This window comes from Pongo abelii, chromosome 19 (assembly GCF_028885655.2).
Source record: "Pongo abelii isolate AG06213 chromosome 19, NHGRI_mPonAbe1-v2.0_pri, whole genome shotgun sequence".
Lineage (NCBI taxonomy): Eukaryota > Metazoa > Chordata > Mammalia > Primates > Hominidae > Pongo > Pongo abelii.
The window spans coordinates 72,067,544-72,189,439 of NC_072004.2; the positions used below are offsets into that span (position 1 = coordinate 72,067,544).

General features: G+C 50.3%; 6 protein-coding genes across 18 annotated transcripts; 2 read left to right on the plus strand and 4 right to left on the minus strand.

Annotated features, from left to right (window-relative positions):
• Positions 1-3,503: 3,503 nt before the first annotated feature.
• P3H4 (prolyl 3-hydroxylase family member 4 (inactive)) lies at positions 3,504-13,531 on the minus strand. Its single transcript, XM_024234673.3, has 8 exons — positions 12,340-13,531; positions 12,018-12,170; positions 11,749-11,920; positions 10,597-10,725; positions 8,747-8,892; positions 7,683-7,766; positions 4,839-4,983; positions 3,504-4,531 (listed from the first exon to the last, which is right to left on the minus strand). The coding sequence occupies exons 1-8, from the start codon at positions 12,799-12,801 to the stop codon at positions 4,509-4,511; spliced, it is 1,314 nt and encodes a 437-aa protein (XP_024090441.2). The 5' UTR covers positions 12,802-13,531; the 3' UTR covers positions 3,504-4,508.
• On the plus strand, positions 13,158-23,805 carry FKBP10 (FKBP prolyl isomerase 10). 2 transcript variants are annotated; one of them, XM_002827536.5, is made up of 10 exons: positions 13,158-14,165; positions 17,963-18,108; positions 18,982-19,171; positions 19,275-19,420; positions 19,808-19,997; positions 20,128-20,273; positions 20,874-21,066; positions 21,561-21,703; positions 22,256-22,419; positions 22,819-23,805. In XM_002827536.5, exons 1-10 carry the CDS (start codon positions 13,921-13,923, stop codon positions 23,002-23,004), a joined length of 1,749 nt encoding a protein of 582 aa, XP_002827582.4. In that variant the 5' UTR covers positions 13,158-13,920; the 3' UTR covers positions 23,005-23,805. The 2 variants fall into 2 exon arrangements, with proteins under 2 accessions (XP_002827582.4, XP_063574896.1); XM_063718826.1 differs by having other exon boundaries at positions 13,812-14,165; positions 22,256-23,805.
• A 2,005-nt stretch (positions 23,806-25,810) lies between these two features.
• Positions 25,811-38,199, minus strand: NT5C3B (5'-nucleotidase, cytosolic IIIB). Of its 3 annotated transcripts, XM_054546417.2 has the most exons (10): positions 37,786-38,133; positions 37,464-37,562; positions 36,808-36,877; positions 36,675-36,721; positions 34,635-34,709; positions 34,011-34,096; positions 32,409-32,498; positions 30,074-30,236; positions 28,709-28,909; positions 25,811-26,254 (listed from the first exon to the last, which is right to left on the minus strand). In XM_054546417.2, the coding sequence occupies exons 1-10, from the start codon at positions 37,795-37,797 to the stop codon at positions 26,120-26,122; spliced, it is 978 nt and encodes a 325-aa protein (XP_054402392.2). In that variant the 5' UTR covers positions 37,798-38,133; the 3' UTR covers positions 25,811-26,119. The 3 variants fall into 3 exon arrangements, with proteins under 3 accessions (XP_054402392.2, XP_002827581.3, XP_054402393.2); XM_002827535.6 differs by lacking the exon at positions 34,635-34,709 and having other exon boundaries at positions 37,786-38,199; XM_054546418.2 differs by lacking the exon at positions 28,709-28,909 and having other exon boundaries at positions 37,786-37,931.
• Positions 37,415-50,926, plus strand: KLHL10 (kelch like family member 10). Of its 5 annotated transcripts, none has more exons than XM_063718825.1 (7): positions 37,415-37,459; positions 39,120-39,218; positions 39,557-39,756; positions 44,381-44,870; positions 47,697-48,314; positions 49,835-49,984; positions 50,512-50,926. In XM_063718825.1, the coding sequence occupies exons 3-7, from the start codon at positions 39,563-39,565 to the stop codon at positions 50,884-50,886; spliced, it is 1,827 nt and encodes a 608-aa protein (XP_063574895.1). In that variant the 5' UTR covers positions 37,415-37,459; positions 39,120-39,218; positions 39,557-39,562; the 3' UTR covers positions 50,887-50,926. The 5 variants fall into 5 exon arrangements, with proteins under 5 accessions (XP_063574895.1, XP_054402385.1, XP_054402386.1 ...); XM_054546410.2 differs by lacking the exon at positions 37,415-37,459 and adding an exon at positions 37,902-37,997; XM_054546409.2 differs by lacking the exon at positions 37,415-37,459 and adding an exon at positions 37,909-37,984.
• A 169-nt stretch (positions 50,927-51,095) lies between these two features.
• KLHL11 (kelch like family member 11) lies at positions 51,096-67,971 on the minus strand. Its single transcript, XM_002827533.6, has 2 exons — positions 67,392-67,971; positions 51,096-57,927 (listed from the first exon to the last, which is right to left on the minus strand). The coding sequence occupies exons 1-2, from the start codon at positions 67,934-67,936 to the stop codon at positions 56,346-56,348; spliced, it is 2,127 nt and encodes a 708-aa protein (XP_002827579.1). The 5' UTR covers positions 67,937-67,971; the 3' UTR covers positions 51,096-56,345.
• Positions 67,972-69,016: 1,045 nt separating this feature from the next.
• Positions 69,017-121,609, minus strand: ACLY (ATP citrate lyase). 6 transcript variants are annotated; one of them, XM_024234488.3, is made up of 29 exons: positions 121,402-121,601; positions 116,198-116,383; positions 114,904-115,026; positions 111,740-111,802; positions 111,023-111,213; positions 110,505-110,584; positions 108,959-109,089; positions 108,037-108,155; positions 107,024-107,160; positions 106,234-106,295; positions 103,263-103,380; positions 100,222-100,376; positions 99,345-99,435; positions 98,220-98,249; positions 94,648-94,789; positions 93,898-94,066; positions 89,417-89,521; positions 87,341-87,537; positions 85,433-85,514; positions 84,367-84,477; positions 79,340-79,467; positions 78,649-78,742; positions 75,916-76,070; positions 74,116-74,266; positions 73,773-73,916; positions 71,567-71,680; positions 71,132-71,214; positions 70,797-70,873; positions 69,017-69,998 (listed from the first exon to the last, which is right to left on the minus strand). In XM_024234488.3, exons 1-29 carry the CDS (start codon positions 121,534-121,536, stop codon positions 69,904-69,906), a joined length of 3,468 nt encoding a protein of 1,155 aa, XP_024090256.1. In that variant the 5' UTR covers positions 121,537-121,601; the 3' UTR covers positions 69,017-69,903. The 6 variants fall into 6 exon arrangements, with proteins under 6 accessions (XP_024090256.1, XP_024090258.1, XP_024090259.1 ...); XM_024234490.3 differs by having other exon boundaries at positions 116,198-116,379; positions 121,402-121,556; XM_024234491.3 differs by having other exon boundaries at positions 116,198-116,379; positions 121,246-121,556.
• Between the last annotated feature and the right edge of the window lie 287 nt (positions 121,610-121,896).

Sequence of the window (121,896 nt, forward strand, 5' to 3'; positions counted from 1 at the left end):
GATCATGAGGTCAGGAGATCAAGACCATCCTGGTCAACACGGTGTGTCTCTACCAAAAATAAATTAGCCAGGCGTAGTGGCATGTGCCTGTAATCCTAGCTACTTGGGAGGCTGAGGCAGGAGAATCACTTGAACCAGGGAGTTGGAGGCTGCAGTGAGCCGAGATCACGCCACTGCACTTCAGCCTGGGCTGGAGTGAGACTACGTCTCAAAAACGAACAAACACACACCAGGCCAGCCCCTGCAACCAGGGCATTCTCTCTCTTCCCTGAGCAGCACCGATTTAGTTAGAAAAGATCCAAACCCAGCTCAGTCACCAACCACCTCAAGGAACCCTGGACAAATTGCTTCTCACTCCTCAGCCCCACCTGGAGCAGAGGGGAACTGACATGTACATCTCAGGACTGTTTTTAGGGTTATCAATAATTTGTCAAGAGGCCTGGTGGTGGCTCATGCCTATAATCCCAGCACTTTGGGAGGCCAAGGCAGGAGGATCACTTGAGCCCAGGAGTTTGAGACCAGCCTAGGCAACAGAGCAAGACCCTGTCTCTACCAAAAATCAAAAAAATTAGCTGGGTGTGCTGGCACGTGCCTGTGGTCACCGCTACTCGGGAGGCTGAGGTGGGAATATGGCTTGAGCCTGGAAGGTGGAGGCTGCAGTGAGCCGTGATTATCACTGCACTCCAGCCTGGGTGACAGAGCAAGATCCTGTCTCAAAAAATAAGCTCCCAAGTGCCTGGCACACAGTAGGCACTTAGTACATCATAGTAGCTCTGATTTCCTTAGGATGGGGTCTTCCTGCGGCATCCGAGTCTGGTCCTGCTGCATGAGGCCAGCCTCCCCAGAGCCCTTTCGGTCATCCCTAACCTCCTACCCATTATTCCAAGATTCTAGGACTGGTGAGGCGCTGGGTGGGGTGTGGGGGCGGGTGGGGAGGTGGCTACCTGAGACAGAGGTGTGGAGGAGGTGAAGCTGTCTGGATGGGTGGAGTCAGGAGAATGAGCTGGAGGGCCCCAGAGGGCCCACACTGGGACTGGCTGGGAGTAGGTTTCACTGGTTTGCAGAACTGGCTGGGCTATGGGGAGATGCTGGCATCAGGGGAGGCGGGAGGGGCTGGCGGCTCCCTGGGAAAGGAGAGCTGAGTAAGTCAAGGCTGAGCCAGTGGGCTGGGCTAAAGGGCTGCACAAGAGTGGTGCCTAGAGAGGGCAGGCCTGCTCCCTAATACATACACTGCTTCACCACACACTCAGAGACGCCACGCTCAGATGCGCACTTGCACAGCTACCAACACACCTCAACTGCAACCCCTCAGCTCTCAGATCCTTTTCCCATCCCCGTATATGCCATACCTATCTAATTCATACATTCTGACATTTATTGTTTTCTGCCTGCCTCCCTGCTGGAATGTAAGCCCATGTGGGCCCGGCGTTTGGCCTGATCTGTTCATTTTTCTATGACCAGCGCCTCAGCGTGCCTGGCATATAGTAGGTGCTCAATAAATATATGCTGATTGAGTGAATGAATCCCTCTAAAAACACATTTATTCCCAGTACTTTGGGAGGCCGAGGTGGGTGGATCACCTGAGGTCAGGGGTTTGAGACCAGCCTGGCCAACATAGTGAAACCCTGTCTCTACTAAAAATACAAAAACTAGCCGGGCGGGGTGGCTCACGCCTGTAATCTCAGTACTTTGGGAGGCCGAGGCAGGTGGATTGCCTGAGATCAGGAGTTCAAGACCAGCCTGGCCAACATAGCGAAATCCCGTCTCTACTAAAAATACAAAAATTAGCTGGGCACAGTGGCATGCGCCTGTAATCCCAGCTATTCGGGAGGCTGAGGCAGGAGAATTACTTGAATCTGGGAGGCAGAGGTTGCAGTGAGCCAAGATATGACACTGCACTCCAGCCTGGGCAACAGAGTGAGACACTGTCTCAAAACAAAAACAAAACAAAACAGAACAAAAAAACCCCCACAAAAATTAGCCAGGTGTGGTGGCAGGTGCCTGTAATCCCAGCTACTTGGGAGGCTGAGGCAGAAAACAGCTTGAACCCGGGAGACAGAGGTAGTAGTGAGCTGAGATCACGCTACTGCACTCCAGCCTGGGCGACAGAGCAAGACTCTGTCTCAAAAAAAAAAAAGAAAAAAAAAAACCACATTCATGCATGCACGCAGGCAGGCACACATTCACACCCAGACCCGCACATTCACGCAACACACAAGCACACAGGCACTTTCAGACCCACACCCAGCCGTCCAGATTCCAAAGCTTGTGCTCATGGCAGGTTCACGTCTGCGCAGACACGCCGCAGCACATCCCGCTCCCCACCCTCTGAAGGGTCAGCCCCTCCCAGAAACAGGGGCTGGGCCTTGGTGGACCTGACAACACTGCAGCTTGAAAGAGGTGGGGTGGGGCGGGGCCACCCTGCACCTGGAGGCAGTCAGGAAACGCTACCACTGCAGATGTGTTTCCCTGGAAGACCCACCTATGGGAGGAAGGAGTGAGGTCACTGAGCCCCCAGCCTTGACTCAGCCCTTTTTCGAGACTCAGACTCTGCCCTTTCAGCTCTCATCCCTATCAAAGGCCTAGGGGAGGGGCTTGGGGTGGGACAGGGAGTCCTCCTGGGAACAGAGGTGGACAGGGCCCAGGCCAGATCACCTGGCACATCTGGAGAGAAGGTAGGGGTGGGGCAGTGAGAACTTGGCTTCCAGCCTTGACTCCACCTTCAAGTGGGAAGACAACTCTGCCACCCTGCCCCCGGGAGGTTGGAAATATGGGGCAGAACTGTCACCCGGCTGGCCTTGGCCCTGGGTTCCTCCCAGAGAGACCCCCTTTGCCCCCACCTCCCTGCCGTGGAATAGGGGTGGGGGTTTGGCGGTGAGTCCCAGGCTAGGAGGTAGCCACCAGGCACCATCGTTGCCTGCACACCCTGCACACCGGGACCCACTGCCCCTGGGAGACTACGTAAAATCGGTCAAGAGGGATCTGGCTGTCCCACTGCACCCCAAGAAGCCCAAGGTAATCAAACCACATCCCTGGGGCTCCTCTGGCTGCTAAATTGGGGCCCCAACTCCCCTCTGGAATGCGGGAATAGAAGGCAGCAGCAGGGCCAGCTACCTGTGACTCTAAGGAAACTGGGTCAGTAAATGTCCACAAAGTAAACACTAGGAGCAAATGTCCTTGGCCCCCTCCCACACTTGCCACATTCCCCGAGGGAAGTGATCCTGAAATAGGAAAATACGGGACTTCCCATCTTAGAAATCTGAAACCATCGTCTTCCCAAGCCTGGGGAGGACTGTGTTCTCCCGCCCCCTGGTGGCAGGTCTGCACACTGCGTCCTCTCTCACACAACCTTCAGCCCCAGGTGCAAGAGGACCAGCCAGGGCCCAGACGGTGACCCTCCGCGCCACATTTTACAGATGAGGGGACGCAGGTGCGGAGAGAGGGAGGGAAGGACCTGTACCTTTACAACTGAACTCCGGGGAGATGACCACAGATACTATGACTCATTCAACAACAAACATTTATTGAGCACCTACTGGTCAGGGCCCTGGAACCACTAGACTCTTAGTCCAATGCTTTTCAGGACCCTGGAGGACCCTCTGCAATTTGGCCTGAGACTCCAGCCAGTAGCTGGAAACTCCTCGTCCAGGAGACTGTCCAGGTGAGGAGCTCAGCAGTGAGGAGGGCGGACCGCATCAGCCCACTTGCCGACCTGCAATGCCACCACCATCCTGTGGTCCAGAGACATAGAAGTGGCAGGATGGGTCTGGGGTGCAGCACTCACGGGTGGGGCAGGATGGGAGCCCAGTCAGCTGTGTCCATCTTAAGTTTTTGTTTTGTTTTGAGATGGAGTCTCACTCTGTCACCCAGGCTGGAGTGCAATGGCACGATCTCGGCTCACTGCAAGCTCCGCCTCCTGGGTTCAGGCGATTCTCCTGCCTCAGCTACGATTACAGGTGTGCGCCACCATGCCCGGCTAATTTTTTTATTTTTTAGTAGAGATGGGGTTTCACCATGTTGGCCAGGCTGGTCTTGAACTCCTGACCTCAAGTGATTGGCCTCCCAAAGTGCTGGGATTACAGGCGTGAGCCACTGTGCCCGGCCCGTCTTGTTTTTTTTTAAAGATGGAGTCTCGCTCTGTCACCCAGGCTGGAGTGCGGTGGTGCAATCTCAGTTCACTGCAAACTTTGCCTCCCAGGTTCAAGCGATTCTCCTGCCTCAGCCTCCTGAGTAGCTGGGATTACAGGCGCCTGCCACCACACCCGGCTAATTTATGTATTTTAGTAGAGATGGGGGTCTCATCATGTTGGCCAGGCTGGTCTTGAACTCCTGGCCTGAAGTGATCCACCCACCTTGGCCTCCCAAAATGCTGGGATTACAGGTGTGAGCCACCGCACCTGGCCCATCTTAAGTTTTTAATAAATAGTTCTTGCTGCTGCCCAGGCTGGTGAGGGTGGGGCCGTCGGGACCAGGCTTCCCAAGCTTGAGGGGTGTGGGGTGTCCCCTTCTCATGCCAGTTCAGGCTCTGGCTCTGAAAAGGAAAGGAGAAAGCACTGGGGTTGGTCCCCCACCCACTCCCAGTGGATGTCCAGGTGCTGTCCTGATGGGAGGTGGGGTGAGGCTCCCCAGGACAGGTCTCAGCTGGTCACAGCTCCAGGGGAGATGCTGCACCGCCACCCCCAAGCGGGACAGGGGTTGCCAACAGGCTGGAGGCCCCTGGAGGATGGGCCCCAGCACCCACACACACCCTGGGCTCTGGAGCCCAGCGGGTGAATCCATCTGTCCCCAACCTCCATCCCAGGCTGCATCCCCACCCCCCAAGGACTTGTGTCACTGACCAGCCTCGGCCTCGTCACCCTTGGCATCCGGCTCCTGCCACCAGTCAGCATACATGCCCTCCTCGTAGTCACCCTCCCCCTCAAACTCGGCATCAGATAGGGCATCCTCAGGCTCCAGGGGCGGTTCTGTCTCCTCCAGCTCCATCTAGAGTAGCGCCACGGTTGTGGGAGAAACCGGGTCACAGTAGGCCCAAACCCATATGGGCTCCCTTCCTGGCCAATGGGACTTCCCATCCCATCTCTCGGTCCCCAAAGCCCCTCCCCTTCCCCAGTCTCAAGATCTAATGAGACAGTCCTGAGGATTTTTCCCAAACTGCCCCTCCCTGAGTGGCTGCATAGGGCACCACCAGTAGAATTTGGTGTCAGCATAAACATTGCCCCTGCACAGCCCCACCTTTTCAGCATAAAGACCCTGGCAAGAATATTGCTAGTCCATGCATAATGTTTGCTCATACTGCTTCCCCGCCAGGAACTACTGCTGTCCCCCTGTGCCTGCGTAGCCCGCACTAATCCCTCCAAAGCCAGGCATCAGTTCCAGGCTGAGCCCTTGCTGGTTACTCTGGCTGGGCTGGAGACCTCCCCTGGTGCCGTGTGCTGCCCTCTCCAGCAGCAGTTTGTTCTTCCCCCACTAGACTGTGAGCTGCACGTGAAAGGGACCATGACTTCCTTTTTTTTTTTGAGACAGAGTCTGCTCTGTTGCCCAGGCTGGAGTGCAGTGGCGTGATCTCGGCTCACTGCAAGCTCCGCCTTCCGGGTTCACGCCATTCTCCTGCCTCAGCCTCCCCAGCAGCTGGGACTACAGGCGCATGCCGCCACACCTGGCTAATTTTTTGCATTTTTAGTAGAGACGGGGTTTCACCATGTTAGCCAGGAAGGTCTGGATCTTCTGACCTCGTGATCCGCCCACCTCGGCCTCCCAAAGTGCTGGGATTACAGGCGTGAGCCACCGCGCCCTGCCGGGACCATGACTTTCACTAACTTACTCCAGCCCCTAGTCTGGTGTCTGGCAAACCACAGGAAATAAGAGACAGCCGTCAAAATGGCTGCCATAAGCCAGGCGCTGTGGCTCACACCTGTAATCCCAGTACTCTGGGAGGCCGAGGCGGGTGGATCACGAGGTCAGGAGATCGAGACCATCCTGGCTAACACAGTGAAACCCCGTCTCTACTAAACATACAAAAAAAATTAGCCGGGCGTGGCGGCAGGCGCCTGTGGTCCCAGCTACTTGGGAGGCTGAGGCAGGAGAATGGCGTGAACCCGGGAGGCGGAGCTTGCAGTGAGCCGAGATCGCGCCACTGCACTCCAGCCTGGGCGACAGAGTGAAACTCCATCTCAACAAAAAAAAACAAAAAAAAAAACAACATACTTGATCTCACTTAATTCTTTTTCTTTTTTCGAGACAGAGTCTCAATCTGTCACCCAGGCTGAAGTGCAGTGGCGCAATCTCGGCTCACTGCAACCTCTGCCTCCGGTTCAAGCGATTCTCCTGCCTCAGCCTCCCCAATAGCTGGGATTACAGGTGCCCACCACCACACCTGAGTATTTTTAGTAGAGACAGGGTTTCACTATGTTGGCCAGGCTGGTCTTGAACTCCTGATCTCAGGTGATCCCTCTGCCTCGGCTTCCCAAATTGCTGGGATTACAGGCATGAGCTAGCACCTGGCCAGATCTTGTATTATTCTCACCACAACAATGTGAGATGGGCATGATTCTCCCCATTCAATGGATGAAGAAACAGAAGCTTGAGAGGTTGCCTGACACTTGTTTGGAGGCCACCCAACTGGTAAGTAATGAAGCCAGGTCTGGCTAGTTCCTCATCCTGGGTGCTGACAGTGTAGATTCTGCCCTCCTCCCCTGGGGTTGGATGGGTGGGGGCGTGGGGGCATGAACAAAGGAGAGGATACATAAATGAGCACTGAGCAGCAACACCTCAGAGAAATTAAGGCTGTCAAACCCTCACTTAAAATTAGTGTTAATAGGGCCGGGCGCGGCTGCTCACGCCTGTAATCCCAGCACTTTGGGAGGCCGAGGCAGGCGGATCATGAGGTCACGAGTTCGAGACCAATCTGACCAACATGGTGAAACACTGTCTCTACTAAAAATACAAAAATTAGCCAGGCGTGGTGGTGCACGCCTGTAATCCCAGCTACTCAGGAGGCTGAGGCAGGAGCATCGCATGAACCCGGGAGGCAGAGGTTTCACTGAGCTGAGATGACACCACTGCACTCCAGTCTGGGCGGCAGAGTGAGACTCCATCTCAAAAATAAATAAATAAATAAAAATAAATAAAATAAAATAAATCAATGTAATACAATACGGTCCTTCTGTCCTGAGGTCCTGCATTCATTCATTCACTGGTTCATTCAAACTCAGTTTCTGAGCCCAAGCTCTGTGCAGGATATGGGAGAACAGGGAATAACGTGGCCCTGTGTCCTGCAGTGCGGTTCTCCTGGAGACTGGCTGGAGAAGGGGGCCAGGGCTGAGATGGACCAGGGCTGCAATCACCCAGGTCCAGGCCACAGGTGGCCAGGGAGGCACACAGGTCAGAGTGGGCACTGCTAGCCCAGAACAAAGAGCCAGGACATGCAGCAAGGGCTTCCTGGAGGAGGCACCATGTGAGCTGGGCCTGGGAGGAACAGGATTGAGACATGGACAGAAGGGGGACATGAGAATACTAAGGCTGGGGAAGGAACGGACAGTCTAGACAAGGAACAAGCAAACCTCTCTGCTTCATGACAGCTGACCACCAGGGGCTGGGGCTGAATTCTGGCACACTGGTGGCCCCAGGAAAAGGTCCAAGGTGTCCCCATCACAGCCCAATCCTGGAAAGCAGGAGGCACTCACCTCATCATCTGACTGCAGGTACATGTGGGTGAACTCCAGCAGCTCCCGCAGCTCGGCGGTCTGGTTGTGGTAGAGCATGGCCTCCTGGAAGGAGGGAAGGACGGGGTGGGGGGTGAGCCATACCCTGTTGCCAGACGGCAAGAAGCCAGGGCTCCTAGGATCTGGGCCCACTAGCCCTCTTCTAGCTCAAGGATCAGAGAATAGGTATCAGCTCACAAGCTAATCAGATCGTCGTGGCTGCTTGAAACACTGGGTTAAGGATTCTGAGGGTTTGGTGACAAAGAGTCCCTCAATTGATTAACAATGTCTGCCACTGACAAGGAAGGCAGGAGTGGCACCATGTGCCCCATATTTGCCAGCCTGGCCCTCAACTCCAACAGGTTTCCTCCGTTGGTTACCTAGGGTGTTCCTGGGGAAGAGGGACAAAGGTCAGCAGTGAGGGTAATGAAGGTAGGGAGGGGAGCAGGCAGGAGTGGATGTGTACCTTCACATCTGCCTCATCTGGACACTGCTGGTGAGGTGGCAGTACCACTGCCATTTTGTAGGTGAGGCAATAGATTAGGAAAGGGCCATGGTCTTCCCAGGACCACACAGCAGTGGGGCTGGGCTCTGAAGCCAGGACTCTAACCTCAACTCATATTCTTTCTTTCCATTTCCCATCCTGCCTTCCACGGAAGCCAGGAGTTTATTTTTTATTATTTATTTATTTATTTTTCTTTTGAGATGGAGTCTCACTCTGTCACCCAGACTGGAGTGCAGTGGTGCGATCTCCACTCACTGCAAGCTCTGCCTCCCGGGTTCACGCCATTCTCCTGCCTCAGCCTCCCGAGTAGCTGGTACTACAGGCGCCCGCCACCACGCCTGGCTAATATTTTTGTCTTTTCAGTAGAGACGGGGTTTCACCGTGTTAGCCAGGATGGTCTCGATCTCCTGACCTCGTGATCCACCTGCCTCCAGCCTCCCAAAGTGCTGGGACTACAGGCATGAGCCGCCGCGCCCGGCTGCCAGGAGTCTATTTTTTACAAAGTGCATGTCTAGCAAGTGCCCCAGAAAGTAGTGCCCACCTCCCGGGGCTGGAAGTCCTCCTCTTCCAGGCCCCAGCGAGCCCGGTGGAACCGGTAATACACCAGGTTCTGCTGCATGACGCTGTCCTTGGGGTCGAAGAGCATGTAGCTGGCGGCGCTGCGGGCAGCCTGGCGCACATCATTCACTGCAGCAGGACAGGGGTGAGGAATTGCTCTGGCACTTCCCCTTCAGAGTCAACCCCATCTCCCAGTTCAGTCCAGCACCCCTGCTACCCAGCCACCTCCCAGAATACCTAATGGGCTCCTTTCCCCACCCAAGCATAATACCAGCTAGCATGTAGTGGGCACTTACCCTATGCCAGGCCCTGACTAACTCATCTAAGCCTCACTATTATTGTCTTTTTATTGTTTTTGAAACAGGGTCTCACTCTATCACCCTGGCTAGAGTGCAGTGGTGCAATTATGGTCACCTCAAGCTTGATCTCCCAGGCTTAGGTGATCCTCTCACCTCAGCCTCCTGAGTAGCTGGGACTACAAGCAGCCACCACCACACCCATCTAATTTTTTGTACGTTTTTGTTTGTTTTGAGACAGGGTCTTGTTCTGTCACCCAGGTTGGAGTGCAGTGGTGTGATCTCGGCTCACTACAGCCTCTGCCTCCTGGGCTCAAGCAATCCTCCCACCTCAGTCTCCCCAGTAGCTGGGACTACAGGCACGCGCCACCATGCCTGGCTAACTTTTTGTATTTTTTGTAGACACGGGGTCTTGCCATGTTGCCCAGGTTGGTCTCGAACTCCTGGGCTCAAGCCATCTGCCTGGCTGGGCCTCCCAAAGTGCTGGGATTACAAGTGTGAACCACCGTGCCCGGCCATGCCTATTACTGTCATCCCCACTTTACAGTCAAGAAATCTGAGTCACAGAGAGGTTAGATAAATTGCTCAAGCTCACACAGCTGGAGAATGATGGCTCTAGGGAATTAGAGGCCCTCAGCCTCTCTGCTATCTGTACCCAGGAAGGGTCTCCTGGCCCCTGAGTTCTCAGCCCCTCTGCTCTGACTCCCGGCTCTGTCTGAATCTTGGCATCTCCAAGCTGCAGGAACACTGGAGGCTGTCCATTCCAGCCCCAGTGGATGCCAGGATCTCTCCAGTGAGGAGAGCCACAAGTCCTGGTGCCACTTTTTACTAGTCATGAGACTAACAGCCCCTTGCCCTATAAGCCTCAGTTTCCCCATCTGAAAAATCAGTCCAGTAATGCCAGCTGCATGGTGTTGGTGAAAGGACCACCACGTAAGATAAAGTGACTTATAAACTCTCAAGTGTTGGCCGGGCACGGTGGCGCACGCCTATAATCCCAGCACTTTGGGAGGCTGAGGCAGTGGATCACCTGAGGTCAGGAGTTCAAGACCAGCCTGCCCAACATGGTGAAACCCCGTCTCTACTAAAAATACAAAAATTAGTTGGGTGTGGTGGGAGGCACCTATAATCCCAGCTGCTCAGGAGGCTGAGAGAATCACTTGAACCTGGGAGGCAGAGGTTGCAGTGAGCCGAGATCGTGCCCCTGCACTCTAGCCTGGGCAACAGAGTGAAACTCCGTTTCAAAAATAAAAATAAAAATAAACTGTCAAGTGCTCTGCAGTTGTTGGTTGTCTAGTCATTTGCCCAAAGACCCTCTTCTTCTCCCTGAGGCTGCTGTCTGTTCCCACTCAGAAGCCTCTCACCTGCCCCAGACTCCCAGGGTGCCTTCCCCATATTCCCACCACCCCTAGCCTTTCCTCCTATTCACCCAGGGTCCTCAATACTGAAGGAAAGCTCCCCACAACTCTGGGAGGCTCCCATGCAGTCCTCTCCCTTATCACCTCGTCCCCTGCCCAGGCCCACCCAGGGGGCTCACACTTATAGTAGGCAAACTGCAGGTAGTGGTACATGGTGGCCACAAACTTGTCCACGAAGTAGCCGCCCACATTGGGGGTCAAATTGGCTTCACAGTCCACCTTGCACTGCAGGGACTCTGCAAAGAGATCTGAGGGTGGGAGGCAGCAGTGAGAGGCTGGCGTTGCAATGAATATCTCCGTCCCCCCAGTGGAGAAGACTCCAAATCCAAGCTCTGCCTACTAAGCCAGGCTGCTTGTCCAGAAAATGTGTTGCTGTTGCAATCACAGGAGAGAATGTGTGTAAAGTGCTTGGCATACTATATGACAAGTGATGGTGAGGAAGATGACTGTGGGCTGGGCTGACTTACCACCCCCGCCACTCAACCACCACCCCAAGCCAAAGGGAGCCAGGGCATTCTGGGAGAACAGCAGGTGAGGTCCAGAAGCGGGGCAGAAGTCCAAACAGAGAAGCTAAAGGACAGTCTTTTTTTTTTTTTTTTTTGAGACACAATATCACTCTGTCACCAGGCTGGAGTGCAGTGGCGCGATCACGGCTCATTGCAACCTCCACCTCCCAGGTTCAAGCGATTCTCCTGGCTCAGTCTCCCGAGTAGCTGGGATTACAGGTGCCCGCCACCACGACCAGCTAATTTTTGTATTTTTAGTAGAGACGGGGTTTCACCATGTTAGTCAGGCTGGTCTTGAACTCCTGACCTCGTGATCTGCCTGCCTCGGCCTCCCAAAGTGCTGAGATTACAGGTGTGAGCCACCACACCTGGCCAAGGACAGTCCTTTCTGCCCCTGCTCGAGGGACCCCAGGGTTAGAGATCCCAAGACTAGGTGTGATTTCTGGTTACCAACTGCTTTCTGCACACACTTGCTGGGCTACTTCTCAACCGCTGCACCTTTGCATCTGCACTGCCCTCTGCCTGGAAGGCCTATGAACCCAAGCTTCCCAAACCCTTTAGGGATGTCACTGCCTCTCCTCACTGATCCAGCCTCTTGGACACTCCCAGCTGGGGCCCTTGCACCCAGCGTCATTCTCAACAGACAAGGCCTTCCTCCCGGCTGGCTCCTCCACATTCGCAGTGCTCCACGTGCAGGGAGGGAACATCTGCCTTACCGGGCCTGTGGGTGAGAGGACTGCCCACCGGGGTCTGGGTGACGGATACCTGCTATGGCCGGGTAGAAGTCCTTGAAGTCCACCTGCTCATGGGCCCCTTCACAGCCGGCCAGGCACCGGGCAAAGACTGCCAGGTACTCTGCCAAGGCCCGCTCCATGTCCTCCGTGCTGCTGCGGAAATCCCCGCTGTTGTAGAGCTTCACAGCCCGGAGGAACACGGCCTGGAAGGGGCGTGGCAGGGGGAGTCAGGGCGCCCCCAACATCTCCCCTCCTCTACAAGCCCTCCTCTACAAGCCTCCTCCTGTCCCTCCACCCCACCTCGTAGGGCTGGGCCTCTAGGTCCGTGAGGGACTCGTCGGCGACGTCCAGCATCCCCCGATAGTAGTTGAGATACTTGGCGGTCAGCTCGTGCTTCGGGTTCCTCTGGAGGAAGGTGTAGGCCGCCGCCACCGCCTTCTCCAGCCGGTTAGCCTGGTCGGGGGGTAGGGGGTGGGGGAGCGGGTCAGCAAGACCGGAGCTCGCGGCCCCGAGCGCACGGCGGGCTTCGTGCCTCGGGTGAAGGCAACGCTCCTTCGACCGATCGGTGGGGAGCCACGACGCCCAGCCCGAGACGGGTCCCCGGGTTGGGGCGGGCTCCCACCTTGAACAGCGCGTAGTGCAGGTACTGGTAGGGCAGGCGGCTCTGGAAGTCACGTAGCAGCTGCCGCGGCGGGTAGGGCACCTGGAAGGCGGGCAGCGTCCGCTTGCAGCGCCGCAGGCAGGCGGCTCGCTCCAGGACGCGGCCGAAGAGCCGCAGCTCGCGGGCCCACTCGTCGGCGCGGCCGCCGTCGGGGTCAGGCTTGGGCGCCGGCGCGGGGCCGCTGCAGTTGGCGTGGCAGAAGGCCTCGCTGTCGCGCAGGAGCCGGTGCAGCCGCAGCGCCGCCTCCAGGTAGCGCGCGCTCTCGCGCCAGCTCTCTCCCTCGTATTGCTCCAGCGCGTGCCCGTAGGCCGCGGCCAGCGGCATTAGGTCCTCGGGCGGGAAGCCCCGGAAGCTGTACTTCTCGTACTGCGCCCCGGCGCTGCCCAGCAGCAACCACAGCAGCCCCCACGCCACCCAAGCCATGCCCGCCGCGCCGCCGGCTCTCCGGAGCTGAGCGTGCTGCCCCGCGGACGTAAGGGGACAGGGCCGGGCCCCGGGCGGACGGCGCGCCCGCTGGGTCTTAGCGCCGGGCACAAGGGCGGCAAGGCGGGGCGGGGCCTGGGTCACGATGTCTCCCCTCTTTTCCCGGAGGGTCCGATAGTGTCCTAAGTCCTCTCCGTCGGCCTGGGCTCCTGCCTTGGAGGTGTCCCCTAGGTAGCGAATGAGTCGGGGAGCGCTTCCCGCCAGAGATGGGAAGCCCAGGAAGCCCCTCCCCACGCAAACAGTGCCCCCGCCTGAGATCAGGACACTGAGTTAGGGCCGCCTCCTCTGCGCTGCCCATACGAGAGGGAAGCCCTGGAGCCGGGCCTTCCGTCGCGGCGCCCTCCTGCACCCTCCGAGTGTCTCCCCCGCCCACGTCGGAGGCACACACGTGCTGTCACCTGCACACCTTGCGCTGCCACCACCCCCCACTCCATCTCCGTGCCCGTCACATCCCAAGTCACAAAGTCCTTCTTGCAGTCCAGCTTTTGCGGGACCAAGCTGCTCTTCCCTGCAGATGCCTTCCCTTGGAGTACAGCTGGGGTCACGGATGAGCACGGAGATGCCTCTCACACTCCTAGGCTCCACCACCCACCTGGAGGGGACTAGAATTGGAAGTGCCCGCGAAAGAAGCAAGGTTCATCTCCGTCCGGCTTTAGGACCCGGGGGCTCCGGAAAAAGACATTGAACTTTTTTTTTTTTTTTTTCCTTTGGTGTCCACTCAGAGTTCTCATCTTTCCAGAGCCTCTCTCCCTGGCCAGGCCCCAGGTCTCGCAGCCAGGGATGGAGATGGGGGGAGGGGGAACCTGGAGTTCTTTGTAGTGCCTCCCTCCGACTCTAACACACTCAGCCTGGCACCCTCCTCCTATTGCAACCCCCTCCCCCGCTCCTCCCGGCCAGGCCAGCTCAGTCTCCCAGCCCCCATTCCACGTGGACCAGCCAGGGCGGGGGTAGGGAAAGAGGACAGGAAGGGGGGGAGCCAGTTCTGGGAGGCGGGGGAAAGGAGGTTGGCGGCGACTCCCTCGCTTGCCCTCACTGCCGGCGGTCCCAACTCCAGGCACCATGTTCACCGCGGGCCCCCCCAGCCACAGCCTCCTCCGGCTCCCCCTGCTGCAGTTGCTGCTACTGGTGGTGCAGGCCGTGGGGAGGGGGCTGGGCCGCGCCAGCCCTGCCGGGGGCCCCCTGGAAGATGTGGTCATCGAGAGGTACCACATCCCCAGGGCCTGTCCCCGGGAAGTGCAGATGGGGGATTTTGTGCGCTACCACTACAACGGCACTTTTGAAGATGGCAAGAAGTTTGATTCAAGGTAACCCAGGTTGGGCGCCCCCGGATTCACCACTCCGTCCCCTGAACCCGGGGTCTTGTTTCCTTGTTGCCTCTTTTAAGCTCTGCATCCCAATACTCTAACCCTAGACAGCACCCTTGGGGCCTCCCAGACACCCCCCTTGGGGCCTCCCAGACACCCATCTCCCCAAAGATACCCTCCTGCCCCCACTTCCAAACCCTCACTTCTCAAAGGATCCCATTTCTTTCTCACAAGCTCTCCACATCCCGGAAAGGACTCGATAATCAAGGTGAACTGCCTTGTGTAGTTACCAGGGCTGTATTTAATGACCTGATGGAGAGGGGTGTTCTGGTCTACAGCGTTCGGGGAAAGGGGGTGGTCCCTGCTGCTTAAGAACCCTGGGATGGTCTATCAGCCTGGACCCTGCACCTTTCCACCCACCCTGACTCCCCTTCTGGTTCCGCTGTTTTCAGTGCCTTTGTGGTCAGAGATGAGGGAATAGAACTTTTTTTTGGAGGGGGTGGGAGTTTTCAGCGGCCGGTGGGCAGGGAAAAAGGCTGGTGGGCATTATAAGAAGACAGCTGGCTGGACCTGGGGGTAGGGCATGGCTCCCTGAGGAGGCCCTGTCTGTCTACGTGTCACACAGTCGGACATGCCACCCTGGGCTCCTTGGAGGAATTTCATTCCTCCCTCTCTGGTTCTCCTGGAACCCTCATCTCTTTCCATTTTAGGTACACCAGGCCAGGGACGCAGGTCGCCCATTTTTGCCAGCCTTGGGGTTTTTAAGGTGGCCTCCTGGTCTGATCCAGGCCTTTGGTCTGCTCCAGCAAGTCCGCTTTTGTTAGCGGGGACAGGGCAGGGCTGTGTGCCAGCCTCAGGGGTAAACCTAGGGTCCCAGTTACACACAGACCCCACAGCACACTGAAAGAAGTCAGTGTTTCTTAGACCCTCCTCTGAAACACACAACTCAGCCCACAGGAAATTAGTGGCCATGACTTTAGAGGCAGGCAGCCTACAAACTCCAGGAGTCCCAAGACCCTGGTTCAAATCCAGGCTATGACCATGGACAGAGAATTTTGTCTCTTTAAGCATCACTTTCCTTATTTGAAAAGTGGAGACAAAAACAGGACCTACTTGCTAAGGCTGATGTTAGGACTCCAAGGACATGGATGAATGAACGTAGGCTTCTCGCAGGGCCTGGCAGTCCTCCAGCCAGTTCAGCACACATTAACATTGACCCTGAGGAAAACCATATGACCTGATGCTGTTGAACTTGTAGAAACTTCATGCAGAGCTTAAGCCTTCATAACAACACTGAGAAGCAGACAGTCCAGACTTAAAACCTGTCTGCTTGGTGGGCAAATTCAGATATAGGGTAGTAGCCAGAAGCACAGCCCTGAGCCCTTGACTGCTAGGAGTGAGGCAGGGGTTGGGATTTAGGGGTTGTCGTCCCTGATGGGGACTCTGGGAGCCCAGCTCATGAGTGTTGAGCTTGGAAAACTTTTTGTTTTTTAGTTGGAGTCTCACTCTGTCGCTCAGACTGGAGTGCAGTGGCGCGATCTCAGCTCACTGCAACCTCCACCTCCTGGGTTCAAGCAATTCTCCTGCTTCAGCCTCCCAAGTAGCTGTGATTACAGGCGCATGCCACCACGCCTGGCTAATTTTTGTTTGTTTGTTTGTTTCTGTTTTTTGAGACAGAGTCTCACACTGTTGCCTGGGCTGGAGTGCAATGGAGTAATCTCAACTCACTGCAACCTCCGCCTCTGCCTCCCAGGTTCACACGATTCTCCTGCCTCAGCCTCCCGAGTAGCTGGGATTACAGGTGCACACCACCACACCCGGCTAATTTTTTTGTATTTTTAGTAGAGAGGGGTTTCACTATGTTGGCCAGACTGGTCTCAAAAAAGGCGGGTGGGCATTATAAGAAGACAGCCAGCTGGACCTGGGGGTAGGGCATGGCTCCCTGCAGAGGCCCTGTCTGTCTACGTGTCACACAGTCGGACATGCCACCCCGGCCTCGTGATCCGCCCGCCTCGGCCTCCCAAAGTGCTGGGATTATAGGCGTAAACCACGGCGCCCAGCCTTAATTTTTTGTATTTTAGTAGAGATGGCGTTTCACCATGTTGCTCAGGCTGGTCACAAACTCCTGAGCTCAGGCAATCCACCCTCCTCAGCCTCCCAAAGTGCTAGAATTATAGGCGTGAGCCCCCGCACCCACACAACTTAGAAAACTTTTTTTTTTTTTTGAGACGGAGTCTTGCTCTGTCCCCCAGGCTGAAGTGCAGTAGCGCGATCTCTGCTCACTGCAAGCTCCACCTCCCGAGTTCACACCATTCTCCTGCCTCAGCCTCCAGATTAGCTGAGACTACAGGCGCCACCACAATTTTTTTGTATTTTTAGTAGAGACGGGGTTTCACCATGTTAGCCAGGATGGTCTCCATCTCCTGACCTCATGATCTGCTCGCCTCAGCCTCCCAAAGTGCTGGGATTACAGGCGTGAGCCACTGCGCTCGGCCAGAAAACTTTCTTAACCCATGGCCCCTTCAATTAAAAAAAAAAACTCCCATCCTCACTTTACTTCTGAAAACTTAATAAATTAAAAGTGTATATAATTGGCTGGGCGCAGTGGCTCACTCCTGTAATCCCAGCACTTTGGGAGGCCCAGGCAGGCAGATCACTTGAGGCCAAGAGTGACCAGCCTGGGCAACATGGCGAAAGCCCTCTCTACTAAAAATACAAAAATTAGCCAGATATGGTGGTGCATGCCTGTAATCCCAGCTGCTACTTGGGAGGCTGAGGCAGGAGAATCACTTAAACCCGGGAGGTGGAGGTTGCAGTGAGCCGAGATTGCACCACTGCACTCCAGCCTGGGTGACAGAGCCAAGACTCCATCTCCAAAAATACATAGGTATAAGTAAAAATAAATACATTAATTAAAAGTGTATAACTAAAAACAAACAAAAGCCATGGCACTTTTAGAATAGGCTTTTTTTTTTTTTTTTTTGAGAGGGAGTCTCACTCTGTCGCCAGGCTGGAGTCCAGTGGCGCGATTTCGGCTCACTGCAAGCTCCGCCTCCCAGGTTCACGCCATTCTCCTGCCTCAGCCTCCTGAGTAACTGGGACTACAGGCGCCCGCCACCACACCTGGCTAATGTTTTGTATTTTTAGTAGAGACGGGGTTAGCCAGGATTGTAGAATAGGCCTTTTCAAAATGTGAAACCAATTCCCACCCCACCTCTGCTCTCCCATCTTTTCCTTGGAGAGTGAATAGTATAATGGCAAATTTTAGAACTCGGCTGACTACATATTAGCTGTGTGACCTTGGGCAAGGCACTGAGTCTCTCAAGTCTCCATTGCTCTCATAAGAAAAATGAGAACAAGAATGCCCACCTCACAGGGGAGAGAAAGAAGATATGGAATGTAAAATGCCAAGCATTTAATCCCATATAGTAATGCTCCTTGGCCCCTCCATGCTGCACCGACCACTCCCCACTTGCTGTCAGCAAATAGTAGCAGCCATCAGGCCCGTGCATCCCACCCAACCCCGTCCCAGGGCAATAACCCCGTCCCAGGGCAATAGCCGCCCTTGTCCTCCCCAGGGACTTGCCTTTCACAACAGTCCATTCTCTTAAGGTGGGCGTCACGGCCGACCTAGGAGGGGGACTTGAAAAGGAGGTGAGAAGTGTGTGTGCATATCCACACCTGGGTATAGGGAGGGGGGATTGTGTGCATGTGTGCAGGCACACCTGTGCACCTATGCCACCATGGGCAGTGTGTGTGTCTGAGGTCACTGTATCCCATCTGTCCCTCCCCCCTAGCTATGATCGCAACACCTTGGTGGCCATCGTGGTGGGTGTGGGGCGCCTCATCACTGGCATGGACCGAGGCCTCATGGGCATGTGTGTCAACGAGCGGCGACGCCTCATTGTGCCTCCCCACCTGGGCTATGGGAGCATCGGCCTGGGTGAGAAGGGCTGGGGCACAGGCCGGGGGTGGAGGAGACCAGGAGGCGGAATCAGAGATCCTGGGGTGAGAAAACTGAAGTGCCGAGATGAGGAGTGACTTGCCCAATGTCACACTGTGCACGCAGTATGAAGAGTGGCCGCTCTGACTGGGGCAGTGGCTGACATATATGGCCCCAGAGTTTTGGGAGGCCGAGGTGGGAGGATTGCTTGAACCCAGGAGTTCCAGACCAGCCTAGGCAACATAGTGAGACCTCGTCTCTACAAAAAATAAAATAAATTATCCAGGTGTGGTGGTGTGTACCTGTAGTCCCAATTACTCAGAAGGCTCAGGTGGGAGGATTGCTTGACCCCGGGAGGCTGCAGTGAGCCATGATCATGCCACTGAATTCCACCCTGTGTGACAGAGCAAAACCCCATCTTTTTTTTTGAGACAGCGTCTCACTCTGTTGCACAGGCTGGAGTTTAGTGGTGCGATCTCGGCTCACTGCAACCTCAGCCTCCTGGGCTCAAGCAGTCCTCCCTCTCAGCCGCCCAAATAGCTGGGACTACAGGTGCACGCCACCACACCTGGCTAATTTTTTGTATTTTTAGTAGAGATGGGGTTTCGCCATGTTGCGCAGGCTGGTCTTGAACTCCTGGGCTCAAGCCATCCACCTGCCTTGACCTCCCACGGTGCTGGGATAACAGGCATGAGCCACTGTGCCCGGCCCCCTATCTCTTAAAAAAAAAAAAAAACAAAAATAGTGGCAGCTCTGTGCCTGGTTTGGGTCTCTTGGTGCTGGGATGAGAGGAAGGGGAATAACAGGGCCCTGGCTGGGATCGTGGTTGGCAGAGCAGAACTCTGAGACCTCCACGCTGCTGCGCCCTCACAGCGGGGCTCATTCCACCGGATGCCACCCTCTACTTCGATGTGGTTCTGCTGGATGTGTGGAACAAGGAAGACACCGTGCAGGTGAGCACATTGCTGCGCCCGCCCCACTGCCCCCGCATGGTCCAGGACGGCGACTTTGTCCGCTACCACTACAACGGCACCCTGCTGGATGGCACCTCCTTCGACACCAGGTAAGGGGCTGGAGGGGAACCCTGAGGCACTGGGGACTGTGGCATGGGGAGCGGGAGTCCAGGGCCCAGCCTGCCTCTCCCACCTCTACCTCATTTTCTGCAGCTACAGTAGGGGCGGCACTTATGACACCTACGTCGGCTCTGGTTGGCTGATCAAGGGCATGGACCAGGGGCTGCTGGGCATGTGTCCTGGAGAGAGAAGGAAGATTATCATCCCTCCATTCCTGGCCTATGGCGAGAAAGGCTATGGTGAGGGGGGCAAGGACACAAGGGGAAATTCTGCAGAAGAGGGAAAAACCAGGCCTCCATATACAGTTGCTCAGGTTGTATACTGCACGAGGGCATCCAACCAAGGACTCAAGGCGGGATGAAATCTACTCTTGGTGCTACCTCACTAAGAAGGGGTGCTTTATTCTGATTCACACGAAGGCTCAGTATGAGCCAGTGGTGGCCCTGGGGAAAACCCAGCTCAGGCCTTACTGGAGGAGCAAGAAGCAGGGCTGCTGATGGGCAGGAAAGGGCTCTGGAGAGTGGGGCTAGTGTCTTCTTGCATGGTGCCCACTGGGCCTTCCTGAGTCAAGAAGAAGCCTCGGCTTGCTCCCCAACTGTATGGTTCAAACCCTATCCCTTCCCCAGGGACAGTGATCCCCCCACAGGCCTCGCTGGTCTTTCACGTCCTCCTGATTGACGTGCACAACCCGAAGGACACTGTCCAGCTAGAGACGCTGGAGCTTCCCCCGGGCTGTGTCCGCAGAGCCGGGGCCGGGGACTTCATGCGCTACCACTACAATGGTTCCTTGATGGACGGCACCCTCTTCGATTCCAGGTCAGGAGGGGCTTGAGGTGGGAGGGTGGGGGCTGGGTGAAACGTGGACGAAGCTGGGGGTCACTCTGAGCCGCCTGGAAGGGGAGGGCCCCTTTGACTCCCTTCCTGGCTCTCCCGCCTTGTATTGCAGCTACTCCCGCAACCACACCTACAATACCTATATCGGGCAGGGTTACATCATCCCCGGGATGGACCAGGGGCTGCAGGGTGCCTGCATGGGGGAGCGCCGGAGAATTACCATCCCCCCGCACCTCGCCTACGGGGAGAATGGAACTGGTAGGGGCGTTCCCCAGCCACCACCTCAGCTCCTCCTTCGAACTGCCCACTGTGGCTAGGCCGCCCCCTCCCACAGTGGGATTCCAGCCACCGCTCGGCCCCTCTCATCACAAAAACATGCATGCAGCTTACATCTGGTCACCCCATCTGATTCCTGCCACACAGACTCCATCGGTTTCCTCCAGGGCAGCGCCCCACTTCTCCCCTTCTGCAGTGGAGAAGCGCAGCCAACTCCTGAGTTTGGGGAGGGAGGGTGGTTACGGAAAAACAGAACCAGCATATCCTCAGGACCCAGCTGTGCTGGGAGCCTCAGTGTCCTCACCTGTAAAATGGGCAAGCCATGCTGATCCGCAGGGTAAGTTACTGGGAGTTTGCAAGACGGTGAGTGGAAAAGGGCTTTCTTACTGGAAAGCCGCCTTCCCTTGCCCCCTGCCCCAATGAGAGTTTGTTAGAATTGACTCTGGACAAACATCCCGTCCCATCCTCCTTTGGATCCTCAGGGTCGGGAAGGGGTATCAGGTCTGGGGACCTCCATGGAGAGACCTCAAGGAGCCTCTCCTAGTGCTCTGAGCTGACCACACTCCCCCATTCTGGCCTCAGGAGACAAGATTCCTGGCTCTGCCGTGCTAATCTTCAACGTCCATGTCATTGACTTCCACAACCCTGCGGATGTGGTGGAAATCAGGACACTGTCCCGGCCATCTGAGACCTGCAATGAGACCACCAAGCTTGGGGACTTTGTTCGATACCATTACAACTGTTCTTTGCTGGACGGCACCCAGCTGTTCACCTCGTGGGTCCGGGGTGGGGCCGGGACTGGGCAGGTGGGTGGGCACAGGCATGGGGAGTCCTCCTCAGCGCACCCCCGATGCCTACCCCTCCCTCTTGGTCCTCGAGCACCAGGGGAGCATTCAGCCTCTTGCTGCTTCTGTAAGTCCCCATCTCAGAGCATGTCGGGGGGCCGTGAGGAGATGAAATTCTCTGCCTTGCAGGGGAAGGGAAGGTGAAGCCAACAGTTGGGGGAGAACTGCTCTTTCCATTTCACAGAGGGGAAACTGACGCAGGGAGCCATGAGCCCTTGAGGCCACACTTTAGGGGGCAAAGGCAAGATGAGAAGGGAACCCCACGTCTGCACCGCTAGGCCCCTGCACTCTGCTGCATGGCCCAAGTCACCAGTGGGAGTAACTCCGGAACTGAGGGCTTGTTCTGGGCCCACCTCAGAGAGAGTGGGGTGTGCGCCGGCAGGGGATAGGGTGGCTGCTGACCTGGGCATCTGCTCTCCCCCAGGCATGACTACGGGGCCCCCCAGGAGGCGACTCTGGGGGCCAACAAGGTGATCGAAGGCCTGGACACGGGCCTGCAGGGCATGTGTGTGGGAGAGAGGCGGCAGCTCATCGTACCCCCGCACCTGGCCCACGGGGAGAGTGGAGGTGAGGGGCTGAGACCATAATCTTTTTTTTTTTTTTTTTGAGATGGAGTCTGACTCTGTCACCCAGGCTGGAGTGCAGTGGCGTGATCTCAGCTCACTGCAACCTCCACTTCCCAGGTTCAAGCAATTCTCCTGCCTCAGCCTCCCGAGTAGCTGGGATTACAGGCGCCTGCCACCGTGCCCAGCTAATTTTTGTATTTTTAGTAGAGACAGGGTTTTGCCATGTTGGTCAGGCTGGTCTTGAACTCCTGACCTCAGGTGATCCACCCGCCTTGGCCTCCCAAAGTGCTGGGATTACAGTCGTGAGCCACTGCGCCCGGCCTGAGACCGTAATCTGACTGGCATCTGTCCCTTTTGCTCCTGCGCATTGTGGGTCTGATGGCTGGCGGGAGGAGTCAGGAATGCCTTCAGGATGGCTCCTTAAACATCCCATGCCTCACTGTCCAGCCCAGCCCCAGGAGGGGAAACTGGCCTGTGGGCTGGGAAACAGTGAAGCCAGGCCCAGACCCTGGCCTGACTAGGACCTCTCCCTTCTCTCCTACCCTCTCTCCAGCCCGGGGAGTCCCAGGCAGTGCTGTGCTGCTGTTTGAGGTGGAGCTGGTGTCCCGGGAGGATGGGCTGCCCACAGGCTACCTCTTTGTGTGGCACGAGGACCCTCCTGCCAACCTGTTTGAAGACATGGACCTCAACAAGGATGGCGAGGTCCCTCCGGAGGAGGTGGGTGAAGGTTCAGTCCTAATAGCCATGCCCACACAATCCCCGCACCCAGGAAGCATTGAGGAAGAAGACGTCCCCCGTCCGGACTGCCCACCCGCCCTGGTGCTCCTGCCTGCGCTGAGTCCCGCGCCTCAGGCTCCTCATCCCTGCTTTTTCCTGGGCACACATGCAGGCTGTTCCCTACCTGAGACCAGTCACAGACTATCCCCCATGCCACGCCTCCACCCCAGCCCCCACCAGGACCCCAGCACCAGTGCCTTTCCCAGCCCTTCCTGAGTTACAGGGTGCGGGGGAGCCTGGGAAAAAAGAAGAAAAAGAAAGCACTCACTGGCCTCCACCCGCGTCCCCTCCCAAGGCCATGACCCTCACTGCCCACTCCCCGGCTCTCCCCTCCCCCAGTTCTCCACATTCATCAAGGCTCAAGTGAGTGAGGGCAAAGGACGCCTCATGCCTGGGCAGGACCCTGAGAAAACCATAGGAGACATGTTCCAGAACCAGGACCGCAACCAGGACGGCAAGATCACAGTCGAGGAGCTCAAGCTGAAGTCAGATGAGGACGAGGAGCGGGTCCACGAGGAGCTCTGAGGGGCAGGGAGCCTGGCCAGGCCTGAGACAGAGGCCCACTGCGAGGGGGACAGTGGCGGTGGGACTGACCTGCTGACAGTCACCCTCCCTCTGCTGGGATGAGGTCCGGGAGCCAACTAAAACGATGGCAGAGGAGACATCTCTGGTGTTCCCACCACCCTAGATGAAAATCCACAGCACAGACCTCTACTGTGTTTCTCTTCCATCCCTAAACCCCTTCCTTAAAATGTTTGGATTTGCAAAGCCAATTTGGGGCCAGTGGAGCCTGGGGTTGGATAGGGCCATGACTGGTCCCCCACCATACCTCTCCTCCACATCACTGACACAGCTGAGCTTGTTATCCATCTCCCTAAACTTTCTCTTTATTTGTACTTCTTGTCATCCCCACTCCCAGCCCCTATTCCTCTATGTGACAGCTCCCCAGGACCCCTCCGCCTTCCTCCCCAATCCTGACTGGCTCCTAGGGAAGGGGACGGCTCCTGGAGGGCAGCCCTACCTCTCCCATACCCTTTGCCCTCCTCCCTCGCCTCCAGTGGAGGCTGAGCTGACCCTGGGCTGCTGGAGGCAGGACTGGGCTGTAGTTAGCTTTTCATCCCTAAAGAAGGCTCCTTTCCCTGAGGAACCATAGAAGAAGAAGAAAACAAAGGGCATGTGTGAGGGAAGCTGCTTGGGTGGGTGTTAGGGCTACGAAATCTTGGATTTGGGGCTGAGGGGTGGGAGGGAGGGCAGAGCTCTGCACACTCAAAGGCTAAACTGGTGTCAGTCCTTTTTTCCTTTGTTCCAAATAAAAGATTAAACCAATGGCCTTAGGGTGTCTTTTGGAACAGGTTGAGGGGCAGGCGGGAATGGCTAGGGGATGAAGTGGGGGTTGTGGGAGGCCTTTAGGCCCACAGATTGGGGAAAAAGTTAAACCAGGCTGTTTCCGTGGCCTCGTTAGCTCCAGGGAGTGTGTCCCCAGATCAGGGGCTCCCCATCTGGAGGTTTCCTGCCTGCCCTAGGCCTAACCTGGGGTCTTCGCTGTGGGAAGGGAACCTTGGTCTGTGGAGGGGGTGAATGTGTAAAGGGGGGACGCCTCCAGCAGGGTGTGGAGAGATGATCCTCATCCTCTAATTGTCCCCATTGAATGGGAAAGACAAGGTCCCTGACCTCAAACACAACCTACAAAGTTCAAGGATTAAATTAAACCACACAAGTCAGATTATCCTTTTCCATAGATCATTTCCAATACTACGATATTCCCATCTCTCCCTGCTCCTGGCCACCACCTGTTAGTACCTGTCCACCCTTCTCCCTCTTGCTAGTGGAAAGGTAATGGAGTTCAGATCTCCACAGTGTCTTGCAGGAGGACTTCAGCCGCCAACCAGGCCATCTGTCCTCGCTTGCCTGGTATGACTCGAGCATTCTGAGGACGGGGTGGGGACTTAGGAAAGAAAATGACAGGACTGGACTCATACAGCAAACTGCCCCCATCAGCACTTCTTGCCCAGGGTCCCCTAAAACACGTGACTGCTCCCCACGGGCAATGACCGACATTCTCTGGCCCCGAAGCATCCAGAAAGCTCCTTGATTGAAGTCTTTTTTTTTTTGAGACAGGGTCTCGCTCTGTCACCACAGCACAGTGGTATGATCTCAGCTCACTGCAACCTCCGCCTGCCAGGTTCAAGTGATTCTCCTGCTTCAGCCACCTGAGTAGCTGGGATTACAGGAACGGGCCACCAAGCCCGGCTAATTTTTGTATTTTTAGTAGGGACAGGGTCTTACCATGTTGGCCACACTAGTCTCAAACTCCTGACCTCAAGTGATCTGCCACCCTAGCCTCCCAGAGTGCTGGGATTACAGGCGTGAGCCACTGCGCCGGCCAAGAAAGCTCCTTGATTAAAGTCTGGAAGTGGTTACTAACCCAGCCTCAAATGGTGGCCACTCCCTCCTCCCAAAAACAAATGGAACAGGCCTGAAGCAGAGAAAGGCAGCAAAAGGCATGGGCTTTGGCCAGCAACATTCAAATCCTGGCTCCAGCTCCTAGCTATGGAGTTTGGGCAAGTTACCCATCCTGCCTGAGCCATCTGGAAGCAGGAGGAGCTGCACCTACTTGTGGGGTCATTGTGAGGGTCAACTGGCAGGCACCCAAGTGCCCAGAGTGGCACCTGGCACACCGCAGGCCTTCAGTAACATCTGTATTACCTCCTGCTTCACATCTGCAGAATAACAGAACTTTCCAATGGCTAGCCGAACACTGCAGGAAGGGTGCTGGTGATTTCCTCTAAGGCTAAGACAATGCTGAACTGGCTCTTCAGGGTCGGCCCAATAATGCAAGACCACAGTGCACACATCACTTGTTTTACCTTGGCACAGTCTCCCTCAGGTCCCTGCTCTAAATTCCCCTTTTCAGGTCATCCACTTTAGTGGCCCCAACCCATAAGAGGAGAGGAAAGGAGAGCCTAAGGCATAGGGGGGCAGCCACACCCAAATGCATCCCCTCAGGGATCCCTAAAGAGGGGGCTCTCAGACAGGGTTGCCTCAACCCCACCGATCCCAAATGAATTTCAACTTTGATGGCTGAATCAGAATAAAGTCAAACCACTGTAGGCTAGAACATACCCTTTCAGCCCCACGCTGAACCAGACACAATCAGGCTGTGCTCGGATGGGGTCTCAGGCCAATTTGTGGTGGTTCTCAAACTGTGTTCCTAGAAGCATCGCATGTGCCCCCAGGGCCAAGAGGTCCAGGTTCTACCCCCACCCACATCCCCCGAATCAGAACAGCTTTTTTTTCATTTTAAAAATTTTCATCTGTTTCACACATTATATTTGTTTGAAGAACAACTTCCCATGTTTAAAAATTTTGAAAAAAATCCCTGGAACAGACAATCCCTAGAGCACTGACATGCTGTGGTCCAAGGTTCACCAGGAACAGTGCTTGTGCCCTGCCACATGGCGGGGTTCCTTCAAGCCTCTGGTGATGAAGGTGCTCAGGGAAAGGAGGACGGAGAGGGAGCATGGAAGGACCCAGCCACTGCTGGCCACCCTGGCCTCTGCTCTGTGTTCACGGGGGAGCGCACTCTGGGGAGGCGCCCCCTCCTCACCACGGCCTGCAGGCCAGGGTGGAGCCTGTGCCTTCAGGGGCCTTGCATCTCCAGCTGGACCCCCTGGCACAGGATGTGCTGCAGTAGCCCGTTGACCACATCCAGAGTCTCGTCCTTCTCCAGCACGACGTCATAGGAGTCCATGTAGCGCTCCCGCCGCTCCTCCACCTGCCCGGAACGAGAGGAAGAAGCCAGAGGGTCCCCAAATGCCCTGCCCTCCGTAGCTCACTCTCAAAGCCCCCGGGGCTGGGGAGGAGAGCATTTAAGCAGCAACTCCCAGCTCCCTTTTGAGAGCCAAAGGAGTTCAAGGTTACCGGACCTATCCTTTGGAGACAGACGAGGGATGGGCATGGGCTATCACAATTAACCCTTGGGTCAATACCAAAGGACAGTAACAAGGAATAAAAACAAAAAACCAGATGTTGCCACTTTGGGAGGCTGAGGCAGAAGGATCATCTGAGCCCGAGAGTTTGAGACCAACCCAGGCAACACGGCAAAACCCCATCTCTACAAAAATTGGCCGGGCATGGGGGTGGGTGCCTGTAGTCCCAGCTACTCGGGAGGCTGAGGCAGAATGGATCACTTGAGCCCAGGAAATTAAGGCTACAGTGAGCCAAGACTGAGCCACGACACTCCAGCCTAGGTGACAGAGTGAGGCCCTGTCTCAAAAAAAAAAAAAAAAAAAAAAAACCAAAACAGATGTTGCCTCTAATCCATCTAGACTGAATTTCTTTCTTTCTTTCTTTCTTTTTTGAGATAGGATCTCACTCTGCTGCGTAGGCTGAAGTGCAGTGGCATAATCTTGGCTCACTACAGCTTCGACCTCCTGGACTCAAGTGATCTTCCTGCCTCAGCCTCCTGAGTAACTAGAACTACAGGCATGCTAACCGCACCCAGCTAATTGTTGTTGTTGTTGAGACAGGGTCTCACTATGTTGCCCAGGCTGGTCTCAAACTCCTGGCCTCAAGTGATCCCCCTGCCCTGGCCTCCCAAAGTGGGGGGGTTACAGGCATGAGCCACCGCACCTGACCACGGCCCACTTTTTTTTGAGACGGAGCCTTGCTCTGTCACCCAGACTGGAGTGCAGTGGTGCAATCTCAGCTCACTGCAACCTCTACCTCTGGGGTCAAGCGATTCTCCTGCCTCAGCCTCCCGAGTAGCTAGGACTACAGGCATGTGCCACCACACCTGGTTCATTTTGTATTTTTAGTAGAGACGGGGTTTCTCCATGTTGGTCAGGCTGGTCTCGAATTCCCGACCTCAGGTAATCCACCTGCCTCGGCTTCCCAAAGTGCTGGGATTACAGGCATGAGTCACCGCACCCAGCAGGACCCAGTTTTATATGGCTGAAGCAACCTGGTGGGCTCCAGCGCCTGCAGGCTGTGGGGAAGCACCCTGGCAGCTGCCTAGCTTCACCCCATATTTGGGCCCCTTTATGACAATGCTGCTTTCACCCCTGTCAGTCCCTGATTTCTTCTTATTTTTTTTCTCTAAATTATAAACCCATGTCCTCACTACCAACATCTCCCATCTCAATCATGCCTTCCAGTAGGATTTAGGACTGGTAATTAGCCCCACTGTTTCCTGAACTGTATCATCTTAGGCAAGTTACTTAACCACAGGCCTCAGTTTCCTTATCTGTAAAATGAGGATAACAGTCACTACCTTAAGGAGTTATCATAAAAATCAAATGAATTAATATCCATGAAATGCTGAGAAGAGTGACAGTGCAGTGCACAATCAGTAAACTGAGGCTAGGATCTCATGCCCGGCCTCATCTTCTCTCTGAATGCCTGTCAGGTCATGTGGTAAGACAAAGCTGTAATCACTGGGTTTCTGTTTCCTATGAGATTATGTGCTCCAAGAGAATACAGCTTCCTTCTGTGCCCATAATACTTTACCTAGTGTCTAGCATACAGAAGGTGTTCAAAGGTGGCTGGGCGCAGTGGCTCACGCATGTAATCCCAGCACTTTGGGAGGCGAAGGTGGGCGAATCACTTGAGGTCAGGAGTTCAAGACCAGCCTGGCCAACATGGTGAAATCCCATTTCTAGTAAAAAATACAAAAATAAGCAGGCATGGTGGCGTGCACCTATAGTCTCAGCTACTCAGGAGGCTGAGGCAGAAGAATCACTTGAACCTGGGAGGTGGAAGTTGCAGTAAGCCAAGATCGCGCCACTGCACTCTAGCCTGGGCGACAGAGTGAGACTCTATCTCAAAAAAAAAAAAAGCTGGGTGCAGTGGCTCATGCCTGTAATCCCAGCACTTTGGGAGGCCGAGGCGGGCAGATCACGAGGTCAGCAGATCGAGACCATCCTGGCTAACACGGTGAAACCCCGTCTCTACTAAAAATACAAAAAATTAGCCGGGAGTGGTGGCGGGCACCTGTAGTCCCAGCTACTTGGGAGCCTGAGGCTCCCGTGAACCCGGGAGGCGGAGCTTGCAATAAGCCGAGATCACGGCACTGCACTCCAGCCTGGGTGACAGAGCGAGACTCCGTCTCAAAAAAATAAATAAATAAAATAAAAATAAAAATAAAAAAAGAATGTGTTCAAAGGTATTTTTAATGGGCATTCAAAGAGAAAAAAGCCATGAAGAGAAGCAGCTCTGGTCCTCTACCCACCTTGTCATTCAGGAAGCCAATCTTGAGAATGTTCTGCACACCAGGAACCCCATCGGCCATGGTGAGGTCCCCGATGGAGTCTCCCAGCAAGATGACATTGGTTTTGCCCTCAAGTTGCTGGAAGTAACCAGAGTTCTCACACACAGAGCTGTTCTTGTTGTATGTGTGTATGAGCTGGCCCTTAAATCCCTGGAGAAAACCCTAAATAATGAAGACAAGAGACAGATGGAAGGGCTGCAGGGACCCATGTGGCACCAGCTCTCCACTGTCTCTGTCACAGAGAAAAGGGAATCCCAAAAGTGATAGATAATGCCAAAACTTCACTGTAGCCTAAACTAGGGCCCATGGGCCAGACTTGGCCTGCTTTTGTAAATAAAGTTGTATTGGGATACAGCCAAACTCATTTGTTTACATGATGCCTATGGCTGCTTTTTTGTGCTATAAAGGCAAATTTGGGCAGTTGCGACAGTGATGCCACAGCCCACAAAGCCTAAATATTGACGACAGGGCCTTTTACAGCATAAGTTTGTAACTCCTAGTTTAAATGAAAAGGAGCCATCCAATATTGCAGATCATCTGTTCTGGTGGATGCACGAAGCTGTGATATAAATGCCGCTCAGGTTACACGTGTGCTAATGCTCAGCTGCGGGCCACATCCTCACTGCAGGTCAACGTGATGAAAATTCCAACCATCGGTTTTATGGGGAAAAAAGTCAGAATGTGGATGAGTTGGAGCAGCCCACCTCTGGCTTGGGAAAAACAAATCAAAGCCCAAGCCCTTTAGGACCCAGAATGGCACATAATAATATGACAGTGACATGGGGCAGGGCAGGCCCATAAATTAGGTACCCCAGGGCAGAGAGTTGACTGTCAGGCAAACACCAAAGAGAGAGGATCCTTTGAAAGTTTTTTTGTTTTTGTTTTTTTCTGAAGACAGAGTCTTACTCTGTCGCCCAGGATGGAGTGCAGTGGTGTGATCTTGGCTCACTGCAACCTCTGCCTCCTGGGTTCAGGCGATTCTCCTGCCTCAGCCTCCCGAGTAGCTGGGATTACAGCCACACACCACCACGCCCGGCTTATTTCTGTATTTTTAGTAGAGATGGAGTTTCACCATGTTGGCCAGGCTGGTCTCGAACTCCTGACCTCAAGTGATCCACCCGCCTCGGCCTCCCAAAGTGCTGGGATTACAGGTCTGAGCCACCGCGCCTGGCCAAAGAGTAACCCATAAACAACTGCCTGAGGGTGAAGAAGCCAGTGTGGCTTTCCTCCCCTTCTTCCCCAGGTTAGGGTTCATGCAGAGTTAACTGCCCTGGCTGGTGGTCCCCACCCCTCGTCCTTTCCCAGCCCAAACAGGATTTGGCTCACATCTTCATTAAAATCCATGTAGTTAGACACGATGTGGATGTTGGGGTGGAACACTTTCATCTGTCTGATAATTTCTTCCAGGATATCACCAATGCCCGCAGAAAAGATGAAAAGGGGAATGTTGTTATGGTAGAGTGTGTTGAAGAAGGTCTTGTATCCCTCCCTGAAAAGAGATCGAGAAATTCTGAAATGGCACTGCCTCTACTGCTGTTCTTTGTTTCATATTTGGGTTATTTCTTTTTTGGGTTTTTTGTGAGACAGGGTCTTGCTCTGTTGCCCAGGCTGGAGTGCAGTGGCACAATCACAGTTCACTGCGACCTCAACCTCCCGGGTTCAAGTGATCCACCCACTTCAACCTCCCAAGTAGCTGAGACCACAGGTGCATGCCACCACACCTAGCTAATTTTTTTATGTTTTTTTTTTTTTTTTTTGGAGATGGAGTCTTGCTCTGTCGCCCAGGCTAGAGTGCAGTGGCATGATCTTGGCTCACTGCAAGCTCCACCTCCCAGGTTCACGCCATTCTCCTGCCTCAGCCTCCGGAGTAGCTAGGACTACAGCCGCTGCCACCGCGCCTGGCTAATTTTTTGTATTTTTAGTAGAGACAGGGTTTCACTGTGTTAGCCAGGATGGTCTCAATCTCCTGACCTTGTGATCTGCCCGCCTCGGCCTCCCAAAGTGCTGGGATTACAGGCGTGAGCCACCACGCCCGGCCTTATGTTTTGTAAAGATGGGGTTTTCATATGTTGCCCAGGCTGGTCGAACTCCTAGGCTCAAGCAACCCACCTACCCTGGCCTCCCAAAGTGCTGGGATTACAGGCATGAGGCGAGATCACGCCACTGCACTCCAGCCTGGGCAAGAGAACGAGACTCCATCTCAAAAAATAAATAAATAAAATAGAGCAGACGATATATTCAATAAACGGTTAAAGTGTGCTAATCCTAAGTGTTCAGCTCAGTTAATTTTGACATACGTATACACCCATGTAACTAACTAGCTTGAGGCTCCCTCGTGATCTCTCCCAGTCAATATCATCCCTCCCATTGATTAGCTTTGCCTGTCCATGAACTTCATATAAATAGACTCATACACAATGTACTCTTTTGTGCCTGGCTTATTTTGTTCAACATAATGCTATGTAGTTTATCTGTATTTTGCAGGTAATGAGTTTATTCTTTGTCACTGCTATGCAGCATTATTCCACCATACAAATATGCCACAGTTTATCTACCCAGCTTCTCCTTGATAGACAGCTGAGAGATTTCCAGATTTCAGCTGTTATGGATACAGCTGCCATGAATACCCTGCACATGTCTTATAGTGGCTACATGCCCTCATTCCTCTGGGGTACATACCTGGGAGAGATGCTGTTGTGGTGGAAGGTAGGCATATGTTTTCTGTTGCTGTCCATACAACCAGGAAGCTAACCTGGGCACCTTCACTAGGGTACACGCACTCCCACCCCAGCACTTACTGGGTCAGCACACGTCTCTACCGTCTTGACTTTTCAGGAGCTAGCCAATCTCCCCAATTAGGATGTACAACCCTTGAGGGCAGGCATCCATGTCACTCCTTCCTTTGTGAGGATTTCTTTCCTCCAGGAAAGAAATCTCCAGCAGAGATAGCTGTTCAGTGTAGGCCGCCAGTGATCAAGCATCCCAGCCTAGCCAACTCCCAGTCGCCATGAAGAACACCAGTCACCAGAGAGACCCCAAAAGTCTTTTATCATTGTGAAAAATGAGCTAGACTTGGCCGGGCACGGTGGCTCGCGCCTGTAATCCCAGCACTTTGGAAGGCCAAGGTGGGCGGATCACAAGGTCAAGAGATTGAGACCATCTGGCCAACATGGTGAAACACTGTCTCTACTAAAAATACAAAAATTAGCCGGGCGTGGTGGCGGGCACCTGTAATCCCAGCTACTCGGGAGGCTGAGGCAGGAGAATCGCTTGAACCCAGGAGGTGGAGGTTGCAGTGAGCCGAGATCGCGCCACTGCACTCCAGCCTGGTGACAGAGCGAGATTCCGTCTCGAGAAGAGAAAAGAAGAGAAGAGAAGAGAAGAGAAGAGAAGAGAAGGAGAGAGAAAGAAAGAAGAGCTAGACTTGGTTTGTTCTCGGAGATAGTGCCCTGGCCATTTTGTACTACATCCACTACCTGCTGAATGTTTCCTAGCAAGGGTAAGAAATGCTTTAGCTGTATCACATCAGTTGTTCATAGTGCCATGTCCCTTCCAGTCCTTTAAGCAACTAACTCCTCTCTACTCTTCCCCTGCCCCCTTTTTTTGAACAAAACAGTTCTAAATAGTCTGAGAGAAATGTTTTCCAGAGCTAGACGCTTACCTGAGCATTGCATTGGACTCTCTAACCACCTGGGCTATCTGAAACTTCTGAATCTTCTGCTGACATAGGAGATTGTGCGCTTTGGTCCACCTAGAAACAGACACCCCAGAAAAACCCAAATTCAAATCACTGAAGTAAATAACTCATCCTTTCCCTTTACAGAGCCAAGTACTCTCTGACAGCATTGCCGACAGAGGCCTCATCCTTACGTTAGCTGCCCTTAAAAGTAAGAGGGTGGCTGGGCACAGTGGTTCATGCCTATAATCCCAGCATTTTGGGAGGTCAAGGCGGGTGGATCACCTGAGATCAGGAGTTTGAGACCAGCCTGGCCAACATGGTGAAACCCCGTCTCTGCTAAAAATACAAAAATTAGCTGGGCATGGTGGTGCACGCCTGTAGTCCCAGCTACTCGGGAGGCTGAGGTTGGAGAATCACTTGAACCCAGGAGAGGGAGGTTGCAGTGAGCCAAGATCGGGCCACTGCACTCCAGCCTCGGTGACAGAGCGAGACTCCGTCTCAAAAAAAAAAAAAAAAAAAAAGGAAGAGGATGAGAAAAGCAACCCAACAGAGACAAGTGCTGGGCAAGCTGACTGCTGAAGTCGGCATTTGGCATTCTTCTGAATCCCTTCCTCCGTGACCCCTCTATCTGGAGAACTGGGGCTCTGTCCAGTGATGACGGTTGCTGTGGTTTCAATGTGTTGGAAACTTGATCCCCAATGTGGATGTGTTGAGAGATGGGGCCTAATGGGAGGTGTCATGGGGGCACCGTCCTCATGAATGGATTAATGTCATTATCACAGATTCCTTATAAAAAGAACTCCCCTCTGTCTCTTTTTCTCTCCCCCACTCTCTTTGCCCTTCCACAGTGAGATAATGCAGCAAGAAGGCCCTCACCAAATGCCAGCCAGTCCTTTGATATTGGACTTCCCTGCTTCCAGAACTGTGTGCCAGTAAATTGCTATTCATTATAAATTACCCAGTCTAGGCTAGGTGCAGTGGCTCATGCCTGTAACCCCAGGACTTTGGGAGGCCGAAGTGGGAGGATCGCTTGAGCTCAGGAGTTGAAAATAGCCTGGGTAACATGGTGAGACCCCATCTCTACAAAAAATAGAAAAAATGAGCTGGGCACAGTAGCACGTGCCTGTAGTACCAACTACTTGGGAAGCTGAGGTGGGAGAATCTCTTCAGCCCAGGCGGTCGAGGCTGCAGGGAGCCACGATCATGCCACTGGACTCCAGCCTGGGCAACAGAGCAAGACCCTGTCTCAAAAAACAGAAAAAATATGTAAATCACCTAGTCTGTTAATCTGTGACAGCAGCACAAAACAGACTAAGAGTCACTTCCGCAAAGCACTTAGACCCCGACACCAAGCGTCTTTAATTTATTCCAAGGATTATCTGAGGGTCTCCACTCCAGCAGCAGCCACAAAAAGCCCTGGGTTCATCTGAAAAGTTTGTTCCAATAGCTGGACTAATAGCATTAAATTAAGCCCTCAGTGAAGTAAGGGAGCCTGTCATCTCATCAAGGGTCTGGAAAAATATGCCCCTCCCAGCCTACTCCATCTCAAGGGCCCAGAAGCTTTTCTCCACCACCATCACTCACCATTCCACCATATGAGGTAGCTTCTCCTTGACGGTCCGGTGTGGGTCGATCTCAATTGGGTAATAGTGGTGAAGGAGTGCTGTGAGCTGGGATATCCAAATGGGGAGAAAGGCCATTAGTCTATATCAAGTTCTTCCCAGCAACATCCTACAGCTTAGTATGAGAAAAAAGTCACCTAGAAGAGGCAACTTCATGGCCAGGGGCGGTAGCTCACACCTGCAATCCCAGTGCTTTAGGAGGCTGAGGCAGGTGGATCACTTGAGGTCAGGAGTTCGAGTCCAGCCTGGCCAACATGGCGAAACCCTGTCTCTACTAAAAAATACAAAAATTAGCGGGTGTAGTGGCATGCGCCTTTAATCCCAGCTACTCAGGAGGCTGAAGAATGAGAATCGCTTGAACCCGGGAGGTGAAGGTTGCAGTGAGCCAAGACAAGATCACACCACTGCACTCCAGCCTGGGCCACAGAGTAAAACTGTGTCTCATATAAAAAGAAGACGCAACTTCATCTAAGAGAGTGTTACATGAAATTTTCTTCAAGCTTTCCTTTGGGGACATGTCATTTATAAGACCTAAGTTTCTCTTATTATCTTCCAACATAATCGCTCAATACACTCACATTTTTACCTGTTTGGTGAAGTCCAGGGAGCACCTGGATCCACACAGCTGGTCATTCCTTTGCACTGACCCTGAGAGTGAGGTCTAAAAGTCAGCAATATGAGATTACTATCAGAGAAGAAAGGTACTAAGATTTTTTTGCTGTTATTAATTAGCTCAATTGTCAGAGCTTAACCAGTAAGAACTTACTTAATGCTGTGTCTCCCAGAATGTGGTCCACTTTCTCAGGTGATAGGTAAGATAACTTTAGGGAATTCATGGAGAAGCACTTTTCAACTCAGAAGTTTTGCATTCATTTTCATATACAATTTTTTTTTTTTTTTTTGAGACGAAGTCTCACTCTGTTGCCCAGGCTGGAGTGCAGTGGTACAATCTTGGCTCACTGCAACCTCCGCCTCCCGGGTTCGAGCAATTCTTCTGCCTCAGCCTCCCGAGTAGCTGGGATTACAGGCATGTACCACTACACCCAGCTAATTTTTTGTATTTTTAGTAGAGACAGGGTTTTGCCATGTTGCCCAGGCTGGTCTCGATCTCCTGACCTCAACTGATCTGCCCGCCTCGGCCTCCCAGAAATGCTGGGATTACAGGCGTGAATCACCACACCTGGCCTGTTTCTTTATAAGTTAATTACAACTTTTAAAAGCAGGCCAATTTAGAGAAAGATTTAGTAAAGGTGATATACAGATATGGCAAAAAAAAATGAAATATAACTAGAAGACTGTACTTTGGGACACAGCATGTTGGTGGACAATTCTGTCAAAAGTGTCAATATCACGTGAATGCACAGCGTCTACGTGTGTTTCCTCTAAGGTTTCCTCCTATGTGCCAAGACTTTGACACTTTAAAGGGGCTGTTCCAGTGATCATGGGTCACACAGAGCCAGTCCGTAACAGTGCCTAGTAAAAATGAGAATTGACCAAGTAAAGAATTTTAATACATGCATGATTCTTAGGAACATTACAAGATCAAATGGAATCCCTGTCCATCTGTTCAAAAGAAGATTAAATGCAAAGATGACATAGTAACAAAGGCAGAAAACTTCTGAAATGTATTAAGATTCTCAATGTGTGTGTTTTTTTGGAGTGAGAACATTTCTCTAAAAATCAGGCCAGGCGAGATGGCTCACGCCTGTAATCCCAGCACTTTGGGAGGCCAAGGTGGGAGGATCACCTGAGGTTGGGAGTTCGAGATCAGCCTGACCAACATGGAGAAACCTCGTCTCTACTAAAAATACAAAAATTAGCCGGGCGTGGTGATGCATGCTGGTAATCCCAGCTACTCGAGAGGCTGAGGCATGAGAATTGCTTGAACCCAGGTTGCAGTGAGCTGAGATTATGCCACTCCAGCCTGGGCAATAGAGCAAGACTCTGTCTCAAAAAAAAAAAAATACACACACACACACACACACTAGAACCCAACAGAAGAATATACATTTTCTTTTAAAAAGGCCAGGTGTGGTAGCTCATGCCTATAAGCCCAGCACTTTGGGGAGGCTGAGGCAGGAGGATTGCTTGAGCTCAGGAGTTCAAGACCAACCTAGGCAACATAGTGAGACCCCATCTCTACAAAAAATTTTTTAAATTAGCTAGGTGTAATGTCACATGCCTGTCGTTCCAGCTACTCAGTAGGGCTGAGGCAGGATTGCTTGAGCCTAGGAGGTCAAGGCAGCAGTGAGCAATGATCAAGGAACTGCACTACAGCCTGGGTGATAGAGTGAGACCCTGTCTCAAAACAAACAAACAAACAAGCTCTGCCATTTGGCTGCATGACCCTGGGTAAGTTGCTGAACCTCCAGAATGTTCAAATCTCTTGTAAGCTCTATAGCCAACAGTAAGTATAATGTCCAGTTCCAACCATTAATCATCATATGTCCTGCCCAGTAAGGAAAAGCTGTCTTAATGTATTAAAACTAGACCCTCCTTAGCAAAACAACAAGTTTTTAAAAATTAATTTTCTAAGGTCTCTATACTGGAATCTTTGGTTCCAATCAGGAACCATTTGAAGTAGCAAATGACAACCATTTCTGTGCAAAGGACGGGAGCAACCCACCTCTTTCCGACACTCCTCACTGATGATCTTGCTATTATCCAGAATATCTGGAAAAAGAGAAAACTCCTTTTACTTGTCCCTTAGAACCCATCGTCTTATCAAGCTCAACAAGGGAAGCTAAAATGTGACTTACTGTAAGAAGAAGGGCATCGCTTTCCATTATATGCAAACCTGCTCAAGGTCATGTCAAAATCAGAAATCACCTATAAAGCAAAAGAGAGATGATGCCTAAATAAGCACCAGAATTCTAGTGTGGCCCTGCCTCAGCCTGGGGGATGATTATGGAAATCAATACAGCTCAGTGGCCAGGATGTAGGCAAAGCCCTAGGGGAGTTACCGAGTGACACAGAGGGATAGAGGGGAAGTGATCCTAATTAGTACCCGTTAACCCTGAGGAAAACGCAGTCTCCTAGTGTAGGGGCGAGGGCGAATACTCAGGACCTCTCCGACTCCTTCAATATCAGGTCCTTCCTAAGAGATCTCTACCATTACGGCCCATCTGGACATCTTCAACTTACTGGGGAGCCCCTGGCTTGGGGAGGATAAGGCCCTAAGTACTGGTGTGGGCGCCTTCTGTCCAATTAGGGGAAGCAGCATGACCATATTGAGCAATCTGAAATCTGGGTTTTAGGACAGGCGAACCAACCCGCTCTCCTTCAAGCTCCCGGCCATTTCTTGGGGCAGAGAGCTAGGAGGGGTCCGCGGCAGAGCAAAGCGGGAAGGCCCAATGGGCAGGAAGCCTCTCCAGCCGCCCCCAGCCCGGCCGGCCCCCGCACGCCCCAGAGGTACCTGTAACCGATCTCCGCCGCCCTTGCGGAGGGCGCCCACGATCTCCTGCACCCGCCCAGGCTGCCGCATCAGGACTGTGGCCTTCATCAGGGTGCTCACCTGTCCCGAGACCCGAGAGAACCACTGACCCCTGCGCCGCGCTGGGCCCGAGGGGAGCTCGGGGCTCGCTCGGGCGCGCGTGTGAGGCGGGGCCGGGGTGCGCGAGGGGGCGGCTACTGGCCTGGGTGGAGCGGCGGTGCCTCGGTGACCCGCTGGGGGGCTCGAAGCGCCCCGGGGGTCGGAGTCCGGGCCCGCCCCACTCCGGACGCTTCTCCCTCCTCACCTCCTCTGCCATCCCGTTCGAGGCCCGGTCGGCGGCTCGGGGGACAACGATAGCCCCCGCGACCGCACTGCGCAGGCGTCGCCTCCCGCCTAGAGCCCGGGCGGGGGTGGTGGGGCCGGAGGCGGGGCGTTGGTGGGGAAGGGGGCGGGGAGTGGGCGGGGCCGAGAATCGAGTGGTCCCGGAGATGGCCGCGATCCGGGTGGGCTTGCCGGGTGCGCTAGGCAAACTGGAGGAGGGTTCTATTTATTATGAAGAGCAGGGTGAAGGTCCCAAGGTGTTGGGGTTACGTGGGTAGGTAGGGTTCTGCCACTTTTTGTGGAGGAAAAGCCTTGCCAAGCGTGGTCATTTCCAGGCTGAAAGTTTATGTGACAAAAACATGACTGGGGCTGGGTGCGGTGGCTCATGCCTGTAATCCCAGGACTTTGGGAAGCCGAGGCAGGAGGATCGCTTGAGGCGAAGAGTTCAGCCTGGGCAACATGACGAAACCCTGTCTCTACAAAAAATACAAAAATTAGCCGGGCATGGTGACACGCACCTGTAGTCCCAGCTACTCGGGAGGCTGAGGCAGGAGGATCACTTGAGCCCGGGAGGTCCAGGCTCCAGTGGGCCGAGATCACACCACTGCACTCCAGCCTGGGTGACAGATAACACCATGTCTCAAGAAACAAAAACAGAAAAACCACACGGCTGGATGGGAGGAGAGATAAAGGAGCCATAAACTGAATTCTGTTAATCACCCAGAAGGGGCTCTGTTAACTAGGCCATTCCTTATTCCAGAAGAAACTGAGTGACTAACCTATCCAGGGGGCTGGGAGACCCGGGACAGCTTTCTGAAATGTAATCAGCGTTGGCTGGGCACAGTGCGGAGCACCTGTAATCCCAGCTATTCAGGAGGCTGAGGTGGGAGGATCACTTGAGCCCAGGAAGTCGAGGCTGTAGTGAGTTATGATCACCCCACTGCACTCCAGCCTGGGTGACAGAGCGAGACCCGTCCCTAGGAAAAGAAAGATTTTTTTTTTTTTTTTTTTGAGATGGAGTCTCACTCTGTCACCAGGCTGGAGCGCAGTGGTGCGATCTCGGCTCACTGCAACCTCCATCTCCCGGGTTCAAGCAATTCTCCTGCCTCAGCCTCCCAAGTAGCTGGGACTACAGGCATGTGCCACCATGCCCAGCTAATTTTTTTATTTTTAATAGAGACGAGGTTTCACCATGTTGGCCAGGACGGCCTTGATCTCTTGACCTCGTGATCCGCCCACCTCGTGCTGGGATTACAGGTGTGAGCCACCGGGCCCGGCCTAAGAAAGAAATTTAATCAGCTTTACTTCTCCCTTCAGCCTCAACTGACTTGGATTTCCTTGAGTTCGGTGTCTAGGGAGCCAAGTGTTGGGCTGTGGAAGGTAGATGGATGCTCCAGGGATAGAGACCTGTATCAGGTGGGTAACAGGAGCTGGAATCAATAAACACTCAGATGGTGCTAGTGGTCATGGTTCTGTTCTGGGTTTGAGGTCACAGAAGGAGGTGTGAGGTGGTTTTCAGCCTAAGTGGGGTGGTAAGGAGGGGAGAAGGAAGAGGACAAGTCCAGGAGGCAGTTCCAGAACCTGAGAGCACAATCCTGCGTGATCTCACTGCAGGGCCAGGATTCTGGAACATGGGTTGCCTGATAGACCCTATACGAAAGATGTAGTAGGGAAAAGCAGCGACAGCTGGCTAAAGGGGCCCCCCACAACCCTCCCCGACACCCTAGGAAAGCAGCCTCTCTCCGCTGTCCCAGGGTGCCATGGATATGGAGAGCGCGGCGGCCTCCACAGGTTTCCACCAGCCTCACATGGAGAGGAAGATGAGTGCGATGGCCTGTGAGATCTTCAACGAGCTTAGACTAGAGGGCAAGCTCTGCGACGTGGTCATCAAGGTCAATGGCTTTGAGTTCAGTGCCCATAAGAACATCCTCTGTAGCTGCAGTTCCTACTTTAGGTATAACAGGGTTGCCAAATTAAGCCAAAGGGGTAATTGGGCTCATTTTGAGACACTTCGATCCATTTTCTGGTTCCCACCCCACCACCTTAACTTTAGGGACACTGTCAAAGCTCTGGGCTCCTTAAAAATTAAAAAAAAAAAAAATTTAGAGATAAGCTCTCATTCTTTCACCCAGGTTGGAGTGTAGTGATGCAATCATAGCTCACTGCAGCCTTGAACTGCTGGGCTCAAACAATTCACCTACTCCAGCCTCCCAAGTAGCTAGGTCTACAGGCACATGCCGCTACGTCTGGCTACTTTTGAAATGTTCTATAGAGAGGGAGTCTGGCTATGTTGCCCAGGCTGGTCTTGAACTCCTGGCCCAAAGCGATCCTCCTGCCTCAGTCTCCCAAAGTGCTGGGATTACCACTGTGCCTGGTCAACTCTGGTCCAGGCAGGAGCTCCTGCCTGACTCCTTTGCCTTCTGAAGAGGCATGACTAGGGTCAGGGCCTTTTTTCTCTTTTCTTTGTTTGTTTTGTTTTTTTTTTTCCTTTTGCTCTTGAGAGATCTGATTTTTGTCTTTTTTTTTTTTTTTTTTTTTGAGATGAGTCTCACTCTGTTACCCAGGCTGGAGTGCAATGGTGCCATCTCGGCTCACTGCAACCTCTGCCTCCCCAGTTCAATCCATTCTCCCACCTCAGCCTCTCGAGTAGCTGGGATTACAGGCACCTGACACCAAACCCGGCTAATTTTTGTATTTTTAGTAGAGACAGGGTTTTGCCATGTCGCTCAGGCTGGTCTCAAACTCCTGACCTCAGGTGATCTGCCCGTCTTGACCTCCCAAAGTGCTAGGATTACAGGCATTAGCCGCCGCGCCTGGCAAGATATGATTTTTCTTTTTTTAAGATGGAGTCTCGCTTTGTCCCCCAGGCTGGAATGCAGTGGCGTGATCTCAGCTCACTGCAACCTCTGCCTCCCAGGCTCAAGCAATTCTTCTGCCTCAGCCTCCCGAGTAGCTGGAATTACAGGCTCCCGCCACCATGCCCAGCTAATTTTTGTATTTTTAGTAGAGACGGGGTTTCACCACGTTGGTCAGGTTTCACCACGTTGGTCAGTCTGGTCTCGAACACCTGACTTCGTGATCCACCCGCCTTGGCCTCCCAAAGTGCTGGGATTACAGGCGCAAGCCACTGCACCCAGCCTTTAAGATCTGATTTTTCAACTGGATTTCAACCAATTATTGGTGGGCCAGGTGCTTTCATCTTTGATTCTCACCCAAACCAACCTTTGGGAAGGTTGGACATCCCTACTGGATTTCAGATGACAATGCCACTTCAGGGAACCCCCTGTACCCCATCCCAATAGAGACCATTTCAAACAGGGTGAAATTAACAAGGATTAAGGGGATGGGAAGGGGGATGAGGGGGAAATACCCGGGAAATATCAGAAGAAAAAGAGAGTTTGGGCTAAAACCATTGTAACCCAGGAGGTAGAAGGGCTATTTTGTTCATGAGCTGAAAATGTTTGAGTAATCAATTCCAATGAAGATATGATCAATGTGTCCTACCTGTTGCTAAAACTTCTCATTCAGGTAGACCACAGAGCAGAGTCCACAATTTATTTTTTATTTTTATTTTTTTGAGATGGAGTCTTGCTCTGTCACCCAGGCTAGAGTGCAGTGGCACAATCTCAGCTCACTGCAACCTCCACCTCTCGGGTTCAAGCGATTCTCCTGCCTCAGCCTCCTGAATATCTGGGATTACAGCTGTGTGCCACCACGTCTGGCTAATTTTTCTTTTTTTTTTTTTTTGAGATGGAGTTTTGTTCTTGTCACCCAGGCTGGAGTACAATGGCGCGATCTCTGCTCACTGCAACCTCCGCCTCCCAAGTTCAAGCAATTCTCCTGCCTCAGCCTCCCGAGTAGCTGGGGAGGCTACTCGGGAGCAGGTGCCTGCCACCACGCCTAGCTAATTTTTTTGTATTTATAGTAGAGACGGGGTTCACCATGTTGGCCAGGCTGGTCTTGAACTCCTGACTTCAGGTGATCTGCCTGCCTCAGCCTCCCAGAGTGCTGGGATTACAGGCGTGAGCCAACGCGCTCAGCTGAGTCCAGAAATAGACCAAATAGTAATTGTTTTAGGTTTTTGCAGGCCACACAGTCTGTTGCAACTACTCAACTCTGTTTTTATACCACAAAAGCAGCCACAGACAATACTAAATGAATGGGTGTGGCTGTGTTCCAATAAGATTATTTATGGACACTGAAATTTAAATGTATTATAATTTGCAGGTGTCACAGAATATTCTTTTGATTTTTTCCCCCAACCAGCCGGGCGCAGTGGCTCATGCCTGGAATCCCAACAATTTGGGAGGCTGAGGTGGGTGGATCATGAGGTCAGGAATTCAAGACCAGCCTGGCCAAGATGGTGAAATCCCATCTCTACTAAAAATACAAAAAGCCGGGCATGGTGGTGGGCGCCTATAATCCCAGCTACTCGGGAGGCTGAGGCAGAGAATTGCTTGAACCTGGGAGGCAGAGGTTGCACTGAGCCAAGATCAAGCCACTGCACTCCAGCCTGCGTGACAGAGCGAGACTCCACCTCAAAAAAAAAAAAAAAAAAAAAGATTTTTTCCTCCAGCCATTTAAAATGTAAAAATCATTCTTAATTTGTGGGCAGCATGAAAACAAGAGGTGGGCCAAATTTGGACAGAGTCCATAGGTTTGTAGACCCCTGCTCTAGAGGAAGAATTTGATTTCTAAGACCACATTTCCTTAAACCTCTTAGAAAAAGGAAGCAAAGTCTGGGCACGGTGGCTCACCCGTGTAATCCCAGCACTTTGGGAGGCCAAGGCGGGCAGATCACCTGAGGTCAGGAGTGCGAGACAAGCCTGACCAATATGATGAAACCAGCCTGGCCAACATGGTGAAATTGTATCTCTACTAAAAAACACAAAAATCAGTTGAGCGTGGTGGCACATGCGTATAATCCCAGCTACTCAAGAGACTGAGGCAGGAAAATTGCTTGCACTCAGGAGTTGGAGGCTGCAGTGAGCCAAGATCGTGCCATTGCACTCTACCCTGGGTGACAGAGCAAGACCCTGTTTCAAAAAAAAAAAAAAAAAAAGAAAAGAAAAAAAGAAAAGAAAACAATGAATAAAAAGAGAAGCATTCCTGTTCTCATGAAGTTTACCCTCTGGATGGGGAAATAGGCATTAAATGAGTAAAATGCATATCAAATCATCGTAAATGCCTGGGAAAATAAGAAAAGGAAGATAAAAAGCAGTAAGTGGCCATTTTATTTTTATTTTATTTTTATTTTTTGAGACAGAGTCTCGCTGTGTCCCCTAGGCTGGAGTGCAGTGGTGTGATCTTGGCTCTCACTGCAACCTCCACCTCCCAGGTTCAAGTGATTCTCAGCCTCCCAAGTAGCTGGTATTACAGACATGCACCACCATGCCTGGCTAATTTTTGTATTGTTTGTAGAGATGGGGTTTTGAGATGTTGGCCAGGCTGGGCTTGAATTCCTGGCCTCATATGATCTGCCTGCCTCGGTCTTCCAAAGTGCTGGAATTACAGGTGTGAGCCAGTGCACCCTGCCCCATTGTTAGGATTGTTGGAGAAGGTCTTGCTGACACAGTAACATTTGAACAAAGACTTCAAGGGGATGAAGGAGGAAGAAATATGCGAATGTGGGGGAGCCTTCCAGGCAGAGGGCACAGCAAGTACAAAGGACCAAAGGTGGAAGCAGCTCTGGTGTGCTTAAGGAACAGCAAGGAGGCCGATAGGGCTGGACACAGAGTGAAGGGAAGGTGGGAGAAGACAGGGTAAGAGAGGTATTAGTGGTCCAGACCTCAGAGGCCTAAGCATTCCCTGGGTAAGGACTTTGTATTTTACCCTGAGCAAGAAGGGAATTCAGTGGAAGATTTCAAGTAGAAAAGAAACATAAACTCATAAGAATCACCCTGGCTGCTGGGATAAGACTACATAAACTAGGCTGGATGCAGTGGCTCACACCTGTAATCCCAGCACTTTGGGAGGCTGAGGCGGGAGCATCACTTGAGCCCAGGAGTTCGAGACCAGCCTGGGCAATATAGGGAGACCCCCCCGCCCCACCCCAATCTCATATTTTATGTGAAAAAAAAATTTTTTTTTGAGATGGAGTCTCACTCTGTCACCAGGCTGGAATGTAGTGGCGTGATCTTGGCTCACTGCAACCTCTGCCTCTAGGTTTAAGCGATTCTCCTGCCTCAGCCTCCCAAGTAGCTGGGACTACAGGCACGTGCCACCACACCCAGCTAATTTTTGTATTTTTAGTAGTGACGGGGTTTCACCACGTTGGCCAGGCTGGTCTTGAACTCCTAACCTCATGATCCACCCGCTTCGGCCTCCCAAAGTGCTGGGATTGTAGGCGTGAGCCACCATGCCTGGCCCAAGAGACCTGGGTCTTACTCTCAGTTCTAGCTCTTAATTTCTCCATCCACAAGGTAAGAGTGACCAAAGTCAGAGTTCTTGGAAAGGTGTTCTTCTTGTCCACTGTATATAGCACATGCCTGCACCCCACTTCCTCAGGCCATTTCCAATGTACTCACCTAACAGGAGAGAAATGTTTCCGTGGCTGCTAGTTTCTTTCTTTTTTCCAGAGCTTTGTTTACAAGTGGCTGGAACAACACTGAAAAGAAGGTATACAACATCCCTGGCATTTCTCCCGACATGATGAAGCTAATCATTGAGTATGCATACACCCGGACCGTGCCTATCACACCAGACAATGTGGAGAAACTGCTTGCTGCTGCAGACCAGTTTAACATCATGGGTATCGTCAGGGGTTGCTGCGAGTTCCTCAAGTCAGAGCTGTGCTTGGATAATTGTATTGGCATCTGTAAGTTCACGGACTACTACTACTGTCCTGAGCTGAGGCAGAAGGCCTACATGTTCATACTGCACAACTTCGAGGAGATGGTGAAAGTCTCGGCGGAATTTTTAGAGCTCTCGGTCACTGAACTTAAGGATGTTATCGAGAAAGATGAGCTGAATGTCAAACAGGAAGATGCTGTATTTGAGGCCATTTTAAAGTGGATTTCTCATGACCCCCAAAATAGAAAGCAGCACATTTCAATTTTGCTTCCTAAGGTCAGTGTTCACTCTTGATTCATTTATCACAGAGAGATTGTCCTAAAAGCAAAATTCAGACATATGACACATCCCAAGGCTGTATTTACATGTCCTTAGATAGAAGGCATCTACTATTCTCTGGAATTTTGCAACTGTCTTTTCCCTTGGCATTACTAGTTCTTTTTACCTAAGTTATATTCTTTGACCAAAATCCTTCCTGGTGGTGGGGGAAGAAGAGAGCCTTCAAAATAATTCTAGGTGGGGTGTGGTGGCTCACTTTGGGAGGTCGAGGTGGGAGAATCACTTGAGCCCAGAGTTTGAGGCCAGCCTGGGCAACATAGGTTATAAAATTTAAAAATTATAAAATTTGGCCAGGTGCAGTGGCTCACGCCTGTAATCCCAGCACTTTGGCCGAGGTGAGTGGATCACCTGAGGTCAGGAGTTCGAGACCAGCCTGGCCAACATGGTGAAACCCCATCTCTGCTAAAAATACAAAAATTAGCTGGGCATGGTGGTGGGTGCCTGTAATCCCAGCTACTCAAGAGGCTGAGGCAGGAGAATCGCTTGAACCTGGGAGGCGGAGGTTGCAGTGAGCTGAGATCATGCCACTGCACTCAAGCCTGGGTGACAGAACAAGACTCCATCTCAAAAAAAAAGAAAAAAAATTATAAAATTTAAAAATTCACCAGGCTTGGTGGTGCATGCCTGCAGTTCCAGCTACTGGGTGGGAGGCTGAAATGGGAGGACTGCTTGAGCCTCGGAGGTCAAGGCTGCAGTGTGCTGTGATCACCTCACTGCAATCCAGCCTGGGCAATAGAGCAAGACCCTGTCTAAAAAAAAAAAAAAAATTCTAAAGGGCTGAAATTCCTTTCAGCTTTTTTCCTTTCTATGAATTTCTCCATACCCAAGATAGAAGTTGAATTAGAAATCATGGCTGGCACAGTGGCTCATGTCTTTAATCCTAGCACTTTGGGAGGCGGAGGCGGGTGGATCACCTGAGGTCAGGAGTTCAAGACCAGCCTGGCCAACATAGCAGAACACTGTCCCTACTGAAAATACAAAAATTAGCTGGGTATGGTGGTGCATGCCTGTAATCCCAGCTACTCGGGAAGCTGAGGCAGGAGAATAACTTGAACCTGGGAGGCGGAGGCTGCAGTGAGCCGAGATCGCACCACTACACTCCAGCTGGGCGACAGAGAGAGACTTGCTCTCAAATTAACAAAAAACAAAAAAAAACATAAGTATTGCATACAATTGTTGTCAGTTGGTGCTAATAAGCATTATTTTACATATACAGACATATTCAATTACTGAACAATTACCATGGTTTCTCCTGGTCTAATGGTACTGGCCATTGGCGAAGGAATGGGATTGCTTTCTGGCCACTTGAGGTGCCTTCTATCTAGCTCATTCTCAGCTTCCAAATGTATATACCACCTCCCCATAAATAATAAATAAATAAATAAATAAATAAATTATATATATATATTTATTTATTTATTTATTTTATTTATTTTTTTGGAGAAGGAGTCTCACTGTCGCCCAGGCTGGAGTGCAGTGATGCGATCTAGGCTCACTGCAACCACTGCCTCCCAGGTTCACGCCATTCTCCTGCCTCAGCCTCCCCAGTAGCTGGGACTACAGGCATCCACCACCATGCCCGGCTAACTTTTTGTAGTTTTAGTAGAGACGGGGTTTCACCGTGTTAGCCAGGATGGTCTTGATCTCCTGACCTCGTGATCTGTCTGCCTCGGCCTCCCAAAGTGCTGGGATTACTGGCGTGAGCCACTGTGCCTGGCTGACGACTATTTATTTATTTTGAGACAAGTCTCACTCTGTCACCGAGGCTGGAGTGCTGTGGTGTGATCACAGCTCAGTGCAACCTCTGCCTCCTGGGTTCAAGCAATTCTCATGCCTTAGCCTCCAGAGTAGCTGGGACTACAGGCACGCGGCACCATGCCTGGCTAATTTTTTTTGAGATGGAGTCTAGCTCTGTTGTCCAGGCTGGAGTGTGGTAGCGTGATCTTGGCTCACTGCAACCTCCACCTCCCCAGTTCAAGCGAGTCTCCTGCCTCAGCCTCCTGAGTAGCTGGGATTATAGGCACCTGCCACCACGCCCAGCTAATTTTTGTATTTTTAGTAGAGATGGGGGTTTCACCACGTTGGCCAGGCTGGTGTCAAATGCTGACCTCAAGTGATCTGCCCACCTCGGCCTCCCAAAGTGCTGGGATTACAGGCGTGAGCCACTGCACTCAGCCTGATTTTTGTATTTTTTTTTTTTTTTTGAGACGGAGTCTTGCTCTGTGGCCCAGGCTGGAGTGCAGTAGGGCAATCTCGGCTCACTGCAACCTCTGCCTCCCTGGCTCAAGCGATTCTTTTGCCTCAGCTTCCTGAGTAGTTGGGATTACAGGTGCGTGCCACCACGCTCAGCTAATTTTTGTATTTTTAGTAGAGATGGAGTTTTGCCATGTTGGCTAGCCTGGTCTAGAACTTCTGACCTCAGGTGATCCGCCCATCTCGGCCTCCCAAAGTGCTGGGATTACAGCCATGAGCCACCTCGCCTGGCCCCGATTTTTGTATTTTTAGTAGAGACAGGGTCTTGCTATGTTGCCAGGCTGGTCTCAAACTCCTGGCCTCAAGTGATCCGCCTGCCTCGGCCTCCCAAAGTGCTGGGATTACGGTGTGAGCCTCAAAATCGACTATTTAAAGTGTGACTTATACATTTCAAAAACAAACCAAAATATTTCCAGCAATTCAAAGGCAGATTGTAAAATGGGAGTTAAGGATGTGGGATTTCCTGGCACCCTCACGTCACCTGAATGACTTTCTGCGTTTGCTTCTTAGGTTCGCCTGGCCCTAATGCATGCTGAGTACTTCATGAACAATGTTAAGATGAATGACTATGTCAAAGACAGTGAGGAATGCAAACCAGTCATCATTAATGCCCTAAAGGCCATGTATGACCTCAACATGAATGGGCCCTCTAATTCTGATTTCACCAACCCACTCACCAGACCACGCTTGCCCTATGCCATCCTCTTTGCAATTGGTGGCTGGAGTGGTGGGAGCCCCACCAATGCCATTGAGGCATATGACGCTCGGGCAGACAGATGGGTGAATGTTACTTGTGAGGAAGAGAGTCCCCGTGCCTACCATGGGGCAGCCTATTTGAAAGGCTATGTGTATATCATTGGGGGGTTTGATAGTGTAGACTATTTCAATAGTGTTAAGCGTTTTGACCCAGTCAAGAAAACTTGGCATCAAGTGGCCCCGATGCACTCCAGACGTTGCTATGTCAGTGTGACTGTCCTCAGCAATTTTATTTATGCCATGGGAGGATTTGATGGCTATGTGCGTCTAAACACTGCTGAACGTTATGAGCCAGAGACCAATCAATGGACACTCATCGCCCCCATGCACGAACAGAGGAGTGATGCAAGCGCCACGACACTCTATGGGAAGGTAAAGGACCAAGGTGGGAGGGGAAGATGTGGATGCAAAGTACAAGCCCAGAAATGATACTCCTCTTTTTTGGGGTGGATGGAAGACGCAGTGGCAGTATTCACTTTGGAGTACTCATTCTTTCTTCAATTGACAAGGTGACTAGTTGCAACTGTCTTTTATTTTGCTTATTAAAAAGTAATGCAAGGCCGGGCGCAGTGGCTCAAGCCCGTAATCCCAGCACTTTGGGAGGCCGAGGCGAGCGGATCACTAGGTCAGGAGTTCGAGACCAGCCTGGCCAACATAGTGAAACCCTGTCTCTACTAAAAATACAAAAAATTAGCCAGGCCTGGTGGCGGGCGCCTGTAATCCCACCTACTGGGGAGGCTGAGGCAGGAGAATCGCTTGAACCCCGGAGGCAGAGGATTTCAGTGAGCCAAGATGGCGCCACTGCACTCCAGCCCGGGTGACAGTGCAAGACTCCATCTCAAAAGAAAAAAGAAAAAAAAAGTAATGCAGGCTGGGCTCGGTGGCTCACGCCTGTAATCCCAGCACTTTGGCAAGCTGAGGCGGGAGGATCACGAGGTCAGGAGATCGAGACCATCCTGGCTAACATGGTGAAACCCTGTCTCTACTAAAAATACAAAAAATTAGCCAGGTGTGGTGGCGGGCGCCTGTAGTCCCAGCTACTCAGGAGGCTGAGACGGAGAATCGCTTGAACCCGGGAGGCAGAGGCTGCAGTGGGCAGAGGTTGCAGTGCTCCAAGATTGCACCACTGCACTCCAGCCTGGATGACAGAGCAAGACTCCGTCTCAAAAAAAAAAAAAAAAAAAAAAAAAAGTAATGTGGCAGGGCCCAGTGTCTTGTGTTTGTAATCTCAGCACTTTGGGAGGCCAAGGTGGGCGGATCACTTGAGATCGAGTTTGAGACCAACCTGGCCAACATGGTGAAACCCGGTCTCTACTAAAAATACAAAAATTAGCCAGGCACAGTGGCGCACACCTGTAATTCCAGCTACTCAGGAGGTGGAGGTTGTAGTGAGCCGGGATAGCTCCACTGCACTCCAGCCCAGGCAACAGAGTGAGACTCCATCTCAAAAAATAAAAATAAATAGGCTGGGCACAGTGTATCATGCCTGTAATCCTAGCACTTTGGGAGGCTGAGTGGGGTGGATTGCCTTAACTCAGGAGTTCGAGACCAGCCTGGACAACATGGTGAAACCTCATCTCTACTAAAATACAAAAAATTAGCGGGGCGTGGCAGTGTGCACCTGTAGTCCCAGCTACTCCGGATGCTGAGGCAAGAGAATTGTTAGAACCTGGGAGGCGGAGTGAGCAGAGATGGCGCAACTGGACTCCAGCCTGGGTGACAGAGCAAGACTCTGTCTCTAAAAAATAAATAAAAAGCAATGCATGCACATATGAAAAAAAGAAATTCAGACTGTACAGACTGGAATTAAGTGCCCACTACCACCACACACATATCCTTTCTTTCTACTCCCTAGAGTGGGAATTTTAATAATCTTGGAACTCTTCACACAGGTCTACATATGTGGTGGGTTTAATGGAAACGAGTGCCTGTTTACAGCAGAAGTGTACAACACTGAAAGTAATCAGTGGACAGTCATAGCACCCATGAGAAGCAGGAGGAGTGGAATAGGCGTGATTGCTTATGGAGAACATGTATATGCAGTAAGTTTATCTAGTACTACAAAAAAAAAAAAAAAACACATTACCCCTAGATTTTGTATTAGTAAATGGGTTTATGCTACTACTGGTAAGTATTTGAAAAGCTTCTTTTTTTTTTTTTGAGATGGAGTCTCGCTTTGTTGCCCAGGTTGTACTGCAGTGGCAGGATCTCAGCTCACTGCAAGCTCTGCTTCCCGGGTTCATGCCATTCTCCTGCCTCAGCCTCCCGAGTAGCTGGGACTACAGGCACCCGCCACCATGCCCTGCTAATTTTTTGTATTTTTAGTAGAGACGGGGTTTCACTGTGTTAGCCCGGATAGTCTCGATCTCCCGACCTTGTGATCCACCTGCCTCGGACTCCCAGAGTGCTGGGATTACAGGCGTGAGCCACTGCACCCGGCTGAAAAGCTTTTTTTCATGGAAGATAATGGAAGAGGGAGTTATGAAATCACTGGTACCCCCAACAAGGGCTTCCTCAGTGAACAGAATCAATGGTTAGCAGTCAACTGTGTTTCTTTTGCTATCCACAGGTAGGTGGCTTTGATGGAGCTAATCGACTTAGGAGTGCCGAAGCCTACAGCCCTGTGGCTAACACTTGGCGCACAATCCCCACTATGTTTAATCCTCGTAGCAATTTTGGCATCGAGGTGGTGGACGACCTCTTGTTTGTGGTGGGTGGCTTTAATGGTTTTACCACCACCTTTAATGTTGAGTGCTATGATGAAAAGACCGATGAGTGGTATGATGCTCATGACATGAGTATATACCGCAGTGCTCTGAGCTGCTGTGTAGTACCAGGGCTGGCCAATGTTGAGGAATATGCAGCTAGACGGGACAACTTCCCAGGATTAGCACTGCGAGATGAAGTAAAATATTCTGCTTCGACAAGTACCCTACCTGTATAAGCCTCTTCATTTAGCTAATAAAAAGTCTAAGCAATAAGAATTAATTCTTTTTTTAAAAAATGCAGTGTTTAAACTTTGAAGAGTACTGGATAATGTTCAACTTAAGAGAGCCAATGGCTGGATGAATGAGGGAGTAGGAGGGATGGAAGAAGGCAATTATATCCGACAGTGCATAAAGAAGAAAAAAAAGTCACACAGTACAAACCAGCTTTAAAGAAATATGTTTATTTAAAACTTACACTGAGACAATTAGTAGCTTTAACAGAGAACAAGATAGCTTCAGGAACATAAAACAAGCTATTTTACAATGTCATGTCTCAAGGTGTTCTAAATACTACATCTCTTCTGACTTAAGGGGAGATAGTGAAGATTATATTTTCAGTAGAGTAGGGACCTGGAAACTACTAGCCCAAAAAACTTACTGCATCAACTCAAACTAAATGTTTATTTTACAAATAACTCAACAAGCCCAAGCACACGGATCATAAAATCTTCAAACACCTAGCAAGCACTACTTTTCACAAGTGCATTATGCAGGAGGACTAAGTTAACAAGTGCTCTGCAGTCTGTGCTTCAATGTAAGACATTCGTAGTGATGGTCACTGAGTAAGACAAAAAGCCCTACAAATGTAATAAACAAACAGCAGTGATTTTGCTATCTAATTAAATTACTTGAAGCAAAATGACCACTAGGTTATATTACTGTTATTATATTACATCACTCAACTATGAGCTGTTCTGTTTCCAATGACCAGAACACACGGTATAATAACAAAAACAAAAAAATGGACTATTCTCAAGAAAGTAACAAACTGGAGCGATGAACTGTGCCAAAATGTTTGAGAGACTGAATTGTTTCTCAAATATTTTACAGTTAAAGCACCCTCTGGTGTAGAGAGAGTACTTGGTTTACAGTAATGTACAACACTTTCAAAGACATGAAATGTGGCCAGTATGCTATATTTAAACTTAACTTGAGAAAAGTATCAAAAAAGAAGTCCCTTTAGTTATGCTTGATTAGACCAAATAACTAAAATATACAAATCAGCTCTCCTGTCTACATACAGTATAGTGTTGACGTTAGAATTACAAAGCAGAAAATGAAATATTTTAAACATACCACATGCTACACTAGTCAAGAGGTAAGGAGGAAAAGTGAGCCCTAGAAACTGCCTTACCAGCAGCCTGACGGGTTTAAAAAACACAAAAGCACACAAATCTTCCATAAACACTATCTTTCCAGCTTCAAACTTCTGTTTTATATTAAAAAGGTATATTTAAATTTTTTGGTCCCAGAAATACTATAGAAAACCAGGTGATCAAAACAAAACTCATATCATGAATTTTAAGAGTTTTTAGCAAAAAGTTATTTTTGAACTGGCACAGCAAAAGCAAAGTTGAACATCATGATACACAAGACTAATCATGCAAACAACTGTAAGTGGGATGTGTTACTTAAACACTAAGCTCATGACTGACATTCTCAATATATACCACTGATTTTTTAAGCCATGGTGGGGTAGATATAGTTCAAGGATACCCATTCTAAGATATAAGTAGCCTCACTCAAAATTACATATACTATTACTTTTTGGTATAATGACTTCCTCTGTCTTCTACAAACAAAAGCAAAAGCAACAAAACAAAGGTTTGCTTTAATACACATTAAGCTGTCTTTCTAAAGTCATGTTTTTAACTGCTTACATTACCAAAAACAATATTTTAAGTTTTCTCATCAAAAAGGAAATTTCTTTCCCAAGGAGCTATTTTAGGCCTGATCCTCGTAATTAGAACCTTTCCAAATACTCTGGGAAGTTATTTCCAGTTTAGAATTTCAGAATGTCAGCCTTGAACAGATTTAAGCAAATCTGGTTTCTTTCCTTATTAACAAGTTAGTTAGGATATTTCAGAAACACAAGTTATTGATGTGAAATTACACATGTGAATTCAAATATAAAAATTAGAAAATCAGGAAAACCTGCACACATCATCATGCAATGAAGGACTTACCCCTTCTTTTCAGCCATGGCCTAGGCTGCCTGCTAAGTTAAAAAACAACAGTTTCAATCAAGGTTTTAAAACCAGATTATGCCTAAATCTTATGAGTTATAATTTCTGTCACATCATGTGAAAAAAACACAACCCCACAAATGATGTGGTAATGATTATCTCAGAAGACAACTCTGAGAACAAAAAACAAAAAACACATCACACCCTTCCAGTTAAAAACTATTATTGTAGTGAGATACTAAATTATTTAAACACCATCAAGAAAACGAAGTTTGCTAGCATAGTCTATTAGAGAGAAATGAGAACTTCATTTAGTGAGCTTCATTTAATGATTCTGTCTTACTTGCATAGACCTCTCACAACTAAGAATTAGTGCTTCTCAGAATCCAAATGGCTTTTATTAAAATAACTACAAAGAAATAGAAATTGAGAAAAAGGTAGTGGTGGGATAGGATAATATATCCTTATATGTAGAAATAGACTTGCAGTTTCTCACGCCCACTCCAGTCTAAATTAAATGGATTTAAAATTGATTTTCCACACATTTATTAAAAACTTTTCACCTAGGCAGGGATACTAATTTAAAAATTTCAAGTTCTTAGTATAGAGCCCAACAACTTAGTATAGAGACCTACAACTATTAGTCTTGCAGCAAATAGCCAAAATTTCTGGTTGTGCTTTTCTCTTTTGATATTTGATCACTAACAAGAAGATTAACTATAATGGACTAGGAAAAAAAAATCACTGCACTTGGAATTTGACTTCTAGAATGGTATGCCAAAATGTCTAAGAAGGTAAAGACAGTCCTGAAGAAACAGGATAAATCATTGGACAGGTGGCTCTTTGGGAGGCCAAGGTGGGAGGATTGCTTGAGGAAAGGAGCTTGAGACCAGCCTGGCCAATAAGATGAGACCTCATATCTTAAAAAACCAAAACAACAACAAAAACAAGAAAACCACGTTGTAAACTGTTAGGAATCCTTTATATTAACTGAGCATTAAGAGTAAATTTGAGGACCAGGCATGGTGGCTCACTCCTATAATCCCAGCACTTTGGGAGGCCGAGGTGGGCGGATCATGAGTTCAGGAGTTCGAGACCAGCCTAACCAACATGGTGAAACCCCATCTCTATTAAAAATACAAAAATTAGCCAGGCATGGTGGTACACACCTGCAATCCCAGCTACTCAGGAGGCTGAGGCAGGAGAATCGCATGAACCCAGGAGGTGGAGGTTGCAGTGAGCTGAGACTGCACAACTGCACTCCAGCCAGGGTGACAAAGCGTGACTGTTTCAAAAAAAAAAAAAAAGAGTTAATTTGAGGCCGGGCATGGTGGCTCACACCTAATCCTGGCACCTTGGGAGGCTGACATGGGTGGATCTCCTGAGCCCAGGAGTTGGAGACCAGCCTCGGCAACATGGAGAAACCCTGTCTCTACCAAAAATACAAAAAAAAAATTAGCTGGGCGTGGTGGCACGTGCCTGTAGTCCCAGCTACTCAGTAGGCTGAGGTGGCAGGATGGCTTGCATCCAGGAGGTAAAGGTTGTAGTGAGCCGAGATCGTACCACTGCACTCCAACCTGGGTGACAAAGTGAGACCCCATCCCCTGGCCCCCCAAAAAAAAAAGTCAATTTGAGTGCTAACTTTTATAAAGCTCAGGAGACATAAGAGAATTAGAACAATGTATAAAACTAAATAAAAGATAGCTTCAGTGATCTTTTTAATTTTTGAGACACTGTCTCTCTGTCACCCAAGGTAGAGTGGCATGATCACGGCTCATTTCAGCCTCAACCTCCCCAGGCTCTGGTGATCCTCCCACCTTGGCCTCAACTAGGAAGGACTACAGGCACGTGCCAGCTACCACACTCAGCTAATTTTTGTACTTTTTGTAGAGACAGGGTCTTGCTATGTTTCCCAGGCTGGTCTTGCTGTTTCCCAGGCTGGTCTTGAACTCTTGGGCTCAAAATCTGCCCACCTTAGCCTCCTCCAAAGTGCTGGGATTACAGTCATAAGCCACCGTGCCCAGCCCATAAACCTTTAAAAGCCAAAATTATGTACCCAAATTTGGTATCCTAGGCTCAGGCAAAGTTTAAAAGTGTAGGGCAACTGGATAAAATATAACAATCAGAAATAATAAGGCTTCTCTTTAGCAACATTTCTCTAAATTGGGACTTCCTTCCCATTTTGGAAAAAAACAGTTTCTTGTAGAAAAGAGTAATGGACTGGGTGCGGTGCCTCATGCCTGTAATCCCAGCACTTTGGGAGGCTGAGGCAGGCGGATCATCTGAGGTCAGGAGTTCAAGACCAGCCTGGCCAACGTGGTGAAATCCTATCTCTACTAAAAGCACAAGAATTAGCCAGGCGTGATGGGCGGGTACCTGTAATCCCAGCTACTCGGGATGCTGAGGCAAGAGAATCACTCAAACCTGGCAGGCAGAGGTTGCAGTGAGCTAGTGAGCCGAGATTGCACCACTGCACTCCAGCCTGGGCAACAAGAGTCAAAAAAAAAAAAAAAGGAATAATGAAGATTCTATATAATATGCATTAGAGCAAAAATTAAAATGGAAGGCATTGAGTGTCGATTGTCATAGGCATTATTTACACTCATTAACATATTCTCAAATAATCCTGCAACTCCTGAAAAAAATGTTGAAAAAATTTTAAATGCCTTTGATTTCTCAGTCTACACTAATACCTTTCTTCTTAGAGAAACAAAGTTCACACATGTAACTTGCTCTGTATTTAGTCAATTAGCTAAAGATCTATACTTTTGCCAACTACCCTCACCTCAGACTGAAGGCTTAAAGTCTATAAACAGCTGCTAATGAAAAATATTCAAAAAATGCATGAGCCAATAAAAAATTTCTCATCAGTCACATCTTCTAGGAAGGAAAGTGGCTTTCTAGATAAACATAAAAAATATCAATGCAAACATTCTCAAATTATCTTGCTGAAATATTGAGTGTTTTCATCCAAATTTCAGTCTCACTATTGCACATGCCTCCTGCAGATGAGGGCTCAATGCAGAAGTCAGATCTTGCCAAAATCAATCATTTAATAAAAAATGAAAAAGAATATCAAAGTAAATGTGCAAATAAAATTGCTGCTTAAAGCATGTTCAAAACATAAGTCCCCAAGACAAAGGGGTTATAACTCGTTGGCAGGAAAACAGCAAAGCAACTACACCTGATTTTTCCACTTGTCCTTAATAAGATCTTATTTAGCTAGCACAAACAAACAAACCAAAGACAAAAATTGCAAGCTAACAAAATGACCATGTATTGAACTGAGTCTCCTGTTCTTTAGCTTTTAACTCTATTTCCTTTATATGGGGTAATAATCAGTTCATGTAGAAAATAAGTTATCGACATACTTTTTCAAGTAACAGCCTGGGTTATCTTCAGCTTCACGAAACGCGTATAACAGTCTTAATCGGCACGCTTGAGAGAACCTAGCATTCAATCTGAGAGCTTGGCACTCGCCTCATGTTCAGGGCGTGACGATGTATCTCTTGCATCTGTCTGATGCGGTCCTTCTGCCACATCAGGTTTTGAGGCATAGGGTATCTCTGTGTGCCATGCAAGTACCGGTATGGGATCCTCACGTGACAAGCAGTGGCTCTACAACGAGGTTGTGGCATAGGAGGAAGAAGCATCCACCTCTTCCTCTCCGCACAGTATCGGTAGGCTTCTTTCCGATACTGTTTATCAATATCATCACTGTTTTTCCAGCCTCCTATAATGAAGACATCATCTTTGTAATAGCAAATGGCTGCTCCTTCAATGCTTAGGACTTCTGGAGGCAAGCTTTCAAGGATCTCATCAGACACTTGGCTGGCAATTTTTCTTACTGCCTCTTCGTTTTCTAAACAGTAACTCTTGGGACAACATGATGCTGTCTGATAAAAGTTTGAATTGACCACAGACATTTGGAAAAAGCAGTAATTGTCAATAAGCGGCAAAGATTCCACATCTTGCCACTGTCGAGTCTCTGTATCATAGCAAGTAATTACAGCCTTTAATCCATCTTCAGTGTCCCGGTCTACAGGAGTGCGGGCGGCAATGTATACAAACCGGTCTTCAATGGCTAGTGCTTTTACATCCCGAAGAATCTTTGGTGCCGATTCCAAGTTGTGCCATTTATCAAGCTCAGGATTATAAACAGTCACATCTTTAAAACCAGGACTAAAGTTGCCATGTCCTCCAATGCTATAGAGCTTCCCTTTGACTTCTGTTAGTCCAAAAGAATGCTTTCTTGTCATCAGACTACAAACATGTTCCCATGTATTCAAATTTGGGTTATACCTTTCTACAGTTTTAGCAAACCCTGGCTCCATTGATCCAGCAACATACACGTAGGATTCTGTTACTGCAACAGCATGTCCATCAAGGTGATTATGAATATGTGGCAGATTTACCCATCTGTCCTCATCAACAAAATATCCCACACATTCACTTAAATAGTCCCCTCCTTCTGACACACCTCCAATAACCATGATCACATCCATGTTTTGCCCATAACGAGGCAATAGTGAGACATGAGAAGTGGGGTGCTGGCATGTGCCAGATTGCATATTCTCAGCTCTCAGAGCGTGTCTCTCCACTGCGTCAGCGACCAACTTGACGCAAACTTCATTATTGGCTACCAGCCTCTCTGGTTTGACATGTCGAGTAAGGTAGGTAGGTTTCATCTGGGACAACCTGAGCAATTTAAAAAGTTCTTCAAAGTATCTCTCTCTCTCTTCAGCATTTCTCTGAACCCATTTCAAAACGGTTTCAAAGAGAACCTCTTCAGAATCAACCGTAATTTCCAAATCTGAAAGCCAGTCTCTAATGAGATGGAAAGGTAATGTATAAAATTCTTCATCCTGAATCACTTTGTGGAAATTTCTCCGTATCATATCAGCAGCCTTCAGAGCAAGTTGGCTCAGGGTGTACATGTGTGCTAAGCTATGAATTGCCACACAATTTGAGAGATGAAGTTTTTTCTTGAGAAATTCTCCACAAAATTCTTTTAAACGAATGAGTAGGAACCTAAAATCAAGAAAAAGAGAAAAGATTAATTTTTCAAATGTGCATATTTTATGTGGTTACTTGTTTCTTTTTTTTGAGACAGGGTCTCACTCTGCCACCCATGCTGGAGTGCAGTGGCATGATCTCGGCTCACTGAAACCTCTACCTCCTGGGTTCCAGCGATTCTCCTGCCTCAGCTTCCTGAGTAGTTGGGGCATGCCACCATGTCCAGCTAATTTTTGCATTTTTAGTAGAGACAGGGTTTCACCATATTGGCCAGGCTGGTCTCAAACTCCTGACCTCAAAGTGATCCACCCACCTCAGCCTCCCAAAGTGCTGGGATTACAGGTGTGAGCTGCCGTGCCCGGCCTACATTTTTTTTTTTTTCCAGACAGAGTCTCACTTTATCGGCTAGGCTGGTGTGCAGTGGCACAATCTTGGCTCATGGCAACCTCCGTCTCCCAGGCTCATGCAATTCTCCTGCCTCAGCCTCCCGAGTAGCTGGGATTACAGGCGTGTGCCACCACGCCCGGCTAATCTTTGTACGTTTAGTAGAGACAGGGTTTCACCGTATTGGCCAGGCTGGTCTCGAACTCTTGACCTCAAAGTGATCCGCCTGCCTCGGCCTCCCAAAGTGCTGGGATTACAGGTGTGAGCTGCCATGCCCGGCCTACATATCTCAAAAAAAAAAAAAAAAAAAAAAAAACCCCAAAAAACAGTCTCTCTTTATCGGCCAGGCTGGTGTGCAGTGGCACAATCTTGGCTCACGGCAACCTCCTTCTCCCAGGCTCATGCAATTCTCCTGCCTCAGCCTCCCGAGTAGCTGGGATTACAGGTGTGTGCCACCACACCCAGCTAATTTTTGTATTTTTAGTAGAGACGGGGTTTCACCATGTTGGCCACGCTGGTCTCGAACTCCTGACCTCAAGCATCCACCTACCTCGGCCTCTCAAAGTGCTGAGATTACAGGCATGGGCCACGGTGCCTGGCCATGGCCTACATTAAAAAAAATTATTATTTTTTTGTAGAGATGGGGTCTTACTATATTGTCTGCACTGGTCTTGAACTCCTTGCTTTAAGCAATCCTCCTGCCTCTGCTTCCCAAAGTGTTTGGGATTACAGGTGTGAGCCACCACACCCAGCTTATGGTCACATTTCGAGAGCATCTAAATTATACATATTGAAATAGTTAGATTAATCTCACTTTATACACAAAATCTGAAAAACAAACAAACAAACACAAAAAAACCACCACCAAATTAGAAAATATTGTGCTGGCAAAGTATGTTTAAAAGCACATATAGGCTGGGCGTGGGGCCTCACACCTATAATCCCGGCACTTTGGGAACCTGAGGGTCGCTTGAGCCAGGAGTTCAAGACCAGCCTGGGAAACACGGCAAAACCAAGTCCCAAGTCTCTTTAAAAAAAGGCACATGGCTGGGCGCAGTGGCTCACACCTATAATCCCAGCATTTTGGGAGGCTGAGGCAGGCAGATCACTTGAAGTCAGGAGTTTGAGACCAGGCTGGCCAACAACAGGGTGAAACCCTGTCTCTAATAAAAATACAAAAATTAGCTGGGCATGGTGGTGGGCACCTGTAATCCCAGCTACTCGGGAGGCTGAGGCAGGAGAATCACCTGAATCTGGGAGGCAGTGGTTGTAGGGAGCTGAGATTGTGCCACTGCACTCCAGGTTGGGTGACAGAGCAAGATTCTGTCTCAAAAAAAATAAAAATAAAAATAAAAAGCACATATAGAGCTGGGCAGGGAGATGCATGCCTGTAGTCTCAACTACTCAGGAGGCTTAGGCAAGAGGATTGGCTGAGGTCAGGAGTTCAAGGCTGCAGTAAGCTATAATCGTGCCTGTGAATAGCCATTGCACTCCAGCCTGGGCAACATAGCAAGACTGTCTCTTAAAAAAAGCATATATAGGCCGGGCACAGTGGCTCATGCCTGTAATCCCAGCACTTTGGGAGGCCAAGGCGGGTGGATCATGAGGTCAGGAGTTCAAAACCAGCCTGGCCAACATGGTAAAACCTCGTCTCTACTAAAAATACAAAAAAAATTAGCCAGGCATGGTGGCAGGCAACTGTAATCCCAGCTACTCCAGAGGCTGAGGCAGGAGAATGGCTTGAACCTGGGAGGCAGCGGTTGCAGTGAGCTGGGATTGTGCCACTGTACTCCAGCCTAGGCAACACAGCAAGACTGTGTCTCAAGAAAAAAAAAAAAAAAGCATATATAAAAATCTTATTTATATATAAAATATAAAGTATTATTTATATTATATACTTTATATAATTACCTATCATATATGTGAAATACATACATATATACACACATATACATATATAAAAACACAAAATAGAGTTTTTATTTTAAGAGACAGGGTTTTGCTATGCTGCAGTGGCTATTCACAGGTGCGATTACAGTGCGCTACAGCCCCAAACTCCTGGGCTCAAGCAATCCTTCTGCCTCGGCTTCCAGAGTAGGAGGGACTACAGGCACATGCCACTGTGTCTGGCTGGAGGTTTTTCTTTTTTTTTTTTTGAGACAGTGTTTCGCTCTCGTTGCCCAAGCTGGAGTGCAGTGGCACGATCTCGGCTCACTGCAACCTCTGCCTCCTGGGTTCAAGCGATTCTCCTGCCTCAGCCTCCTGAGTAGCTGGGATTACAGGCGCGCGCCACCACATCTGGCTAATTTCTTGTATTTTTAGTAGAAACAGGGTTTCACCATGTTAGCCAGGCTGGTCTCAAACTCCTGACCTCAGGTGACCCACTTGCCTCGCCCTCCCAAAGTGCTGGGGTTACAGGCGTGAGCCACCACGCCCGGCCACACACCTTATTTTCACTTTAATTTGTCCATGGCAAAGGCAAATCCCTATCCAAACTTGTTTTTGCCATCCTTTCCTAATTCCTTGCTAGTCACCAGTCCCCTTTTTTTTTTTTGAGACAGATCAGATTCTCACCGTTACCCAGGCTGGAGTGCAGTGGTGCAATCATGGCTCACTGCAACCTTGACCTCCAGGGCTCAAGTGATTCTCCCACCTTAACTTCCCAAGTTGCTGGGACTACAGGAACGTTGTTGTTGTTTTTCCCCCCCGAGATGGAGTTTCGCTCTTATTGCCCAGGCTGGAGTGCAATGGCACAATCTTGGCTCACTGCAACCTCTGCCCCCTGGGTTCAAGCGATTCTCCTGCGTCAGCCTCCCGAGTAGCTAGGATTATAGGCACCTGCCACCACGCCCAGCTAACTTTTTGTATTTTTAGTAGAGACAGGGTTTCATCATGTTGGCCAGGCTGGTCTCGAACTCTTGACCTCAGGTGATCCACCCACCTCGGCCACCCAAAGTGCTGGAATTACAGGCGTGAGCCACTGCGCCTGGCCACCCAGATAATTTTTTTTTTTTAATTTTTTTGTAGAGACAAGGTTTTGCCATGTTGGCCAGACTGGTCTCAAACTCCTGAGCTCAAGCAATCTGCCCACTTTAGTGCTGAGATTACAGGTGTGAGCCACCACGCCCAGCCCACCAGTCTCCTCTTAAATGAAACAGGGTCTCAGTGAAGGGACTTTATGGTATAAAGTAACAGCCAGGCAGGAACTTCTTTGGGGGTCTGTTCGGTCAGATATCAGAAGGAATGGCCCCCTTTACTCAGATCTAGGCTTTCTGCTAGAGGTTTTATTTCATTTTTAAATTTTTCTCCAGGATCATAGATTCAAGTTGCCCTGAATATATACTCCCTGTGTCAGAGGTTTTAATCTCATCACCAGAGCTTTTTCTTTGGGCAGCCAGAGGGGATGGGGTACTGAGAAGATTTGTCCTGAACTGGGTTCTCATCAAGGCAGGGATGCAAAGCAAACTCAAACATCGGAAGCAGAAAACAAAAGAAAAACACAACAAAAAAATGTGTAGGGTTGGGCGCAGTGGTTCAGGCCAGGTGCAGTGGCTCAGGCCTATAATCCCAACACTTTGGGAGGCAGAGGTGGGTGGATCACCTGAGGTCAGGAGTTCGAGACCAGCCTGGCCAACATGATGAACCCCCATCTCTACTAAAAATACAAAAAATTAGCTGGGCGTGGTGGCAGGTGCCAATAATCCTAGCTACTCAGGAGGCTGAGGCAGGAGAATCCCTTGAACCCGGGAGGTGGAGGTTGCAGTAAGCCGAGATCACGCCACTGCACTCCAGCGACAGAATGAGATGCTATCTCAAAAAACAAAAAACAAAACAAAACAAAAAACAAAACAACAACAACAAAAATTAGCTGGGTGTGGTAGCGTGCATCTGTTATCCCAGCTACTCAGGAGCCTGAGGCACAAGAATTGCCTGAACCTGGGGTCAGAGGTTGCAGTGAGCTGAGATCACGCCACTGCACTCCATCCTGGGCGACATAGTACAAAACATGTGTAGGTTAAAAAACAAAAGAAAGTGATTTGGCATGTAGCTGACTAGATATTGTCTGCTCACCTAAATCCATTTAAAGTTTAATTTAAAAAAAAACCACAATCGTTTCAGACAAATTCATAAATCTGGCAGCAATCAGCCTGAGGATAGCCAATTTGAGACCACTGCTTTAAAAAGACTAAGTCCCCAAAACTGAGAAGAACCTTAAACAAGATTAAGAATCACTTCATCAATTCAGGCCTCTCCCAATTCAGTAACCATTTGTTATTAGTGACTGTGCTTAGTAACTGTCTTAACTATGATATGAAAATCAATAAGGCAGGCTCCCTTCACCCTTTTAAGAGAACATATCATTTTAGAGATAAAACAAAGACAAAGTAGAGTGGTATGGGATACAGTGGCTCCGAGACATGTCTAGGTGCCAGTGTCACCTGATTCCCAGGCTGCCCTGGGCTCCTAGTTTTAGCAGGCACTCCAGGTAATTCGGAGACAAATTCCCTTAGGTGTCTGGAAGCAATGCTCTATGAAAATAGCTGTCATACACTAGGCATCTGTCATGTGAGGGGCATTGTGCATATCCTATTATCATATTTCTGATCCTTACAAATGCCCAGTGAGGCAGGCATCAACAGATATATGTATTTAGGGGTTTGGGGGTGGGGGCCGGGTCCTGCCTCAGAGCTGATGGGAAGATTAAATGTGATGGTTGCAGGGCACTTTGAACAGTGCCTGACAAAAGCCATTGGCTTAGCTGCTGACAGATGGAGAGAAGAAGTTGAGTTTTTAGTAAAATGCCTGGAGTATCCTCTCCTCTCCTCTAACTCCCTAATAGAGCAGGAGCAAATCTGACAAACTCAAGATGATATGACAGAATCAAACATACCTTTGAGTGAGTGCAATGACCCTTTTCCACCCATTTTCATGCAACAAACCTCTCTCCCTCAGAGCTATGCCCATCCCACTCCACCTTCTCATTGATGACCCAGCCTCTTGAGAAAACAGAGACAATCAAGCAGGAACTTCATCTTCCCACCACCCAATCCACCAGCAGTTGTTCCCTATACTTTGCAGTCCAACCGTTCCAATTTTAATATGGATTCTACACTGAAGAATAACCAGAATATTTCAACCCAAAATATACTCATTTGACATATTCAGAGGGGCCGAAACCACAGTAATAGCTTTGAAGAGCTGTCTTTTGTGGGGGCGATTTGCATCTGTAGAGAAAATCTACATTAATGAGGTAAACAGCAAGGAAAACAGGGATGCAAACAGGCTTTCTCTGAGGCCTCCCCTTACTCAGATCGAGGAAAGACGCACTCACAGGAAAAACTAAGGAGGCTAAGGTCTGACACTTTAAAGATCTGACAGAAACTTTTCCCACAGGCTACATCCATTTTTTCTGACAGCTGCTGCCCGTGAGGTTTCACCTGCATAACAGGACAGCCTGTGCTTGCCAAGCTTTCCTCTCCTGGCTCTCCCATAACCTGTCTTGATGCATTCCAAGCCCCTATTCTTTCTATAACCACAGGATGTTTAAGTATAAAAACTTCAGTCACCCTTAGAGTTTTCATATTTTGTATGACTCTCGAGCACAAATGTGCCTGTAATAATCTGCTATGCTTTTCTCTGTCCTATATAACCTGTCTTTTATTATAAGAATGTCAGTTGTGGCTGGGTGTGGTGGCTCACGCCTGTGATCCCAGCACTTTGGGAGGCCAAGGCGGGTCAGGAGTTCAAGACCAGCCTGGCCAACATAGTGAAACCCCATCTTTACTAAAAATACAAAAATTAGCAGGGCGTGGTGGCAGATGCCTGTAATCTCAGCTACTTGGGAGGCTGAGGCAGGAGAATAGCTTGAACCTGGGAGGCAGAGGTTGCAGTGAGCCGAGATTGCGCCATTGCACTCCAGCCTGGGAAACAGAGCGAGACTCTTGTCTCAAAAAAAAAAAAAAAAAAAAAAGAATGTCAGCTGTGACCCCTTTATGAGGGGGAGGAAAGGGATCACCCCTCTTCCATCCCGACGGTTCCCTTCTTGCTTGCAAGGACTTTACACCTGCAATTATTCCCCTGCTCCTGTAACACCAATTACTCATCTTCTACTGAATCATTTTCAGCAGCACACAGACATGCTCTAGTATCTTTTACCTTGGTGGGATTGTCCCCCAAAACATTTACACGTGTCTGATCCTCTTTATAAAGCAAAGCTTAACTAGCTCTTGTCAACGGCATCTCTGACCTGCAACCATCACTTATGGGTTGACAGAGTTGACACGATTGGCTACTCCCTCCTTGATATCCTTCCTTTCTACGTTTCCATGAGATCAGTCTCCTCTTTAAGACTCTCTTTTTTTGAGACCGAGTCTCTCACTCTGTTGCCCAGGCTGGGGTGCAGTGGTGCGATCTCAGCTCACTGCAACCTCCACCTCCTGGGTTCAAGCAATTCTCCTGCCTCAGCCTCCTGAGTAGTTGGGATTACAGGCACCTGCCACCACGCCCTGCTAATTTTTTTTTTTTTTTTTTTTTTGAGATGCAGTCTCACTCTGTTGCCTAGGCTGGAGTGCAGTGGCACGATCTCGGCTCACTGCAACTTCCGCCTCCTGGGTTCACGCCATTCTCCTGCCTCAGTCTCCCGAGTAGCTGGGACTACAGGCACCCGCCACTACGCCTGGCTAATTTTTTTTTTTTTGTATTTTTAGTAGAGACGGGGTTTCATCATGTTAGCCAGGATGGTCTCGATCTCCTGACCTCCTGATCCACCTGCCTCGGCCTCCCAAAGTGCTAGGGTTACAGGCGTGAGCCACTGCACCCGGCCTAATTTTTTGTATTTTTAGTAGAGACGGGGTTTCATCATGTTGGCCAGGCTGGTCAAGTGATCCATCTGCCTCGGCCTCCCAAAGTGCTGGGATTACAGGCGTGAGCCACTTCGCTCAGCCGGCTATTTTACATTCTAGAGAACCCCAGGGCTCAGTCTTGCCTACCCTCTCCCCCTGCCCCTTTTCTATGTATAGGCCTTAAGTAATACCATCCAGCCCCAAGGCTTTAGTTACCATTTATACGGTAATTTTCCCTATCTGTATCTCTAGCTCCCATGCACTTCCCAGGGATCTCCTTAACCAAATCCAAAAACTCCTGATCTTACTCCCAAATCCGCTCTTCAGCAATCTTCCACATTTTAATAATTCCATCTTTCCCATTGCTTGGGTCAAACAGGTAGCAGTCTTTTCCCTTATACCCCACGTCAAATCCATCAGCAAATTCATCTCATCCACTTTCAAAATATATCTGGAACCAGAGCAGTTCTCATCACCTTTACTTCTCCCTCCTCAATCGAAGCCTCCACCACCACTGCCACAACCTCCTACACTAGTCTCTCTGCGTCTGCCTTTCGTGCCCCCTCCTCCCCAATGCCACATCCTTTGTTCTTTTTTTTTTTTTTTTTTGAGACAGAGTCTTGCTCTGTCGGCCAGGCTGGAGTGCAGTGGCGCAATCTCAGTTTACTGCAACCTCAGCCTCCCGCCTCCCAGGCTCAAGCGATTCTGGTGTCTCAGCCTCCCCAACAGCTGGGATTACAGGCACGCCACCACGCCCGGTTAATTTTTGTACGTTTAGTAGAGACAGGGGTTTCACCATGTTGGCCAGGCTGGTCTCGAACTCCTGACCTCAAGCATTCACCCACCTCGGCCTCTCAAAGTGCTGAGATTACAGGCGTGGGCCACCGCGCCTGGCCGCCACATCCTTTTTTCAACACAGCACTATTCATCAAATCAGACTGCATCATTCCTCTGCCCCAAACCTTCCCATTTCAATCAGAGTAAAAGCTCATATCCTTCCACAGGCCATCAAGGCCCTACGGGATCCGGATCCATGCCCATTACCATCCTGGGGCTTCTCCTGTTCCTCTCATCCTGCATCCCTTTGATACAGCCACACTGGCTCCCCGCTGTTCTCTAACATACAAGCTCAACCTCAGAGCCTCTGTACCTGTGTCCCCTACCTGACACAGTCTACCTTACCTCCTTCGGTTCTTAGCAAAACGTCTTCTTCATAGGGCATTCTCTATCCACCCAATTTGAAAAGCACTTCCTCTCCCCCAGCACTTTCTATGTACTCCCCCCATGCTTTATTTTTCATCAGTGATAACAATCATCCAACAGGCTATACATTTAACAATCATCCAACAGGCTATACATTTAACAATCATCCAACAGGCTATACATTTTACTTATTTACCGTCCATCTACCAACCTAAGTGCGATAAGGAGAAGGAATTTTGTCTGTTTTGATCACTGCTGAAACCCTAGCACCTTAGAATCCCGCATCTCAGCTGATGCGTAACAGGCGCTCAACAGGCATTTTTGTTAACGTATCTGTAAGATGATAACTGCCAAAACAAACGCCTCTCCATCTTTATAAACGGTATTACCTGCCTTCTAACCAGTCTCTGGAGCATTCCTGCTCCCTACAATCCGTTTACCACAGTGGCAGAATAATATTAAAATATTTAAATCAGATATTTCTTTACCCAGCTTCCTATCACACTTAGTGAAATCCAAACTCCTTATTCCAAAGCATCTCACGCATCCTTCTACCCTTCATCCACTAGATCCAGCCTCACTGGACTGTATTTTAATTCTCTTCTCTAAGCCAAACTGGATCCTGCCTGAGGGCCTTTGCGCTGTCTGGAATATTCATTCCCCATCTTTGCACGGTCAGTTATTTTTTGACATTCAGAGGTCGATCTAAACTTCACCTCCTCAGAAAGATCTTTATTCAATCCCTAGCCTTTCACTCCTTTTGAACGTCAGCACAACAGTTACCATATACTGACTTTCCTATTCATCACTTTTGTCCTGCCACCTAGTATCTGAGCTCCCTGGGCGCGGGGCGCCCTCGCCGGACCTGATGGTGCATCCTCCTCGCCCACCGCGGTGGCTGCCCCCAAGCAGGCGCTCAGCGAGTGTGAAACCAATGCGTTCACTCAGGACTCGCGAGCTGCCGTGGCAGGCACTGCCCTCCCCTCCGCCGGCGAGCATCTCCCCCTCTCCGCGCCCGCCGCCCTCCGCGCTCCCGCCTCCCTCGCCTACCTGTCGGCCAACTCCAGCACTTCGTGCACGCTGCCCGTGCTGACGCGGATGCGCCCGGTGTACATGTACTCGATAACGGCTTCCACCGTGTCGGGTTCGGGCCCCGGCTCGGAGCTCCACTTGCGCATCTCCACCCGTCCCGAGCGGGACTCGGAAAACTGGCCCGAGAGAAGGGGCGTGAAGTACTCGGTGGCGGCAGCCAGTACCGAGCGGTGGGCCCGGAACTCGCGGCCTCCAGCCCCGCCGAAGCACAGGGTAATGTCGCAGAAGAGGCCCTGGCGCCGCTGCTCGTTCTGCCGCCAGGACAGCTCTGAGCAGTGAGAGCTGCACTCGAAATCCTCGGCTTCTGGGCCCGGATCGCCCCCGCTCGCCTCCATTGCAGAAATCCCCGGCCCAGGCCCGAAGTCCACCGTGCCGCTGCCTCGGACCTCGGCGGCCAGTCCTGCCGAGCCGGCGGCGGCCGTCTCCATGCTCTCCATCTCCAGTACCTGAAGAGATGCAGCCGCGGCCGCCGCCGCCGCCGCCGCCACTGCCGCAGCCGCCATCTTGACGCCGCTGCGCCCGGCCCCCACAGCCTCGGAACGATGCGGCCGTTTGGTGCGCCACAGAGGGATTCTGGGATTAAATAGTGCGCGCGGGGCGGGGCCAGGTCGCCCGCCGGCCGCGCATGCGCCGCCTCGCCTCCAGCAGCCTTGCCTACCTTGGTGAGGTCCGGCAGTAACAGTCGCCCGGTCCAGAAGACTTCGCCCCAGGCCTGCCCCCAGGACGTCGGTGCGAGGATGGCTCGCTCCCTTTACTTAGTGGGTAGCATGCTCTCTGCAGTCATTTTGTGGAGTAAAAGCCACCTTAGACCATCACCTGTTGTTAAAGCCTTGAGTGGCAATACAGGATTTTTATAAGATCTAGCCCCAGCCAAGTGGATGAGGGATGAATGAGTTACTCGTTATCCGGTTTTTTTGTTTTTTTGTTTTTGTTTTTGAGACGGAGTCTCGCTCTGTCACCCAGGCTGGAGTGCAGTGGCGCGGTCTCGGCTCACTGCAACCTCCGCCTCCCAGGTTCATGCCATTCTCATGCCTCAGCCTCCCGAGTAGCTGGGACTACAGGCGCTCGCCACCATGCACGGCTGTTTTTGTATTTTTAATAGAGACGGGGTTTCTCCGTGTTAGCCAGGATGGTCTCGATCTCCTGACCTCGTGATCCGCCCGCTTCGGCCTCCCGAAGTGCTGGGATTACAGGCATGAGCCACCACGCCTGACCGTAGATGAGCATTTAGTACAGTTCAGGCCAGGCACACTGGCTCACGCCTGTAACAGCACTTTGGGAGGCCAAGGAGGATGGATTGCTTGAGTCCATGAGTTCCAGACCAGCCTGGGAAATACAGCAAAACCTTATCTCCACAAAAAATACGAAAGTTAGCCTGGAGTGGTAGTACCCTCCTGTAGTCCCAGCTACTTGGGAGGCTGGAGTGGGAGGATTGTTTGAGCCCAGGAGATGGAGGCGGCAGTGAGATGTGATGGTGCTACTGTACTCTAGCCCTGGGGCGACAGAGTGAGACCCTGTCTGGAAAAAAGTACAGTTACAAAGGAATACAGATCAAAGGATATGGATACCAGGAGCCAGCAGTATGCCTTCATTGTTACTATACAGTTTATTTAAACCAGACTATGATAATACAGAGAAGAGACTGAGGTGGCAGCTGCCCAGAATCTTTGTGGATTACAGATGCAAAGTAGTTAGGAGTCCTTGGACCCACACTTCAGCTACAGACAGACAAGTCAGCTGCATAAATACAGAGAACATAAGACACAAGACATTTCACAGCTTTCTGCATTTCCATTTTAAATGTATGTATGTTACAACTTTACATATTAAGTTACTACTCCACATATTTTGTGACAATGGCTAAGGATGCAATGGCCCCATCCCCCTGACATAAGCAGACTCTGGTCTGCAACACAGAACATTTCAGCGGGATACCAAACAAGCCCTTAACACATAACATACAAAAAGATCTTTAAAAATCAGATTAATACAATGTTCTTCATGTTATATAAGGAAGAAGAAAGGGAAGTAAAAAAAAAGAGACTTTGGGGTGCTTTAAATGTATAGTATCTTGAGGCCTTAAATGTTTCATTCCCTTCCTCCAAGGGAGAAAAAAATGTTTAACTAATGGAAAAAGAAAGCAACATCCTAACGCCCTACAATGAGGAAGACCCCATCCTGACAGTACTTAGATGCTTCCATATAATAAATACAGCAGGTAGCAGAGCAAAGTCACAAATATTGGCTTGGTTTTTATTTCTATGCTTATAAAAAAAAATATGAAGCTTCTTTGTGTGGACTGAAGGGGTGTTAGCCTGTGGATGTTGGTCTTCGGTGCCTGTACCCCAGTGGCTGTTTACATTCCAGGCCCCTGCTTAATAAAGCAGGCTCCAGTGCCAGCTGTCTGTACACTTTTTCCTGGGGGAGGAGTTCTTGTCTTCACTTTACTGCAGTAGGGTTCCTGGCTCTGTTACATGCTCATGTGTTCCGGAAGAACATATGAAATATCATCCCACGGATGACGATACAGCCCCTGCTTCAGCCTCTTCTGATCAAGATAGTGTCCTAAAATGAAGCAAACACGTCTTTTTTATTAGAGCTTCATAAGCCTGGTGAGAGGAAGAGGCTAAGGAAGGGAAATCTAACACACAAAAAAAGTAGACACAAAGCAGTGGGAAGTTTAGTCCAAATCCACTGTATAGGTGGACTTTGTACAAGGGAGCTGTTGGATCTCATTCTATTTTCCTTTAAATTAAAACAAAATTTAAAGGGAAAAAATAAAATTAAATAAATAATAAAAATAGGCCAGGCACGGTGGCTCTCGCCTGTAATCCCAGCACTTTGGGAGGCCAAGGTGGGCGGATCACGAGGTTGGGAGATCGAGACCATCCTGGTTAACACGGTGAAACCCCGTCTCTACTAAAAATACAAAAAATTAGCCAGGCGTGGTGGCACGCGCCTGTAGTCCCAGCTACTTGGGAGGCTGAGGCAGGAGAATCCCTTGAACCCAGGAGGCAGAGGCTGCAGTGAGCCAAGACCGCGCCACTGCACTCCAGCCCGGTGACAAAGCAAGACTCAGTCTCAAAAAAAAAAAAAAAAAAAAAATTTTCCTGGGCTAGCAATCATTTCTAAGAACAAAGGAACAATGATAAAGATAAGGGGAAAGGTTAAAGTAAGAAAGGAAAGATTAAGAACAATGATTAAGAAGATATGACATTTCTTCTGTAGAAACTGAACCACAAAAAGAGAATTAAAAAAGAAAAAAAAAAAACCAAAAAAAAACTCAACCCCATGGGTAAGTGGTGTAGCTGAACTGTAGGGGTTTAAAAAAAAAACACTTAAAACAACAACGAATGGACTCACCAATGAAGCCCATACTCCTTCCCAGCACAAAGATGCCATTGAGGGCTCCAATGTCAATATATTCATCAGCTTCCTCCCTGCAACACACAATCAACTTGTAGTTTTAAAAGGCTCACGTGACTGCCCTCCTCCCCACAGACAGTACTACTACTGCCCAGGAATGAGAAGAAAAAGGGTGCTCTGGGTGATAGCATTACAGGCAATTTTTGTTTTCTTCTTTATACCTCTCCTTATTTTTCAAATATTCTATTATGAGTATGCATTACTTTTATAGTTTGGAGGAAACAACAAAAATCAACAAACGTAATGAAGAAGGAAACAACTGCAATGCTCACCGAGTAAAGGACCCACAGTTTCTAAGCATGTCTACAAATGCGACTCCGATGAGACCATCTACATTCAGGATAAGATTTGGCTTCTGGGAAGGCAAAAAATTCAAAGCATTTATCATTATTTCTCATTTTTTCTTCATAATTTTCCACTGTTACTACTATTACTACAAATTGTGACCATCATTTAAAAACCTTCTACCAGCCCCACTGGTTGACACTGTGTCTGACTCACTTCAATTCCCAGCATCTAGCAAAGTACCCAACACCTAGTTGACATTTAGTGCATGTCTGTTAAATTTAGTTATGAAACAAAAATAACATTTCCAGAAAACTAGGTTTGCTTTTAGCTGCATAATCAAAATGTAACCTGGCTCCTATTTCCTCCAATAAACTTGTCCAACGTAATATTAGAGAATTAGGAAGTTTTTTCTTTGTTACCTTCGAGGTGGTAATCTTCTCTACTTCCAGCGCATAATCGAGCAGAGGAGTGGCAGGGAAGTGCTGCCTGACGTAATCTTTGAGGATCTGCACTCGCATGTCTGGGTTGTTTATCTAGAAATGAACCCAACAGTACATACGAACACTCACACACTGCTGGGATGTGTTTGTTCATACTTGTGTTACAGGTGGGTAGAACTGGACATATCCCAGAGGCGATTCAGGAACCTGACCCACGTGTACAATTCCATGTGGCACCAATTGTGCTAATGCCATGAGGCTGGCTTTTGAAGTCTTCTCATATCTCAATTGGGACACAAAACAACCTTGGTAGGTTCTCACTTTTAAGTTGCAAAGAAGAAACTAAGCCCTGTGATGTTCAGGGAACTAGCCAGGTCCTATAGTGTTGAGCAGCAGAGGTCTGAAAGTTAACCACTCTCCAACTCAAGAGTCTTAGGTTCTAGCCTCCAGCCATGCCCCCACCAGCTCTGTGCCTACTCAAGCTGTGACAAAGTTCAACACTAAACAAACATGTGTTGAGTGTGGGGAGGCAAAGTATTCCCAAAATTTTAGGAAAAACTCCAGACCTGCTGTGAATGAAATTAACCACCTGTCAGTGGGGGAGGAAGATGATCTAGGGACACACTAAATCGAATACCAAAGCAACTTCTGCCCTCAGCAAAGAGATAGCTGGGTCAGTACATCCTCTAGAAAGCGGGGAGCTCAAAGAGTGAATGAGTGAGTGTGGAGTGCAAGTCTAGCATTATCTTAGAAAGAGGCTCTGTGCTGTAGATGGGAAAGGTGTTATATGCTCAGGAGCTGGGGCTGGCTGAGCAAAGTCCAGCAAGTCCTGGATGGAATGTCCCTCAGAGCCACCCACCTTCCCTGCTTGGTTCTGAGCTGGTCCTTGCTCATCAAGCAACCTCTGGGTATCACCTGAGATGGCCAAGTGTTTGGCTGCCTAGAAGGTGGTGTCCTGAATCACATGCATGACCTTCGTATTAATACTCCCCACCTAGGCCAATGGAGTGACCAAATAAATGAGGTTTCTGGAGCTACAGAGCCAAGATGCCCAGGGTAAAGGGATTTACTAAGGAGCTGTCCCCATAAGGCCCTGAGCAGCTGCCAGTGACCTTCATCTCTTGCTCTTCGGTTTCTAACCATAGCACACTGTAAGGACATAGAAATGACCGGCCCTGTGTGAGACTATATAAACTGTTTCAAATATTTACTGTCCTTTCCCACTGGTCTCTCCCAATCAGATATGCCTTGATATTATCACTCTTCCTGCCCCAGTGATGTCACAAATAACCACTTGACTTGCGGTGGCCAATGAAATGTGAGTGAAGGTGAATCATGTAAGGCTTTAAGAGCCTGCACGTGGTCCTGCCATTGCTGTTATCCTGCTGACGTGAGGCCAGCACATCCCAGACAGGGGCTGTTCCTTCGGCACAGATGGCAGAGAACAGGCACAGCAAACCCTCAGTGGATGTAGTGTGAATGAGACATAAACCTTTGCTGTGGTAAGCCACTGAGATTTTTGGAGTTGTCTGTTACTGCGGAACGAGGTATTATCTAGCCTAAGGTGACCAATATGTCCCCTCAACCTGACCTTGGTCCTTTTTCCCATAAGGTTCATTTGGGAAACCAAAGTTACCGAGTTTTCCATCTAATTTCAACTGCTATTTCCATACTGCAAGCGAACGACAGAAAAACTGTTAAGGGCAATCTGTATTAGAACATGGAAAACATAGCTGCTTTGTATTTGGCATCTGTCAACGCATCCAAAGCTTTGTATGTTGGGAGTTGAAAGCTTAAATATTCTCCCAAATAAATTAATGCCCCCACTATCACCACCCACCCAGTAGATCCATCCCACTTTTTTTTTTTTTTTTTTTGAGATGGAGTTTCACTCTTGTTGCCCAGGCTGGAGTGCAATGGCGCAATCTCGGCTCACCACAACCTCCACTTCCTGGGTTCAAGCGATTCTCCTACCTCAGCTGGGGATTACAGGCATGCACCACCACGCCTGGCTAATTTTTTTGTATTTTTAGTAGAGACGGGGTTTCTCCATGTTGGTCAGGCTGGTCTCCAACTCCCAACCTCAGGTGATCCACCTGCCTTGGCCTCCCAAAGCGCTTGGATTACAGGCATGAGCCACCGCGCCTGGCCTCCATCCCACTTTTTTAGGAGAGTAACAACTCACCGACTTCACTCGGTGACCAATGCCCATGATCAGCTTCCCTTCCTTCTTCATCTTGTTCACAAACTCCATGGGGATAATGCCACTGTCAAAGGCTTTACTGAACATCTTGGCTGCTGCATCCAAGGCACCCCCAAACCGATCCCCCTGAAGGAGAAACAAGTGCATGTTGCCTTGAGCTTTAAGAGTTTCCTTCAGCTGGGCAAACCAACCCAGTGTGTCCCGAATGGCCCTGAGCACTGGGTTTTACACTCAGGGGCTCCTTCTAGGGCCCTGCTGTGGCAAAGCAGCAAAAGGCCAAGGCCCAGTGTCCCCACTGTTCACCTCCCATGATGACAGTACTTACGATGGTGAGCAGCCCCGAGGTGAGGCTGGAGACCAGGTCTTTCCCAGCTCGCGCACAAATGATGGTGTTGTGGGCTCCAGAGACAGCTGGCCCATGATCAGCTGTCACCATCAGACACATCTCAATGAACTGGCAAGAGTACTTAGGCAACCTGGAGCGGGGGGAACAAAGGCCAGGAGATGGTCGACAAGGCCATGCTCGTACTTTCTCCCATCTCCCTAAACAAGTCATTCAAATCCAAGAACGGTAACTACCAATCCAAGTCTAATACTACCACACAACTCTAAGGCAAAACCTCCTGATTCTTTTCTTTAGACAGAGTCTCATTCTGTTGCCCAGGCTGGAGTGCAGTAGTGAGATCTTGGCTCACTGCAACCTCCACCTCCTAGGTTCAAGCAATTTGCCTGCCTCAACCTCCCAAGTAGCTGGGACTACAGGTACACACCACCACGCCAGGCTAATTTTTGTATTTTTAGTAGAGATGAGATTTTGCTATGTTGGCCAGGCTATCTCGAACTCCTGGCCTCAAGTGATCTGCCCACCTCGGCCTCCCAAAGTGCTGGGATTATATACAGGCATAAGTCACCGCGCCCGGCCCCGAATACTGTTTGTAAAATAGAGTTTGAAACCAGAGTTTTTAATCTATTCTTTGGTTAGTGATTTTCAGCATGAGTTGCCTGCACCAGGATTTGACCTATATTTGTGGTTATGCTCCATGTGCCAGACAGACAGGAGGTGAGAACCCTGTCCCTTCACAGTGTAAGAGGCCCCATGCCTCGTTCCTGTAGTATTCAACCTCCCAACTAAGAATCAGGAACAAAGTATGGAGAGGTGGGAGGCAGAAGCAGACAGAGAGAGACCTGCTCAGGTGTTATAACCCATGAACTTTTCCCAGGAAGGGTCCAAAGCAGGACCAAGACCCATCTCTCTGCAGGTGAGGGCATGACACAACCAAAGACATTGACCTGGCCTTCTGCCCAGCACCACATTAAGCCCAGGACTCTGTGAATCACATACTCACTGGCTCCCCTGCCCAGCCATCAGTCCCACAGGAGGGCTAAGATTGCAAGTTACAGAGAAAACCAATTTTTTCTAACATTCAAGCTGATGGGAGAAACAAATTTGCAAAGCGAACACAACATAAGGTACTTTCTTTTTTTTCTTTCTTTTTTTCTTTTTTTTGAGACGGAGTATTTTTGCTCTTGTTGCTCAGGCTGGAGTGCAATGGCGCGATCTTGGCTCACTGCAACCTCCACCTCCTGGGTTCAAGTGATTCTCCTGCCTCAGCCTCCTGAGTAGCTGGGATTATAGGTGCACACCACTATGCCCAGCTAATTTTTTGTATTTTTAGTAGAGATGGGGTTTCACCATGTTGGCCAGGCTGGTCATGAATTCCTGACCTCAGGTGATCCACTCACCTCAGCTTCCCAAAGTGCTGGGATGACAGGCGTGAGCCACCGCGCCTGGCCCATAAGGTACTTTCTATCTGTTCAGCAGCTCCACCAGGCCCACACTCCTTAGGCCACCACATCTTTCCAGTTCTCTCCTGCCTAACCTCTATCTTGCTGTCAAGAGATCTGCATTTGGCCGGGTGCGGTGGCTCATGTGACTGGACTTTCTGTCCTTGGAAAACTTAGGAATAGCTTATGTGTCCTTCCTCTGGACGTTCAATTGACCTGTGGCCCCAAAGATTGACCTTGGACACACTCCCCAGGCCTGTCCACTCCCACCCCTTTGTTGGGGGGAAAATCATTAACTCCGAGCTGCAGGGCCCTGTCATCTTCTGCCCTCCATGCTCACCTTTTCTGGAACCAGAGGAGGCCAAGGACCCCACCAATGCCCATCTCTTCCTTGAAGACCTCAGTGATGGGCATGCCCGCGTAGATGAGCTCCTGTCCTCGCTCATCGCAGATGCTGGTCATGAACGAGGCAGGTTTGCGGATCAAACCAAGCTCCTGGGCAGAGATGGGGCAGAGGGAAGCAGGGCCCTGGTGACCACCACAGATTTTTCCAGGACTGCCCTGCTGTGTGTACTTTCAGAACCAAAGCACCCCAGGAATGTCTTAAACTCTGGCAGCCAAGTAACAACTCTCAAAGTTTTCCCAAGAAAGAAGTGCAAAAGCCCTTTCATTAGATCATTTTGGACATAGAAAACAGGAGAACCCAGGATACCACTTGGCATCAGCACTATCAGCTCTATTTCTGTCCTTCTCTGAGCATTTGCTGGGCTAGGAAATAGCTTAAGCAGTTTATATCCATTGCTTCATTTCTGGAGGGGAACCAGAGTCTCTCTGTTGCCCAGGCTGGAGTACACTGGTGAGACCATAGCTCACTTCAGCCTCAAACTCCTAGCTAGGCTCAAGCGATCCACCCAGCTATGCCTCCCAGTAGCTGGGGCAACAAGGCACGAACCGCCACGCCTGGCTAATTTTAAAATTTTTTTGTAGAGACAGGGTCTTGCTATGCTGTCCAGGCTGGTCTTAAACTCTTGTGCTCAAGCAATTCTCCCACCTCGGCCTCCCCAAGTGCTGGGATTACAGGCGTGAGACCCAGTCCATTGCTTCTTTTTTTTTTTTTGAGACAGAGTCTTTCTCTGTCGCCCAAGCTGGAGTGCAATGGTGCGATCTTGGCTCACTGCAAGCTCCGCCTCCCGGGTTCACGCCATTCTCCTGCCTCAGCCTCCCAAGTAGCTGGGACTACAGGCACCTGCCACCATGCCCAGCTAATTTTTTTGTAATTTTAGTAGAGATGAGGTTTCACCATTTTAGCCAGGATGGTCTCAATCTCCTGACCTCATGATCCGCCTGCCTCGGCCTCCCAAAGTGCTGGGATTACAGGCGTGAGCCACTGCATCCAGCCCATTGCTTCATTTTAACCTCACAAAGGAGAAGCATTCCTTGTGTTATAGCAAAAAAAAATGAGGCTTAGAGAGGCTCAGTAACCAGCCCAAGGTCACCTGGGTAAGAAATAGTAAAATGAATCCAAAGGGAAAATCTTACATACACTTCAGATACAGCTGCCAACCATAACAATAATGTAATGGGGCAGGGCACAGTGGCTTATGCCTGTAATCCCAGCACTTTGGGAGACCGAGATGGGCGGATCACTTGAGGTCAGGAGTTCGAGACCAGCCTGGCCAACATGGTGAAACCCCGTATCTATTGAAACTACAAATATTGGCCGGGCGTGGTGGTATGCGTCCGTAACCCCAGTTACTCGGGAGGCTAAGGCAGGAGAATCGCTTGAATCTGGGAGGAGGAGGTTGCAGTAAGCAGAGATTGCACCATTGCACTCTAGCTTCAGCAACAAAAGTGAAACTCCGTCTCAAAAAAAAAAAAAAAAAAAAAAAAGGGGGACGAGATACGTGGCTACAGAAATGGGGGAGCCCTTCAATATGTCTTTTACCCAGGGGACGGGGACTGAACTCCTGAATTTCCTATTTCCAGAGTTGAGGCAAATTAGCCAATTTAGTCCAATCCTATTTCTCCAATTATCCTCTATGAATTTTTAAAATGCTTTACAGTTACATTTTTATTACAAAAACAACATGAATATGTTCTCTATCTCTCTCTCTCTCCTTTTTTTTTTTGAGACGGACTTTCACTCTTGTTGCCCAGGCTGGAGTGCAATGGCGCGATCTTGGCTCACTGCAACCTCTGCCTCCCGGGTTCAAGCAATTCTCCTGCCTCAGCCTCCCGAGTAGCTGGGATTACAGGAGCCCACCACTGCGCCTGGCTAATTTTTGTATTTTTTCAGTAGAGATGGGGTTTCACCATGTTGGCCAGCCTGGTCTCGAACTTTTGACCTCAGGTGATCCGCCCACCCTGGCCTCCCACCAAGTGCTGGGATTACAGGCATGAGCCACCGGGCCCAGCCCTTTTTTTTTTTTTTTTAAATTAGAGACAGGGTCTCACTCTGTCACCCAGGCTGGAGTGCAGCGGCACAGTCATGGCTAACTTCAGCCTTCAACTCCTGGTCTCAAGCAATCCTCCCACCTTGACCTCCAAAAGTGTCAACTTGACTGGATTGAGGGATACAAAGTATGAATCCTGGGTGTGTCTGTGTGGGTGTTGCTAAAAGAGATTAACATATGAGTCAGTGGGCTGGGGAAGGCAGATCCACCCCTAGTGTAGTGAGCATAATCTAATCAGCTTCCAGCGAATATAAAGCAGGCAGAAAAATGTGAAGAAGAGAGACCGGCCTAGCCTCCCAGCCTACATCTTTCTCCCGTGCTGGATGCTTCCTGCCCTCGAACACTGGACTCCAAGTTCTTCAGTTTTGGGACTTGGACTGGCTCTCCTTGCTCCTCAGCTTATAGACAGCCTATTGTGGTACCTTGTGATCATGTAAGTTAATACTTAATAAACTCTCCTTTATATATATACATCCTATTAGTTCTGTCCCTCTAAGAGATCCCCGACTAATACAGAAGGCCTGGTTTCCAAGAGTTCAAGGCAAATCAACGCGAAACCCACCACCATAGACCCCCAGATCTCCCTTGCTCACACTGTTAGGGACATTCAAGGCACCTACCCTGGCCCAGGAGTAGTCCATGGGCACGGTTGGGGGCGGCACCTCCTGGGCAGGTACAATGACTCCACTGGCCACGAGATCTTCGTATACAGACCTGGGAGGCAGGAAAAAAAAGACATCCACGTGGATTTTCTTATTTTGGGCTCCTGTAAGACATCCCAAGAATGCTCTATCTAACCCAAACACTGTAGGTTTCTTAGTTTACTCTTACCTGCTGAATTCTGAGAACTAAATGAAAAGAAGTTCTAGCCAAGAACCTGCCCCTCTGCTCCCTACTACCTCACGTCCCAATCTCTGGATGGCAAGGAAGGACACAGCCGGGAGTCCAGGCAGGTTTAAGAGGTAGAAATGGGAAGGGATCACAGGATATCTAATAACTCTTTATCAATCATAGGTAACACTCTCTAAACATCTTCATGTGGAGCTCTCATCTATGGCTGCCACCTCCCAGCCAAATAGGTAGGCTCAGAAACTCAACACGTTTTAACATCAGCCTAGACCTACTGCTTCCACAAACTAAATAAAACAAAAGGAAAGCCAAAGAGAAAGAGGATTTTGAACCATCCATACAGCTGCGCTAGATACCGAGAGGGACCAGGAATACGGGATGTCCCTGTGTGGGAGAGGCTGCTGTCTCAGGAGGGATTTGGAAAGGAGAGGGAGGCCGGCATCCTCCCCAAGGTCCACTTACTGGATGATCTCTCCAAGCTCATCAAAGCTCCGGGGCACAAACACTCCTGCTTCCTTCAAAGCCTGATTCTTGGCTACTGCAGTTTCAGAAGCCTGGTTGGCACAAGCTCCAGCATGGCCAAACTGGACCTGGAAAGCAAAGGAAAGTAGCTTTACCGCTAATCCCCCAAGAGTGAACATAGAATCCCCAGGGAAATGCCAGCACTGATCATAGGCTGGCACTGTGCTAAACACTTTACAAGAATCACTTCATTTAAGCCTCAAGCAAGCTCACTGAATAGGTACAATAGATGATTTCCATTTTACAGACGAGGAAACCAAAGCACAGAGAAGTTCAGGAGCTTCCTCAGGGTCACGCAGCTAATGTGCATGGAAGTCAGGATACAAAGACTGGCAGCCCAACTCCAGAATCACCTTCCTTTTTTTTTCCCTTACCTTCTTTTTTTTTTTTTTTTTTTTTAAGATGAAGTCTTGCTCTTGTCATCCAGGCTCGAGTGCAACGACGTGATTTCAGCTCACTGCAACCTCTGCCTCCTGGGTTCCAGTAGTTCTCCTGCCTCAGCCACCCAAGTAGCTAGGATTACAGGCGCCTGCCACCACGCCCAGCTAATTTTTGTATTTTTAGTAGAGATGGGGTTTCACTATGTTGGCCAGGCTGGTCTCGAACTCCTAACCTCAGGTGATGCACCAGCCTTGGCCTCCCAAAGTGCTGGGATTACAGGTGTGAGCCACCACGCCTGCCCCCCCCGCCTTTTTTTTTTTTTTTTTTTTTAAACTGACAGGGTCTCACTCTGTCACCCAGGCAGGAGTAAAGTGATGCAGACACAGTTCACTGGCACCTTCGCCTCCTTGGGCTCAGGTAATCCTCCCACCTCAACCTCCTCAATAGCTGGGACTATAGATAAGTGCCCAGGAGGCTGAGGTTGCAGTGAGCCAAGATTGTGCCACTGCACTCCAGCCAGGGTGATAAGAGCAAGACTCCGTCTCAAAAAAAAAAAAAAAAAAAAAAAAGAAGTGCTAAATGGTGGCTGTGTCTTTTCTTTCTTTTTTTTTTTTTTTCGAGACAGGGTCTCGCTCCAGTTCCCCAGGCTGGAATGCAGTGGCGCTATCTTGGCTCACTGCAGCCTCAACCTCCCGGGCTCGGGTGATTCTCCCACCTCCTCCCATGTAGCTGGGACTACAGGCGTATGCCACCACAGGCGTATGCCTGGCTAAAAGTTTTTTGTAGTTTTAGTAGAGATGGGGTTTCGCCATGTTGTCCAGGTCTCCAACTCCTGGAATCAAGCAACCCACCCACCTCAGCCTCCGAAGCTACTGGGATTACAGGCATGAGCCAGCGCGCCCAGCGTGACTGTGTCTTTAATCAAGTGATGGAGGAAATTAACTCAAAAGACATCTGATGCAAAGCCTTGTCTTAGGATGGGGTGTAGAGAATAATCATAGTACTATCTAACCTGTTTACATAACACTATGTTCAGGCACTCTTCTAAGAGTTTTACTCATTCAATCTCAGTAGGTATGATTGTTTCCTATAAAAAAGGAAATGGGAGCACAGATGGGTAAAGTGATTTATCCCAGGTCACACAGGTAGTATGTGGTAGCACTTCAACCTAGGCAATCTGGCCTCAGCCTGTGCTCTTCACCATGCAAACAGAAGAAAAAGGTGAAAAGGTTAGGAACTGCTGCTCTGTAAGCAAAGGCTGAAAGACACCTTAAAGCGTGAGTTCCCAATTCGTTCTTTGTAGGATTTAATCTGCATCGGCAGATGGGTAGGAAGAAGAGAGTCTATATTCAGAAACCCTAGGTTTAAAGAAGTTAAGTTTCTTTAACTCTGCATTTCTCAAAACTAAAAACAAAATTTCTAAAAGGGAGATGAATTATTTAAAAAACAAAACTAAAGGGCTGGGCGCAGTGGTTCACGCCTGTAATCCCAGCACTTTGGGAGGCCGAGAGGGGTGGATCATGAGGTCAGGAGATTGAGACCATCCTGGCTAATGGTGAAACCCCATCTCTACTAAAAGAATACAAAAAAATTAGTCGAGCCTGGTGGTGGGCGTCTGTAATCCCAACTACTCGGGAGGCTGAAACAGCAGAATGGCAAGCTCCGTGAGCCAAGATTGCACCACTGCACTCCAGCCTGGGCGACAGAGCGAGACTACTCCGACTCAAAAAAAAAAAAAACAAACAAAAAAAAAACAAAACCTAAAATAATTCAAGGACTCACCCCACCCATGGGGCAATGAGTGCCGCCAGATACTGAAATGCAAGGTGCTCACCCGCTTAGAAGTGTCCTGATCATGGGGGGGATGGGGAGGTGGGGTGGAAAGGTGGAGGGGCTGATAATGCAAAGCAAGCCAGGAGAAACAATGGAGGAGGGTGACTGATTTTTGGCTGTTGGGCGAGTACGGAGTTGGGGGAGAGCACTCAAGAAGAAAGAGAATTGGCTGGGCACGGTAACTCACGGCTGCAATCCCAGCACTTTGGGAGGCCGAGGCAGGTGGATCACCTGAGGTCAGGACTTCGAGACCAGCCTGGCCAACATGGTGAAACCCTGTCTCTACTAAAAATACAAAAATTAGCCAGACGTGGTGGCGTGCGCCTGTAATCCCAGCTACTTGGGAGACTGAAGTAGGAGAAATGCTTTAAACCAGGGAGGCAGAGGTTGCAGTGAGCCAAGATCATACCACTGCACTCTAGCCTAGGCGACAGAGTGAGACTCTGTCTCAAAAAAAAAAAAAAAAGGAGAATCAGGAACAGCTTCATGGAATAAGTAGACTGACAAGGCATGGAAAGGAATAGTTTCTAAGACCTATGCATGCCAGACCTTTACAATTACTTTCTCATTTAAGTCATACAACAACCTTGCGGCATCCTCATTTTACAGCTCAGGAAACAGTTACCAAGAGGCTAAATGACTTGCCCAGGTCTACCAAGATCTGATTTTAAAGATCTGATCTCGGCTCACTGCATCCTCCGCCTCCCGGGTTCAAGCAATTCTCCTGCCTCAGCCTCCCAAGTAGCTGGCATTATATGCACCTGCCACCATGTCTGGCTACACAGATCTACCAAGGTCTGATTTTAAAGCCTGTGCAAGTAGAGCTCACCCTGGAGGGATGGGCAGGATTCCGGACCTCTCCTCCCCTTTTACTTACTTGGAAAAACAAAAAACAAACAAAAAAACGCACACACACACACACACACAAACACACTTTATACAAAATGGATATTATAAGCATTTACTGAACTCTGCCCTTTCTTACAGGTAATGTATCTTAAACTCTTTCTGTATCAACATATCAAGTTCCACCTCCTTCTTTGCATGCCTGCCCCGTTTTCCATTAGTTTGTGGATATGCCATGCTGACAGTCCCCTCCTGATAAGCATGTAAGTTGTTTCCAGGCCAGGCATGGTGGCTCACGCCTGTAATCCCAGCACTTTGGGAGGACAAGGCAGGTGGATCACAAGGTCAGGAGCTCGAGACCAGCCTGACCAACATGGTAAAACTCCATCTCTACTAAAAATTAGCTGGGTGTGGTGGCATGCGCCTGCAATCCCAGCTACTCAGGAGGCTGAGGCAGGAGAATCATTTGAACCCAGGAGGCGGACGTTGCAGTGAGCTGAGATCACACCATTGCACTCCAGCCTGGGCGACAGAGTGAGACTCCATCTCAAAAAAAAAAAAAAAAAAAAAAGAAAGTTGTTTCCAGTTTTTGCTGTTATGATACTGCAGAGTATTCTTGTACACATACTTTGAAACACTTCTGCATGCATACCCATGGGGTAAATCTGCAAAAGTGGAACTACTCCTTCAAAGGAGATATGTACTTGACAACTGGACAAATATTGCCACTTTGAGGTGGGCAGGAATCTGAAGGCGAAAGGCATGCATTCTAGGCACAGAGTAACAATAGCTTACTGGTAGGAAAACTTTAGGGTTAAAGCTTAAGGATTCTCATGATTGCAGGAAGCCTTGAAGGCTTTACCTTTTTATATACGCAGCACTAAGAGAAGGCCCTACACTAACAGGGTGCTAACAACTATTGATAAACTAATTGGGTGATGAGTGGTTGTTTCCTTTTTTTTTTTTTTTTGAGATGGAGTTTCGCTCTTGTTGCTCAGGCTGGAGTGCAATGGCACGATCTCAGCTCATTGCAACCTCTACCTCCCGGGTTCAAGCAATTCTCTTGCCTCAGCCTCCTGAGTAGCTGGGGATTACAGGCATGTGCCACCGTGCCCAGCTAATTTTGAATTTTTAGTAGAGACAGGGATTCTCCATGTTGGTCAGGCTGGTCTTGAACTCCCAATCTCAGGTGATCCGCCTGCCTCGGCCTCCCAAAGTGCTGGGATTAAAGGCATGAGCCACCACGCCCGGCTTTTCCTTCAATTTCATCATCATCACGTGAGCCACCTTCAAGGTGGTAAAGGGTTCTCTAAGCCGAAGCACAGGGGCTGAAGTCTGGCGTATGATCCCCCAGCAGAAGACAGATAGCTCAGAAGCTTAGCAGACAGCAGAAGCCCAAGGAGTGTTTATATTCAACACCATCAGGTGCGCCAGGCACTTTCACATACATTTTATCATTTTAACACATCAAGAACAAACCTTTCCTTCTACCACCTCTCCCCACACAAAACATCTCACCAAGCCCCACCCAGCTGAGCCCAGGCTGTGTCCTTCTCCCTCCTTGGCCTCCCTTTCATCAGCAAAGCCCTTCTCATCCCCTAAACTACAGTTCAAACATCACCTTCCCAGGGAAGCCATCTCAGCTTCTCCAGACAGCTAGTTGCTACCTACGCCAAGCAGGGACTCAGAGCCTGACTGTGGCTTTAATCTGCTTGTAAATTGGTCTCCTCCAACTGGATATAAGCTCCCAGAGAGCAGGGCCCTGGCTGGACTTTGTAGTAACCAAGCAAGTAACAAACGTTTCTTGAAGGAACTAGCTGCTTAATAAGATGATTACATGGTTCGCCTCAAATGCCGCCTCTTGCAATCCCCACTCCCAGCCCAGAAGTGACCCATCTCAGCCATACCTCAGAGGAGAACATGGTGGCACAGGTCCCAATGCACCAGCAGACGATGGGCTTAGTGAGGCGGCCCTCCTTGATGCCCCGGCAAATCTTATATTCCTCAGTGCCCCCAATCTGCCAAGGAATGGGGAATGAGAAAAAGCCAAGTTAGTACAGCCCATCCTGACGTAAAAACTGGATAGAAAATGGAGTGACACGGGCTTTGGCCAAATAAAAGGAGTTTAGTTTCAGCCTGGATACAAGGAGGATTTCTAAAGGAACAAACAGCAGGTCTCCTAGAGGAATCTCTGGGACTCCCCCTTCTTAATCTTGAGATATAACATGATTTAGGATTAGACCTGCCTTCAGAGGTGCAAACAAGGATGGGGTTATGGGACTCCCAAATTTTTTAGTATTTAGAAAATTTTTTTAACTGTTCTATCCAAAAGTCATCACATTTTTTAAAAAGCGCTTTTTTTTTTTGGCTTTTTTTTTTTTTTTTTGAGACGGAGTCTTGATCTGTCTCCCAGGCTGGAGGGCAGTGGCGTGATCTCTGTTCACTGCAACCTCTGTCTCCTGGGTTCAAATGATTCTCCCACCTCAGCCTCCCGAGTGGCTGGGATTACAAGTGTGCACCACCATGCCTGGCTAATTTTTATATTTTTAGTAGAGATGGGGTTTCGTCATGTAGGCCACGATGGTCTAGAACTCCTGATCTCAAGTGACCCACTTGCCTCAGCCTCCCAAAGTGCTGGGAGGATTACAGGTGTGAGCCACCATACCTGGCCAAAAAAATGCACTTTTTACTCCAGCTTTCCACTGCCCACCAGGTAGAGACCATGGCCAGCCAGAGCAGAGCTTCTCTCTTATTGGCGCTAACGTTTGGGACACTAGGAGATTAAGAACTCCTTTCTCTGAAACATAAATGGCAGTACTAATAGTGACAACCTCGAGGCCCCAGCATCTAGGGGATGGGATTACCAGGGACTGTCCCTTTAAGTTACATGTAACCAAAGTGTTTTAATTTTTTGAAAACTGAGATCATGCATTACAGTTTTAAAATCGTAATTTTTTTTTTAAAGTAACTCACCTCTCCAAGAACCACAATCATTTTGACGCCGGGAGTGTCCTGATAGCGTAACACATGATCCATGAATGTGGAGCCCGGGTACCTGTTGAGAGCAGGGAGTATCAGGATACAGGATCAGGAGGAGGCCTGGGGAAGTGTGTACAGGGTTAGGAAGCACACTTGTATTGGGAACACTGGATTTTGGGGGGATGCGGATGGCCAGTAAGGGTCCAGAGATGCCCCAGCAATAATGGACAGGGGAAGGTAGCAAATGGAACAGAAGAGAAGAAAGAGGAAGGAAGGAGATGGAGCTATTTAACTTGTAAAGGAAAAGACTGGGCACAAAATAAGCCCAGAGAGGTTCGCTCAGCAGTAAGAGATGACCTAGAAAGTATGCCCTGGTGCAGTTGTTTTAAAATATATCCACAAATTCCGGCCAGGCGCAGTGGCTCACGCCTGTAATCCCAGCACTTTGGGAGGCCCAGGAGGGTGGATCACCTGAGGTCAGGAGTGCCAGACCAGCCTGGCCAACATGGTGAAACCCCGTCTCTACTAAAAATACAAAAATCAGCCAGGTGTGGTGGTGGGCGCCTGTACAGTCCTAGCTACTCAGGAGGCTGAGGCGGGAGGATCGCTTGAATTTTTTGATCGTCTCAAAAAAAAAAAACAAAAAAAAAACACCTAAGAACACACACATATCTTCTTTCTTTTTGAGATGAAGTCTTGCTCTTTCACCCAGGCTTGAGTATAGTGGTGCGATGTTGGTGCACTGCAACCTCCGCCTCCTGGGTTCAAGCAATCCTCCTGCCTCAGCCTCCAAAGTAGCTGGCACTACTGGCACATGCCACCACATCCGGCTAATTTTTTTTGGTAGAGATGGGGGTCTCTACCAAATTCGAAACTGTGTTGCCTCAGCTAGTCTCGAATTTCTGGGCTGAAACAATCCTCCTCCCTCAGCCTCCCAAAGTGCTGGGATTATAGGCATAATCCACTGTTCTTGGCCTCTTCATGTCTTTTGATATGATCATTATAAATCTAAGAAGACAATCTAAATGAGCAGCATTTCCTAGACTTACTCCCCGAGCCTTTGGTCAGGTAGTACCCAAGGACTGGGGATTCCCAGGCCACACCCCTAAAGACCTTGGTGAGAGTTCTTCCTCACCCAGGCATCCTATCGGAAATCATGTGGTAGAGCCAGGGAGACGAACAAGGTGACTCTATCTCAACAGCTTTTGGTTTCTAAGCCCGACAGCAGTAGTAATAGTAGGAATAATAAACAATAATGGCTAACATTTATTATGAACTAAGTGCCAGACGTTACTCTAAGATACAATACTGTATTCATGACCTACTGATCAGTGTTCCTGCTACCAAAAATAATGAAGATACTGTTATTAACTACAATAAAAACTCACTGAGCACCTGCTGAGGGCAGGCCCTGGCTCAGACACTTATATGTATTACACCTCATTTATTCCTCCAGTGGCCCCATGAGGTGGGGGTATTATTTACCCATTTGATGTGTAAAAATGATGGAGATCTAGGGAGGTTAAGTAACCGGCCCAGGATGGCCCCTGCCACCCACCCCCTACTAAAGAGGGAAAATGGGATTTGAACCTCTTTAGTCCAATTTCAGAACTGGCCCGCCTAACCACTGCCCTCTGCTGCCTCCCTATAGCCAATCACAACAAACCGAATTATCCCCAAAGCCCAGTTGCCTCTCCTGCACATTGTTGCCCTGTTCCGTGTTTTCCGATTTCATGCTGTCAGTCCTGAGACAAGAGCAGTGATGCCCCATTGTTTAGACTTCAGCAGCATTCCTGCGGGCCTGGAACTCAAGGGCAGCAAGCAGCCTGCAGGACACAGCATTGTCTCCTAGCCCACTGCTCTCAATGCAGGAAGCCCCTCCTTGGCTTCCCAGCTGATTACCTGTCCCCACCAATGGCCACGCCCTCATAGACACCATCCGTGGTCCGAGAGATGATATTGTTGAGCTCGTTGGACATGCCTCCGGAACGTGAGACATAGGCCACACTGCCTGGGCGGTATAGTTTGGAGGCCAGGATGTTGTCCAGCATCCCACCCGTGTTCCCAATCTTAAAGCACCCAGGCTTGATGCCTCCAACCTGTGGGGGCAGAAACCGTAATCAGGGAGGAAGGTGACTTCCAGATTCACCACAAAGAATCACAAAGCCCCTGCATTACTGCCCAGCCCCCTCTGGCCAGGCCGGGGGGAGAATGACCAAGAGAAATCACACTTGCCCATTGGGTTTCCTGCTTAGGAAAGTCTCCTCTCTCTCTCAAGAGACATTATACAGAACAAAAGAGAGCCTTATTTGTAAAACATGGCTCACTAATTCAGGTTCAGATACGTATACTTGGCCCGGCACAGTGGCTCAGGTCTGTAATCTCAGCTCTTTGGAAATAAATACTAGCTTCCATTTTTTAATACAGTAAGAAGTAAAAATAAGCCAGGTGTGGAGGAACACTTATGTAATCCTACTCAGAAGGCTGACGCAGGGAGATTGCTCGAGCTTAGGAGTTCGGGGCTGCTGAAGTGTGTTATAACTGCACCTGTGAAAAGCTACTGCACTCCAGCAACACAGCGAGACCCTGCTTCTTAAAAAAACAAACAAAAAATAATTCAAAGAATAATTTCAGCCAGGCATGGTGGCTCATGCCTGTAATCCCAACACTTTCGGAGGCTGTAGGGGGCAGATTACCTGAGTTTGGGAGTTTGAGACCAGCCTGGCTAACATGGTGAAACCCTGTCTCTACTAAAAATACAAAAATTAGCCAGGCGTGGTGGTTCACACCTATAGTCCCAGCTCCTCGGGAGGCTGAGGCAGGAGAATTGCTTGAACCAAGGAGGCAGAGGCTGCAGTGAGCCAAGATCGTGCCACTGCACTCCAGCCTAGGTAACAGGGCAAGACTCTGTCTCAAAGCAAAAAAAAAAAAAAAAAAAAAAAGGCCAAACACGGTGGCTCATGCCTGTAACTCCAGGACTTTGGGAGGCAGAGGTGGGTGGGGTGGATCACTTGAGGTCAGGACTTCGAGACCAGCCTGGCCAACATGGTGAAACCCCGCTTCCACTACAAATACAAAAATTAGCCGGGCATGGTGGCAGGCGCCTGTAGTCCCAGCTACTCGGGAGACTGAGGTAGGGGAATTGCTTGAACCCAGAAGGTGGAAATTGCAGTGAGCCAAGATCGCACCACTGCACTCTAGCATGGGCAACAGAGTGAAACTCTGTCCCCGCCCCCGCCCCCCAAAAAGAATAATTTCTTCTTATACGAAGACTTTTGGCCACCAGGCAGCTTATTCTTTGGTTTAGCAAAGACTATGCTATGGTTTTATGAAGGTAGACAAATACTAAAAACAATTACTCATTAGCTCCTTGAAACCATAAAGGTGATATGCACTAGGGAGAGAGCCCTTTAAAAAAATAACTCTGCCCAGGAGGCAGAGGTTGCAGTGAGCCAAGATCGCGCCACTGCACTCTAGCCTGGGCAACAGAGCAAGACTCCGTCTCAAAAACAACAACAACAACAAAAACTAAAAATGGGCTGGGCACGGTGGCTCATGCCTGTAATCCCAGCACTTTGGGAGGCCGAGGTGGGTGGATCACCCAACGTCAGGAGTTCGAGACCAGCCTGACCAACATGGTGAAACCTCGTCTCGACTGAAAATACAAAAATTAGCTGGACATGGTGGCGGGTGCCTGTAATCCCAGCTACTTCGGAGGCTGAGACAGGAGAATCACTTGAACCCAGAAGCAGAGGTTGCAGTGAGCCAAAATCGCGCCATTGCACTCCAGCCTACGCACTGCAGTGAGACTCTGTCTCAAAAAAAAGCTAAAAATGGACAGACTGATTTTCAACACATACTTCCTGAATCTTCTCAACCTAGGAGGGAGATAGAGGAGTCAAAAAGTAAACTTCCTAAGGGCAATGAACTTCATAAGATAGCATCGAACGTAAAAGGCTTTCCAGAGGGGAAGCTCACAGTGGCAGGTCCGATGATGGTCACTCCCTTCTGGTCCGCCTTCTTGATCAGCTTTCTCGTGAGGGCCTCAGGGATGCCTTCAGCTATGATGGCAATGGTCCGGATCTAGAGGATGACAAGAGTCCCTTCCCGTTAACTTTCTGCCTCAGAAAGGGCAACAAGACAGCACCGTTTAAGGGCCCACCTCCCATTCTGCATGTCCCCTTCCAGGGTCCAAGAACAAAGTAATGTTAACAATATGCACATCAGCCGGGCACAGTGGCTCATGCTTGTAATCCCAGCACTTTGGGAGGCCGAGGAGGGTGGATCTTCTAAGGTCAGGAGTTCGAGACCAGCCTGGCCAACATGGCGAAACCCTGTCTCTACTAAAAATACAAAAATTAGCTGGGCATGGTGGTGCATGCCTGTAATCCCAGCTACTAGGGAGGCTGAGGCAGAATTGCTTGAGCCCGGGAGGTGGAGGTTACAGTGAGCTGAGATGGCGCCACTGCACTCCAACCTGGGTGACAGAGCAAGACTCCATCTCAAAAACAAAAACAAAACAAAACGAAACAACAAAACCAATATGCATCTCATTCTTCCCACAGGACTCTGCTCCTAATCACTCTAACCATCTCCTGAAAACACAAGTGGTGGATAGCCGAAACTGATCTCCACTAGCTAACGCCGCAGTGATCCACCCAAAAGAGGCGGGTATTTCAGAAGCCCTGCTACAGTTATAGCAGCTATGTTCACTCTCACCCAAAAGCTCACATCCTCCTGTTGTCTACCTGTTCCTGTGCCTGCTCATAAAGCAGCTATCTAAGGCTTTTCTCCATGGTACCCTCCGAGTCTTGTCACCATCCCCACAGGACAGGGTCAGTGTTTAAGCGAAATGAGTTGCTTCTACACTCAGCCCAGAGACGGGGTGGGAGGGGCATGGGACAGATCCAGGAATCACTTCTCTTTGGCTCTAAACCAGGGCCAGCAAACCTTTATAAAGGGTCAAAATAGTATGGTAGGGGCCAGGTAGAGTGGCTAATGCCTGTAATCCCAGCACTTTGGGAGTTCTAAGGCAGGTGGATCCCTTGAGCCCAAGAGTTCAAGGCCAGCCTGGGCAACACAGGGAGACCCGGCAGGAGGATCAATTGAACCCAGGAGGTTGAGGCTGCAGTGAGTTGCACGATTGCATCACTGCACTCCAGCCTGGGCTACAGAGCAGTATGTCTGTCTCTTTAAAACCAAACAAAAACCCCTGGCTGTGCGCGGTGGCTCACGTCTGTAATCCCAGCAATCTGCGAGGCCAAGGTGGGCAGATCATTTGAGGTTGGGAGTTTGAGACCAGCCTGACCAACATGGAGAAAACCCATCTCTCCTAAAAATACAAAATTAGCCAGGCATAGTGGTGCATGCCTGTAATCCCAGCTACTTGGGAGGCTGAGGCAGGAGAATCACTTGAACCTGGGAGGCGGAGGCTGCGGTGAGCCGAGATCGCACCACTGCACTACAGCCTGGGCAACAAGAGCAAAACTCTGTCTCAAAAAACAAAAAACAAAAACAAACAAACAAACAAAAAACAGCCCTAAAACTAGGTGATTTGCTAGGTTTTGCCTTGGACCATAGTTTGCCAACCTCTGCCCTAGACTAAAGAAGTAGCAGCCGGACGTGGTGGCTCATGCCTGTAATCCCAGCACTTTGGGAGGCCAAGGCGGTTGGATCACCTGATGCCTGGAGTTCGAGACCAGCCTGACCAAAAAGGTAAAACCCCATCTCTATTGAAAATACAAAAATTAGCTGGGCGTGGTGGCAGGCGCCTGTAGTCCCAGCTACTCGGGAGGCTGAGACAGGAGAATTGCTTGAACCCGGGAGGTGGAGGTTGCAGTGAACTGAGATCATGCCACTGTACTCACTCTAGCTTGGGTGATGGAGAGAGGCTCCATTTCAAAAAAAAAAAAAAAGAAGTAGCTCATTTTCAGCAAATGTATTTTTTCACTTCTTTTAGATATCAAGACAATTTTATGTTCTCCAGTCATAAACTGAAATAAGCCAGTCTGGGATCAGATGATAATTTTCAACAAAATAATCAATATCCTAATTTTATTTTTTTTGAGATGGAGTCTCGTCGCTCAGGCTGGAGTACAATAGCACAACCTTGGCTCATTGCAACTTTCACCTCCCGGATTCAAGTGATTCTCCTGCCTCAGCCTCCCAAGTAGCTGGCACTATAGGTGCCCACCACCATACCTGGCTATTTTTTTTATTTTTAGTAGAGGTGGTGCCAGGCTGGTCTAGAACTCCTGACCTCAAATGGTCTACCCACCTTGGCCTCCCACAGTCCTGGGATTCCAGGTGTGAGCCACCACACCCAGCCTCAAACCTGCACCTTCTGATGTAGTAGTTCAACTTCTAGAAATTTATGCTTAGGGAATAATTAAGGTTATAGGCAAATGTTAATCTGAGATTGCCCATCACAAGATTTGCAAAAGCAAAAGTGATGCTGCCAGTAAGTGCTTACTGATGTGGGAAGAGCAACTGAAGAAAGCAGATTATATGAGTGGCATACAGTATTATTCCCTTTGTTCAAATCTAGAAAAGGGGGTAGATAAGGACATACTCTCATAGCAGCAGTCATGTTTTTCTGAAATGGGACCTCAAGTATTTATTTTCAACAAAACAATATTTATCAGTATTTTGAAACTGTTCTATAATAAATATGTAATATTTTTATCATGAAATGTTGGAGTCTCTCTAAGCCTCCTCTGGCTTAGGAAGCTGACCGATTAAAAAAAAAATTTAATTAAAATAGGCCGGGTGCAGTGGCTCACTTCTGTAATCCCAGCACTTTGGGAGGCCAAGGTGAGTGGATCACTTGAGGCCAGGAGTTCGAGACCAGTCTGGCCAACATGGTGAAACCCCATCTCTACAAAAAAAAAAACAACAACAAAAAAAGCCAGGTGTGGTGGCATGTGCCTGTAATCCCAGCTACTCAGGAGGCTGAGGCACAAGAATCACTTGAGCCTGGGAAGCGGAGGCTGTATGACAGAGGCCCTGTCTCAATAAATAAATACATACATACATACATACATACATACATACATACGATAAAGTGCTTTAATCATGATTTGTTTGTTTTTTTGTTTGTTTTTGAGACAGGATCTGGGTCTTACTCTGCTGCCCAGGCTGGAGTGCAAGGGCATGATCACAGCACACTGCAGCCTCAACCTCCTGAGCTCAAGCGAGCCTCCTACCTTAGCCTCCCTACTAGCTGGGACTAGTGAGTGCCACCATGCCTGGCTAATCCTTTTTTAAGTACAGATAAGGTCTTGCTGTGTTGTTCAAGTTGGTCTTGAACCCCTAGCCTCAAACAATCCCCCCACCTCTACCTCCCAACAAACACAAGCCATGGCATCCAGCCAATCCCAGTTTTCAAGCTAGTTATGGAAAGCACAGAGAGGATATAGTGGGGGTGGGGTGGAGCCTGAGCCACCTCATTTATTTATTTAAAATTTATTTAACATTTATTTATCTATTTATTTATTTATTTAGAAAGAGTCTCACTCTGTTGCCTAGGCTAAAGTGCAGTGGTGTGATCACAACTCACTGTAGCCTTGACCTCCCAGGCTCAAGTGATCATCCTACCTCAGCCAGCACATGCCACTATGTCCAGCTAATTTTTTAATTTTTTTGTAGGGACAGGGTCTTGCTTTGTTGGTCTCAAACTCCTGGGCTCAAGCCATCTTCTTGCCTTAACCTCCCAAAGTGCTGGAATAACAGGCATAAGCCACCATGCCCAGCGTATATTTTATTTTACTTTATTTAATTTTTTAAAGACGGGGTCTTGCTCTGCCACCCAGGCTGGAGTGCCATGGAATGATCATAGCTAACTGCAGCCTTGAACTCCTGGGTGATCAATCGATCCTCCTGCCTCAGCTTCCTGAGTAGCTGGGACTACAGGTGTGAGTCACCATGCCTGGCTTGACTAATTTTTAAACTTTTTGTAGAGAATGGGTCTTGCTTTATTGCTTAGGCTGGTCTTGAACTCTTGGCTTCAAGTAATCTTCCTGCCTCTGCCTTCCAATGTCCTAGGATTACAGGCATAAGTCACTGTCCCAGGCCTGAGCAGCCTCTTTGTAAGCCCAGATAAGCAGCCTCTGCCCAGACTGACCTGCCCTAAGTCACTATCCTGACTTCTGAAGATCACGTGTCTCCAACCATTTCCACCCAAACCACTGGCTACTCCCAGATCCCCAGCCCTTTGTCCCAGGCAGCAGTGACAGGACATCAACCAGGAGCCGTTCCTGCTTCCCCACCCTCTGCCCCCTAGAGCCCAGTGATCTACCTGTGCGTAGTTCATGGTCCCCACCCCTCACCCCCTAGAGCCCACCCAGTGATCTACCTGGGCATAGTTCATGGTCCCCACCCCGCACCCTCCAGAGCCCAGTGATCTACCTGGGCATAGTTCATGGTCCCCACCCCGCACCCTCCAGAGCCCAGTGATCTACCTGGGCATAGTTCATGGTCTCCATGGTGCTGTCATAGGCAGAGCGGAGAGAGGCAAAGTTGATGAGCACATCTACCTCTGGGTGCTTCCTCATGGCATCAGCCATGTTCTTGAAGACAGGGATCAGGATCTCCTTGTGCCCCCAGTAAAACTTCTGCTTGTGGTCCCCACTGTGAGAAAGTAAAAGAATTAGGACATCCTCAACCTGTCAGGACTGGGGAAGGGGAAGCTGAGGGGAGGAATTTCACCTAGAAGGTAGAAAAGGCATGGTCTGTGCCCCCAAAGAATTTTCATCTAAAGGACAAAGATCCCCCAGGAATACTGACTGCCTCTGTCTCTAGGATGGGCAAAGCCTTCCCCAGCAAAGGGAATGAGCTCGCTGACTCCCCAAGCCTGCCTTTTTTTTTTCTTTTGAGACAGGGTCTTGCTCTGTCACCCAGGCTGGAGTGCAGTGGCATAATTAGAGTTCACTGCAGCCTCAACCTCCAAGGCCCAGGCAATCCTCCTGCCTCACCCTCCCAAGTAGCTGGGACTACAGGTGCACACCACCACACCCAGCTAATTTTTAAATTATCTGTAGAGATGGGGGTCTCCCTATGTTGCCCAGGGCTGGTCTCAAACTCCAGGGCTCAAGCAATTCTCCCACCTCGACCTCCCAAAGTGCTAGGATTACAGGCATGAGCCACTGTGCCCAGCCCCAAGCTTTGTCTTAGCAGAGGAAGGAGATATTTCCCGCCATGGGGTAACTCACGTGAAAGGGTAGACCATGGCAGCCACTGAAGGCTCGTCTCGGGAGCAGACATAGTCAAAGTCCAGCATGCCTTGCACGGCCCGGGTCTGCATGCCCCACACAATGGCCTTGGTGTGGCGGCTGAAGAGGGTGGTGCTCTTTCCTGGTGGGCAAAGACACAGAGAGTGCACCCAGAACACATACCCCCGGGAGACCTGCAGGGGCCAGGGCTGCCTGCCAGACCCCTCCACGCCCCATGTCCACAGGGTGATGCCTCATCACAACCATAAAGGAATGTCAAGAGGACAGAATTCTGAGAACTTGGGGAGGAGGTGCCTCGATTTTTCTGGAAGAAGGTGGCAGAAAGAGCAAATCAAGCTAAGAGGGCCTGCTAGCTGGTAAGTAGCTCTGCAAAGAACAGAGAAAGAAGGGCCCCACAGTCAAAGATGCCCAGGATAATTCCTATAGGACCTGCTTCATTTCCCAGGCAAGGTGTGTCATCAGGTTATATGCAAATGAGGTCTTGACAAATTATTTTTAAAGTCATTGGAAAAAAATGTTTAGCTCTCCCAATTTTGGTGGGCTCAGGACTTATGTCCCAACAATGCTTATTACCCTGTAAATCTGGACATAAAACCAGCTCCAGTCAGGGTTTGAATCAGCATGAATTCTAGGTCAGTGTAGGTCCAATGAAGAGGTTTGTGCAGCCGGGGCTGAGGACACAGCAGCCTTATCGCTAACTGCGGTTCCGGCCAGGGCTCTGCACAAGGCAGGAGCAGCAAGCTAGTTACACAGGGCCAGTGCCCTCAACCTGCTCTCCTGTTTTTCCTGTCCTTCTCCCTTCTACCAGGTGGCTCTTTCCTGCTCAGGACAGTGCTCTTGGACAGACCCTCCAGTGGGCACTTAAGAGGTAAGGCGCAGGTCAGGTGTGGTGGCTCACGCCTGTAATCCCAGCACTTTGGGAGGCTGAGACCGGTGGATCACTTGAGCTCAAGAGTTCAAGACCAGCCTGGCCAACACCGTGAAACGCTGTCTCTAATAAAAATACAAAAATTAGCTGGGTATGGTGGCAGGCGCCTGTAATCCCAGCTACTCGGGAGGCTGAGGCAGGGAGAATCGCTTGAACCTAGGAGGCAGAGGTTGCAGTGAGCCGAGATCGTGCCACTGCACTCCAGCCCGGGTGACAGAGCGGGAATCCATCTCAAAAAAAAAAAAAAAAAATTAGCGTGGTGGCATGCGCCTGTAATCCCAGCTTCTTGAGAAACCAACACACAATCGCTTGAACCAAGGAGGCGGAGGCTGCGGCGAGCCAAGATCGCACCACTGCACTCCGGCTTGGGCCACAGAGTGAGACCCTGTCTCAAAAAAAAAAAAAAAAAAAAGGGTAAGGGAACAAAAGGAGCTGGTAGAAGTGCAGTTCTCTAGGTGGGCATAGTGGTGCATGCTTGAGTCCTAGCTACTTAGGAGACTGAGGTGGGAGGATCACTTGAGCCCAGGAATTCAAAACCAGCCACCGCAGCATAGTGAGACCCCACCTCAAAAAAACAAAAAAAACCTTCCATGATGCGATTATTACGCATTGCATGCCTGTACCAAAATATCTCATGCACCCCTACTATGTACCCACAAAAATTTTAAAAAGAAAATTTTAATGCAGCAAGTATATTAAAAAAAAAAAAAAGTGCAGTCCTTAGTCTAAAGGGAAAGGACTTTTACCACGCTTCAGGCAGTTGACCTTCCCCTCTGGGTCCCTGCAAGTCCAAGAGGAGGAAAGCAGCCCTCAGGGAGGTTCTGAGCTCCCCTAGGGAGAATGATGCATCTAGCCCAGTGGCATCTGGTATTAATTAACCTACTGTACTAGAGCAGGCTTGGCTAACCAAGTTCATGGTCTCATTAAATCCCTGTACAGGCCTGCCTCTTCCATCACAGCCTTAAGTTTCTCATGGCAGAAGCTTCCTGATGTTGCAAATACCTGGGATTTACTGTCACCTAGACCCCCTTCGGTTCTGCTGAGACATGAGATCACAGAACAAGGGAAGCCACCTAATCCAATTCTCCCACTTCCCAGTCCTAGGAAACTAAAGCCCAGAGATGCCAAATGACTGAGGTCCGAGGTCATCCAGCATCAGAGCCAGGATTACAAAGCACTTAAAATGCAGCTCAACTGTGAAAGTGAGGAGGGAGAATATAAGTGTGAGTTCATGACCCGCCATCCTCAGGGGAAGCCTGCATCATGTCACCCCCGACAGGTGACACACGTGCACATGCCTCTGATCTATCTACCCTGCCAGCTACAGAAATCAAGACAAAGCCTGGAATCTACAAACCTACCAGCATCTCCAGCAGGAAAGGGTGGAGGTAAAGTGGCCCTTCCTCAAGCACAGAGAAACCAAAGCTGAAGGGTGTATCCTCAGCCCACCGGCAGCAGAAAGGCCCCAGAGAGAACCTCTGTGCCAGGGGCTATGCCCCCTACACCAGGCCTCCTCTGGCCTGGCTGAGGGGAGGGCTCGCTCAGCCATAATCTGTTCTCCCTCCTTGACACACCCTCCTTTTATTTCTCTCACTCCAGAAAGTAACAAGGATAACCCCCCTCCTCATAACCCTCCTCCCCTTCAGAGCACAGAGAGCTCCTGGAGAACCAGGGCTGGTCCCTGTTCTTTCCACACTGGGCTCACTCTGCTCTTAACTTTTTCCAGAGGCAAAAACATCAGGATTAAAGCCAGGTGGCCAGAGTGCTGCATTCCAGGCCTTTCCAGCTGGTTATCAACCCTGCCAATTACTCCTTCCCCTCCCCTTAGCAAGGGGACAACAAAGACTTCCCCGCCTCCACGGCTGTGAATGTCAAAGTTAAATGGAAGCTCTGATGCTATGAACCAATTAATCTACTCAGCTAGGCTATTGGGTGAATGCGCATGCGTAGGAGTGTCCACTGTAAAATGTGACCTCATATGCCAGACAAAGCTCATACCCCTTCCAATTACCCAGTCTCTAGATCCGCTGCACACCCTTCTGCGCTTCCATCTACCTCCTTCTTCACCTCTCTTGTTCCTCCACCACAACCCCAGAAAAAGATAAACTGGTCCCTGGAGCTTGAGGATGAAGCTGGCAGTGGTGAAGCCGAGGCAGGAAAGGTGGGAAAATGACATCAGGAGATGTAAATGAGAAGCAGGGATGACTTGTGGCTCTCCTTCTGCACCCCAGCAGTGACAGACGCCCACGACTCTCTGCCACTCCCCATTCAGCTGGATGGCTCCCTCCTTCCCAGGCAACACTCTCTCCTTGACACCACTACACTCTCCAGGGCTGTGGGTCTGGCTCTTGCTCCTTCCAAAATCTCTACCCCTTCCCAAGCTTGGAGCCAGAAACAGCCACACAGTGAGGAGAGCGCTGAGTGGGGCGCGTACTGAGCAGGGATAGGAGGGGAGGAAGAGCGAAGACTTAGGACTTGGGGTCAGGCCACATCAAGGCAGGGACAGAAAATAGACCAGACGACACTGCAACCCACCAGGGGAGGGGGAAACAGAGCACATAGTAAAACTGTCACCTGCTAACAAAGCCACACGCAGAGTAGGGGCAGGGTGGGGGCATCCTACCTTGCAGGGATCTTGGACTTGGGACTGAATCTGTCAAAGAAAATGACCAAGGCAACTGAGTGACCCACTGATGGCTGGAGGCTTTGGAGGGAGAGGGTGGGAACAGGGAAGGGTCCCATGGACAAGCCTTTCGGGGCTAAAGCCCTCACCATCCCTCTCCTGTTCTGCAATGGACAACGGAGTAAGGCCAGCAGAAGAGGTGAAAGCACCGATAAGCAGAATGGAAGCAAGAAAGAGCAAAGACCAAACGGGCAGAGAGGGGGCAGGAGGAGGACAAAGGCTGGGCAGGTGTGCTCAACACCAGCGCCTCCCCCAGGCCCTCCGCAGGGACAGCTGGATGACTTGAACTCTGGGCTCTCTAGCTGGCGCAGTCCCACCCTCTTAATGCCAATCCCTTTTTGTCTCCATGAAACACTATGAGTTGCTTGGCCAGCATGGGGTTGACCCGTGCTGTGGACAAGGATGCTGATTTGGGACAGTGTCACTATTTCCCAAAATGCCATAGCAAAGTGTGTCCCAGGAAGAGGCTGCACAGGTATACCAGCCCAGGGGTAACTAACACCACTTATGTAGAGCTGGCTGCAAGGGCTGGCCGGCAGGAATCACATCTACATGGAGAGAAAAATTAGTTGAAATACAGATGGGCTGACAGGTGGGGGCTTTTCTTGCTGGGGATTCAGAGGAGGGAATGTCTGTTAGGGCCCCAAGATGGTTGGGGTGGCCTGGGAACTGCTGTTGTATGAGCTGGCTCTGCCGTCCTGGGGTCCCGGTGTTTGCCCTCCACTCAGGAGAAGAGTCTCAGAGAACTTTCCACTGCCTGGAATTTCTGTAACCCTATCTCCTCCACAGCCTCCCTGCCCAGTTCACACCCCCATAAGAAGAACGGGGTAGAAGAGAATAGGGGGAATTGAGGCGACCAGGCATGGCGTGGGTCCTCTGCCTCAGAGCGCCCACAGGGAAGGCTCAAGTCATACCATCCTCGTGTCCCAGGTGCACTCCCATTGCAAAACCCAAACCACTTTTCATCCGCCTCTGCCAGCCCGGGGGGAAAGGGAAAGGGGAGAGAGATACAGAGGGTACCAAAAGGCCACTCCCTGCAACATGCCTGAAGCCTCAGGGAGTTACCTTGTGGCATGGCAGGCTTGGCCTTCTTTGCAGGCGCCACCTCATCGGCCCTGGACTCAGAAAAAGATGCTGTCCTGCTGGGGGCTGGTGTCTGGGGTGAGAGAAGGAGAGAGTGTAAGAGGTAAGAGCCACAGCTGGGAAAAAAGCCACTGGTCCTTAAAGGCCCCAAAGAAAACTGGTAATAAAAATTATGCACAGCAATGCTCTTTATAAGCTGCTTCTAAAAGTACTAACAATCCTCTAAGATACGAATTAATATTATCCCATGTTACAGATGAGCAAACTGAGGCCCTGGGTGGACAAGATACTGGCTAAGGTTGCTCTCTCAGCAAAAAGTAAGAGTAACAATTTTTAAGTTTTTCTTTTCTTTTTTTTTGAGACGAATTCTCACTCTGTTGCTCAGAGGTGGAGTGCAATGGTGCCATCACAGCTCACTGCAACCTCCGCCTCCCGGGTTCAAGTGATTCTCATGCCTGAGCCTCCCGAGTAGCTGGGATTACAGACATGCACCACCACGTCCGGCTAATTTTTGTATTTTTAGTAGAGACACAGTTTCACCATGTTGGCCAGGCTGGTCTCGAACTCCTGACCTCAGGTGATCCGCCAGCCTCGGCCTCCCAAAGTGCTGGGATTACAGGCGTGAGCCACCACGCCTGGCCACAATTTGAACTTGGATCCAATTTTAAAATCCTTGGTCCTTCCATTATACTACTTTAATCAGGACAGGAAAAAAATTGGCAGAGATCCAGAAACCAACCATGCACTAACTCCCGCTGTATTTCCTCTATGCCCCCAGGGAACAGAGGAAGAGGACTGTATCCTAGTGGAAAAGATGAAATGGTTCCTTCCTGTAAGGTATGGGGAGGCTGGCACCTACCGATGTGCTCCCGCTGGCGTTGAGGAGGAAGTTTGCAGTGTGGGCTGCTGTGGGTGGCTGGTTGGGGATGGGCCGGTGGCCCAGGGCCATGCCCACAATGGCCGTCATGTGAGTCTCCGTGCCAAAGACGTGGATGGGGATCCCAGTGGTCTTCCCTGTAAGGGAAGAAAAAAAAAATCCATAATTCAAGTCTGCAGATAAGCGCCCAAGTCCATGTGACCCTGCAAAGGGCCTTTTATAGCCATGATCAGTGTTTGGCGCATTCAGTGCAAGACCAATATCCAGGACAAATCAGCTGTCATAATTTCACCACCAGACAAATCTTTCTAAAGGCCACTTGCTGATAACAAGAACAAGAAACAGGCCAGGTGCAGTGGCTCACACCTGTAATCCCAGCACTTTGGGAGGCCGAGGCGGGCAGATCACTTGAGGTCAGGAGTTTGAGACCAGCCTGGCCAACGTGGTGAAACCCTGTCTCTACTAAAAACACAAAAAATTAGCCAGGCGTGGTGGCATGCACCTGTAATCTCAGCTACTCGGAGGCTCAGGCAGGAGGATCCCTTGCAACCGGGAGGCAGAGGTTGCAAAGTAAGCTGAGATTGCGCCACTGCACTCCAGCCTGGGCGACAGAGTAAGACTCTTGTCTCCAAAAAAAACCCACACAAGAAACATATTTCCTGCAAGATTCAAGTAACCAAATTATCAGAGCCCATATTCCTCCTGTTCGCAGTCTGGACCCCAGCTCTCCAGCTTTCTTTAGCCCTCATCGCATGCATCCACCAGTGCTTGGTCTCTGTTCCTAAACACTCTGAGCCCATTCCCCCAGGGCTCTGGCCCTGCTCCTCCCTCTGCATGGAGCTCTCCATGGAGCTTCACCTGGCTGCTCTCTGGTCTCCCAGCTCAACTCAAGCGCTACCTCCTGAGAAAGGGCCCCTCTGACCTTGATGGTCACTCTCGCATGCCACGCTCCTCTCCCCCTTGTACAGACAGACCCCTAGCATCTTCTCCTACTGTTTACTTGTGGAATGTTCTAATTTTAAAAGCATGATCTGGTAACTTCACTGTGCCGTCCCCAGGCCTGCCCCACTGCACATAGCAGATCCTCAGCTTTGAACCAGCTCTATTAAAAAGAAAACAAAAGGCTCACACCTGTAATCCCAACACTTTGGGAGGCCTAGGCAGGTGGATCGCTTGAGTCCAAGAGTTCAAGACCAGCCTGGGCAACATGGCAAAAGGTCATCTACAAAAAAATTAGCCAGGCGTGTGCTAATTTTTTATACAAAAATTGTGTATTTATTGTGGCGTGTATCTGTAGTCCCAGCTACTCAGGAGGTTGAGGTGGGAGGATCCCTTGAGTCTGGGAGGCAGAGGTTGCAGTGAACTGTGATCACACCACTGCACTCCAGCCTGGGTGACAGAGTGAGACCCTGTCTCCAAAAAAAAAAAAAAAAAAAAAAAAAAAAATTGCCTATAATCTCAGCACTTTGGAAGGCCGAGGCAGGCAGATCACGAGGTCAAGAGATTGAGACCATCCTGGCTAACACGGTGAAACCCCGTCTCTACTAAAAATACAAACAAAAATTAGATGGGCGTGGTGGCGGATGCCTGGAGTCCCAGCTACTCGGGAGGCTGAGGCAAGAGAATGGCGTGGACCCGGGAGGCGGAGCTTGCAGTGAGCCGAGATCGCGCCACTGCACTCCAGCCTGGGTGACGGAGCGAGACTCCATCTCAAAATAAAAAAAAAGAAAAAAAAGAAAAAAAATTAACCCTATTCAATTCAAACCTAAGTCAAATTGTGTCACTTGGCTGGTTGTAGTGGCTCACGTCTATAATCCTAGCACTTTGGGAGGCAAAGGCAAGAGGATCACTTGAGGCCAGGAGTTTGAGATCAGCTTGGGCAACACAGTGAGACACTATCTCACAACAAATTTTTTTTTTAATTAGCCAGGTGTGGTGGTGTGCACCCGTGGTCCCCAATACTTGGGAGGCTGAGGAGGGAGGATCACTTGAGCCCACAAGGTGGAGGCTGCAATGAGCTATGATGGTACCACTGCACTCCAGTCTGGGTGACAAAGCAAGGCACTGTCTCAAAAAAAATAATAATAAATATGTGGTTCCTCTGCTTAAACACCTCTTGTGCCTGCTATCTCACAGTGATGGCCAAGTCCTCCTGTGACCTGTAGTGTCTTGCTGCCACTCTCTCAGTCCCAGCCCCTTACCACTGCAGGGCATTGGAATTTGCCCTTCCCTCTCCAAGAGTCACCATGGTGCTGCTCCCTCATTCCAGGTCTTTGCTCAAATGTCAGTTTTCTTTTCTTTCTTCTTTTTTTTTTTGATACAGGGTCTCACTCTGTCACCCAGGCTGGAGTGCAGTGGCATGATCATGGCTCACTGCAGCCTCAACCTCCCAGGTTCAGGTGATCCTCCCACCTCAGCCTCCCAAGTAGCTGGGACTACAGGTGTGTACCACCATGACCAGCTAATTTTTGTTGTTTTTTTTTTTTGTAGAGGCGGGGTCTCGCCATGTTGCCCAGGTCTTGAACTCCTGAGCTCAAGGGATCCTCCTGCTTCGGCCTCCCAAAGTACATGAGCCACCTGTGCTCAGCCTTGATCAAGTTTGATCAAGCATTTTCTGATCTCCCTGTTGAAGGCTGCCCCCCGGCCCCTCCCACACGCATTCTCCCTTTCCCTGCTTTGTTTTCCTTCCTGGCACTCGGCACCCCGACATAGCAGTTTGTGTCCTCCGTTCCATCAAGGCTTGCTGTCTGTCCATTTGTGGCTGTAACCCTCGTCGCCAGCACAAAGCCCAGCACAGAGCGAGTGATCTTTAATAAATATCTGTTAAGTGGAGAGCTCAATGAAAATGCTTTCCTGACCACTGCAAAGTTTAGGACAGCACTCTGTGTCCTAAACACACTGCACACCCAGGAAGCGGAGTAGAGAGCAAAATAGCCCAAGACTGATGCTCAGGAATCAGGAATCCCAAAGAGGAAGGCCACCCACACTCATGGTGAGGGGGAGAGAAAAGGTCCTCATCTTACCGACTTCTCCCATCACCCGTAAGCCCTCCTGATAGTTGGGGCCACCTCTTCGGACAAAGATTGTGACTTCGTGCTCCTTCAGGGGGCCCTGGTAATCTCGAATTGCTCTCACGATGCCCTGGAAGCCCAAAGTGACATGTGACTAAAAACAAGGCAGCCACAAGTCAATGATTTATAACCGTGATAAACAAACGTACCAGGTGTATGTGACAAAGGCTGCTTCTCAGGAAGCACGGGACTACACATAAGCAGCCACGGCCTGGGATATGATCACTCAGAATGTTGCTGAGGTGGGAATGTGGGGTACCTGGGATTGACACCCCTTAATGTCATGGCGCTCCGGGCCTCCATCGTCAGCAAGGTCTTGCTGGTCTCTCTTTTGTCGCTTCTGCAGTCATTACTGCCTCTTACTACATTTTTGTTTTTGGTGGGGATATCTATGTTGGGCTCTATGCAAGGGTTCTCAGAGGTACTAAGACATAGTCAATGTCCTACAAAAGCTTCATAAGTGATGTGTGGGAACAGTTCTTTTTTTTGGGACAAATTCTCGCTCTGTCACCCGGGCTGGGGTGTAGTGGTGCGAGCTCGGCTCACTGCAACCTCTGCCTCCCGGGTTCAAGAGATTCTCCTGTCTCATCCTCCCGAGTAGCTGGGACTACAGATGTCTGCCACCACACCCGGCTAATCTTTTTATTTTTAGTAGAGATGAGGTTTCACCATATTGGTTAGGCTAATCTCAAACTCATGACCTCAGGTGATCCACCCACCTCGGCCTCGCAAAGTGCTGGGATTACAAGCGTGAGCCACCACGCCCAGCGTGGTGTAAGAACAGTTCTTACAATGGATATCCACTTTGGAAAAATGAGAGGGTGGAAAGGTGTGTCCTAGTTCTGTTTCTCAAGACAGAGGCTAGATTTTGAGCCTGGAGTCTGACTTCTGTCACCCAAGGCATTTTACACAAAGCTCCATGTACAGTACCTGTTCCAAACCAAGTGCCCTAACCAAGGGTCAGTGCAGGGCAGCTCAGAAGTTAAATTAAAGCTGCTGAGGCTCCCCTGTCCCAGATTTGTCTGTTAAATCAAGTCCAGTTATGGACATCCTGTTTTGGGCAGGAATGATGGAGTCTGGTCCCACATTTTATTTATTTTTTTGAGACAGGGTCTCATTGTTGCCCAGGCTGAAGCACAGTGGCACGATCACGGCTCACTGCAGCCTCGACCTCCTGGGCTCAAGCAATCCTCCTAGCTCAACCCACTAATTTTTTTTTAATTTTAGTAGAGATGAGATCACATTATGTTGCCCAGCCTTGTCTTGAACTTCTGAGCTCAAGTGATCCGCCTGCCTCAGCCTCTCAAAATGCTAGAATTATAGTTATGAGCCACCACGCCCAGCCCCTCACTTCTTGAGATCTCAGACTTTCAAGTTTGACACTTATCTAGTCATTATTCTCAAAACTCACATGGATCCACCAGATGTGGCACACACTCTTTTGAATACACTCACTGAGCATCTGACAGTATGGAATATTAATAAATGGCCTCCTTGGGTGGCTTTCTCGAAAGGGATGACTCTTGAGACATGTTAGCTCTGTCTTCCTTGTTGACAGCAGTCACATGTGCTTTCAAGCATGTGCACACACAGCTCTGACCCGTAAACAGGCACCCAGGTTGAGAAGATCCCAGTAGGATGAGAGGAGCCCCGGATCATCAAAGCACTTTCTTCATTCCGATCTTTTGGAAAAAGGGCTCATGACACAAAGATGTAAGACCAGGATGGCCGGGCACAGTGGCTCAAGTCTGTAATCCCAGCACTTTGGGAGGCCGAGGCAGGCAGATCATGAGGTCAGGAGGTCGAGACCATCCTGGCTAACACGGTGAAACCCCGTCTCTACTAAAAATACAAATAAAAATTAGCCGGGTGTGTTGGCGGGTGCCTGTAGTCCCAGCTACTTGGAGGACTGAGGCAGGAGAATGGCATGAATCCGGGAGGCGGAGGTTGCAGTGAGCCGAGACTGCGCCACTGCACTCCAGCCCAGGCAACAGAGCAAGACTCCGTCTCAAAACAAAACAAAAAAAAAACAAGGAGATGCAGAGAACCCAGAGTCTCACAAGAGTGTTGAAAGTAAGGAGGATCGGTTGGGCATTGTGGTTCACACCTGTAATACCAGCACTTTGGGAGGCTAAGGCGGATGGATCCCCTGAGGTCAGTTCGAGACTAGCCTAGCCAACATGGTGAAACCCCCGCTCCACTAAAAATACAAAAATTAGCCGGGCATGGTGGTGGGTGTCTGTAATCCCAGGTACTCAGGAGGCTGAGGCAGGAGAATCACTTGAACCCAGGAGGCAGAGGTTGTAGTGAGCTGAGATCGTGCCATTGCACTCTAGCCTCGACGACAAGAGTGAAACTCCATGGAAGGAAGAAAGGAAGGGAGGGAGGGAGGGAGGGAGGGAGGAAAGGAGGGAGGAAGGGAGGGGAGGGAGGGAGGAAAGGAAGGAAGGGAGGGGAGGGAGGGAGGAAAGGAAGGAAGGGAGGGGAGGGAGGGAGGAAAGGAAGGAAGGGAGGAAGGGAGGGGAGGGAGGAAAGAAAGAGAAGAAGGAAAGGGAAGAAGGACGGGAAGAAGGAAAGGAAGGGAAGGGAAGGAAAGAAAGGAAAGAAAGAAAGGATCGATTGAGCCAGTGCTCCAAAGCACTGGTCCTGAGAAGGAAGAAAGCAGAAATTTGCCTCCCATGCTTCAGGTGGGAGAGTTATGGTTCAGTGTGGCAGCTGCTTGCCCAGAGACACACAGTGCAGATGGGCAGCTCCTGTCCCAGTGTCTTCTCCACCCCTTTAAGAGACCCTGGGGCAAGAGCTCCCTACCTGACCTGGGAACTCATGGTAACTTGGCTCTGGCTCAAACTCTGCTTTCAAGGCCCCTTCCCTGCCTTCCCCAAACCACTTTCCCCAGAAATTGCACCACTGCTGCAGCTGTTACCTTGAACGTGGCAGCCACGTTTGTGAAGTTTGCGATGCTGCCTCCAATGATGAGGATCTTGCCTGGATTTGGAGTAAGAGAGAATCAAAAACAGTTACACAGGTAGACTTGAGCATCTTCCCAGCAATCCAACTGAGGAAGTTCTTGTTCCCCTGAATGAGGGTCCCCCACCAGGAGGTACTGGGGAGTGAATAGGACAGTCTCTCCAGACATTCCACTTTATCAGCTCAACTCTCCATTACCTATGCCACCAGACAGGGGTCAGAACAAACCCACAGGAGCACTACATTAACTCCTAACCGACATCCACAAATCCAGGTTGGTTTCCAGATATCTCTGGAGGGAATCTCTCTCTCTCTCTGGCTCAAGGAAAGAAGAACTGGTATGCAGAGCCCCAAAACACAGGTGGTAAAGGGGCACTGAGACTCACAGAGGCCAGGTAATATAAGAGAGTCACTGAATTTATTGTAATCAGAGTTTATCGCAATTGGATAAACTGAGTTTACTGCAATTGTAGCAGGAGCATGCCACAGCCACCTCCTCCCCTGCACTTGTTTGAAGGGCTTTATCACACATCGCCTCTTGCCCTCTCAGTCCCCTCCCACTGATAGATGTGGTCCCTGTCCTCTGTGCAGTCAGAGAAACCGAGAGCCAAAGTTCAATGATTAGCCTCAAGTTGCAAAGGACCACACACAGCCTTGGTGACTCCTCGGATGAAGCTGTCCCATTGCAGCCTGCTGGGCTGTCCTGGGGAAGCGGGGACAGGTGTGTGTGTGTGCACGTATCTCACCATCTGGGTGCTTCTCTCGGGTCATGAGGGAGAGGATAGTCTTGGCATAGTCATAGGTCTGCTGCTCGCTGGGGGCGCCTGAGTACTCCCCATAGTTTGCCAGCTCGTTGACACCCCCTAGATCACAGATGGTATCGCTGCCAAGGAGACAGAAGTCAGTGATGGCTCTCACACTTGGGGCAGGGGGTGGCAGCCTGGTGCCTGGGAGGACACACGGATCTCTCAAAACACTGGAGTTAGCCTGTGGAACCGGCCTCTTGGACCTCCAGCCCCCAACTCCCATGCAAGTCTGGCCTGCAGGTTAATGGTGCTATATCAGACTCTTCTGGGCAGTGCACTCTGCCAGCCCTAGGGCACTGGGGAGCCCTGGACAGACAATGGCAGGTAAAATGAACAATGAGCACCTCCCTAACACAAAGACAAGAAAAATCACACACTGCAGGAGTCCCTGACGGGCTGCCCAAGAGAAGGTGTGCTGCAGCCAGAGGAAGTAGTGCCAGTCACACACAGAAGGGAATGGCAGATTGCACATCTAGAAATGAGCAGGTGTCTACCATGCTTAAAGTGAAAAAACTGCTAATTATTGTAAAGGGTGTAGAATATGATCCTAATATTCTACAAAGCAAAGAGTATAAATATTTATTTATGCTTGACGGGACATACAGTAACTTGCTAACTGGGGTGACCTGGTCAGGGAGAGGATGGGGAAATGTCCAGGCAATTTTCACTTTCTAGCTCATTTTCTGTATTTGCTGTACCTTTGTATGGAGCACATAATTTTCAGAATTAAAACTCATAAAACAACTTCATTTTGACAAAACAAGAAGGTTATAGAAGACACTGTGTGCAGGACAGGACCTCGCCAACGTCCCTCGAAGCCCTCTGGGATGCCACTGCTTTCCTCTGCCCCAAATTCCCACACCAAAGTGGCAGGACCCCACCTGCCCAGGCCACACACATGTGGATGCTGGGTAGACTGGGCTGGCATTCCTTCAGCAACCCCCTTTAGTCACCTGTACACGACAGAGGCGCCACCCCCGGCCACCATGGTCCAGATCCTCCCTTTGGGGTTCAGCAAGGTCAGCTTCAGGCTTGCCCCACTTTTGGCATCTAGGTCTGCAATGTAGGCTTCCTGGGGACCAGACAGCAACAGGTAGGCCCTTGGGGTGCCCCCTTTACCAGGTCCCAGATCCTAGGACCCCTCCCCACTTTCCCTGGGGGCACATGAAGAGGTCACTAATCACCTTAATGGGGTGGGAAGAAGGGGCTATGCAGGGCCCCACATGCCTTGAAGACACTTGATGGTGTCTCCAAGTACCAAAACCACCTATAGTCACAGTCACTGCCTGGGGACAAACTTCCCATCTCCCTTCTCTGATGTCAAGTCCTTGGCCCTCTACCTAAGTCCTGAGCCTACCCATGTCCCTCTGCTCAACCATGCCCTCACCCCAGCATCTGCCTGCCTGGCCCATCAGACGTCCCCCTCACCCCAGACCTCCCCAGGCCAGACTGTCTCCCAGCGCAGCCTCTTCCCTGGGCCTGGGGTACTTCCCAGAAAGCCCAATCCTGCTGTGAGGACTTCTCAGAGGAGAGAGTGGGAAAGAACAATTAAAATTCTCAGTGAGACGCCGAGAGAATGACCTTCCGTCAGGATTAAGGCGAGCCACTTGGAATCATGGAGAGGCAACAAATCAAGTGAAGAGTCGAGGGAGGCTGATTGAGAGAGAAATCTAAAAGGATTTCTGGCTGGGATTCAGAGGCTTGGCTCACTCCCACCCCCACCCCACTGGGGTTTTAAGAAAATTAAATGCTTCTCAGTCTTCCTTTCCCTGCCAAATAAACAGCTCATGAAGGGGGGCCGAATGCACATCAGAGATGAGTCACCTCCCCACCGCCCTCCCCCCAATCCCCATCTCCTCTCTAAACCAGCCTTACCTCTGGATATGCCTCCCGCCCAAAGGGGGGAGGGAACTCGATGTCACCCCACTTCACTTTGCAGATGTAGTCGGCAGTGGCATCCACCTTGGCCGCCAAGTCAAGGACATAGACTCCATCTTTGGTCACTACTTCAAGGGGTGCAGAGGCAATCATCAGTCACCAGCTCTGGGTAGAGACAACCACCAACCTCCAACCCCTCCACAAACACTGCTCCCACGGTGGCCCATTCAGGCCTCAGAACTCTCTAAGCTCAATAAGAAACCAGAGAGGCCCTTATGGAGACAGAACTTTTCCCCATTAAAGGCAAAACAAATTCTACAAGGCCATTCCCCTCTCCCTGACCTATAGGTAATGGGACATGGAGGTCTGTATTAGTTGCCATGGCAATTTTCAAACATCTTTACAAAATGCTACACTCCCTGCTTTGAGTATCTAACCATGCGCAAACCCATGGTTCGGCCACTTTTAAAAAGTGTTTAAAGGTACATGTTGCTGACAGAAGACCCCCCACCAGTATGCACATCTATGTCTCCCAGGGTCTGGCTAGGGGAAGCCTCAGTGTCAGGTGGAGCAGGGGCCGCAGGGTGCACTGGACTCCCAGTCAGCAGGATTCATTTATACCACCTCACTGGACACCCATCTTCCTCCTTCCCCAGGGCCATTTAGCTGATTGAGTTAGCACAAGGCCATCTGGTCCATTAGAGGGGCTGCATCCTCAGCTGGAATGATTTGATTTCTCGCCTTCCTAGACTTTGCCCTGAGAAGTCCTGGCCAGAGCCAGCCCATGCCACTCTCCCTTGACACCACCTGCTTCCTTCACAGCCCAAGAGACTGAGACCAAGCTCTTCCCAGCATCAAGGGTTAATGATTGACCAACTCCCACAGAGGGAGGCAAGTGTGAGGCCTCTGAGTGCACCAGGAGGAATGAAGGGCCAAAGGGTGAGAGCAGTGCAGAGGCTGCCCACCTCCTGCTGTCAGACAGCCTGACCCGGCGGGAGAAGCAGAAGCACATAGTCAGATCAAAACCAGGACTTCTGGCCGGGCGTGGTGGCTCACGCCTGTAATCTCAGCACTTTGGGAGGCTGAGATGGACAGATTACCTGAGGTCAGGAGTTCGAGACCAGCCTGGCCAACATGGTGAAACCCTGTCTCTACTAAAAATACAAAAATTAGCCCGGCGTGGTGGCGGGCGCCTGTAATCCCAGCTACTCGGAAGGCTGAGGCAGAAAAATTGCTTGAGCCCAGGAGGCGGAGGTTGCAGTGAGCCGAGATTGTGCCACTGTACTCCAGCCTGGGCGACAGGGCAAGACTCTGTCTCTAAGACCAAAGAGAGAGGTTGGAGTTGACTAAGAGAAGAACTACAGTCTTCTGAGAGCTCAGAAACAGGAACTGGCACTAAAAGTGCATGGGGACCCCTCTGCTTGTGCACATCTGTCTTGTGTTACCCTCTGGCAAGTGGGAGTCTGGTTCTCTGAATGCCAAGGCCAGGGCTGTCATAGGCACTGGGACCCTTGCCCCCTCCCAGCCAAGCACACCCAGTTACCAAGGGGATTGATCTCGAGGTAGGTGAAGTACAGGTCCTCGTAGAAATTGAAGAGGCCGGAGATAAAACTGGCCAGAATTCTAGAGGTGGGGAGAGAGGGACAGTTCATCCATCAGGGAGCAGCTCGGTAGCACCCCAGGTGCCCCGCAGCAATCTCTCACTGCCACCGACAGCTCCATTTCCCGAAACACACCCCGCTGGCCCTTCCATCTCCTCTGCAACCCCTGCTCCTTGGACATCGCTCTACAGCCACTGAGGCGGAAAGGAGCTGTCAGGCGAGAAGCTGGAAGCAGAGGTGTCAGACAGACAGGGGCAAGGAGGTGAGGGACGCTGGCGGCATATTTCAGTCTGGTTCCAAGCCAGTCCCCACCCTGCACCCAGCTGTCTTCCTCAAGACAGGGCCATGTCTACCACCTGGCTCCCAGAGAGGAGACCGCTCCGCTCTCCTTGGTCTGTGCCCAGAGCCTGTCAGTCTTCTCATCCCACCTGCCACCTCCCTACCATCCCTCTCACTCAACTCTTTCTTGTCTTCAGGGGCATGGACCAACAGGTGTTTTTTGATGTCCTCAGGATTCAGTTTCTCATCCACGCCAACAAGTAGCTTCTGGGCCTTGGTGTCCACATCACCCACGTCCACACCCCCCTCGTGGTGGAACAGGACGTAGTCCCCTTCTCGGGTGGCATAGATGCAGACATAGAACTCCTCCGCCTTGCAGGTGAAGAGACAGGACAGTGGGATTGGGGTTGTGGGGGCTAAGCTGGTGAGGGGCGCTGAACTGGGGAAGATGAGGGGGTCTACCATGTACTGGGAGAGGAAACCAATTCCCACAGTCTCATTTTCTAAAACCCAGTAAAAACCATTCATCCAGAGACTTGTCCACCATCTTTTCCCCAAGGACAAGAGGAAGAAGCCTCTACCCCACTGGCTGGCGGTCCAGACTGAATCAGTATGACCAACCCCAGCTGAGGGGTGGGGCCTGCCTGCAGGTCGTTCTCATCCCTGCACTTGGAAGTCCCCTTTGTTACCAGTCCTAACTCCTCTCTGCTGCAGATCAAGCCCTTTCCTTCCCCTCTGGACTCCCGAGTCCGCAGCACCCTCAGATCCTCAGTGCGGCTTCAGGGACCCTGGTCCCTCTGACTGTCCTCATCAGCTTGACTTCTTTCATCATGTTACAGTGGACAAACCCAAGGTTCCAGGAGGGAGAAGACCCAGCCTGGAGCCGCCTCACACATACCTGACTGTGGGGGACGAAGGGCTCGATCAGAAAGTTCTTGAGGAAGCCCGTGGCCTTGCCAACCTACAGAAAAATTGAGGGAGATAAAACTCAGAGGGACAGCACGCCTTGCCCCTAGGGCAGGAGGAGGGACTGCACAAGGGTGGTGCCCAAGCACTCCCACCACCACACCCAGCAAAGAGAGATTTTTCCAGAAAAAATGGGGTCACAGATCCCTAAGCTCAGTAAGTCCTCACGAGACGCCCTTTCACCCCTTGCTCTGGTGCGGGCTGTGCCTGAACAGGCACCGACCTTGCCCACTCTTGGCCTCCTCTGGAGGGTGACACAGGACCTGCGCAAGTGAAAGGGCTCCAAAAAGTCACGGCTATGGCAGAGCTTGACGGGGAGGGGAAACTGGGTAGGAGGGAGGTAACCATTCTGCTTCACGGGCCTTGAGGAAGGCACAGTGACTCAGCCTCAGGACATGGGTCCGGGCGCGGGGAATGGGTGGAGAAGTGGGGAGCCAGGGCTTAATCAGGGAAACTTCTCCACACAGACTCTCCTGGCTGAGGACCACAGGCCTGCAGAGCTAATCAGTTTGAGTGATTCCCTGGCGGCAGCTGCGGCGAGACAGCCCTCATCCTAGTAAGTCCCAAACCCCCCGCCCGGCCTGTGCGTCACTACTGAGTCAGGGACCAGACAGCAATCCATCAGAGGTAATGAGCCACTCCTGCTGGCCCAATGCTGCTGCCAGCTCAGATGTCTGATGTCCCCCACCTTCTCCTCCCAGAGGCCAGCAGAAGGAAGCAGGATGTGCTCCCTGGGGACATGCTCAGCATCCCTCCCTCCAATCCCGCCATCCTCTCTCCAAAGGCCTGGGAACTCAAGGGACAGGTCGCTTCATGCCTGGGTCCATGTGCAACTTCAAGGATCCCTCTTTACCCATGAGGGCCAGAAACTGGGAAATTAACATTTAAGGGCTACTCTGAGGAAGCCCAATGAGGGAGGAAGACATCTCCATCACCACCTTCATTGCTATATCCGAGGCAGCCAAGGAAGAGAACAGCTCCTTCCTGGTACAGTTTCACCCCAGACGAGCACCAGGCCCTTCAGAGCCACGTGCTCTACAGAGCCAGGTGTGGATGGCACATTCTTCCCAGGCTAGGCCAGGCCTCAGCTCCATTCCCTCCCTTAGTCCTCCAGCTCCCTTGGGGAGTGAGAAGAAACATAATTTTATTTCCAGGCATCTCTTAGCCTTCCTAAACCATGTTTCACTTTAACTCTCTCATCTACGTGGTTGAAATTCATCACCAAGCTGGGAGAAGTTAATAATTGAATTTGGGCTTGGTGGCACACATCTGCGGTCCCAGCTACATGGGAGGCTGAGGCAGGAGGATTACCTGAGGCCAGGAGTTCGAGACCAGCCTGGGTAACATTCGAGACCCTATCTCTACAAAAACATTTTAAAAAGCAGCCTGGCATGGTGGCATGCACCTATAGTCCCGGATACTCATGAAGCTGAGGTGGGAGGATAACTTGAACCTGGGAAGTGGAGGCTGTAGTGAGATGTAAACATGCCACTGCACTACAGCCTTGAGTGACAGTGTGAGACCCTATCTTAAAAAAAATAAAGTAGGCCGGGCGCAGTGGCTCATGCCTGTAATCCCAGCACTTTGGGAAGCCGAGGCAGGCAGATGACCTGAGGTCAGGAGTTCGAGACCAGCCTGGCCAACATGGAGAAACCTCGTCTCTACTAAAAATACAAAATTAGCCAAGTATGGTGGTGCATGCCTGTAATTTCAACTACTCAGAAGGCTGAGGCTAGAAAATCGCTTGAACCCGGGAGGCAGAGGTTGCAGTGAGCCGAGATCTGGCCATTGCACTCCAGCTGGGGCAACAAGAGCGAAACTCCATCTCAAAAAAAAAAAAAAAAAAAATCAAAAAAATTAGCCAGGTGTGGTAGCAGTGTAGCCCCAGCTAATCAGGAGGCTGAGGTGGGAGGAATGCTTGAGCCCAGGACATCGAGGCTGCAGTCTAGCCTGGGCAACAGAGCGAGACCTGTCTCAAAAATAAATAAATAAAAATTTTGAAAAGAACTGAATTTACCCTTCAACGTTATTAACTATCATATCCTAGGTTCTTGACCCAGTACGTCCTTCTGCCTAAACGACTGTGTGTCTCCCTTTTTCATATTTTTTAATCCTTTTTCATATTTTTTAACCCACCCCTTAGGTACACATGCTATCACAAGCTACCATAACCCTTCCTTTTTGGAAACTGGAAAGAAAGGAGTTCCTAGAATGGGGCTGGGAGTGGTGGCTCATGCCTGTCATCCCAGCACTTTGGGAGGCCTGAGGTCGGGAGTTCGAGACCAGCCTGACCAGCATGGAGAAACCCCGTCTCTCCTAAAAATACAAAATCAGCCAGGCATGGTGGTGCATACCTGTAATCCCAGCTAGTCGGGAGGCTGAGGCAGGAGAATCTCTTGAACCCGGGCGGCGGAGATTGCAGTGAGCTGAGATCACGCCACTGCGCTCCAACCTGGGCAACAAGAGCGAAACTCCACCTCAAAAAAAAAAAAGAAAAAAAATCAGACCAGGCCAGGCGCGGTGGCTCACGCCTGAATCCCAGCACTTTGGGAGGTTGAGGCAGGCAGATCACAAGGTCAGGAGTTCAAGACCAGCCTGGCCAATATGGTGAAACCCCATCTCTACTAAAATTACAAAAATTAGCCTGCCGTGGTGGGAAGTGTCTGTAGTCCCAGCTACTCAGGAGGCTGGGGCAGGAAAATCGCTCGAACCAGGAGGCCAAGGTTGCAGTGAGCCAAGATCACGCCACTGCACTCCAGCCTGGGCTAAAGCAAGACCCTGTGTCAAAAAAAAAAAAAAAAAAAAGAATAAGACCATTTCCACCTGGCTCTTGAATTATATTGAGGTTACCTCTGCAGCACATCTTGCCCAAACCAATAAAACAAAGAAGTTTGGATGATGAGGGAGCTGGGAATGGGCAACAAGACTGGGCCTACTGCTGGCAGCCACCTGAGTGGGTCAACGCCACAGGACTCCTGACTTCCCTGAGCTACAATGAGACTGGATGTGGGGGTGATCCACAGAGCTGCTGACCTGGAGGTGACCATATTTGCTTCTGTTACCACCCACGTTCATCCTGATCCCATGCCCACTCACTGTGGCTTCCTGTCCCAGCCGTGGCTTCAGCCAGGACTTGACCCCATCCAGAGTGAGGTTGACCCCAACGAGACCAAGTTTTCCACGACGTTTGATCAGCTGGTCTGGCTTGACTACCAAGTTCTGGAACAAAAGCAGTTTGTATTTAGAGTGAGGAAGAATTAGATAAACTGTAGTATTTTGGGGATCCAAATGGAGGACAGCAGGGATTGACTTCCCATTCACTTTGCTCCAAAGCGAGCCCCACCCATCCTTCAGAGTCAACTCTTGGATGCTTCCTCCACCCACCCTAGCCAGTATCTTGCTTTTGACAACCAGGTATCTAGAGGCATTTGTGCCCAGATGGAGCCTGGCACAGAGTAGGCGCTCAGCAAATACCTGCTGAGTGAATAAGTGATTCCCTACCCTCCCTATGTGATACATTAGCTTCTTCATTCAACAGTAAGCCCCTCAGAATAAGGACCAGAACCCGTGTTCCAAAGAGGAAAACAGAGAGACAGAGCCTTGAGGCAGCAAAGAACCTTAGAGGTCATCTGGTCAACCCCATCCCTGTGCTTGAACCCTGTCTACAACAGGCCCAACAAGCAGCCCCTAACCACTACTCATACATCTCCAGGGCCAGGAAACTCCCTCCATCCCTTTGTGGTTGAGCTGCCTCCTAGTGGGAAGAAATAACACCACTAGTCCTAGGCTTGCTCTCTGAGCCCTGCCAAGGAAATCTAAGAGCTTTCTAACAATGGCCCTGCAGAGATCTCAAGAACGGAGCCTCTATTCCAGGCTGACCCTCCAGGGTCAGGGCCATTCTTCACAAGGTACAACGTCACACTTCCTAATTGCCTTGATACGTTCCTGATATATTCCACTTAGGGGAGGAGAGGGCACATCCCTACTTTTTACTGAGCATCTACCATGTGCCAGGCACCAAGCACGCTAAATGCTTCTTGCTAATCCTTACAGCTCAAAGTGAGTATTATCCCATTGGAGAGATGGGGAATCTAAAACTCAAAAGAGGTGAAATGGCTTGCCCCAGGCTACATGGTTAATAAACACAGCTGTGATTTGGACACCAGTTTGTCCAGTTTCAAGCCCATGGCAGGGTATACCATGCTGGGGTACCTCAACATGCAGGGCTCAGCATGAACACAAACCCTGCTCAGCCCATGGCATGCTTCCCACAGCTGCTGCTGGCAGCCTCCAACCCCATGACCCTATCGGCATCACTAACAAACCAATGGCTTTCTCTTCCTCAGACCCCAGGCCTGGAAGAACAGCCCCGAGTGGAGGTAGGGCTCACCTGGCTGAGCAGCCAGGGGTGGTCCTGCAGCAAGCGGGCCCAGTCTGTGTCAGGAGTGACGCGAGCATACTTGAACCGATTCTGGATGGCTGAGGTGGTACAGATGAACTTGTAAAGGAGTTCTTTGCCCGTCTGCTCTGAAATTGCCTTGGCCGACATGGCTGCAGAGAGACCTGCTCTACCTGTCTGGGAGAGAAGAGCTGGTCAGAAGGGGGCAGGCGTGTGGAGGCACTATCTTCCCCAGCAGGGCAGACCCACTCCCAGTTGACCCCAGACAATAAAACCAGATTTCAGCTTTTCTCAAGAGGAAGGAAAAAATGCTGACCCAGCGAGAGGGATGGAAGAGAGATATCAAGCAGCACTTTTGCCAGCAGAGGAAGAAGAGCCAGAGATAATGGGTGAGGGAAGATAGAGAAAAACAAAGGTGCCATTTGCCCTGGGACTCTTGCCTCACCCTGCCCCATTCCCTCTAGGCAAACTAGCTGACCCACAACCACACTCATCCTGGAGCAAAAGGCAGCTGGCTAGGAGGCCAGGAAAACCGGTGCTTTGACCCAAATCTGAGTGCTGGTCCCATCTGAGGTGGGCAGAGACACTGAAACACTTTTCTGTTCTCTGACCAGTGCAGAGTACAGCTGAAATTGCAAAAGGCTAGCCTTTCTCTCCCTACAGGTTTCATCTCCCCCACACCCAGATTTACCCCTACACATACCCTTACACACCACCGGGCCAATGGGCAAGCCAGCAAGTTTACTTAGCCTCAAAAAGGGTCACACCCCCAGGTCCTGGTTAGAAGGGGAGTAGGGGAGGGGGGAGGATCATCGCAAAGCTCTTTTCTCCTCTTTTCTCCCGGACACTAGCCTCCCAACCCTGAGTATGGAGCAGACACAGGGCAGGGAAACTGACCTTTAGTACATTCCACCCGCCCCACTGAGTCATCCAGCTGCTAATTTAGAGCAAAACTCGCTAAACAAAACAGATGCCTCTCTGGGGACCACCCTGTAGTGGTCACTTCTAACTGGGGCAGACTGAGAGGAGGAGGAGGAAGAGGCAGAAACCATCCTCCATCACATGTATAGGAAAACTCATCTTGGAGTTCGAGGCTACAGTGAGCTATGATTGCACTGCTGCACTGTAGCCTGGGTGTCAGAGCAAGACCTTGTGTCTAAAAAAAGATAAAAAGAAACTCATCTCATATGAGCTCTGGGAGGTACACTGAGATTTATAACCCCATTTCTTAGATGAGGAATAAAATCTCAGAGGCGTTAGGATAACTTGCCCAAGAAGCCCACCTAATAATAAGCAAGGTTATGACCCAAGACTCGAACCCAAACCCTCTTACACCTAGGTCCCCAGAAAAATCCACACCAGCCCGAGAAAAGACCATTTTTCCAAGAGCCAGGCCCATGTGTCCTTTTCACTTCAAAGAGTCTATGATAAGAATTTCATCATCTCCCCTCCCCACCACTCTGTCCTGATACACCCATTCTCCTGTGGGTAACTCAAGGAGTGAGCTGGGGAGGGGAATGGGGGGAGGTAGGCATGGGAATTCAGGCCAAGAGCTTGGCCGGATCAGGAAAAGTCACTCCTGTCTCCCCCACCAAGGCCCAGAAGCAAAGCTGTTTAATTTGCTGGGGGAGAAAAAAGTCAAGTACAAATAAAGGAGGGCAGAGTGAAGGAGTCGGCTTGTTTACATGTGCTGGAAGCTGGGTCTCCGTTCCCAGCTCAGAGAAGGCCAACATTCCAGGGGCTACGTTGCGCCCCCTCCCAATCGGCCAGGCTGGTGGGGCTTCAGGTTCTCATCCTGGCTTGGCTGCCTCTGTTGGCCTCCCAGCTAGTATCCAGCATGGCACAATGGGTGTATTCAGCCTGGTGTCTGCCTAAAGTGGGGTAGCTGGGAAGGGGCTCAGAGATGTTCCCTTTTCTGGCCTTCCCCTGGAATGACTTGAGATTCCTTCTCAGTATGAGTTTCCAGAGACGTCCCAACCAGCCCCACTGCCCCACGGTCCTCCACCCCCCACCCACTGCTCCATTTCCCAATATTTTTGACTCAGACCAGAAAAACTGGCCCTGAAATTGAATGGGTACACCCCCACCCCCCTTCCAAAGAGAGTGCAGCCCAGGGCAGATCAAGGAACACTCAGAGAGGAGGGGGCAGTGGCTGACCATCCTCAGCAATTCAGACTCCTTCCATAACACCAAGGGAAAGGAAGTCCCTGGGCTATGCCTCTCTAGAAGAAAGAAGCCTGAGACTCCCAGTAAAACAGTCCCCTGAAACTGGCACCTCCAAAACAGACACAAGACCCAACTTTGGAAAGGACAAGGGAGAGAAAACGGATCCCTGCAGCTGAGAAATCACAGTTTTCTTGAGACCCAGATCAAATTTCAGGTCCAAGAGCCCATCTCCATAGGGTCTTTGGAAGGGGGATAAGAGAGAAGACACAATGGGATGATACAGGATAGAAAACAAGATTTGCCAGTTTACCAAAACAAGAGATTTGCCACTAGAGCATTCTGGCTTAGAGAGGGGAGGTTGAGACAAGGAATGTATACAACATAATAAAAATAAGGCCTCTGCAAATTCACCAATACAGAGAAGGCAAATGGTTCACAAACCCAGGAAGTGGACTCAGTAGAGATAAATCGCAGCTTTAATGGTTCAGTGAGGTCTTCTTTTTTTTTTTTTTTTTTTTTTTTTTTTGAGAAAGACTCTGGCTCTGTCACCCAGGCTGGAGTGCAGTGGAGTGATCTCGGCTCACTGCAACCTCAGCCTCCCAGGTTCAAGTGATTCTCCTGCTGCAGCCTCTTGAGTAGCTGGGATTACAGATGCATGCCACCACGCCCATCTAATTTTTTTGTATTTTTAGTAGAGGCGGGGTTTCACCATGTTGGTCAGGCTGGTCTCGAACTCCTGACCTCGTGATCCACCCGCCTCAGCCTCCCAAAGTGCTGGGATTTACAGGCATGAGCCACTGCGCCCGGCCTTCAGTGAAGTCTTAAAGTCTCTCTAAGGCAGTGGCTCTTAACCTCTTTGAGGTCTCAGACTCTTCTGAGACTGAAGAAAACCCCAGAAAAAGGTACACAAATCCAATTGTGCATATTGTTTCAAGGTGCTCACCTGTGACAATGATCCGATGGCCCACAGACTGACCACCAGTTAAGAACATTTGCGGCCAGGCACGGTGGCTCGTGCCTGTAATCCCAGCACTTCGGGAGGCCAAGGAGGGCGAATCACGAGGTCAGGAGTTTGAGACCAGCCTGGCCAATATGGTGAAACCCTGTTTCTACTAAAAATACAAAAATTAGCTGGGTGTGGTGGTGCACACCTGTAGTCCCAGCTACTGGGGAGGCTGAGGCAGGAGAATCGCTTGAATCCAGGAGGCGGAGGTTGCAGTGAGCCGAGATCCACCACTGCACTCCAGCCTGGCGACAGAGCAAGACTCTGTCTCAAAAAAAAAAAAAAAAAAAAAGAATATTTGCTCCAGTGGAATCAGCAAATACCTACAAATACCTATCTGGGTTTGGGACCTCTCCCCAGAACGTCTTAGCCTGCCTCCCCAGTAGCTGAATGTGCTGTCAAACAAGTGACAGATGACTGGGCTGAGCTTGGACTCCAGGAACTGTTACTTGGTAACAGCTAAATGTGTAAACCATTTGGGGGAAATCATGCCAAGGAACCTGAAAACACACACATACACACATTCTCTGAGGGAGGGGCCTTATGAGCTGAATGGAGTCTTTTCTGCAGACGGGTGAGTGACCCAGGATTGAGTTCACTTTTAGCAGACACTGAGAGAAGCAGCCCACACAGGAGGCTGAATGAAAGAAGCCTGTTCCCCAGAACACACCCCTGGGACACAGCCAATGGAAGGGAATCACTGGGGATGCTACTAAGGGTGCCTCTGGGAAAGACAAAAACACTCATTTGAAGGTTAGTATCTGCAGGATTGGGATTTATGTATGTATGTATTTATTTATTTATTTTTTGAGAAGACAGGCAATCCCTGGAGTAAATTCTAGAGGCAGAATTCTGTGAGTGCCCCGTACTGCGGCAGACATAGTGTCAGAACGGGGATGGAGCCATCAGCTGCCCAGTGTCTGAGGGCTCTTCCCACTACCGCCCCCCAAGCTGTTCAGGAAGGTTTCCAAGAGGTGAAAATTACCCATTTGGGCCAATGGGACCTACCAGCTGTCCCTCACCCCACATTTTAGTTCAGCCGAGCCAGCTGAAAACACAGAGCAAAGTTAAGGGTGGAGAGGAGTAGGCTAGCTGGCCAAACTGTGCTGTGCACTTTTCCTTATCATCTCTTCCAAAATCCTCTTCCCAGGAAGACCTCCAGGGACCCCGTAACGGCAGAACTCGGCACTGCACGGTATCTGCCAAGGTTGGAGACGGCGGCAGGCGCTGGGACTGGCCCATTGCCAGGCTCGACAGGAGGGTGGCGGCAGCATCCTCCAGCCCCTTGAGGACCTTTCCCCGGCCAGACTTGGCGTCAGCTCAGGGGTGGGGTGGCACCCCGGCCATCTGTCGCTTAGGGGCTGGACTCGACGGTACCTCCAGTGCGAGGAGGATCCTCGCTGCGAGATTCCAGTCCTCGCGGCGAGACGAGGCGAGGCCTCGGGCACCCTGGGGCAGCCTGGCCCCGCGTGGCCCGCCCCGGAGGCGCGCATAGCTCGTTCTCTCTACTTGGGCGTGGAGCTCAATTTTGTCCCCACAGAACCAAGGGAAGGGCCTGAGCCCAGCCAGTGAGGAATCGGAGTGGGACCAGTCGCCACCGCTTTCTCTACTTCCCGTCCCGGCATCCGATGGGGGAACCCGGATGGAGCCAAAAGGCGGCCCGATGAGCCCGAGGAGCCTCGATAGCTGTGCCCGGGAGGGGTGAGGCGTGCCAGGAGGGGGCCCATGCAATGTGGCACAGGCAGGAGAGGCAAGGATGGCGGCAAGCCCCATGCAAACTCCCAGGAACTGGAATATGTGTGTGTCGCGCGGGGGGAGGGGAGGGGCGTCGACACGCGGCCACCGGCCGGGACCCCGGGCGAAGACTAACCTAAAGCTAAGACCCTCAAAACTTCCAAGCAGGTGCAGGGAGGGCGCGTGGGCACCGAGCCCGCGTCGGGGAAGGCGGTTCCGGGTTGGGGGACGGAGGCAGGAAGCTCCTAGGGCGGGCGGGCTCCAGCCAGCGAAAACAGCCTTCCGTGCTCACCTCTGCCGAAGTCCGTGCGCGGCGCTTCCTCCACAGGCCCGACGAACCCCGCAAAATCCGGAGCGCCCCAGCAGCCGGTAGCTTCCCGGGATCCGGCTTTTGTCCCGGCCCAGCCGGGCTTCTCCCCGCCCCCATCGGCTCGCGGCGAGAATGGCCCCGCGATTGGCTACACGCGTTCCCTAGCCTGAGCGCCAGGGCTCCTCCCAATTCGCTGCCGGCCTGGCCCCGCCCCACGAGGGCGGGCCCCGGGGCCTGCTGGTACTTGTAGTCCCGCGGGCCCGTCCACCGCCTTTTGGGAGCCCGCGGGACCGGGGCGGGGCCCCGGGTGGGGAGATGGGCCGGGCTAGGCTGGGAGGAGAACGCGCGTTGCTGGGGGTTGTGGCCTGATCGCTTGAGGGGCTGGACAGATTGCCACTCGGGGAGTTGGGGGAAGGGAGGGTGGGATTAGCCCAACTGGCTGTAACGCTGCTTTGGGACCTGGAGTACCCTTGCTCC

What these genes read in the sequence shown, in the direction of transcription:
- FKBP10 (XM_063718826.1), top strand. Translation starts at nt 13,921, where the DNA reads ATGTTCACCGCGGGCCCCCCCAGCCACAGCCTCCTCCGGCTCCCCCTG. An exon ending in GGCAAGAAGTTTGATTCAAG is followed by an intron (nt 14,166 to 17,962) that starts GTAACCCAGGTT and finishes CCTCCCCCCTAG; the next exon opens with CTATGATCGCAACACCTTGG. An exon ending in GGCACCCTCTTCGATTCCAG is followed by an intron (nt 19,998 to 20,127) that starts GTCAGGAGGGGC and finishes CTTGTATTGCAG; the next exon opens with CTACTCCCGCAACCACACCT.
- NT5C3B (XM_054546417.2), bottom strand. An exon ending in GCGGCGGAGATCGGTTACAG is followed by an intron (nt 36,878 to 37,463) that starts GTACCTCTGGGG and finishes TTTGCTTTATAG; the next exon opens with GTGATTTCTGATTTTGACAT. An exon ending in GTGAGGAGTGTCGGAAAGAG is followed by an intron (nt 34,710 to 36,674) that starts GTGGGTTGCTCC and finishes GCTGACTTTTAG; the next exon opens with ACCTCACTCTCAGGGTCAGT.
- P3H4 (XM_024234673.3), bottom strand. Translation starts at nt 12,801, where the DNA reads ATGGCTTGGGTGGCGTGGGGGCTGCTGTGGTTGCTGCTGGGCAGCGCC. An exon ending in TAGAGGCCCAGCCCTACGAG is followed by an intron (nt 11,921 to 12,017) that starts GTGGGGTGGAGG and finishes CGCCCCTTCCAG; the next exon opens with GCCGTGTTCCTCCGGGCTGT. An exon ending in GGGTGACGAGGCCGAGGCTG is followed by an intron (nt 4,532 to 4,838) that starts GTCAGTGACACA and finishes TTTCCTTTTCAG; the next exon opens with AGCCAGAGCCTGAACTGGCA.
- KLHL10 (XM_054546409.2), top strand. An exon ending in AGCTGCAGTTCCTACTTTAG is followed by an intron (nt 39,757 to 44,380) that starts GTATAACAGGGT and finishes TCTTTTTTCCAG; the next exon opens with AGCTTTGTTTACAAGTGGCT. An exon ending in TTTCAATTTTGCTTCCTAAG is followed by an intron (nt 44,871 to 47,696) that starts GTCAGTGTTCAC and finishes TTTGCTTCTTAG; the next exon opens with GTTCGCCTGGCCCTAATGCA.
- ACLY (XM_024234488.3), bottom strand. Translation starts at nt 121,536, where the DNA reads ATGGGGGCGGGGAGAAGCCCGGCTGGGCCGGGACAAAAGCCGGATCCC. An exon ending in CTCCTCTGGTTCCAGAAAAG is followed by an intron (nt 74,267 to 75,915) that starts GTGAGCATGGAG and finishes CCCCCGCTCCAG; the next exon opens with GTTGCCTAAGTACTCTTGCC. An exon ending in TTGGTCACCGAGTGAAGTCG is followed by an intron (nt 71,681 to 73,772) that starts GTGAGTTGTTAC and finishes GTTCATTTCTAG; the next exon opens with ATAAACAACCCAGACATGCG.
- KLHL11 (XM_002827533.6), bottom strand. Translation starts at nt 67,936, where the DNA reads ATGGCGGCTGCGGCAGTGGCGGCGGCGGCGGCGGCGGCCGCGGCTGCA. An exon ending in GTGCTGGAGTTGGCCGACAG is followed by an intron (nt 57,928 to 67,391) that starts GTAGGCGAGGGA and finishes TCTTGATTTTAG; the next exon opens with GTTCCTACTCATTCGTTTAA.